Consider the following 144179-nt stretch of genomic DNA (forward strand, 5'->3'; position numbering starts at 1 on the left):
CTTTCCACTAACCAATACCATATCTAGGCTTTTGGCCTATATTTAAACTAGATATCTAGTACACTCTTCTTAATTAATTTCCATTCCATGAAAAAAATTAAAGATGAATTATTATATTTCATGTCTATTCTTTACATTAATTTTTTCTGATTGATCATTTTTACATGATAGAAATTTACCTTTTAATGTCATTTCAAAGATAGAAACAAAGACAGAACAATTAAATACAAAAACAAAAGCAAAACCTTTATTCTTTTGGCTTGATTGTAATGTGGTTTACCGTTCTTTATGGTAATAGCATTTTCCTGCATGCATTTCACCAACACACTACAAGTCAATAGCTTTAGTATAAAGAATCTACTTTTAATGTTGCTTGTGAAAGAAACACAAAATGTTTTGCTATAACTGGTAATATAATTTCACTATCTGATTCTGTGGGGGGAAAAAGCTTGGATCTCATACCATACCCGATACAGTTATAACGCCATGTGGGTTAATGAGAATAAGATCTACCTGTATAAACAAACACTAGAAAAGACTGATGATTTACTCAATATAAAGACTATGTGGAAACATCTGCTCAAGCAATGCCAAGCATATCAGCTGATCTTTCCTTAAGCCTTTTGATGATAGGGCATTACTTTGAAAGCAAATAAGTGTTGGACTTAGTCTGATATTTTTCTCACATTGAATTGTGTGCAAAGTTTACAGTACTAATAAAAAAGCAGAAATCTACACTGCATTTTAGTCTTCGTTACTTATTTTGTGAAGTGCCTTAATTTAAAAGTGCTAGGAACAGAAACTAACAATAGTGACTGTGACATCAACCTGAAGATACTCTTAATTTCTCATTTTATGTACAAAAGGCTGAAAATAAAATAAAGTGAACTTTTTACAGTATTTATATTTTCTTAGAAAACTCTAACCATATATTTTCAACAGATTTAAGCGGCTTGCAACATGTTTGCACAGTTGGGCTTTTTAACCATAGAGTGTTCAATGGAGATTGGAAGAATAAAAAGCAAGAAGCTCTTCTTTGCTGCTGCCTATTGCTTCATGACATGAAGAATGAGGTCTTGGTAGAACAACTGGTTTCGCTTTACCACTGGCATATGGCTTCCCATATTAGACTTCTGAACAGTGGAAGGAGTAAGATACAGCAGCATAGGCAAGATAAACATGCAGCAGTGACAGCTTCAAACTATAATGGAACCAATTACATCATATTACCTGTTGAAAGCTGGCAAACTATACTTACTGTGGTACATATTTGATGCAAGAAATACTGTGCTTAAGTCATCATTTTTGTTTGCTCAAACATGCACCACTGGGTAAAATTACTATTTACAAAGCAGACTTTTATTTATTTTTTTAAATTGACATATACACTGTCAACCTTACCAAGAGCAGAAAATGGCTAAACAATACTGCAGGAAAAAGAAGAATCAACTTTATAAAGTGGTGGTGGGGATGCTTTTTGGTCAGTTCGGGTTCTTAGAAAGGACTTGATAGAATAGTTTTATTTTATGCCAAAGGGCACTTATCAAAAATGTTATAGTCATGCTGCCGGGATTCTGAATGACTATGTAATGGTGTGTGTATATACATCTACATGTATATACATGCACATATACATATATACATATATACATGTACATATAATGAATTATGTAAAAATAAAACAGTTCTTTAATGCTTGTGAATTCTATGGAACATTTACAGGCACATTAAAATTTTCCTGGATGAGACACCTTAAAAACATGATTAGCTATTTAAGCACCTCAAAAATCTAAAAACATCCTTAAACAAGAAGTAAACTCTTTCCTTTTGTGATGTGATTTTTTTTTCATGTGTGAATGAGAAGTGCAGCATGCCTTCATTTAAAATATATCATTATACAGTAGAGAAATGTAAAGATTCCCTACCTTTAATCCCTCGCCCCAAACATAAACCCATTTACAAAAATAGTCACATATAATAGTAAACAACCTGTGAATTAAAACAAAAGAAAAAAACAACAATAAATTCACAGCGTACATTTTGTAGAAATATGGCAGGTGCGGCAGTTAAACATAAACAGTGGTGACCATTATTGTTATCAAGTGTCACGTGTTGAATTTACATAAAAATTGAACCTCCCTCCCCCCTTTAAATTGGTGCCTATGGTCTGAGTAGCCATTACATCTCTGCTCTTCAGCAGTGTCAGCTGGTTGTGAAAACAGAAACCTCCTGTCAATGCTGATTTTCTGGTTTGCTGAGTCCCAGTTGGCTGACCAGAGATCCCTGTCTTGTTAGAGGCACTGACCTTAAGTATACATTTGTAAAAACAGTCAGTTTGGCATAGACCTCCTGTGGGAGTCTTGTTGACACTAATACATCACCATCACAGGCTGTAAACAATTGATCAGAAAAGAAATATTGTTTCTTTTTTACTTTTTACTTTCCCTGATATCTTTCCCTTTGTCTTCCTTTTCTGATTTGTCTTTTTCGAATTTTTCTTTTTCCGGTTTGGTCACACTATCATAGGAAGGTGGAGATGTGGTAGAAGGTGTCACATCGGTTTTCTCCGGAGTTGAATTCTCATTTAGTTTATCAATAAGGATATCTTCTTTGATATCTTCTTTGATAGGTGTTCCGTGACCTTCTTTGTCTTTCTTATATATAGCTGAAACCTTTTTAACTTTTTGCCTCAAGAGGTAGCATCTATAAGCCCTCTGGATAATGGTAGCAGACACCTCCTCTTGTTTGCGTTTCAAAGTGGTGGTGATGGGTTCATAGGAGACTTTGGATGGGTTCGATGCCATGAATCGCTCTTCCATCTGTACTCGAAGGGCATCCATCTCTCCACTCTCACCCAAAACACGCTTTGTAAAGGCAAATAAAATGTCGAGGCAGTGGATCCGGTCCCCACTGACCATGGGCAGGTCCATGGCAATGAGCTGAACTTTGTTTGGTTTTGCTACCAGAAGAGGAGGATCTAGGGCAGCTGCAAAATCTGAGAGCTTGGAGAACTCTATAAACTGGGTAGCATCGGGGTCAAACTTCTCCCAAACCTCGTAGAACATCTCAAAGTCATCCTCACTCAGGGGCTCTGCACTTTCTTCAGTAGCAACACTGAAGTTCTCCAGGATGACAGCGATGTACATGTTCACCACAACCAGAAAGGATATGATGATGTAACTGACGAAAAAGAAAATCCCCACCGATGGGTTCCCACAGTCTCCCTTAACTGAGCTTCCAGGGTGATCTTTTTCAGGGTCACAGTCTGGGGGTCCGCTATTAAGAATAGGTGCCAGCAACCCATCCCAGCCAGCAGAGGTGGTAATCTGGAACAGGCAGATCATACTGTTGCCAAAAGTTTCAAAGTTGAACATGTCATCAATTCCAACTTCCCTCTTGACATAGGCAAAGTTGGACATTCCAAAGATGGCGTAGATGAACATGACCAGGAAGAGCAGGAGGCCGATGTTAAACAACGCAGGGAGGGACATCATCAGAGCAAAGAGCAGCGTGCGGATCCCCTTTGCTCCTTTGATCAGACGTAGGATTCGGCCAATCCTGGCAAGACGGATCACTCGGAACAGGGTAGGGGACACAAAATATTTTTCTATCAGCTCAGCCAGAAACATACCTGTAGAAAACCAAGAGATAACAGCAAATATAGGGTTATATTTACCATCAGCAAATAAAAGTTTACATTGCTAAGATAAACGTTAACTAGCTTTATAAAATGTGAACGTGAGAATTAGGTATATATTAGTACAAACATTAACACACACATATATACACAATCTGCACTATTTGTTCAGCAAAATAAAACTGGTATGTTTGGTGTTACAACATGAACACCTTTCTACTAACTGAAGGTATTAATAGCCATTTTTCCTAGTTTAAGAAAACCATCTATCAAAAGAAATACCCAACCACTGAAGGTCTAAATATGCCACAAAGTGTAAGGCAGCCAAGCATAGAAATGGATTTATATTTCTAAAATACTAGTTCTAGTATTTGCATAAGAAATAATGGAAAAAGCATGTGATTTTGGATCAGGAATATGAGAGTCTTTACTCTTTTGAGATGGCTGTGATCCATTTTATTTGGAAGATGTAAAATGGTGTACAGGGGAGAATCCCAGCTTTGGAGACAGGAATGCTTGGGACTGAATCCTGGCCCTCAATTTTATGTATTACTAAATGGTTATAATCCCTCATGTTATTGTTTAGATGTTGTTGTTGTCGTTAAACTTAAAATTTACTGAATCTTCTCTTTGTGCTTGGCACAGTGCTAAGTGTATTCACTTATATACTCTCATTTAATCCTCACAACAACATTCACAGAAATATTTCTTAGAAAATGAGGGATTTGGGAGGTGAAGTAACCTGCCACTGGTCACAGAGCTGGTAAGTAGTAGAAACAGGGTGGCCCCAGGCCAGGTCTGAATGACCTTTGAGTCTTATCCTTTAATCATTATATTTCTACCACATAGCTCTTTTGTGAGGAGTAAATGAAATGGGACATTTTTTCAAAATTCTATTTTATCAGAGAAAGTGTATAAATAGTGCAATGCTATTTTTCTCTCTATGTGTATGTTCATATTCCTCCAATAGGCAGAATCTTGTCTTAAATCTTTTATTTTTACTTCTAACATCTCATTTAATGTCACATACATAAATAATTAATATGTATTGAAGATAATGAATCTGTTTTGAATTTTTGAACAAATGTCTACTTCTGAAGAATATTACAAACCACAGAAAACTATCTAAACTCAAAGATAAGAAGCTTATATGCATCTATCTATATATATAAACACATGTATATAAACACACATGTGTACTATACCAATTATCAAGGATATCTTATTTATGGACTACTTCCAGCGGTTTATATGTGTATGCATATATGAATTGTTTATTAAAAGTCATACTTGTCTATATAACAGCAGTATGACTATCTAAAATAAGACAAGATGATACATGAAAGCAGAAAAATAGAAATTCTGTTTTTACACATTATTTTTAAAAAATACATTTTATTGATTTTTTACAGAGAGGAAGGGAGAGGGATAGAAACTTAGAAACATCCATGAGAGAGAAACATCCATCAGCTGCCTCTTGCACACCCCCTACTGGGGATGTGCCCACAACCAAGGTACATGCCCTTGACCGGAATCGAACCTGGGACTCTTCAGTCCACAGGCCGACGCTCTAGCCACTGAGCCAAACTGGTCAGGGCTTTACACATTATTTTATATACAGTGTACACTTAGAGAAATCATAAGCTGTTATATTTTCATTTGAGATTTCTGTATGAATGAGAAAAATTCATAAAAAACACTTTCAAAGTTGTATTTTTATTAAATTTATTGAGGTGACATTGGTCAACGTGATCATATAGGTTTCAGGTATGGATTTCTCTGTTACAAGATCTGTATATTGCAATGTGCATCCACCCCTCAAAGTCAAATATTCTCCTGTCACCATATATTAGGATCCCTTTCTGCCCCCACCCCCCTTCCCTCTGGCAACCACCACACTGCTATTTGTGTTCATGAGTTTGTTTTATACCCCACATATGAGTGAAATCATATAATTCTTAGCTTTTTCTGATTGACTTATTTCACTTAGCATAATGTTCTCAAGGTCTATCCATGTTGTTGCAAATGGCAGTATTTCATCCTTTCTTATGGCTAAGTAGTATTCCACTGTGTATATGTTCCACATCTCCTTTATCTAGTCCTCTATTGCAGGATACTGGTTGTTTCCATGTCTTGGCCACTGTGAGTAATGCTGCAATGAACATAGGGGTGTATATATCTTTGTGAATACATGATTTTAAGTTTTTTTGGGTAATACCCAGGGGAGGGATTGCTGGGTCATATGGTAGCTCTATTCTTAATTTTTCGAGGAATACTCAGACTGCTTTCCATAGTGGTTGTACCAGCCTACATTCCCACCAGCAGTGAATGAGTTCCGAATGTTTTTTTCAGAACCTCTCCAACACTTGCTATTGCTTGTCTTATTGAGAATAGCCACTCTAACAGGTGTGAGGTAGTATCTCATTGTAGTTTTGATTTGCATCCCCCTGATTGCTAGTGAGGTTGAACATCTTTTCATATATCTATTGGCCGCGCATATGTCTTTTTGGGAGAAGTGTACTTTCAGGTCCGCTGCCCATATTTTGATTGGGTTGTTTGTTTAGTGTTGAGTTTTATGAATTCTTTATATATCTTGGAAATTAAACCTTTGTCGGAGCTACTATTTGCCAATATCATCTCCCATCTGGCTGGCTGCCTCTTTGTTGTTGTTTTTTTTGTCAGTTTTTTTTTTGCTATGAAGAAGCTTTTTATTTTGATATAGTTCCATTCACTTATTCTTGCCTTTACTTCCCTTATCTTTGGGGTCAAGTTCATAAAATGTTCTCTACGACCAATGTCCATAAGTTTGGTGCCTATATTTTCCTCTTATTGTATGTAACTTATTTTGGGGAGTCTTACATTTAGGTCTTTGATCCATTTTGCATTAATTTTTCTACATGGGGATAAATTGTAATCCAGTTTCATTCATTTGCATGTGGCTTTCCAGCGTTCCTACCATCATTTGTTGAAGAGACTATCTTCACTCCAGTGTGTTTCTGGCTCCTTCATTGAAAATTAACTGTCCATATACATGATTCTATAGCTTGGCTCTCTATTATGTTCCATTGATATGTGTGTCTGTTTTTCTGCCAACACCAGGCTGTTTTGATTATTGTAGCTCTGTAGTATAATGTAAAATCAAGTACATGATACTTCCAGCTTTGTTCTTTTTTCTCTGGATTGCTTTGGCTATTGAGGTTCTTTTGTGGTTCCATACAAATTTGATGATTTCTCTTATTTCTTTAAAAAATTACATTGGGATTTTGATGGGGATTGCATTAAATATGTATATTGCTTTTGGTAATATGGCAATTTTCACTATGTTGAGTCTTCCAATCCATGAACAAGGGATATTTTCCATTTGTGTCTTTTTCAATCTATTTAATAATACGTACTTTGTAATTTTCAGTATATAGGTCTTTCACATTCTTTTTAAGTTTATTCCTAGGTATTTTATTCTTTGGTTGCAATTGCAAAAGGAATTTCTTTTTTCATTTATTTTTCTGAACTTTTGTTAGTACACAGGAAGGCAATGGATTTTTGCACATTGATTTTGTATTCTGTAACTTGACTATATTTGTTCATTGTTTCTAACAGTTTATTTTTATAAATTTAATTGAAACCACACACAAACATTCCTAAGCCAGGACACATAGCTTAAATAAAGAGGAAACAGAGGAAAGAAGTATGAAATACCACCAAACGAAAACAACGGAAAGAAACATAAGGGAAAAGAAACAATGAAGACATAGAGCTACCAGAAAACAAAAGATAAATGACTATAGGAAATCCTCATACATCAATAATTACCCTTAATGTAAACGGTCTGAATTCACTAGTAAAGAGGCACAGAGTAGCAGAGTGGATAAAAACAAAAACAAAAACAACCCCAACCATATGCTGTCTACAAGGGACACATCTAAGCTGCAAAAACAAAGGTAGATTAAAAGTAAAAGGGTGGAAAATGATTCTTCAAGCAAACAGCATCCACAGAAAAGCAGGTATAACCATACTTATATCTGAAAAAATAGATTTAAAAGTAACAAAGATAACAAGAGACAAAGATATACATTTTATAAAGACAAAGGGGACACTACATCAAGAAAACCTAACACTTCTTAATATATATGCACCCAACCAGGGAGTACCGAAATATATAATGAAACTACTCAAAGAACTAAAGGGAGAAACAGATCAACACACAATCAGAGTTGGGGACCTTACTACTCCATTGACAGCTCTAGACAGATCAACCAAACAGAAAATCAATAAATATCAGAACATCAGATTATACATTCTTCAGTGCACATGGAACATTCTCAAGGATAGACCATATGTTGAGTCACAAAACTGGCATCAACAAATTAAAGAATATTGAAATTATACCAAGCATATTCTCACACCACAATGACTTGAAATTAGAAATCAACTGCAAAAAAGAAAGTAAAGAAGTCCACAAATGTGTGGAGATTAAAGAACATACTACTAAAAAAATGACTGGGTCCAAGAGGAAATAAAAGATGAGATGAAAAGATAGATAGAGATAAATGAGAATGACAATACAACATATCAAAATGTCTGGGATGCAGAGAAAGCAGTAATAAGAGGGAAGTTGATATCATTACAGGCCTATCTCAAGAAACAAGAGAAATCCCAAGTAAACAACTAACATCATATCTTGAAGAATTAGAAAAAAAACACACAAAAACAACCCAAAACCAGAAGAAAGGAAATAATAAAAATTAGAGCAGCATTGAATGAAATAGAGAACAAAAAGACTATATAAAAAATGAATAGTCCTATCTGGTTTGGCTCAGTGAATAGTGCATTGGCCTGTGGACTGAAGGGTCCCGGGTTCAATTCTGGTCAATGGCTTATACTTGGTGGTATGTGGGAGGCAACCAATTGATGTGTCTCTCTCACATTGGTGTTTCTGTCTCTTCCTCTCTCTTCCACTCTCTCTAAAAATCAATGGAAAAAATATACACTGGTGAGGATTTAAAAAAAATTAATAAAACAGAGCTGGCTCTTTAAAAAGATTAAGAAAATTGAGAAACCTCTGTCTAGACTCACTAAGGGAAAAAGGGAAAAGACCCATATAAACAAAATCAGAAATGAGAGAAGTCACCACAACATCACAGATATACAAAGAATCATACTAGAATATTTTGAAAGACTACATGCCACCAAAATCAATAATCTAGAAGAAATGGAGAAGTTACTAGAAATATGTAACTTTCCTAGAATAAATAATGAAGACTTGGAAAATTTAAATAGACTAATCAGCAATGAGGAAATTGAAACAACCATCAAAAACCTCCCAAATAATAAAAGTCCAGGATGAGATTGCTTCACCAGTGAATTCTATCAAAGGTTCAAAGAAGATTTAAAACCTATTCTTCTCAAACTCTTCCAAAAAATAGAAGAGGCAATACTTCCTAACATATTTTAGGAGGCCAATAAACCTTGATACCAAAATCTGGTAAAGATACCACAAAAAAAGAAAAATGCAGATCAATATCTCTGATGAAAACAGATGCAAAAATACTTTTAAAAAATTAGCAAATCAAATACTATAGTACATCAAAAAAATAATACATCACAATCAAGTGAGGTTCATTCTAGGGGCACAAGGAGGATGGTTCAACAGATGCAAATCAACCAATGTAATATACCACATTAACAACAACAACAACAAAGGATAGAAGTCATATGATCTTATCAATAGACACAGAAAAAGCATTTGGTAAGATATAACATCATTTATGATTAAAACACTCAATAAAATAGAAGAAGACAGAAAGTATCCCAACATAATAAAGGCCATATATGACAATCCTTCAGCTAATATCAAAGTTTTAGAACACACCTTTTCACTGTTAACTTTCTTGATTGAGTAAAAGTACCTCTTCTTACCTACAATGGATAGAATGACCACCACAAAATCGAAAATATTCCATCCAATGGTGAAATAGTAATAACGAAGAGAGATTAATTTCAGCACACATTCTCCAGTGAACAGGACAATAAACACCAGATTAATCCAGTACAGAATGTTTGTCATTTCTTGACTCTGGTCATCAGTTTCCACCATCATGGTGACCATGTTCAGGCAGATGAGGATCATGATGCTGATATCAAAGACTTGTTTGGTGACAAAATCAAAGACCATTCCTTGGAATTTGTTCTGGAACAAAGAATATGTAAAAGTTCATTTAGGAACTGGGGGGAAAATCAAGTTCAACTTATTTGATTTTAGCACAGCAATATGAAAATGCAGCTTTTTATAAAAACACACATGTTTGTTTTATATTAGGAATAATTTGATATGTAAGATGTTAAAATAAGAAAAACTGGGTGAAGATTTTATGAGGTAACTCTTCTGTAATAAAATTATCTTTAAAAATTATAGTTCACAATTCAGATATTCCACTTTTGCCCAATTTAGTTTGGGCCTTATTTCCAAGAACTTATGGGCCTTATGTCTTGTTTATGAAATTAGGGCCTCATCTTGTAAACCAATTCTGCAAATTGGACCATGTTTTGTTCTTTTTTGCCTGTATCTGATTTTTGTCTGTGTCAAGCACTCTAAGGCATTGGCCATGACAAAATTCTGCTAAGCTGTCTTCTACCTTCTCAAAGACTGGTGTTCTGCTACCTATACTAGTACACTTCATAGTTTCCCGGTTCGATACATTCACAGGTCTGGATTCTCTCTACTGGTGTTCTGACCTCACCATGTGGTTGTTACATTTTATTCTTTTCTCTGAATACATATCTGGCCTGCTGGATTGGACTTAATAAATGCATTGAATTCCCATTCTAAGGTCTTCCTTCTTCTTGGTTGCTGCAGTTGCCCTTCCCAGGTCTGGTTATGTTCCCTCTATTTCTACCTTTCTGATATTTCCTATCACTGTTCTGTCATATCATTTTATCTTGTTTATCTGTCTCCTCTATCTAAAACGGACGTCTCTGGTGAATTCTAACTCAGTTTTAAGTTTTAAGCACTCTGATCTCAGAAAACTTTGTGCTCACATTTGTCATAATATTGATGGCATTATATTGTCAATGATTTGCTCTTAGTTAACTTAAATTTTCTCTTCCACTTGTTTGGAGCCTCTGTCAGGACAGAACCATGTCATTTTTCTCTCAGATACAGCATCTGGAGTTGTAGTGGTTTCAGATGTGCTTAAAAGCAGAAACTTGGTCTTTATTTTCATATTATCATGATGAATAAAAAGCATCTTAGAGGCCCTGCCCATATAGTTTCCTAATGGGTCACCTCTATATAAAACTTCAATCCTTAGTCACTGATTGATGTCTCCAATTTAAATTCCAGGGTGTAGAATATGCTGGAGGAAGGTATACTAGTATAACCCTGGGGGCCTTGTTCACCAGAGATTTATGTTCTATCACTTCATTTTAGCCCTTGATAATGATAAAACATCCTTTGTTCCTCAGTTGCTCCCAGGATAGTTCTCACTTTCTCAGAAATTTCCCTGCTCTCTGCACTCCAGCCTCACTGGCCTTCCTACCTCAGGGCCTTCACATATGCATTCTCCTTTTCCTGGAGGACTTTTCTCTTTCCACTTTGCCTATTGATACCTTCTAATTTTTCTTCAATCCTCAGCTCATGCATCACTTCAGTGAAGCTTTCCCTAACTTTCCTATTAATGAGCTCCCTCCCCCTTATCAGCTCTCACAGCCAAGTGGTGTATGTATTCTTTCTTGGATATTTCTACTAGTGTGACTTTTTTATTACAACTTGCTGCACTAAATTGACTCTGTGTTGTTCAATACTAAATTTCAAATGCTAGCCGAAACTGGTTTGGCTCAGTGGATGGAGCGTCGGCCTGCGGACTGGAGGGTCCCAGGTTCGATTCCGGTCAGGGGCATGTACCTTGGTTGCGGGCACATCCCCAGTGGGGGATGTGCAGGAGGCAGCTGATCGATGTTTCTCTCTCATCGATGTTTCTGGCTCTCTATCTCTCTCCCTTCCTCTCTGTGGAAAATCAATAAAATATATTTAAAAAAAAAAAATAAATAAATTTCAAATGCTTGAGATAGCATATTCTTTTTTTATAAAATATTTTAACTTGATTTTTAGAGAGAGAGTAAGGAAGAGGGAAAGAGAGATAAACATTGATGTGAGAGACAAGCCCCTTACCAGGGGTTCAGCCACAACCTGGGCACGTGCCCTGACTGGAAATTGAACTGGCATCCATTCAGTGCACAGGACAATGCTCAACTAACTGAGCCACACCGGCCAGGGCACACAGTACAATCTTAAAGAATGACTGAAGAAGATGGATTATACTACATCATTTCCTAATTTGCCAAATTGTCACCAATAATATTATAGCTAAATGCCCTGATTTCTTCCCATGTATCCCTACACCTATCCATGTAAATCTATGTCATTTGATGTAATTAAACAGGCTCTCTTTTTTTTGAAATTTTCTCAATCATACCTTTCTCTACATACTGACTTACTAATCAATCTCTTCCTTCTTTGATTTACCTCTTCCTCTAATAGGGAAGTGCCCAAGGCTTCATGCTCAGCATTTTTCTTTTTTTTTTGTCTATTCTAATTATCTTTCAAAAATGAATCTATGCTTCAGAGCATAACTAAATTCTGTCTGGCAAGTCTAGAATCCTTACCTCAGTCTGACCTTCCATAGGAACTACATCTGTATTGCCAAATGCATTTATAATACATTTTCTTTCATTGGTTATTGGAGCCAATCATTTCATAAAACATCAACTGTTCTAAGTTTTTCATTGTCTACATATTTTCCTTCTTTTCCTAGACTTTATAGCTGCCTCAGCCCATTGAGTTTTCTTATTAGCTCATATATCTCTCATGTTTCAGTCCTATTTGGCATGACCCCATATTATGGACTCATCTGTTATTTTGTCCCTAACATCTTCTTAAACCAGTCTCTAAAATCTTCTTTTTTTTCACATTAGCATGCTGTTTGTTTTTTTTTAACTATATTGTATTTGTATTGCTTAATTAAGATAAATTTCTTCAGACTGATAATGGTTACCTTCATTCATTTAACCCAGAAAACACTGTATTTACTACCCACTAAATAAAATGTCACTATTATCAATGGAAATGTTTATTTTCATGGCTTGGACTATACATTTTCTCATACAGGCAATGTAGTCTGCTTTTCTTCCCATCCATTCAAACTGTATTATTTCTCAAAAACTAGGCTCACACTGTACATTCCTTATGTTTTATTCAATAACACTATTTTTTCTGATTTTTTGGCCAACTTACAAACTGAACACGGGCATAGCTAGTTTTATATTGTCATTAATTGATTCATAGAATATAGATTCCTGGAGAACACTGGATTGCCTTGCACTATGTACGCCTTGGGGGAGGAGTTCTGAAAAAATAAAGGAACTTTCCTGACAACAATTTCCAACAACAAACAGAACCAGCAGCAAATGGCAAATATATAATTGGAATAGCCACAACTGGTCATAAAAAGAATCATGTTATCTGATGTAGGGGCAAGATGCTAGGAGAAAATATGAAGTTAAAAAACAACCACACTGTTACTTGTTTCATTAATGATTTCATCCAGTCTACAGAGTTGGATAGAAAATGGGGCATATCTGAGATGTACCAATTATCCCAATCTGCTTCCACTACACACTGAGCATATACAATATTTCAATATGGATATATTTTCCTCTCTACATTATTAGAAGCTCCTCAATGATGTAACTGGCATTTTTATTTATATATATTTTACATGTCTGTATATAAAATATATTTATACATATTGCATATATAAAATCCATGCACTTAGGCTATTTGGTCTAGCTAGTCACATTGCTAAGGTAAAACGTTTTTTTGAAAATTAAAAAAATACCAGTATCTAACAATTTGAACTGTGAAAGTGAGAGATAACATAGCTTTTACTGATGATGAAAGTGTTATTCTTACAGCAGGTCGAGGTATGGGTTTTTGTGGTTTCTTTGAACCCAGTTTTTTCATTGCATTATAGTATTTCTTCTGTTCTTCTGTCATAAAAATGTCTTGACCTCCAAAGTAAAGAAATGAAAAAAAAACTTGTTTAAAATCATGTTCTTGGCTAGCTATATAATCCACCTTAGTAGCTGTGTGAAAATTGGCTCCACGTTCTATGTTAATGTTGCTCATTAATATCTCTATTTATAAAGATGCATATAGTCAATATATAAGTTATGCCATATTGGTCAGTCAGATTTCTATACTGGAAATACATGTGTTATAAGCCATCTTATAGTTAAATAAGTCTCTCAAAATAGTTTATGGATTTTACATTTTTTCTTTTTTGTGGCTGCATTTTGGAGCCAAAAAGAAACAATATGACACGTTCAGTTCACATTTAGAACAAAGATAAAGTTTTAGTATACTTATCTTCTTTTTCTGTTGGTTGAAGTTATCTATGATGACACCAATAAAAAGATTCAGAGTAAAGAATGAACCAAAAATAATAAAGATGACAAAATAAAGATACATGTACAGATTGTCTTCATACTTTGGTTGTAATTCTACCTACAAAATATAAAGAATGACCAGTATTAGACCTAATACTTGTTTCATAAAAAGAATATCATGTGAATTTTCAATTCTCAAAGCATGTCTCAATAACTGGGAATAAAATTAATTCCACCCAATAACTACTTAGATTATGAATGCATTTTATAAGCAAATACCCCAATAGGGCATGCAAAGTCAGGATTTCCTCCTCCAAAAGAAGAAATGTTATGCTAAAACCTTTAAAATATACTGACTCAGTTCCTCATCTGTAAAATGGAAATAATAAAGCCTAAACCTCATATGGTAGTTGGAAGGTTAAATATAGTAGTAATATATGAAGAGTACTTAAAACAGTGCTTGGTGAATCTATAATAATAAAAGGGTAATATGCTAATTAGACCAGATGTCTTCCGGATGTCATTCCAGATGTCCTTCCTGATAAAGCCGGGGCCAGAGGGAAGCCAGCCCAGGTCCTGGGTGCCAGAGGGAAGCCAGTGCAGGCAGTCGGGGGAAGGAAAGCCTACTCTTGCATAAATTTTCATGTATTGGGCCTCTAGTAGTAATATAATAGCTAAAAATAAAGGTTTTATTTCTATTACACATTTCTTATGTATGTGTGGATATAGGTATATCAGAAGGATCTTATTCTGAATATGAATCTATTGATTCATCTTATTAAGTAGGCCTTAGGCACAGATTCTACATGATGAATTCTCTTGTCCAGCACACTTTCGATCAAAAAAAGGTGTGATAGTTTGTGCTTTTGGTTGTAATCTATAGTTCAGGTCTCACAAAATATTGTTCTAAGTTAACCAGTCACAGGAGATAATGGATGCAGGTAATTGCCTAACGTGTCATAAAATCACTTTAGAGGGTAATAGCCAACATTATTTTTTTTTTCCCTAATGAAATAGAATAAAATAAGAAATATCACAAATATTATAAAAACACATATATTTTGATAATACTTTTATTTCATTTGTGTGAGTTAGTAGAAAGTAATATAAAATGGCATTTTAAAATGTTTTTCATCCTATATGATAAAAGGCTAATATGCAAATCAACCAAATGGCAGAATGACCAGTTGCTATGATGCCCACTGACCACCAGGGGGCAGACACTCAATGCAGGAGCTGCCCTCTGGTGGTCAGTGCACTCCCACAGGGGAAGCGCTGCTCAGTCAGAAGCTGGGCTCACAGCTGGGGAGGGCTCCCAGACTGGGAGAGGGTGCAGGCCAGGCTGAGGGATGCTCCCCCCCCAACCCCCCCCCCCCCCCCCCCCCCCCCGTACAGTACACAAATTTCATGCACTGGGCCTCTAGTTATATAATAAATACATAAGCGTACATAGCATATAAGTATAAGATGTAATAAATGGTTATAAAGCGAATTTCACAACTCAGAACATTGTCAGGACCTCAGAAACCCTTGGTTTATCCTTCCCAAACATAAATTCGACCATTTCTGCTAGAGGTAATCATTATCTTGACTTCTATGGTAATTATTTTCTTGCTTTTTCTTTAGAGTTAACACCTAAGAACCTATTCATAAACAATAAGATTAATTTTGTCTACATTTTGCATGGCAGACACATTTGTTATAGCTCTGTTATATTTTGAAGATTCATCCACATTGTTGTGCATATTATATTCATATATAATTTTTATCACCAAATAATATTCAATTATTTGTCCATTTCTACTACTTTGAGTTGTTTACAGTTTTTGGTAATGCAAAAAAGTTATGTTTATTCTTGTACACAGATCTCCAATGTATGTACACTAGTTTCTGTAGGATATAGCTAAAAATGGAATTTCAGGATTAAAGAATATCTTAACTTTATTGAATAATGTGATGATTCCTAAGGTTTTAAAGGAATATTTGTCCTCTTTTTCCCCCAATTAGCAAAGTGTAAGAGTTATTATTGCTGTTTAACCTTGGCAGCACTTAGTACTATCAAACTTTTTAATATGCCAATCAGGTAGGTGTGCAGGTGATATCTCATTTTGGATTAAATTTACATTTCTTTGTGGATTAATGAGAGTAAGAGCGAGCAACTTTTCATATTTTTAAGGGACAATTAGATTCCATCTTTCGTAAAGTGCTTGAATGTCAAGGAGTTATGTAGCAGACAATGTATGCTAAATGATTAAGATAGAAACTGAAAGTAAGTTGCATGTCACGTAGGTTATTGATAAAAAAGATAGAGAGAACTTTAAATGAAGTAATCAAATAAGTAGAAAACTACTGTAGAAAGCAGTTATAAGCCCATTGTGGTCAAAAGTTCAAAAATATGTTCTACCACTTAGTGTGTTAATCCTCTTTGATTCCATGATAAAATAGAGTTGGATGTCAAGCTACATAATAAGGTTATTATTTAGGATTAAATGATAAAATGTCAGAAAGTCCTTGGCATAGCACTTACAGAGGTACAATGCAGGGATCTTAGCTCTTGTGCTCTCTTTATTAGTAAGGTGGAATGAATGAATAAATAAATAAATAAATAAATAAATACACACCCAAAAAATAAACAAACAAAAAACCCCTCAGGAATTCTTTTGAGTTAAGCCTGGTGGCTGGTGCTAGGTAAATAACATTTTAAGCTTAATTATCATGTTCTGGTGATATACCAGAGATCAGTCTTTTTCATTTTAATGTGATTTCCTCCCTCGCTGTTTATGAAATCAACAAATGAATGAAATTAATGAAAATTGTACAAAAGATTTCAAAAGTGTTGAAGTGTATAAGGTGAACTGTGAATGCCCTGTTCTTCTACCACAAATATCTCACTTCCCAGGGAGGAGCACTATTAAGTTTTTTGTTTGTTTTGTAATGTTTGTTTTTTCCCACCATTAACCAGATCCCTGTATTACAAGAAAGATAAAGCTGAAGGAAACCTAGATAGATGAGGAAAGTGCCCACAAGGGCTCCTCATACACAAATGACCGTAACCATCAGAGCCAAAACTAAAATGTCTCATCTCCAACTCACTCAACAAATTTTTAAGTGCCAGGTGTCATGCTAGACACAAGAAAATACGTTAAAAGATTCACAGTGAGCCGAAACCGGTTTGGCTCAGTGGATAGAGCGTCGGCCTGCGGACTGAAGGGTCCCGGGTTCGATTCTGGTCAAGGGCATGTACCTGGGTTGTGGGCACATCCCCAGTGGGAGATGTGCAGGAGGCAGCTGATCGATGTTTCTCTCTCATCGATGTTTCTAACTCTCTATCTCTCTCCCTTCCTCTCTCTGTAAAAAATCAATAAAATATATTTTAAAAAAAAGATTCACAGTGAGAAAAAGATCAGGCGAATATTTTATCTTTGTAATATAGATGTGTTCTATAAAGTGATCCACGGTTTTATTTTATTGACAATATCACTAAAATACAACACTGTGAAAATACTCGCTGGATCAAATTAAGCAATTTTCCCTCTAAGAAGACTTACATTTCGTGAATCAACAGCTGCATACATGATATCCATCCATCCCTTAAATGTGGCCTGTAAAAAAATCACATCATTTAATTTTCCCCCCAAATTACAATTTTATAAAATAAATTAAATATCAGATTGATTGACCAAGATTAATTTAAACCAGGTATGTATAATAATTTGGAATTAATATCTAAACTCTTTGGGCATAGTTTTATAATATATGCTTTGGAAATACTTCTACTTTAATATTCTTCTATTATATCTATATCTATATTTATGTCTATATCTATCTATCTATATCTTTAATATCTTTAATTAAATTCTGATAGATAATAACAACATGCTATTATAAAAACAATTATTAACAACTTTTGTATCTGATGTGCCTAACATGAAATTTGATTAAATAATTTCATGTATGTAGTACTAGCATCAAACAAGTTGAAAAGGATGGTGCATTGTTTGATCTTAATGCTTTTTTCCCTATGTTTTCTGTTCTAAAAGGTATTATCAATAATATGAATCATGATGGTTTGTTCCTGAAAATTTCCTCCATATTATTGAATATACTATTTTGAGGCACTATTCTATAAGAAGGAGTTTCTTAATCTGAAACAAACATTATATTCAATTGCAATTTAGTCTTTTAAGTATTTGCTTTTTTGTGTGGACACAGTAATCCTGAAAACAAGTCTTGTACATTGTTTTCAGTTCCTTAGTGTCACAGGGTCTTCCCTCTACTGTTCATACAGTGTTGGGAATTGTGTGGGTGGGTCATCTCATGGAGTATGTGGGCATAACTTAGAGTGGTCATTTGAGAAGTTGCACTAATTGTTATGAATTGATATGAATTTTTGTGAATTGATAGTGACATAATAGACTTGATAGGAAGGTTTTCATTTGCAAGAGAGTAATTCTCCTCTCTGAAAGTGTTCAAGCATCAGGCAAGAACATGCGAATGAGGTAGCAGTCTGTATGAAGGATGTAAAGGTGGGGAGTTTTGGTTAGGGCGGGGTGAAGTGTGGGTGGGTGAGGACTTTTATCTATATTCTCAGGTTCCTGAGAAAGAGCACAGAAACCTACCACTCCAACCCCACCCTGGGGCCTGTGCCTCTACTTTCTCAGAGTAAGATGGGGAAAACAATAGGAACCCACAAAGAAATCTCAATAACAAAGAACTATTACTGGGGTCTAATGCATAGCCTGGGAGATGATAAACTTTGCAGAGCTGTCCACTTTCAACATAGTGAAGATAGATAGTTCAGTAATTTTCAGTATTTCTTCAGGTCTATACAGATGGACCTGGCGAAGTATGTATTTATGAATACAGAAAAAAAATTACATTCACTTCAATAATACATCACAGAGAGTAACAAAATGGTTACTTACGACTTGAAGCAGAGAAAGATATCCAAGTCCTACATTATCAAAGTTTACTTTCACATTTTTCCACCGAGCAGTTTGATTGCTCTCTATGAGGGCTTTACATTCGCTGTAGTTGTTGACCACACTTACATCAAAGATTTCTCCAGTGGTGTAGTTAATACAATGATAAAACTTGCCAGCAAAGAGATTCACTCCCATGATACTGAATATTAGCCAAAAGATCAGACAAACCAGAAGTACATTCATTATGGATGGAATGGCTCCTAAAAGAGCATTGACAACAACCTGACATGAGAAGAAAAAATAGGTGAAAAGTCAACAACAAATATTTACTTATGGTTAACTATTTTTAAATACTATAAAAAGAACAACAGTCAAATGAGAGAAAATATATATGTTCTTAAAGTTACAGATTAGGCAGAAACTAGTCTCTAGTGGCTCCAACTACAATGTTTAATTATACTTCAGAATAGTATAAAATATATTTTATGTTGTAGAATGTTTTGTCAAGTGGTAAGGCAATATTCATATCAAATTGTCACCAAAGGATGGGACTAATCACAAATGCAAAAAAAATAATTAAGAATACAAATAATAACATGACTACAGAAGTAATGTAATCATGTGAATGTCACAATTTTTGAAAATCATGACAACCATAGCATTTACTATCCAAAATCTGAAAGTAAAAGAGAACACTTGAGGGTCAGTTTCCAGGGTGAAAGAGAATACTAATGATAACTATTCTGAGAAAGCAAGTGTAAGGCGGGACTGTCCCAAGCAATGTACCAGTAGTACAGGGTCACTCTACATAGGAAAACTGGAGCAAAGAGAGCGAAGCATGGAGATTGAACATGTTAGGAGGAGAAAGAGTTTGGAAGTCAGGCTATCTGTATTCTACTTTGTGTCACACAATTAGCTATGCACCTTTGAACAAGTTATGTAACTTTTCTGGCCCTAGGGATCCTCCTTTGTGGAATCCCTTTCAAAAATAAATGAAAGCAAGTTTTAAAGACCTTATTAAAGTTTGAAGTTACTACCAGAATTTCAACTCTCATAATTCAGAGGTACTTTGTCTTGACACTTATTTATTTTTTTATTTCAGAGAGGGAGAGATAGAAACATCAATGATAGAGACTCATGGATCAGCTGCCTCCTGAAAGACCCCCCACTGGGGTTGGAGCCCACAACCTGGGCATGTGCCCTGACCAGGAATTGAATCGTGACCTCCTCGTTCATAGGTCAATGCTCAACCACTGAACCACGCCGGCTGGGCGACACTTAATTTTTAAGCTCACCATAGAAAATGCTCTACTATGCAAATGTGAGAAGATATTGTTTAATACAATTATATATTTTTTAAAAAGCTGGGTAGCAAAAAACAACACATGTGTTTTCCAATACATTTAAATCTATGGAAGTATTAAGGATTTAGGTGCAGACATACGCAAATTTGATTTAAAAAAATAGGAAAATTATTCTAGTACTGAACGTTTGATTGCATTTTTACAAGAAAAACCACTACTGTAAAAACAGCAATTTTGCCCAGCCAGTGTGGCTCAGTGGTTGAGCATTGACATATGAACCAGGAGGTTATGGCTTGATTCCCGGTCAGGGCACATGCCTGGATTGTGGGCTCGATCCCCAGTAGGGGACATGCAGGAGGCAGCCGATCAATGATTCACTCTCATCATTGATGTTTCTATCTCTCTCTCCCTCTCTTTCCCTCTCTGAAATCAATAAAAATATATTTTTAAAAACCCACAGCAATTTAAATTGGTAAAGTGAAAAGAACTTAGAGGCTAATAATTAGTTTCCATGCAACTGTATGTGCACAAACACACAGACACACATAGCTATTCTTACCATCCAAACAATGTTGTGTCTGAAATATTCATAGAAAGTCCCAATAATTTTCAAGTATCACAAAAAACATCATTTTTTGAAAGTTCCTTTTTAAATAACTAAATCCACTATGACACAGCATCATTTCCTCAGTGCTGACGGTGTGTGGTCTCAGGTTTCGTGCGGCAGGGTTGACAAGTGATAAGCACAAATTCCTTCCTGTTCTTTGTACCACCTTTCTAAATGACTGTTAGATTTCCACAGTTGACCTACTTTTCAGCCATCTCACCCTGTGTTTCAAATCTAAGAGGCCAGATCTGGACTTTGAAAGGCTCAAAACACATCAGTCACAGGGAGCAATGAAGAAATGATGGGAAATGATTTGTTTAAATTACAGTGAGTGGGATTTCCTGCACATTTATAAATGGAATAAACACCATTTATCTTGACTCACATCAGAAGCCTCCACAACATGATAGAGATTTCCCACAGAGTAAAAAATCTAGTAAGGAACAAGCACTTAGGCATGATATTCTGTGAGTGTCCCCAGCAGTGTCAAATATTATTGATTGACCGGTTATGTCAGTATGAATGTAGAAGACACAAATTTTCCATGGATGTGTCATTTCTAAGGTACAAAATGTCTGTCTGTTCTTGCTTATAATTTCAACAAATTCTAAGCATTTGGTCTTACCCTCATTCCTTCAAAGCGGGATAAGGCTCTCAATGGCCTCAGAGCTCTTAGTGTCCTGAGGGACTTGATGGCACCAAGCTCTGAGTACCCCAAGGCATTTGCAGTCAAGCTAACCAAGGAGACCTATACAGAAAAAGCAACACAATTTTCTTACTTACAGACAAAAATGCTTACACAGATCAACCATGCTCTATGCAGTAAACAAGTAGTTAGTTCTCAAACTTTACCAAGTATCAAAATCACCTGGAGGGCTTGTTGAAACAGAAAGATCCTGGCAGAGTCTGATTCAATAGGTTTGGGGTGGGGCCTGATAATTTGGGTTTCCTAACATTTCCAGGTGAATCTAATGATAGGAGTCGGTGACCCACACTTTTAGAACCACTATCATACACTTATGAAAAAGAAGAAACTATGCAGGTTCTCTTCCCAAGAATCTTGACACGAACATTTTTGTAAATTAAGTGTAAAGCAAGAAAAATAATGGCACAGATATGCAATCTCCATCTATGTAGCTATAAAACTTTATCATTTTTCATGCTATTTAGCAGACCTGAAAGGAAAATTAAAACTTGGTACAAGTACACAGGTAACTGCAAAACACTGGTGAATCTGAACATAAACACATCCAGAAAGATCTTGGCACCTACACAGTGGCTTTGTCTTTATGTAAATTTTAGTGTGAGGGTGTAAAGGCATTAATTAGCTCAAATTTATAATAATAAAACCATAATATGCTAATTAGACCAGACAGCTGAATGACCTTCCAGACGTCCTTCCGGACAACCTTCTGGAAGAAGCCTAGGCTGCAAAGGCTGAGGCAAGCCACCACAACTGCGAGGGCTGAGCCCCTTGCATGAATTTCGTGCATCGGGCCTCTAGTTAATTTATAAAAGCTGAGATTTTAGTATAAGTAATTAGAAATTGCCAAAACAATGTTTTCTTTAATCATGTGTACAAATGACTAATGTAGTTGGTATGACTAATGTAGTTTTAAAGTCTCAGCTGACAAAAAAGGAAAGGACTGTCACAGGTGACACAGAAATATCTGACTTCCTTTGAAAATACACAGGAAACTCATTGAACTTATGTAAGCTAAGAAAAAAATATGTTCTCCTAAAGTGCACCTGAATTTCAAAGCAAATAAATAAAAATAGATATATAGTATAGTTTTAAGACTATGGCATTAATAGATATTTGAAAAATATATTTTTTAAGAAAAATAAGTGAAACAAAACATTTTTATAGTAAAATGACATTCAAACTTATATGTGTTTTCCGATGGTCTTAGGTGGCCCCTATGAAAGGGTCATTCGACCCCCAAAGGGGTCGCGACCCACAGGTTGAGAACCGCTGTTCTAGTTGAATACCTATCTGTCCTCACAGGACAACTATCAGTTCCCATAGGCCCGGAAAAATGACATTCACATTAGTTTCTTCAATAACAAAATAGATGAGCAATATATATTGATATAAGGCAAAGTATTGTTTAGTTTAATATTCTCAAACTAGTTTTTGTTTTTTTTAATCCAAGAAGGTAAATATCAGGATATGTTAGGTAATATGAACACCAGCTACAGGACAACTAGATTTCTCTTACGGATTCCTTTATATTCAGGTAGTATTGCCTTAATGCCTTTATTATTAAACTAGAGGCCCAGGGGGCTGCTAACGCTAGCAATCCGGGACCTTTCAGGGGATGTCCGGCTACCAGTTTAGGTCCGATCTTGCAGGGATTCCTTCGGATCAGGCCTAAAATGGCAGTCGGACATCCTTCTTGCAATCTGGGACCGCTGGCTCCTAACAACTAGCCTGCCTGCCTGATCCCCCTAACTATTCTGCCTGCCTGCATGATTGCCCCTAACTGCTCCCCTGCCTGCCTGATCACCCCTAACCACTTCCATGCCTGCCTGCCTGATCACCCCTAACCACTTCCATGCCTGCCTGCCTGATCACCCCTAATCACTTGCCTGCCTGCCTGCCTAATATCCCCTAACTGCTCGCTGGGGGGCGGGGCCAGCCAGGGTGAGGGGGCCGTGGTCATTCTGGTCTCTAGTCATTCTGGTTGTTCCGCTGTTCCAGTCTCTGGGCTTTTATTATATAGGATAGTGTGTTAAATATAGGATGTTTTATTATACATTTATCAAGTATCTTAACCATTTATAGAAAATAAGGAGAAGAAAAAGTATCATCTATAAACTCATTATACAAATAAAAGAATGGTATAGTTTTGGTATGTTTTTTCATTTTTTATAATGTCTAAATATATGAATTTAAAATATTATTTATTGCCCTAACCAGTTTGGCTCAGTGGATAGAACGTCGGCCTGCGGACTCAACGGTCCCAGGTTCCATTCCAGTCAAGGGCATGTACCTTGGTTGAGGACACATACCCTGTGGGGAGTGTGCAGGAGGCAGCTGATCGATATTTCTCTCTCATCGATGTTTCTAACTCTCTATCCCTTTCCCTTCCTCTCTGTAAAAAATCAATAAAATATATTTTTAAAAAATTATTTATTGTCATTTTATTGCCAGAAAATTTTTGATGTGATTTTGTATGTAATTTTATATATTTAATAGTAGATTTGCTTCAGGCAGATTAGGAAAAAACTAAAATATACTTTTCTCTGCTAAATGCAAAGAACTCTCTTTGTCTCTTTCATAATTTTTTCTTGTGTTCAGTGATTAGAAAGGTCATAGTGGATTAAAAATTGATATTTTTTTTTTACCTGAAACTGTAAAAAATAATTTTCTTCAAGAAAGTGTCTATTTTTCTCTTTGCTAACATGATATTTAAATTTTATATATCAAAATATGTCTTTAATTGCCAAGAAATTATTAAAATCAACATAATATTATCTTTACAATGCACTATTAAACATATTGTGCTTTCCTGAAAATTCAGTTTTCTTCCTCTATGTTGATGGTGATCATCAATCTGTTCCCTTCTCCGAATCCTTACTCTCTGTGCTCACCAGCTCCCCTAGACTTTATTTTTACATTTTTTTTTTTATAATCCTTTATTGTTGAAAGTATTACACATATCCCCTTTCCTCCCCATTGATGCCCTCCAGCCCCCCACCCTCCACCCCAGGCCTTCAGCACCCTATTGTCTGTGTCCATGGGCCATGCATATATGTACACAAGGTCTTTGGTTGATTACCCTCCACCCATCCACCCTCCCCTGCCTTCCCTCTGAGATTCTGCACTCTGTTCCATGCTTCCATGTCTCTGGATCCACATCAGCTTATTTTGTTACTTAGATTCCACATATGAGTGCGATCACATGATACTTGTCTTTTTCTACTGACTTATTTCACTTAGCATGATACTCCCCAGGTCCCAACCACGAGGTCTCAAAGGGTAAGAGAAACTTCTTTTCTTACTGCTGCATAGTATTTCATGGCACAAATGTATCACAGCTTTTTTATCCACTCCTCTACTGATGGGCACTTGGGCTGTTTACAGATCTTAGCTATTGTAAATTGTGCTGCTATGAACATATCCCCTAGACTTGTCTAGACAAAAAGCCTTTAAATTATTTTCTCTCGATTCTGAATAAATTAATAATTTGAAAGGCATTTAAGAAGTAAATCTCCAAAATGAAATAAACATAATTTAAAACTTTTTTGTTCAGTATGATCTTATATTTGTGAATAAAAGATGAGATGTTCCTCAAACTTCTCACTCAGAAATCAGGAGTAACCTCATGTTCAATGTTTTAAAGCTTCTTATACTCTGGTTCTCCATCTTACTTTATTTTCAACACCAATGCAGTTTAATAAACCTTTAAATGATTAGTTCATAGCCAATCTGTTCCAACCATCATATGAATCAAGAAGTATCTCTTGCTATTTGGACTTTCACATTTCTTTGTAATTAGTAATCCATCTGTGGGCCAAGCACTTCTCAACAGTCTCTGTTGATAACAAAGATGCTAATGTCAAAGATGTGAATAATTTAAATACAGTTATTGTATTAAATGTGAGAGTGAAAAAAGCAAAATTACCTTAACATATTATTTGTATAGCTTGGAATGTTAAATATTAATTTGAAGCTAAATCAATAATGATAATAACATAGCATTTGCTGTTTCACCTATGAAAGTATATGTATTTAAATTGGCAAAAAAAAAAAAAGGTTTTGGGACTTTGTATCATTGGGAGAATAGAAATCACCATTTATATTTGCACCCATGCAGACAGTATTGATGGAGTGCCTACTATATATATGCTAAGCATCATTGTGAGGACTAATATGTATCACAAGCATGTCAAACTCGCAGCCCACGGGCCGCATGTGCAGCCCAGCCAATATAACGGTATGTAAGAAATGTTTTAATAAAAATTTCGTAACTTAATTTTTACAATATCCTGTTATACATAATTATTAATAATGAACTACAATGTTCGCTAGTGACTGACTACTATAATTGTGTTGCACTCATTTCCCTTACGCACCTTATGCGTAGGTGCACCATTTCTCCCCACTAATACTAGCAGCAAATATTTTAGCAGCCGATTACCGCATCATTAGTCTTGGACTGACTTGTTTGGTGTGCGCAACAGGAAATATTTCACTTTCGGAGAACAAGAAAAATAGGTTTAGTTGCTTTACGCCTATTAATTTGTGCAGTTATTTAGTGTCTGGTAAGTTAATGTTCAAGAAAAAATATTAATTTTTATTAAAATGTTCTATTATTTTATGTTAACTATTACTCATTTATTTCAGCCCTTTGTATTCAGCATGTCTCTATCAAAATAAACCTACGTTTCTATGAAATTTGAAGGTTGTTTTTTGCAGCCCACATAAACTTAAACCTTGTTTATCTGGCTCATGTTAGCCTTTGAGTTTGACATGCTTGATGGATCATCACATGCCAATGGAATGAAACAGTGAAGAATACTCACATCCACAATCAAAAAATCTAGCCAGCACCAGGCGTTGGTAAAATACATTTGAAAACCATATGCAACCCACTTGAGAAGCATTTCCAGGATGAATATGTAAGTGAAAACTTTGTCAGCATATTCTAATATGGTCTTAATTGTTTTTCGCTGCTCAATATATATATCTTCAAAGGCCTGTAAGGGAAAAAATGCAATTAAATTTCATTGTACTGTCGCTAATTAATAGCTTATTAGAAAATACATGCTCTTCTCAGGTGCCCGCACTGGAAGCCTTCCTGTTTTCATAGCTGCATTTTGCCTTATAGTTATCTATATGCAAATGACTGCTGCCTGGGCATTTCAGTCAACCAATAAATTCAAATAATTTTAAAGTTTTAGTATCAGTACCTCAAAACAACTTAACATTTTTACTGCCAGCTGCTTCTCTCTACAGCAGAAAGTCACTGCAAGTAGACCCACTTCCTTTAGTGCAGTCACTGGGCTGTAACCCCTCACTAATGCAAATGTAAAGCAATGAGCTCCATTAGCCAGGGGAAGGACACTGGACTATAATCTCTCTCTCTCTCCCTCTCTCTCTCTCTCTCTCTCTCTCTCTCACACACACACACACAAAATGTCTAGAAGCTCCCTAAGCCATCATTTTGCAGAATTCCTCAGAAAGGGTTGGGGACTCATTTACAGGAGTCCCTGGGACATCTGAATGAAAAAAGCAATTGTCTAACTCAATGCCCTTACATGCAGTGGTTCTCAAACTTCCTAATGCCTCAACCCTTTAATACAATTCCTCATGTTGTGGTGACCCCCAATTTCATTGTTACAAATTGAACATAATTAAAGCATAGTGATTAATCACAAAAACAATATGTAATTATATATGTGTTTTCTGATGGTCTTAGGCAACCCCTGTGAAAGGGTCGTTCGACCCCCAAAGGGGTCGCGACCCACAGGTTGAGAACCGCTGCCTTACAGGAAAGACTATGAGGGTAACCTGGTGGTCCGGGTGAATGATAAAGAAAAAATTTCTTTTTTGAAGAAAAAGGGAATCTGAGCTTGTGAGCTTAGCACCAGGGCCTAAAAGCTTTCAGCTCAATTTATAGCTGAGGGTGGAAGCTGCTTAGAAGCCAGCCTGTTGATGTACTTCCTTGAGCTTTGACTGGATGTACTTGAAACCAAGAGCTACTACAACAAGGACACTAGTCACTAATGAGATTCAGTATTGTCTTTCCACTTGGCATTAAAACACAGGGCTCACCCTCTTTGTTCTGAGTACATGGCAGGATGCAGGATTGCCAATTACATCAGAGGTGGGCTTAGAGGCCTCCAGATACAATGCCATATCCTTATATTGAAATCAATTCACCAAACACTACTACTAACTGAAAAAATAGTACAAATGCAACCATGTTTGTATCACCAAATAGGAAAACAGGTCACACTTTTTATTATGTTAATCAATATTCTGACCAAATTGATCATTCCATTGAGTGAAATCAGACATAAAATAAGTTCGTAATGCTTTCACTTTGCTACTAGTCAGTAATTATGTCAGTGTACTATTTACCATTCACTATGGTTGGCACTAGTGAATCAGCACGAACAAGGCAGGTGAGTTCCCTGTAGCAATGGAGTTATGTTACGTAGTTTGATATTTAGCGATAATCCCATATCATACCTGCATAGTCATTCTTAGTAAGAACAGTCTCTTTTGAGTGAAAGTAAAAAAGATCCTTTTTTAGATATTACAAAAACCATAGTGTTCTGAGTTTGATTCATCCTGAGGCCTACTTCAGAACAATAAATTTATTGAGCCTATTTATTGAGCCTCTCACAACTATGCTAAAAATATCACACAATGTCTCTCATCCTCACCAACAAGTTATTGTAAAAACATGAAATAGGAGGTGCATTGAAAGGAAAGGTAAAGGAGCAGATCCTATGTCACTTACCAGTGCCCCACTGCTGAGCAGAATCATGAAGACAATGAAGGTTTCGAACCAGTTATGCTCCACTATTTTATAGCAAGTTTTTCTCAAGTTCCACCAGAGTTTTCCTTTGCCTTCTTCTATGCTTATCTGGCAACACTTAAACTTCCGTACACAGTCTAAAATATGTCAAAGTAAAGGAAGAAAAAGAAAATACTCTTTGATTATGAACATTTGTGTTGGTGGACATTCATCTATATTATTATCTGACAACTGGTAAATGACTTCATTTTTTAAGATGGCTTCCACTTATAGAAATAGAAGTCATCTATAATGTTTTTCAATTACTCATTCCACACATTTTTTTATGTTTACGGGACTATTAAATTGGATTATATTGCATTAGAAATACATAGAAAAACAGAGAGAAAATTAAAATCACCAGAAGTTGATCATTTCATTCATATGTGGATATTTGTATATTTGAATTCTAATTATTTCACTTAATGGTATAATATAAACATTTCCTTTTAAAAATATATGTTTTTATTGCTTTTAGAGAGAGAGGAAGAGAGAAAGAGAGGAAGAGGGAGAGGGGGAGAGAGAGAGAGAGAGAGAGAGAGAGAGAGAGAGAGAGAGAGGAGATAAACATTGACTGAAAGAGAAACATTGATCAGTTGTCTCTTGCACATACCCCAACTGGAGATCGAACCTGCAATCTGGGCATGTGCCCTGATGGGGAATCAAACCAGCAACCCCCAGGTGCATGGGACCATGCCCAACTAACCGAGCCACACTGGCGAGGCCCAATATTTCCTTTTTAATTACAAGTAAATAGAATATGAAAGGTTTCATAATATCTCTAAATAAGATTACCAGACTTAACAAGAATTAATATAGTTATTCCACTATTATTGAATATTTATGTAGCTTTAATTCTGGCTATTATTAGCAACAATGTAATAAACATCTTTGTATAATGTGGGGACTACTAGATCAAAGGCTTGTCAACAAATATTTATTGAACATCTCTCGTATTCAAGGACTTGTATTGAACAAATTATAATACTAGAATGTTTAAGACATAGCCTTGCTCTAAAAAGAATGTGCATTTGAAACAGGAGAGATTCTATAATTACAAAAAGCAATAATTATCACAAAAAAACTAAGGTATTGTGAGAGTTTGTGGACAGAGATTAATTTCTGATATTGAGCTTTATGGAGGTAACGGATATGAGGTGAGATTTTAGAAGATGTGTAAGAACCAGTTCTAGTACCTGGAGCTGTGAGGAATGCAGAAACAATTATACAAATAGAACTTGGTGAGATAAATGCCTGGAAGTTGCATGACAGAGAGGATTAGGAATCAAGACTAGAAAAGACACCGAGAGCTAATCTGAAAAGAGGACCTGAATGAGAAAATGTAAATTTTATCTGCTATCTAATGGGGGAAACATTGAAGGGTTTTTTTTTGTAAGTTATGAAAATTTACCTGATAAGAACACTGATTTAGAATTATGTATGCCTATTTTGAAAATTGGATAGAAGAAAGAAGATGGGAAAGGAGTTCAGAGTCTATGAGACACAATCAACTGAATGTTAAGAAAAATGAAAGCAGGGGTAAAGGTGGTGACAGTGGTCAAGATACTGCTAAGTTGATAGGACCTGGCAGCACACAGAATATGGTGTCACTGGTGTGTGGGAGCCAGAAGAAGCCAGGAGATAGGGTGTTAACCATGATAGAGGACTCTTATCCAATGAATGGAAGAATGGTTACCTCATCTGCAAGGAGCATAGTATTTTATTGGGTAGATATTTATCAGATGCTACTTTATAATGTAAGCAGCCAGATCATATCCTTTGTTTCATGAAAATTTAATGAAGGGCTATTAAATGTTATTAGTTTCTCATTAAGAAATACAGGGCATATTTGTTGTTTTTTGAGGGCAACCTCCTTTTGATATTTCTGTTTCCCAAAGGACTAAGGAGAATTACATGCCCTAATATATTCATTGCAATTTATTAAATGAAACTGTAATTTCCCCCCTAATGAGGATATGAGATGAAAAGACACTGTTTAACCAAAAAGAAAGACCAGGTTAGTAGGAATAATAAATGACAAAATATTGAGACACTGGTTTACCTCTAAGATAGAAGAAAGGAAGGGGTACAAAGGGGCCTAATCTGTATCTGTTTTATTCTTAAATAAAAACTGAAGCAAATATAACAAAAATATTCTAATTGTCAAAGTTGGTCAGTATCTATGAATTAGTCATTATTGTCTATAATGCTATGCTGGTAATATTTCATTCTTAAAAGTTTTTTAACTTTATAAAAGACAATGTTGATAGCATCATATTTATTATTATGCATACTAGAGGCACAGTGCAGGAATTAGTGCATGGGTGGGGTCTGGCCGCCCCACCCCAATGGGGGACCATTGGGCTGAGCCAGTAGGGGGGAGGGGCCATGGCAGTTGGCTGGCCGGCCCCACCCCTGATCGGGATGTTGGGGGCAATGGGGGCTGGGCCAGCTGGAGGGGGGCCTGATCAGGGCCCAGATCAGGCTGGTTGGCTGCCGCAATGCACGTCATATCCACTGGTTGTTCCGATCATTCTGGTTGTTCCGCCGTTCTGGTTGCTGGGCTTTTATATATATAGATATCCTAAAGTAAGCTAGTTGTCTGGAAAAGAGTAATAACTTAATGCCACAAAAATAATTTTTGTGAGATACCACTTGAATGTTTTGTGAAGTCATAATTCTTTTTTTTGTTGTTGTTAATCTTCATCTGAGAATATTTTTTTCCATTGATTTTTAGAGAGAGTAGAAGGGAGAGAGGGGAGGAGGAAGAGAGAGAGACAGAGAGAGAAACATGGATGTATGAGAGGCACATTGATGGTTGCTTTCCTGCACATGTGCTGACCAGGCTGGGATCAAACCTGCAACCCATGTACATGCCCTGGACTGGGAATCAAACTCGAGACCCTTTGGTGCCTGGGTTGATGCTCTAACCACTGAGAACACTGGTCAAGGCTCATAAATATTTTTATAATCAAGTAATTATACTGAAATGTATGCAGATTTTTTGAAGGAAATAAGAAAAAAGTAGCATCCATCATAACTTATGCTGAACAAACAGCTTTTGCTCTAAAGTTATTTAAAACTTGAAATGAATATTTAAATATTTATTTTCACCAATGCATTTAAGTCCAAAATCAATAAGTATATGCAACATAATCTTCTATAAAAACCTAGAAAGAATCTGTTGACATCATTTGTGATTTCTAATATCTGTATATTTGCATTTTTTAAAAATATATTTCTTTATTGATTTCAGAGAGGAAGAGAGTAGAGAGAGATAGAAACATCAATGATGAGAGAGAATCACTGATTGGCTACCTCCTGCACACCCCCCACTGGGGAACGAGCCCGCAACCCAGGCATGTGCCCTTGGCCAGAATCGAACCTGGGACCCTTCAGTCCGCAGACTGACGCTCTATCCACTGAGCCAAACCTGCTAGGGCTATATTTGCATTTTTAAAAACAGCTTAAAGTTTAAATTAAAACAGTTTTAATGTCCTTAATATAAACATATATTGCCCAAATGAAGCTTTTTTAAGATTTAGTTGCAATAAACTAGCAATAATTTGAGGCAATCATTATTATTAAAAAAAAAACCTTTTTATTTCAGCAATTACTGTATGGTATTGGATTTGGGATTAAGACATAGTATGAATTATTAAATAGCTGTTAATTAAAAAGTGAGTGAAAATGAAGTGAGTCCCAGGGTTTTAGAGAAGCGTTTCTCTGTCTATAATAGTGGCTTACATGAGAAATGTAAAGAATTTTGTGTCCTGTGGTCTTGCACTAATTTTGTATACCTTTTGGCATCATTAGTAGTACATTCTCACACTGAATCTGGACTGGCCAGGACAGGAGCACACCTGACACAAGTGGAAGCTTGACCTTAGTACTCGGGCTTCCTCTCTCGCCCCTTTGCCTTCAGGATTAGAACAACCTCAGGCTAGGGTGTGGAGGATGAGATAGCCAAGTGGAGCTGAGTCACTTCAAGTGTCTCATCCAAGACCTCAGACTTGTGAGAAAGCCCAAGCAAGATCAGCAAAACTAGCTAGCCGGCAATGGAATTGTGGGCAAAAATATGCTTGTTGTTATATGCTAAGAAATTTTGGGTGGTTTGATACACAGTATTATTGTTCAAGAGATAATTCATCCATACCTCAAATAACCTACTTTTAGCTTTCTACAGAAAATCCTCTTCAGATTACTACAATGGCATGGTGCTCCATATAATATAATATATATTAACTCATAGTTTATTTTAGGATTTAATTATCTCTTATAATCCAGAGCTCATAAAAATGTTTAACCTTAGCAGACACAGGTAACCCTTTAGGCACTATTTAAAATGTACTCTCATTGCCGAAACCGGTTTGGCTCAGTGGATAGAGCGTCGGCCTGCGGACTGAAAGGTCCCAGGTTTGATTCCGGTCAAGGGCATGTACCTGGGTTGCGGGCACATCCCCAGTAGGAGATGTGCAGGAGGCAGCTGGTCGATGTTTCTCTCTCATCGATGTTTCTAACTCTCTATCTCTCTCCCTTCCTCTCTGTAAAAAATCAATAAAATATATTAAAAAAAAAAAAAATAAAAAAAAAATAAAATGTACTCTCATCAGTTAGTACCCATTATGATCAGATAAAATAGTAAACCATAAACTAGTTCTTTGAGTTTCAATTTTTTTTTTCTCTTATTTTCTAAAGCTAAAGAGAGATAGGCGTGATTTGGCTTTCTCTTCTATTCGATAGTCTAGAAGGTCACCAAAAAAACCCAGATAGTTAGAAGCATTTCCAAGAGTTGAATAGGATCCACAAAAACAAGAATATCTGATCACATAAATTAAATCTTACCTCTTTAAAAATCATCTTTGTTTTGATATAGAAAAAGTAAAGCAAACAAATAACGGTTGTTAGATAGATGTAGATGATTTTAAAAGCGGGAGGGGAATAGATGGGTGGCTAAGAGAAGTCTACTGAACATACATGCATTGTTTCTCTTACCTTCTGTGAAACAGGCTTCAGGTTCCAGAGATTCTTCAGGTTCCACTTCCGGTTGTTCTCCCTCAGCGGGAGCTCCTATGTCAACTGTGCTGCCTTCTGATGAACTAGTAGCATTTAACTTCTGAAAATCAATTCCACAGAAAAGTTTTTAAATGTTTTCTTTACTCTATAATATAAAAATTCAAAAGGTGTGCCCTCAAGTCTTCAGGACGCATCCCCTTGATCTGTAATTTAAGAGTATCTTAAACATAATGCCAATCTGCTTTAGTAGAGGTGGGGGTCACAAGATTAGATACAGCAATAAAGGATATTTTTTCTTTAAAAATATGCTACTAACAACTTATACAATTTTTAATTAAGCCCATCATAAAGATTCTGAAATAAAATCCTGCAGAGAGCTCATGGAAGCTGCCAGAGGTGTATGGTCATCCATGATCTTGCTTTTGTAAATTAGTTTGCGAATAGTATAGTGTGTTTTATTCTAAAATTGTGACCCAACCAACGAAAGCTGTATAAGTGTATTTTCATGTCAAATGCAGAAAAGATTTGATCAAATGCACATAAACAGCAACAATCTAAATTTATCCACTTTTCATTGACATGAAAACATATACCATCAGTTGTTATTAAATATATTCTATAGTTTTCTAATTCCCAAAAGAGCAGCACATTGTTAGCTTTGTAGCAAGAGCTGATATTTCGCATTCTCTTTGGCCAATGCACGCCCGTGTTTCATTGTGCATTTGGAAACTACTTGTTACTCTGGCACTCTTACCTGTTTTGTTAATACAAGCAGAAATACATCTTTGGTTGCTGTTGTTGTTTTTTTCCTTTAGGTTAAATCAAATACCACCAAAAGTATATATATGTACTAGAAAGAAATTGTTTTAAACCTTAAAATGCAATAAACTTTATGTAGGTCAGGTCCTTCATGGATCAGCATCAATGAAGAGACCCCAGCCTTGAACCTGATCTTAAGATACTGCAGTCATGACACAGGGCCAGGTATGAGTGCCACATGGAATCAAAGTAGTTTGGGCCAGGGCATTCTCCAACCTGTTACAATGTTATTACCATTAATGCATAACATTAGGAAACGGCTGAGCTGGTAAGAGCTACATTATAAAGGGGATGAGGTAAGCACATGATAAAATGCAGGTTAAAATATGTTGAACTATTATAAAATGGATGTAGTCAGTACTAGAAACAATCTATGCACATTTGGCCTAAGGATTCTATGAATTACCCTGGGAAAATGGTTACTTTATTGTATGAAAATAATTTTCTTTATATAAAATATTTACTTGACAAGTGGTGCTCATGAAGTAAAATATTTATAGATAATATATGAGATCAAATGCTTTGGTCCTGACCAGAGAGCTCAGTTGGTTAGAGTGTCAGCCAGATATGCCAAGGTTGCAGGTTTGATCCCCCGTGGGGGCACATAGGAGAAACAACCAATGAATATATAAATAAGTGGAACAACAAATCGATGTTGCTCTCTCTCTCTCATTTTCTCAAAATCAATCAATCGATATTTTTAAAAACAGAAAATGTATCTTATGTAATTTAACAATACCAATGATAGACATGTAAATATCATATATGTCTGCCTTGGAACTAGCTTGGGCAATGCTTTTTAATTTGACAAAATTAATGAAATCAAGAATTATATATTGTAAGGTGTTTCTAGGTTGCTGATTCATTTTTCTACTTATCAACTATATCACAATACTAGACAGACACTCAATTATAATATTTTTGTCAACAAAATTTAAATATATTTTGTTTTAAGATGAAATGTCAAAGTTAAATTTATTACAAATATTCTAAGTTGTTGGACTATTTCTAACTTCTTGTCCTCTGTCTTAGATATGTGTAGCTTTTTTACATACATAATTGATTAAGAAATGACTTAATTACCCTCTCTTTCCAACCCATCCGATTCACATGAAGTTGTTACCTACCAGGGATCTGAAAATACTCATCATTTGCAGGATGTTGAAATATGATATAAGTAATCAGAAAAATTAAAGCACAATCATATCTGATCTAACTACAGACAGCCCACAATTAGAATTGGATAACATCCCTCTTAGGAACAAGCATCACACTGCAAATACAGATTAGGGGAAGGCCTGGGAGTGGGTCCCAGTAAAAAATGAGGATCCATATTCAGGGTGCTCCACACTCTCAAGCTGGCATTGGTCAATTACTGCATCAGAGCCTACATCAGGGCTGGGTATGTTGAAGGTTCTTAATAAATATTGTTTTAAAATGAATGAATGAGTGGACCTCACAACGTAATGATGGTTAGCCCTTGACAATGATTGGAAAAACTCACTAGACAAGATATTCCAGGAAAACTTTGTTCAAAATGTTCAAAAGTTTCCAGAGGATCCTGTAATATCAATTTATCAATCCTTTCATTTAGCCCAGTGATTTAGTATTGACATAAAATTAATAGATGCTTCTAAAATATTGACTTCAGATAGAGAGGAAGTGAAAGGGAGAGAAAGATCTATGTGATAGAGAAATATTGATCAGCCTCCTGCCTGCTCTCTACTAGGGATTGAGACCACAACCCAGGCATGTGCCCTGACCAGGAATCCAACCAGGCAACCTTCAGGTTCATGGGACAATTCTCAACCAACTAAGCCACACAGGCCAGGGGTAGATGCTTTTTAAAAAAAAAATAATTTTTTTTTTATTGATTTCAGAGAGGAAGGGAGAGGGAGAGAGAGATAGAAACATCAATGATGAGAGAGAATCCTTGATTGGCCGCCTCCTGCACGCCCCACACTGGGGATCAAACCCGCAACCCAGACATGTGCCCTGACTGGGAATCAAACTGTGTCCTCCTGTTCATAGGTCGATGCTCAACAACTGAGCCACGCCAGCCGGGCTAGATGCTTTTTTATCGAAGCCAAATATGTATGTACTTAAAGGCCGTGTTATTACTTTTATAAAAGTGCACATAAAATATGTTGTATTTCTAGAAGACATATCTCACCAGACTTAATTTTTTGAGACAAATATCATGCTTTTGCCATCTCTGTATCTCTAGTACTTATCATCAATGTTGTGTTTAATAAATGTTTGTTGAGTAAATGAATGACTGTTACATGGGATCTTATTCCACCACGATTTCTAAAACCTCCTATCTAATACTTACTTTCACATCCAAGTGCATACAAATAATATTCTGACTGAAAGTTCAGAGTAACACAAATCCTGCAAGATTCTAAACTGTGTAATGACCAACAACTCTTAGAATTAGGAGTGCTGTCTCAACACCCGGCTCCCAATTATTCATTCCTGAGATGAGTCCACAAAGCAAACTGTAGTTTAACTCTGGAGTCAGGAAAACTAACACTGACAATGTTTTCTCTCTTTTCACTCTATAAAGAAGGATCTACAGTCCCAGCAAGTGAATGGAACCTCTTGAAGGAGAGGAACTCTCATCCTTCTTCATCTTCTCTCTGATGTGGAACAATACAGGACCTACCTCTCTCATGAATTACTTGAATAGCTTTACTTGGTTTACAAATGAAGAATCTGGGCTGCACATTCATCCTCAACATCAACCATGCCAGTGTCTATTTAGAGAAGGAAATGGGGCTTTAAATGACCTTCTCAAAAGTCATAATGAGTCAGTAGTTGGACTCTAGAGCTTCTGTGCCCCTTTTTTCCTTAAATAATTTCTTTGAAGATTCAGAGGTAAACCCAATGTTTATCTATTTAAAACATTTAGTAGACTTAACATGTAATCAAACATTGTAGGTTTAAAATAGTTCTCATGATATTGTCATTTACCATCTCTCATGATCATGAACGTAGTATTAGTTCAGGTTATATTTATATTTTGAAATTCTGACTTATAAAATCTTTCTAGATAACCTCAATGTAATGACTTTCTTAAATCACCTGAGATAAATATCATAATTATACAAAATATGTTGACTAAAAGTTAAAATCTGTAAGGTACCTATGAAAACCAAATGAATCTAAGACTATAAAAATCTTCAGCTCCAGAAAAGGTCATAATTACAATCAATCCTCACTACAGTGCAACTTCACACACATCATTATATGGAACTATTAGTCCCCATACACCTAAAAAAGAATTGTCAAATAAAGGCTGCTTGTCATACTTCAGTCTAGGCATAGTTCACTACAAAATGCTATATGAGTAAGAGACCAAAATATTAACTGTCTAGAAATAAAACCAGTTCTATAGTTTCAAGTTCTGTACCTGACATGTTCTACTTCTCCTTGCTAAATTTAGATGGGTAGGTTATCTTTTTATTGTCTGAGCTTATTTATTGGGAAACAATAGACTGACTGATATTGTTAGCATAGCCCTTACCTCATTAAACTTTAACAAAATACAAATCCAATGTCAGGATAGTTAAGATATCAAACAGGAATAGCAAATTTTTATTTGCTATGAATAAAAGCACTGGCAATCATTTACTTTTAAATGTAAATATTAAACATTTTTAAAGTGCAAACTTCATTATACGGCTCATATTATTTAAAACCTGGATTCTTCTAAGAGCTGGGTAATTCCAATTTTAGGAGTTAAGCAGAGCAAAACCATATTTTGCTTAGTGATCTAATAAATAAATGTCAAGACACAAATATTCAGTTTGTATTTTTAAACATATAATTCTTTTGCTTTCTACATCATTGATAAATTATTATTAAACATCAATGTGCCAAAATAATTGTCCTTCTTTCAGAAAGTATAAGTATTTATAAAAATAATTAATCAAATAGAAAAAGGGAGAGAAAACTTTACTTCCTATTAAGATTTTCATAAGCACACGTGTTTCTTGTTATGCAGTTATTTTTTAAAAATTCAATTAGTAAACATTGTATATAATTTAGAAAAAAAGACTAGTATATTCTAATCTCTGTCAATAAAATAATATTTTTTAAAAATAAAAGGATCATTCAAGTATAGATTAAATCAAGTATTCCATATCTAACTAACATTTTGGTCCTTAAGAATGGCAATCCTTTGTCCCACGTGGATCCTAGTACTAACCTGTACTTAAAGACAGCTCTGGGTCATTTTACATGAGAAATCTTAACACTGGAACAACGAAAGTGTTGGTCTTGCTTGCTTTGGGATAGGCTCAAGGCCAAAGTTACACTTTAGTACTACACTTTAGTCCTTGTTACCTTCTTAATAAAGGAGATGGAAAAAATCAAAAGTATCATTACTAATGTACTGCATTCTCCAGAAAATACTTTATTCTTTATAATGAATATATTACAAAATTTTCTGACCTATGACTCTCAGGATCTTAAATCTCTTTCTTGGGATGGCAAAAGGAAACTTTATGGCCTATCCTTCAGCAGAGAACTAGTGGCCCCAAAACACACATATTTACTCATTTTGTTCTTACGGGTTGTTTAGAGCTTTCTTTCTCCCTTCCTCACTATCCCACTGGAAAACTTTCCTTTGAGAACTACACATTCTCCAGGATAAAATCATAGATGTATTGAACTCATCCCACCATTGCTTACCCAAACCTTCCATATACATTCCCCACCCCACCCCCCCCCCCCCCGCCACCCCCCGCCCACACACACACACACACACACCTCTTAAGTATTAGAATTCAGTATGTTAGACATGAGCGGCTGCGGTGAGGCCTGCCCTAGGATCGGACCAACATTGCCTTCAGACTGTCACTGGCAAATGGGAGCCAGCTGCTTCTTGGCACAAGCTCAGAGGAAAAGGACATGACCTCAGTGACAACGTGACCTTACTAAGGCCTGGACTAATTATAATAAAAACTTGCATTTTGGTTTTCACCCCTCACCTGTATGGGTTTTTCTGTATGCATTATGGGTAAGGGCATGCCCAGAAGAAAGATAGTTTCTGGCAATCATCCCTGAATACAAATGAAAGGCTCCACCCAGAAAACCTCCACTTTAAACCCAGAAATTCAAGGCCAATCTCTCTCTCTCTCTCTCTCTCTCTCTCTCTCTCTCTCTCCTGGCATGTGCCTCCTTTGTAATGCATCTTCAATAAACCCCATTTTGCTTTACTTTCATTTTCGTTGACCTTAAAATCTTTTCTGTGTGGATGAAAAGAACCGAGGTCCCAGCAGGTAGCCCTAATCGGTAACAAGTATGCATATATACTCTTTTAGAAAACTGACAGTGTTTCCTAAAGGAGGATCAGAGACCTATTAAAAAAGTTGGAAACTATAATGTGAGAGTTGAGAATAAATGAAGTCAATTTAAATCAGTTCCCATTTGGTTTGTATTCTATACTTACTGCAGCCAAATCTGCTTTTCCCCATCTACCTCTCAACAAAGGCACACCACAGATGGGATACTCAGAGAATAAGGAAACTGAGAAAAACAAGCCATTATCCTAAAGAGTCATGCTTTTTCTGAAGAATTATTATAAATAGGAAAAAGTATTTCTAGTCCCTGTGTATATGTGTTAAATCATGAGCAATGATACTTCTAAGGTCTCATTTTATATATCATCCCTCCAATATATGAGGCATTACCTTTTATGGAATCTAGAGTGCCAGTGACTGAATATTTTATTCTAAAGGATAAGAGAATGCTACAAGAATGGCACAATCATTTCTCCTCCCAAATAAGCAGATATGCTTATGGTAAGGTTGTTTCATAGTTTTGATGACAGAAGGAGAGGAAACCGCATCTAAGTGACAAACTAATAATCTTAAAAAAATCATTAGGTCGAGTAATTTGGTTAGCATATTTTAGCACATATTGATTTGTGCTAAAATGTTTGATTTCAACATCAGGAAATGAAAAATCCACCAAATGGATCTCACAGAATGGGATAACGCTCATTTCTGTAGTCACATGACAAGGGAGGTCCCTCATTTTCAAAAACACCAAAGAAACAAGAGCTCACAATGATTTTTTCCCCTGTATAAGAGTCTGCGTGGCATATTTAAATAATATTTTTCAGGAGAAAATTTCCCAGCAGGTCTGGATACAATAGAGGAGAGACAAAAACACAAAGGACTGAAGAAGAATAGGATAAAGAAAGTGGATTTCAGATCTATTTTCTTTCTGAAAATACCACCTTTAAGACTGTCTTTTTTTTGTATAAAAAAACATATTTCTTTTTTTTTTTCAGTTTTAGGAGTTTTTAGGGGTAAACAACAGAATCTCCAAGGGGGTCATATTCTAAATGCAAAATACTTTTGGTCAATTGCTAGATAAAGCAATGCTATTTTCTCTAAAATTAAGCAGATAAAAATTATACCCATGCTGATAGCAGCCAAAACATAAACATTCCCATTCATTTACATTATTATAACATAAAGGCATCCTTCAGGAAGTTTGCACATGTATAAAGGATTGCTTTAATTTGCAGACTACCCTTCAGAAAAACTTAATATGATACTGAACAAAAATAATTACCAACAAAGCGCACTCGTTGAGGCTATATTAAAAAAAAGGGTAATTGAAAAATAAATTTAACAGAGGGGGGGATGGCAACAGAAAGCTTTTCTGTGAGAGTCTTTCAAAGAGCACCTACATTTCTCCTTTAGGCCCTCAGCATGTTAAAAACTCTGTAACGTTAAATGGAAATTAAATAATCCATAAAGGCATGCACTTCTACTTTACACTGAGCATAATTTCCATTAAAAATCTAGTAAGGAAACTAGCAGCTAAATCATTTTTTAAAAGTTGGGTTGCCAGACTTGCCTGACCAGCATAAGAGCAAGCTGTGCATGTTTTATTTTACTGCCAATGGATGGGCAAGGAATGTAGCTGAGTAACATGCAGGCCAGTCAAAATTCATTTAGAAACTGATTCTATTTATATATGTACAACTTGCTTGGGTAACCTGGGTAAAAGTGGTGGCACGAGCCTCTGGCTGGTTAAAAAACACCAGCGTTGCGTTCTTGATGGCTCCAGCTTGATTTTACTCCTGTGAGAGGTAAGAATGGTAAGCAGTGAAGGTCACCAGATTGCACTAGTAAATTTCACTTTGAAAAATCAAGCATGCTTTCAACATTATTAAAACTCTCGAGAAAAATCAATCATTCAAAAATCACAAAGTGTAAAAGGAATCACATTAAATATAGTAAAAACAACATAGGAGTTAAAACATGCATGATCATGATGAATTTAAAATGATATGCTCTAGAAAATCTACGGAACTATCAAAGAATCACGCAAATTTGGCAAAGACAAAATAGAAGAGTATTTAGTTCAAGCACCTAAACAACCTCTGGCCCACTTGGGTAATCTGCCCTATAAAAAGGAAATCACTTAGGCATTCCAAAAATTAAAAAGTGCTCTATTTTTCCCTTTAATATTTTTAACCACTTAGAAAAGAATATCAATAAGCCTCATACCATTTCTTACAACTCTACATGCAATATTGAACAGCATAATCCCATCCCACCAGCTAAGAAAAGGACAAGATAAAAATAACTTGAGGACAGAACACTAAATCAGACATCTCAGGTGGGAATATTTGGATTGTTTCAATTCTCTTTTGTCTTCTAGTGTTAGACCTACCACATTAAATACCAAAAGATTAAAGCCTGCACATATTCCCTACCTAAACCATTACATAATCTTTTATTCATTTATGAGTTTATATTTAGGAAGTTTGAGATGAATCCATAATTGAAAAGTTCTCCAAATAATATATTTTAACACCCAGGTAACAATCTCTACGGTGGGAAGGTATTGAGAGGACTCCATAGCTGAAGCAATAAAATAAGTTTATTTACAATGGGGAGATCAGTTGTCTGCCTCCAATTCCAAAGTACTGAGGTCACATATATTATTTTGGAGTACTTAACTCATACAGAAAACAAATGACAAATTTAATGATAACAGGAAAAAATTGGGAAGACAGTTTGGATTTTCCTGCTATAATCCCCAGTTTATTGGATGCTCTTCTAATGTCAAACCTAATTCTTTGAGGTGAGGCATAATACATGTTCTTTTGGAGAAGCTTGAGACTTTAAAATTTCTGAATAAAGAAGACTGGATGACAAGTTATCTACACTTCAAAAAATACTCAAACTTAGCCAAAAGCTTAATCTGACCGAGGGCTGAAACGTTTGATTATTTATAATTCATTCTTAGTTTATATAAGACTCTAAGCATACATACAAATAAAAATTGACTTCCCTTTCTATAAGGGAAATATTAACTGTTAAGAATAATGTCAAAACAATAAGAGGGGAATAGATATTAAAATGTAATGACCCAATTTTATTTTCCAACCTCTGACTTCAGCTTCTAGTGATATAAAATACCAGAAATTAGGCCCTACCATTTCAGCATAGACCAACCAACTATGCATATCCAAAATTTTATTAACCATATCTTAAGATATTTAATCTTAAAATAATGGTCTTACTAGTAAACATTTCACTTCAACTAACTACAGTGATTCTTTGCCCTGGGCTATAAGGTTTTAAAATATTTCCCTTGAATTTCATCACTATTCTGTGAAACTAGTCGCTATAACTTTGTTACTTACATATAATTTTAGTACCTATATTTAAAATTCCCTTGAATTAAGCTAACATCTACTTCTACCTAATTATTGCATTAGCAATACTATTTAACTTATAAACAAGAAAGAATAGAAAATGGCATATTCTTTAGTAATTTTATGGAATACATATAGGAATACTGACTGAAATATCTAAAGTTCCCTTCTTAGAAATACATTTTTGTTAATAATTTTTGTTAACTGATTCCTAATTATACTTTGTTCCACTACTTAAATTTTATACTTTAATGCTTCAAATTCCCCCAAATCATCTATCTTTTTTAGAATAAGAACAGTAAAAGGGGTCTTTATTTTCCCTGCCAATCAATTCCAGTGACAAATAAAGATAAATCTTTGGTGATGGTTGGTATTTTTATTTATTTATGCAAGCTTTTGTTACTGGGAAAGCCACCCATATTTTTGTATAGGTAAACAATTAAATACTGAGGATTTCAATTCCTTTTCTCTTTACCCCAACTCTGCACATATTAACCTATAAACAAACAAAAACATACTCTGATACTCATAATTGTGGTAAATCAAAAAATACTTTAAACTACCAAGACTCTTATTGTAGTTATTAAATGCACAATTTTACATTCTATAAAATATTATGCAGGCACTGGGCTCAATAGAGTTACCAATATTTTTCAGTGTGATTCCTCATCAATATCTTCACTTCCTTAAAAAATTATTTACTTCACAAAATATGAAAGTATATATTAATATCAAGCCAAGATTCCAATCAGATTTTCCATGAATAAATATGCTTGTGCAAACTAAATAAAATCACATTTTATGAAGTATTTCCTAAGAGCCAAGAATATAGCAAAGTCAGAATTGGAACTTACCTTCTCGACAAGTATTTTTGATACATATAAAAAAAATCATTTGGGAGAATTATAAAGAAGAAAGTGGATAATCTGAGGCATTTTTACAAATCTATATTTATATTTCAATACTTAGAAAAATTCATATTAATCTGATTTTTAATATTGTCAATAATTCAAAATAGTAAATACTTGAAAATTAGCAGATTACTTGTCTAGCTATGTTTTAACATATCACTGATTTATCACCAATTTGCCATAGAAAATGTATCAATTGATATTTCCAATTTTCTTACTGAAAGAAAAAATAATTTTAAATAGTTTGATATTTTAAAGCTTAATACCAAAATATCTTCTTATTTAAAATCTCCTACCTCTTTGCTTTCCTCCATATCGGACTCGCTGCTGAATTCTTCAGTATTTAAATTTTCAAAGTCAGATTCTCCAACAGCAATTGGTACAGTCACAGTGAGGCTGGGGTTGTTTATGAATGACATGTAATCACTTTCATCCACGACATATTTTTCTACACTGCTGCCTATGCCACTGGTAGTTCCATTCCCATCTTTGAGATAATTGAGATCTTTGCCTATTTCTACGGTAGTATGGTTGGAAATACAGCTGTCTTTTTTGTTATTCAGATCTTCAAGAGGTTTAATCTCATCTAAAGCTTTCTGCTTCCTAACAATGGCTTTCTGAATAAATTCATGTACTTTTCTTTTAACATAATCAATTCCTCTCTGCATCCTTCCCACAGCAATCTGGAGATTGTTCATTTCATTATCATCATCAGTGGCAGCAAGGTTGTCAGAACTGAATGAACTCAAAAGCAAGGCCAGGAAGAGGTTCAGAACCTAAAATACAATAGGAAATTAGGTGATCAAAACATTCTGTCATTTCAATGGTTCTTGACTTTAAGTTTTCCAAAATTATTCTTAAACTTGATTTTTTTTCATAAACTTAATTTTTTTTCTAGCTCATAATCAACTATCTTAAGGGAAAAAAAGTGAATGAAATAAATACCTGGCTAATATAAAATGATGCTATTAACATCATTTCCTTTTTAGTCATTACAAAATTACTGAAACCATTGTTGCATCTACACTAATAAAAGAGAAACATGGTAATTGGCGTACGACCGCTACCCTTTTCATTGGCTAATCAGTGAGTATATGCAAATTAACTGTCAGCCAAGATGGCGGCCGGCAGCCAGGCACTGAAGCAAACATGAGGCTTGCTTGCTGCGGATTCCAACGTTCCCCGCCTCACTTTCCGGCCTCTCAGTTGCAACTCTAAGAAACTATTACTATGTTGCAAATAACAAGCTAAACAAAAGCCCAGAAACCGGCTTTCAGTCAGCCGGGCTTTAGCAACATTGTATCCATGTTTTCAGCTGCGAGGCCTCAGAGCTAAAGCTGGCCCAGAATAAAAAAAAAAAAAAAAGAAAACAAGGAGCAGTTGGAAGCTTCAGTCACTCGCTTCTGGAAAACAGCCCTCAGCCCCTCACCCAGACTGGCCAGGCACCCCAGTGGGGACCCCCACCCTGATCCAGGACACCCTTCAGGGCAAACCAGCCAGCCCCCACCCGTGAACCAGGCCTCTATCCTATATAGTAAAAGGGTAATATGCCTCCCGGCACCGGGATCAGCGGAGCAGTGAGGCTCCCGGCACGGGGATCAGCATGACAGGGGGCAGCGCCCAAACCACCTGATCGCCCTGCGGCTCTGTGTGTGACAGGGGGCGGGGCCACAACCTCCCTATCCACCCTGCTCTGTTTGTGACAGGGGAAGGCACCCCAACCCCTTGATCCGCCCTGTTCTGTGTGTAACAAGGTAGAGCCATAACCTCCCCATTGGCCCTGCCCTGAGTGTGACAGGGTGCAGCGCCCCAACCCCCTGATCCGCCCTGCTCTGTGTGTGACAGGGAGCCGTGCCCCAACTCCCCTATCGGCCCTACTCTGTGAGTGACAGCGGGGAGCTCCTCAATCCCCTGACGGGCCCTGCTCTGTGCGTGACAGAGTACGGAGCCCCAACCCCCCTGATGGGCCCTGCTCTGTGCGTGACAGAGTACGGAGCCCCAACCCCCCTGATGGGCCCTGCTCTGTGCATGACAGGGGGCAGCACCCCAACCCCCTGATTGGCCCTGCTCTGTGCGTGACAGGGGGTGGCGCCACAACCTCCCCATCGACCCTGCCTTGAGTGTGACAGGGGGTGGTGCCCCAGCCCCCCAATTGGCCCTACCCTGAGCGTGACTGAGGGTGGCATCGCAACCTCCTGATCTGCCCTGCTCTGTGCATGATGGGGCGGCGCCCCAACTCCCCAATCGGCCCTGCTCTGAGCCTGACCAGGGGCTGCACCTAGGGATTGGGCCTGCCCTCTGCCACCCGGAAGCAGGCCTAAGCCAGCAGGTCATTATCTCCCGAGGGGTCCCAGACTGCGAGAGGGCACAGGCTGGGCTGGGGGCCCCCCCCCCCCCGCCCCGAGTGCACAAATTTTTGTGCACCGGGCCTCTAGTAATATATATATATCTATATATATATATACACACATATATATATTAAGTTTCATTCAAAAAGAGAATGAAACTTAATTATTACTTAATTATCTACTTACATATCTACTTAGTTATGTAGATAATAGTACAGTGAAAAAGAAAAAAAAAGTTTTAATTGGGATGCAATTTTGCTCATGTAACCTGAATTTTCTAGGACAATAATAGTTTATTATAATTTTATTTTTAAAACCAAAAGTAATTCTAATATATTTAAATATGCTTTGATTTTTATGTAATTATACAAATTTTTCTGCCTAGATAACTTGCCAAATTAGAAAAAAAAATATACCTTTTACTAGATAAAAAAACAGATTATTTATTTTTTGACTCAGAAAATCATGACCACTATATTTATACAATGGTTGAAAATATTACAAATGAATGTTTACTATAAAATAATGATGATGCTAACATTGAGTTTAAGATTGTGGAATAAAGGTATTTTCATGAATAAAACCAGTAATTAGTCTGTAAGTCTCATTTCCAACAATAGGCCTCATTGGTATGAGTGTGGGAAAAGAATATTAACATATCTTGATTCATGTAAAATTTTGGGGAACTATTATGTCTGGACAACTCAAAATAGATATGTCAACCTTTCTTCCTACCAAGTTAAAACTTACACCTCAATTAAAGATATTTCAAGTCCAAATTCCTTGACAAAACCTTTCCTTGTCATTTTGAGAACTTGACATATGGCAGTTTGTTTTTATATCTTTGACATGTATTAGAGACTTCCTATTTTTACTTCTGTTCGAGTAAATGTATTATCACTGTGCCATATTTATTTTCCTATCATCTTTCCCATGCCTCCAGGACTCAGTACAGAGGTGCTGGGCATGGTTCATTTTACAGAGACATGATAGTAAGTGATTGTTGAGTCAATGTTACTTGCTCATACTCTAGTTTTAGGCACCCAAAACTTCATGTACTCTTAATGGGCTGAGAGGATCACTAATTTTTTTTAACTCCAATTTGTGGAAAACTCAAATTTGAAACACTTCAAGTAATACCGTTGTTAGTACTTATAAATGAAACGAGTGGCTGTTCTAAGTAACCCTTCCATGCTTTAGCATAAGAACTGAAAAATAAAAACCAGAAATGGCCTTCTCCACGACCAGGAACCAGGAGGTTTTGTGATGAAGAACAACTTTGGCTCAAAACGTATCTTAAGAGTTAGTTATAGATCCTTTTGTAGGTCATAAGCGTGATGATTGGGTGTTCATGCTCTCGTGTGAGATATGCCTCTCTGAAACCTTGTTACATCAGCACATTACCCATATGATGTGAAAAAAATTATGTTACATATGTCAATTATATCTCAATAAGAAAAACTAATTAAAACACTTCTGAAAATACTTATGTGTGATCCCACTCCTAGGAATATATCCTAAGAAACTAGAAACACCAATCAGAAAGGATATATGCACCCAGATGTTCATAGAAGCACAATTTGCAATAGCTAAGATTTGGAAACAGCCTAAGTGCCCATCAGCAGATGAGTGGATTAAAAAACTGTGATACATCTACATAATGGAATACTACACTGCTGTAAAAAGGAATTTCTACCATCTGCAACAGCATGAATAGACCTGGAGAGCATTATGCCAAGCTAAATAAGTCAGTTGGAGAAAGATAAATATCACATGATCTCACTCATTTGTGTAATATAATAAACAACATAAACTGATGAACAAAAACAGATCCAGAGACAGAGAAGCATTGATCAGACTATTAAACCTCAGAGGGAAGGTAGGGGAGGGAGAGATCAACCCAAGGACCTGTATGCATGCATATAAGCCTAACCAATGGACACAGACACCAGGGAGGAGTGCATGAGTGGGGAGAGTGGGGGGTAATGGGGGGATAAGGACACATATGTAATACCTTAATCAATAAAGAAAAAATAAAAATAAAAATACATGAATTTCAATAGTATAAACTCTACCTAGCTCCTGAAATAATGAATAATTGAGAATTGGAACTGGCCTTGATACAAAAAACAACATATAAAACATTCCTCAGTTGAACATAGTTTTATATATGGTTACATTATATTTTACTGAAAATGAGAAAACTGTTTTTACATACCACTAGGTTTCCAATGACCATGACCATCATGAAGACAGTAAGGCACATGGTTTGACCAGCGACCTCCATGCAGTCCCACATGGTCTCTATCCACTCTCCACATAGCACGCGGAACACAATCAGGAAGGAGTGGAAGAAGTCATGCATGTGCCAGCGTGGAAGTTCACAGTCATTGGAGATCTTGCAGACACATTCTTTGTAGCTCTTACCAAAGAGCTGCATGCCGACTACGGCAAAAATGAAGACGATGATGGCCAACACCAAGGTGAGGTTACCCAGAGCCCCCACTGAATTGCCGATGATCTTAATGAGCATGTTCAGGGTGGGCCAGGATTTTGCCAACTTGAAAACTCGGAGCTGGAAACAAAATCAAGAAAGCTGTTACTGTCCTGTCTTCTAAAGAATCTATAAATCTATTTATGTGGAAAATCTCCAATGTCTCAATTATAGGGTGATGAATTATTTGTGTGTCAAACTATTATCTAGAAAATGTTATCAGCTTATTTTTCTATCATGGGGCACTATTCATGTGGAAATAGATACACCAAATTCCCCAGAATCTTACATAAGCACATGTAAATACTTCTTTTTTTTTTTTTTTTTGTAAGGAACTGAGGTATTTCAGATTTAATGGTAATTAACTAAGACTGTTTCAGAGAAGTAGAGGCTCTCAATATTTAAAAATGGGCACTTAGTGGATATATTTTTTCAGTGTACTTAAAATATCATGTTAAAATGCAAAGATGCAGACAAAATTAAAACAAATTACATAATGTACAAGAGAAAAAAACTAATTAAAAAAATAGATTGCTGTATCTTTAGCTTACTGTAATATTAAGCTATATTTTAAAGATTTATTATATTCAAAGAAGAAATACTTTGACTTAAGTAAAAGCTGCATTTTGTCAACCTTTATGTCTTCAGTGATTTAATTAATCAACAACTCATTAGAGTGTGTAAATGTCTCTCCACCCCTGTGCCTGACTCATTGGTTGTTTTAGCTCATAGAAGCCTCTAAAATACCATTTATGGTTAAACAGCAGCAACATTTTATTTCTGATGCTTCAACAAATGTCAGGCCAGTGATAGTACATTATTTAATGGCATCTAAGTGACTCAAAGAATCAAATATAAGTACCATAATGTTTAAATTATTCCCAGAGGGTAATTAATGCAAAAATGCCTGACATTCTAAGCAAGATGCTAATGATATTTTGCTTCCCATTTCCTTAAACTGCATCACATTATCACAACGATTTGCTAAACAGTTTTTAAAAGAGTTGCCCATATTTACTTTTATGTAATAATTTCTAACGTTTATTCTATTTTTTGCATTCTTCTGACTTCAAATTAGATCCACAGCTCTCTGTGAAGGCTGGGGGAAAAGACCACAGCTCTAAAGATCTCAACTCAAATATGAAATTTGAAAGTGGTAAGGGGAATTCTAAACAGACTTCAGAACACTGTCTTGAGACTAATCGTGGCTCAGTTGATTGGAGCAATCTGGTTTGTTTTTAAAATGTACTCAAATAATATTGTGACTATGTAAAATACCATAATGGTTACTAGAAAGGGTGAAAATAAATTAAATTAATTAGAATAATATTATGGATACCCCCAATTAATTTACCAGCCGAAATGATCGAAGAACTGACAATCCTTCCACATTTGCCAAACCAAGTTCCATTAAACTAAGGCTCACGATGAAACCATCAAAAATATTCCAGCCTTCCTGAAAGTAATAATAGGGATCCATGGCAATGATCTTGAGAAACATTTCTGCGGTGAAGATCCCAGTGAAGACCTAAATGAGAAATGTTTATTACATGGGTGAATAATCTTAAAAACATAAATAATTATTGAGTCATTTACCGCTAAGAAATCATAATTCTGTATTTTAAAAATCGGTTTAAGTCCAGCAAACTATTCCCTCAAATGGTTTGTATTCAAATCAATATTTGTTTACTATATTTAAGGTTTATCAAGTGATGAAGAGCACATAAGTTAAGATAATAAAGTTAACATTCTTATTTTTACATTCTTATATGAAAGGCTCAGCTCACTCATTGTGGTCAACTGCCTGAATCTGCCTTTGATCTCTCTAACCTTCCAAAAACTCACCAAATGATTGCCTAGTAGTTGGTTTTCTCCCATGGCCCCACAGGGTTGTTAAGTGCTAAGAATGCACTTAACATCCCTATGTAATAAACATGGTCACCACTCACCCTTCAGATGGTAAAAATGCTAAAAAAAAAATTTTAAATAAAAATTAATAATGCCCAGCCACTAGAAGCAATATTTCCCATTCTCCATTTTTTTTCTGTACAACTGTATCAATTGATATTTTGTTTCTTAGTTTTAAAAGATCCATATACATATAAAATATAAAGATCAAATGAAACGCCCTTTCTTTAAAATTAACGTTTTATCTTTTTTCTTTCTTTCATCAGGCTGCTTTCTTAGGGCCTTAATTGTTTCCAGTGAGATGTTAGTCCCTTTTGTATTACAGTCATGTGCTGCTTGGGGACAAGCATGCATTCTGAGAAATGTGTCCTAAGGCAATTTTGTTGTTGTGTGAACTTCAAAGAATGCACTTACACAAACCTAGTGATACAGCCTACTACATACACATCCAGGCTGTATATTATAGCCTATTGCTCTGTAGGGGAGAAAAAAATTTTCCTCTACCCTCTAGGTTCTTGGCTCAGACATTCCTGTAATAAAAGAAATTAACAGGAGAAAAAAAATACACAAATGTTTAATAGCACGTATACATAGGACATCCAGGGAAACCAAAATGGCCGAAGCCACCACCGTAAATACCATCTGCAGCTAGAGACAAAAGAAGATGTTGGGGGTCAGGGGAGTCAGTTATGAAGGGTTACCAGGAAAAGCACAGTAAACAGGGATAAGGTTGTTATGCAAGTTTAAGTCCTGCATCTGCATTGATAAGAATTTCTAGAGATAAGGTCATCCCCTCTTCCTGGTATAGCAGGGAGGCACCCTTACAAATGGAAATTTCTTTTAAAAATGTAATTGTCTTTTGCAAAGGGTTCTATTTCATCTATAGAGCTCCCTTTGTCTACTGCTTCTTAAAATTAACCAGTTTAAAATAAAATCATCCTTATGCAAGAGAGACATATTTCTGTGTAACAAATTCAGTTTCCCTACAGCTCTTAGGCTACAAACCTACTCAGCATATCATTATATTGAATACTGTTGGCAATAGCAACAGAGAGGTATTTGTGTAATGTAATGTGCTATGACAATACTATAACTATGACATCATCAGATGATAGGAATAGTTCAGTTCCATTATAATCTTACTAGAGGCCCAGTGCACAAAAATTTGTGCACTCGGAGGGTCCCTCAGCCCGGCCTATGCCCTCTTGCAGTGTGGGACCTCTCGGAGGATGTCCACCCCAGTGGGGACACTCACCCCACGGAGGTTTGGCCAGCCTGGGTGAGGGGCTGATGGCTGTTTCCAGGCTGGTCACACCCCCTTTAGGGTGGGGGTCCCCACTGGAGTGCCTGGCCAGTCTGGGTGAGGGACTGAGGGCCATTTTCAGGCTGGCCAAGCCCCCTGGCGACGTAAGCTCCCAGCCTCTCCTTTTTTTCTTTTTTTTTTTATTCTGGGATTTATTTACCTTCTGTAATTGAAACTTTGTTGCTTTCAGTGGAGCTCAGAGCTGGCTTCGGCAGGCAGGGAAGCTTGGCTTCCTCCATCACTGGAGCAAGCAAGCCTCCTGCTCGCTCCAGCTCCGTGGCTGCCGGCCGCCAACTTGATTGGGTTAATTTGCATATAGTTGCTCTGATTGGCTGGTGGGCGTGGCTTAAGGGGTAGCGAAGGTACAGTCAATTACATGTTTGTCTTTTATTAGTGTAGATGGGACTTCCATTGTGGACTGTCTATGGCAGAAATGTGGTGCATAACTGTTTAAAATATTTGTCTTCTGGCTGTTTGAAAGTTTCTTTTCAGCAGCTTGACTGAGCTGTGCTCAATGTATTTTGCTTTATATTTATTCTTGTTGATGTTCACTGAAATTTTATAATTTGTTATTAAGATGTCTAAGTTAATATTTTTTCAATGGAAAAAAATTTGTCCATTATTTCTTCAAATATTTGTTTTCTTCCATACTCTCTCTCTTTTCTCCTTCTGGATCTCCCTTATACAAATGCTAGTGGCCAGGTGCATGAATTTGTGCACATTGAAAGGGAATTAATTAGAAGAAATATTTTAATATAGCCATTCGCCCTTTCTCTATAATGGAAGTGTCAATCACACATGTGCGATTGGCGCCAGTGAGAGCTTCATATGTATCATGCATGTGTGAGTCAACTTAGCCTTTTATATATGTAGAATCAGCTTGCTTAATTATACCTGCTTTCTGATTTAGCTGATTTTTTTTCCAGTCCAGTGAAGCATCCCAACTTTTCTCTTTCAGGTAATTGTCAGCAACACAAACAGTGGTAAATATCAACATGAAGCAGATTATTATTGTAGATCACACAGGGAGAACAAAGGGTAAAATATTTAACTGTATTTTAAGTGTTTGACTATATTCTGCACAGTGAGAAAACCTGAAGTCATTTTCAAGGTCCACCATTTATTAGTTCTTTTCAGTTGGGTCAAGTTTCTAAGCTTTCTAAGTCTCCATTTTCCAGCTAATGAAAAGAAAATAGGATTCCACTGACTCTCCTATCTACCTACTCCAGGACTTTTGTGAGGATCAAATGAGATGAGGCATGGGAAAATGTTTCACAGACATTTGGTTAAAGTGTAAAGCATTTGCACCTGGCTATAAAGCAAGTCATGTTCCTGGGCTGGAGAAACTGCAAGGAGGCTAGTCCCTAGGGAGAAGAAGCCAGGTGTTGCTAAATGATGTCATTACCCAGCACCCACAGCCACCGTTTCTGGGCGGGGCTGGGCTGTGGGTGCATTTTAAACCATAGGGTCTTGGCAACATCAGCTGTGATTTGGTGGGTTGTTGCTTCAGGGTAATGGTGGAGCCTGTGTCCCACTTGTGAGAAGCTGAGTGTTGCTTTGTGGGTGCCAGGTCCGCAGTGCCATTTCTCTGTAAATGGCCAATGTGCGTCACGGCAGCTCCTGCATTGAGCATCTGTCCCCTGGTGGTTAGTGTGCATCATAGCGACAGGTCAGATGGTCTGACACTTAGCATATTAGCCTTTTATATATATAGATTAGGCCACTCAATAGTATTCTACAGATTAGTGAGACTCAAATTCATTTTTTCTTTCATTTTTTTCTGCTGTTCAAATTAGATAATTTCTATTGATTTGCTTTAAGTTTAATAACCCTTTCTTCTGACAAACTGTGCCTCTCCTAGAAAAGTTGTAATTTCTGTCAGTTGCCCCTCAAACCCTGTACTTAATTAGCACCAGACAAAGCTGCACCAAATACCACTTTATCAGGCAAAGGGAATTTCTCAACCTTAGTGCAGACACAGTTAAGCCCCAGAATGACTGCTTGGTGACCTTACCCTCTTTACAACAGTAAAACACACACCTGAGTGGAGATTTAACATGCTAATGAGACAGTCCATGTAGGAAGAAGTATGTAGTTCCACTGCACAGGTGCCAAAGAGTCCCCGCCTCTAAATATTAGACTTCAGGCTTCTGCCTTTTAAAACTGTTCCCAGCTTTTGTTCTGGAAGCAGCAGCCATTTATTTCCCCATTGGACACTGTTTCCCTTGTGAGCACAATCTATTTAATAAACCTTTGCCTGAGTCCTGATCCTGTGGTTACACTCTTGATTTCTATCGTGTAAGTTCCCAGGAACCCAGGGCACTAGTTAAACATCCAGTGAGTTTTTCATTTCAGAATTTGTACTTTTCAGTTCTAAAATGATTGCTTTTTATAGTTTTCATTTTTATATTTATACTAATAAAAGAGTAATATACTAATTAGACTGGAGACCTTCCAGACATCCTTCTGAACAAAGCTGGGGGCTTGGCCGGCCTGCAAACCGCCCCCAAACGGCCCTTGCCCAAGCCAGTACGCCCCCCACACGGACCTTCACCCCAATGGGGGCATGGCCAGCCTGCAAACAGCCCTCAGCCCCTTTCCCAGGCCCACCCAGCCCCCAGCAGGGACCCTCACCCCAATGGGGGTGTGGCCAGCCTGCAAACTGCCCTCAGCCCCTCGCCCAGGCCGGCCACACCTCCCAGCAGGGACCCCCACCCCAAAGAGTGTGTGGCCAGCCTAAAAACGGCCCTCAGCCCCTTCCCCAGGCAGGCATGACCCCCAGTGGGGACCCCTACCCCAATAGGGGCATAGCCAGCCTGCAAACCACCCCAGGCCCCTTGCCCAGGCTGGCCCTGCCTCCCAAGGGAACCCCTACCCTGATCTGGGACCCCCTTTAGGGCAGACCAGCCGGCTCCCACCCATGAACCAGGTCTCTATCTATACTTATAAAAGGGTAATATGCTAATTAGACTAGGAGACCTTCTAGGAGACCTTCCATATGTCCTTCCAGACAAAGCCATGGTGGCGGAGCTGAGGCAGAGGTGGTTAGGGGCGATCAGGCCAGGAGATGAGGGGAGTTGGGTGTGATAAGGTCGGTGGAGGGGGAAGTTGGAGGTGAGCAGGCTGGCAGGGGTGGCCAGTTGGGGGCGAGCAGTCCAGCAGTGGGAGGCAGTTGGGAGCGATCAGTCTGGTAAGAGGGGCCAGTTGGGGGTGAGCAGGCCAGCAGGCAGAGTGGTTACGGGCAATCAGGCAGGCAGGCAGATGAGCAGTTAGGAGCCAGCAGTCCTGGATTTTGAGAGGGATGTCCGACTGCTGGTTTAGGCCTAGGGGCAGTCAGACATCCCCCAAGGGATCCCAGATGGGAGAGGGTGCAGGCCGGACTGAGGGACAACCCCCCTGTACAAATTTTGTGCACCGGGCCACTAGTGTTTATATAAACACTAGAGGCCCGGTGCACAAAAATTTGTGCACTCGGGGGAGAGGGGGGTCCCCCAGCCCGGCCTGTGCCCTCTCTCAGTCTGGGACCCCTCGGGAGATAACGACCTGCTGGTTTAGGCCTGCTCCCGGGTGGCAGAGGGCACGCCCAATCCCTAGGTTCAGCCCCTGGTCAGGCTCAGAGCAGGGCCGATTGGGGAGTTAGGGCACCTCCCCCTGTCATGCACAGAGCAGGGTGGATCGGGAGGTTGCGATGCCACCCTCAGTCACGCTCAGAGTAGGCCGATTGGGGGGTGGGGACACCGCCCCCTGTCACACTCAAGGCAGGGTCGATGGGGAGGTTGCAGCACCACCCCCTGTCACGCACAGAGCAGGGCGGATCAGGGGGTTGGGGCACTGCCCCCTGTCACTCACAGAGCAGGGCCCATCAGGGGGGTTGGGGCTCCATACCCTGTCACACACAGAGCAGGGTCGATCAGGGGGTTGGGGAGCTCCCCCCTGTCACACACAGAGCAGGGCCCATCAGGGGGTTGAGGAGCTCCCCCCTGTCATGCACAGAGCAGGGCCGAAAGGGGAGTTGAGGAGATCCCCCCTGTCACTCACATAGTAGGGCTGATAAAGCAGTTGGGGCACCACCCCCTGTCACACACAGAGCAGGGTGGATCAGGGGGTTGGGGCGCTGCACCCTGTCACACTCAGGGCAGGGCCAATAAGGAGGTTATGGCTCTACCCCGTTATACACAGAGCAAGGCCCGTGGAGGGGGGTTGGGGCGTCGCCCTCTATCACCCATAGAGCAGGGCCGATCAGGGGTTTGGGGCGCCGCCACTGTCACACTCAGGGCAGGTCCGATGAGAGGTTATGGCTCTACCCCGTCACACACAGAGCAGGGCCAGTTGGGGGGGGGGGGGGGGTTGGGGCACCGCACCCTGTCACACACAGAGCAGGACCGATCAGGGGGTTGGGAAGCTCCCCCCTATCAGGCACAGAGCAGGGCTGATCAGGGGGTTGGGGCGCCTTCCCCTGTCATGAACAGAGCAGGGCAGATAGGGAGGTTGTGGCCCCACCTCCTGTCACACACAGAGCCGCAGGGCGATCAGGGGGTTTGGGTGCTGCCCCCTGTCACACTGATCCCAGTGCCGGGAGCCTCGCTGCTCCGCTGATCCCGGTGCCAGGAGGCATATTACCCTTTGGGGGCTGGCTGGTTTGCCCTGAAGGGCATCCTGGATCAGGGTGGGGGTCCCCACTGGGGTGCCTGGCCAGTCTGGCTGAGGGGCTGAGGGCCGTTTTCAGGCTGGCGGGTGACTGAAGCTCCCAACCGCTCCTTTTTTCTTTTTTTTTATTTTATTCTGGGCCAGCTTTAGCTCTGAGGCCTGGCTGCTGAAAACATTGATACAATGTTGCAGTATGGCTGGCTGAAGCCTGGCTGACTGAAAGCCGGTTTCTGGGGTTTTGTTTAGCTTCTATATTTGCAAGATAGTTGCTTAGAGTTGCCGCTGAGAGGCCGGCAAGTCAGGCGGGGAACGTTGGAGTTCGCCATCACTGGAGCAAGCAAGCCTCCCTGTTCGCTTCATTGCATGGCTGCTGGCCGCCATCTTGGCTGACAGTTAATTTCCATAAGGATATGCTGATTAGCCAATGGGAAGGGTAGCGGTCGTACGCTAATTACCATGTTTCTCTTTTATTAGTGTAGATATATCTTTATATATGTTTATATTCTCCATCTGTTTATTATTTGTGATTATTTTTTTCCTTTCAAATGTTTATACATATATAGCTCCTTTAAAACCTCCTTTTAATAATAGTTCCACTAAAATTCTCTTTTGTTAAGTCTATCAATTCTGTCATTTCTGGTTCTATTTCTATTGAGTGTTTTTTTTCTCACAATTGTGAGTCATATTTACCTATTTCTTCACATAATACATAATCTTATATGTGCTATGGATGATGTGTTGTAGCGATTTTTGATTCAATTATTTTCCATTAAAGAGTATTGATATTTTTCTAGCAGGCAGTTAAATTATAGGTTGGCCACCTGAAACTTACAGTACCTTGGTTTTATATTTAATTAGGGTAGGGTTGCTTTGGTTTACTCTTTGTTCTAGTTAATACTTCTGGTTCTCGGACATAATTTTTACTCCTAAAGTGTAGCCATCTGGGGTTTCAAAGTATTTGTCCAATTTCTTTTCTTGGTTTGCTTCAAATTCCCAACTTTGTTGGCAAGTATTCCCTTCTAATTTTTTATTTTTTATTTTTTTGGAACAGTTTGTGAAGAACTGGCATCAATTTTTTTTTTAATTTAGATTTTAGAGAGAGAAAGAGAAACATTGATTGGCTGCCTTCTGTACACACCCTGATTGGGATGGAACCCACAATCTGGGTATGTGCCCTGAATGGGAATCAAACCCAAGACCCTTCAGTGTATAAGACAACATTCCAACCAACTGAGCCACACTAGCCAGGGCTTGGTGCTAATTCTTAAAACGTTCGGTAGAATTAACCAGTAAAACTATTTTGGCCTAGGCTTGCCTTTGTGGGAATATTATTTTTAAATTACTAATTCAATTTGTACTTGTTATAGGCTTTTGCAGATTTTCTGTTTCTTCTTGGGTCAGTTTCAGTAGTTTGTTACTTTCTAGGGATTTTTCCATTTTATCAAGATTATCTAATTTGTTGGCATACAATTGTTTGTATTATTCTTTATACTCCTTTTTATTTCTATAAGGTTTATAGTGAGATTCTCTCTTCCTTCTTCATTCCCACTTTTATTGATTTTAGTCTTTTATTTTTGTACTAGAGGCCCAGTGCATGAAATTCATGCATGGGGGTGTCCCTCAGCCCAGCCTTCACCCTCTCCAATCCAGGACCCCTCAGGGGATGTCCACAAGGATCGGGCCTAAACTAGCAGTCAGACATGCCTCTAGCAATCTGGGACTGCTGGCTCCTAACCACTTGCCTGCTTGTCTTCCTGATTGCCCCTAACTACCTCTGCCTCAGCCCTGCACCCAGGACCCAGGCTTCCCTCCCTCTGGCCAGCCACAGGCACCCAACACCCGGCCGGCTTCACCTGGGCAGGCTGTAGCCACAAGGGACCATAGGCAGGCGGCTTCACCCAGGCCAACTGCAGGCACCTAGGACCAAGGGACAGGCAGCTTTTCTCCATCTCCTGGGCTGCAAGCGTTGGTGCCTGGGACCACGGGGCACGCGGCTTTTCTCCGTCTCCCAGGCTACAGGCGCTGGCACCTGGGACCACGGGCGGCGGCTTTGCCTGGGCCCAGCTTTGTCAGGAAGGACATATGGAAGGTCGTCTGAAAGATGTCTGGTCTAATAAGCATACTACCCTTTTATTAGTATAGACTAGAGGCCCGGTGCACAAAAATCTGTACTCTCGGGGGGGGGGGGGGGGGGGGTCCTTCAGCCCAGCCTGTGCCCTCTTGCAGTCTGGGACCCCTTGAGGGATGACCACCTGCTGGCTTAGGCCTGCTCCTCAGGGGATTTGGCCTAAGATGGCAATCAGACATCCCTCTGGCAGCCTGGCAGCCCTCGAGGGATGTCCACTTGCCAGCAGGGAGCAGACCTAAGCTGCAGTCAGACATCCTTAGTGCTGCTGAGGAGGCAGGAGAGGCTCCTGCCACCACTGCTGTACTGGCAGCCATCAGCCTGGCTTGTGGCTGAGCAGAGCTCCCCCTGTGGGAGCGCCCTGACCACCAGAGGGCAGCTCCTGCATTGAACGTCTGCCCCCTGGTGGTCAGCCTGTGTCATAGTGACCAGTCATTCCCAGTCATTCTGCTGTTAGGGTCAGTTTGCATATTACCCTTTTACTATATAGGTCAGAGGCCTGGTGCAGGGGTGGGGGCCGGCTGGTTTTCCCTGAAGGGTGTCCCGGATCAGGGTGGGGGTCCCGCTTGGGTGACTGGCCAGCCTGGATGAGGGGATGATGGCTGTTTTCAGGCTGCCTGCACCCCCTTCAGGGTGGGGGTCCCCACTGGGGTGCCTGGCCAGTCTGGGTGAGGGGCTGAGGGCCGTTTTCAGGCTGGGAGGCGACTGAAGTTCCCAACCTCTCTTTTTTTTCTTTTTTTTTTAATTCTGAGATTTATTTACCTTCTATAGCTGTCACTGGAGCTGAGAGCTTGCTTTAGCTCTGAGGCCTGGCTCCAGCTCTGAGACCTCAGCTGCTGAAAGCTGGTATCTGGGGTTTCTTTAGCTTTTATAATTGAAACACTATTGCTTAGAGTGCAACTCAGAGCCCAGCTGCGGCAAGCGGGGAACCTTGGCTTCCTCCATCACTGGAGCAAGCAAGCCTCATGTTCGCTTCAGCTGTGTGGCTGCCCGCCGCCATCTTGGTTGGCAGTTAATTTGCATATCCTGCTGATTAGCCAATGGGAAGCATATTGGAGGTACGGTTAATTACCCTATTTGTCTTTTATTAGATAGGATGTCTAGCTAAAGACTTGTCATTTTTGTCAATCTTTTCAAAGAATCAACTTTTGAGTTTCTTGATTTTTTTCTAGTTTTCCTATTCTCTATTTCATTCATTTTCACTCTTTATTATTTCTTTTCTTCTGCTAGCATAGGGTTTAGTTTCTGCTTCCTTTTTTAGTTTCTTAAAGGGTAAGGATAGATTATGGATTGTTTCTGAATATCCACCACCACAATCCATAATCTATTCTTATCACCAACATACACAACCTTTTTTTCTTCTTTAAACCACTGGTTACTTAGGAGTATGTTTTTCAATTTCCACATATTTGTAAATTTTCCAAATTTATTTCTGTTACTGATTTCATTCTGTTTTTGTCAGAAAATGTACTTTATATGATTTCTATCTTTTTTAAGTTCAAAGAGGCTTGTCTTATGACCTAAAATATAGCTTACCCTGGGTAATATTCCATATGATCTTGAGACGAATGTGTATCTTGTCTCTCTATATTTCATTACTCTATGATTCACCTCAAATACAAATTTACCTTCTTTAACACATAAGACTAGTCCCACCTATGAATTGTCCATTTGTTACTATGTCTTTCTAGCAACTACTTTCTCTTCTTCTGGTAATAACAGACCTACTTTTTTTCTTCATAATTGATTTTATTTACTCTGTCTTCAGTGATAAGACAGGGTTGTTGTTTTACCAAATAGGCATGCTAACCCTAGAATCAGAGTCACCACTGGCTTAGAAATGGTCATGTAACTCCAACCCAGCCAATGATAACCAACTCTTAGGCTTCTGTTAAAACTATTAGTTAGGAAGTACTAATAGGACCTATGTTGGTAACATAAAGGTTGTGTAGAACATTGTCATCAATAGAATACCCAGTCATAGATGAACAAAACATACTGGGAAGAATTAGGGCAGGAAGCTGACTCCCAATAACATTGACTGAGAACTTGAATCTAGCCAGGTTAAAATATGGAGCTATGCCCAAATTGACTTTATTTACTTGAGTTAATGGATTCTCTTTTTTTTTTTGCTTAAGCCCACTTGAGTTGTTTCTAAATACCCACCTCCACAAAGCTTTCTTTCATCTCTTTCTCATAGTTTAGAGATAATGTTGAAGAGATTCCTATGTAGATGACAATTTGCAAGAGGTAATGCTATTGTCCTTCCCTCCTCTAAAGGTCTGTGATTGTTGGCGATAGCTAACAATATTCTCTGAAATAGCTTTCACAGTCTGTGATACAGTGTTCACACCTTCCACCACTATGTCAGTTTCTCATGGGTACAGTTTCCCAAGTGGTAAAATGCAGACAATCACAGTATCTACCTTAGGACTAAATTTGTGGGAACCTAGAGAGAGGAGTTTTATGTAAACCATTTAGCATAGTGCCTAATAATACAAGTGATCAGCATATATTAACTTTATCATTAGATCAGTGAAGACCAGTCTGTACTATAATAGAAAACAAAGTGGTTACTTCAGATCCTAAAAACATTGTACACTGTACTTTAGAATATATTATTTAATATCTATATACAACCTGCTAATATGTTCATATATCAAGTTGGAAAATGCACGAGAACTTAATAAGCCTCTTATATTTTTTGTATAAATTTATTCCTTTTGTTTGTCTGTAAAGACCACTTTACTTTCATTTCTATCACTGTCATATAGCCAGAGTAAAAATATATGCAAAAATCATCATTTATAAATTCCTAATTTTATAGAAGAAATTTAAACAGAAATAATAACCACTATATGGTGTTTCCTACCACAAGAATCCACCTTAATCCTATATAATAAAAGCCTAATATGCAAATCAATGGAAGGCCAGAATGACAGGTGACTATGACACACACTGACTACCAGGGGGCAGACGCTCAATGCAAAAGCTGCCCCCTGGTGGTCAGTGCACTCCCACAGGGGAAGTGCTGCTCAGCCAGAAGCCAGGCTCATGGCAGCACTAAGAAGCAGGGCTAAGGAGCAACGAGCAGGTGGGTGGTAAGGAGCGAGGTCCCATACTGCGAGAGGGTGCAGGCCAGGCTGAGGGACCCTGCCCCCGCCCCCAGTGCATGAATTTCATGCACTGGGCCTCTAGTGTATTTATAAGTGATAAAATTATCTGACTTGGCATATTTTATAATTTGTTTGGCAAAAGTATATATGTTCTAAAAATCTATTCTAAATACTTGAAAAATACATCAGGATTTTAAAAAAAATCATAGATCAATGTCCTCCATAATTCATAATCATCTTTCTAATGAATGGACAACTTAAATTTAATTCTAAATCAAATTGTACATAAAATCTTTGAATTTTTTGCACTCCTTCATTTGGTGATATATTTTTGTTATTTAAAAAGGGAAGCTAAACTTTTTCTGACGAGGTATACTCAGCCAATAAATTCGTATTTAATTTGAGAGTTGATATTCATCAAGTGTGAGAGTAAAATTCATTATGACAATCATTCAATCCATTGAAAGAGGGACCCTCAGTGAGCCTTACCAGGTTTCCGACTGACAGCACACTGCTGAACTGCTCCGTCATGGGATAGTGCTCCATGGCCATGAAGAGTGTATTTAAGACAATGCAGATGGTGATGGCCAGGTCAACAAATGGGTCCATCACGACCAGGTTGACGAGATGTTTCACTTTTAACCAGGGTTTACAGCAGTCCCAAATCAAACACAGGTTAGCAAATTTATACCAGCAGGGTGGGCATTTCTGCCTGGATTCTTCAAGTTCTGGAAGAAAAAAGTTAGACTAATGAAAACTGCTTACTTTCTATTAAGCAGCCTTTGGTTTAAATTGAAAGTGATATTGAAAAAAAAATCTAAAGTTATTAAATGTGTTAATCTGATGATGGGGCAAGAAAACACTTATAATGGATTAGTTGTCATAGAAGGCATGGGCACAGAAAAGCTATTAAACTTTCCAAATTCTTCTTGGCTAAGCAGAGTTTCCACGATTCTATCTGTAATATTAAACTGTCTGATAATTATCTTCAAAGCTATGAGAAATTAATAGGTGGGACTTGTATTAAGGATACTGAAAACTCATCCATGTTCCAGATAGAGCAAGATACACATATATTATCAAAGAATTACTCTCAAGAGATGTCCGTAAAACCTTTATCAGTCATGTGGAATCTCAGTTTCTTGGATTACATATGTTTTGCGGGTCTTTCAATGAAATAGTTTTGTCAGTATCACCAGTCATAGTAAAAAAGTTTCTAATTAAGCTTATTAGATACAGGCTATATATTAAGCTCTACAAGATTTGTTTTCTTAATTTAATTAGAGAGTATGAAAGAAGAGGAAATATCAACTCTAAGAAACTGGATCTTCACTATATAATAAATCGATGTTTCACAAAGTGGAAAAATGTAGAATTCATAAATTGTATGATATAGTTTTTATGTTAAAATGTATAACTATTATACAAACCTATGATATAAAATTTCATGTTAAAATATGTTTATTTTTTATTTTTTTAAAAATATATTTTATTGATTTTTCACAGAGAGGAAGGGAGAGAGACAGAGAGTTAGAAACATCGATGAGAGAGAAACAACTACCAGCTGCCTCCTGCACATCTCCTACTGGGGATGTGCCCGCAACCCAGGTACATGCCCTTGACCGGAATCGAAGCCGGGACCCTTCAGTCCGCAAGCCGACGCTCTATCCACTGAGCCAAACCGGTTTCGGCAAAATATGTTTATTTTTAAGTACTTTCTTTTCAAAAAGGACTTTAACTAAATAATGGGAAAAAGAGTTCAGAAATGCACAGGTCTTTAAGATGATACAATACTGAAACTTGGTAAATATTGGAAAATAATTTTAGAAAATTAGAAGTGGGAAATGATCTATTCTCTTCCTTTAGTAGGATGATCTCTTAATCAACTCTTCAGTGGAAACAGCATGCAGAACTTGTTTTCTGACAAAATCATTGTCGCATACCCTACTACCTGCTCTATTAAATGAGACCATCACTTCTTAGTAGAGAGAAAGATTCTTTTTTCATTTGCGGCATCATTGATTCTGGTAAGACACTTCGGTATTACTACTGTGCCAACTGGAATATCCCTCTAAACTTGGTATAGTTTATTAGGAACTAAACTTTGTAAGGGAAGAAACAGCATATGAAATAAACAATCACAACCACAGGTAATGATTTTTGTCCTGCTGATAAACATTCACTACTAACCAATGCTATAAAGCTTACCACTTCCCTAAAATAAATTAACTTCCTGGTGTGTTTTTTTTTTTTTTTTTAACAGAATTCCATTAGCAGTGGATTCTCCAACTGTCTTTGTAGGTATTGAAATTCTTCCAGTGCACAGTTTGTTTATATTTCTTTTAACATGCAATTTTGTAAGCAATAAAGAGTAGCTGAGTTTTAAATCAGAGGAAAAATATAAATATAATTATTATACACTATTTTGTAGTTATTTTTAAGATTAAAATATATTATCATTTACAGTAAATCACAAAAGAGAAACAAAGAAATCTCTTTGTGTACAGTCAGAGCAAGTCAGAGCAAGTCAGAGCAAATTTTTTTAAATGCTACCTGTCATTTATTAGATAAACAGAACCAAACAGTAATTGTGCAGAAAAAAGAGAAATAAATCAGAGACAAGTTCAAAAGTGGAAATTCAGCCGGTATTATTCATCTCGACTCCAGGAAAAGTGTAGCAAAGCTGTTAAGTTCTAAAGTAAAATTGTTCAATTATTCATGCCAAAAGAGGGAGAGTTTTCTATTTTGAAACAACAAAGCATTCAGGAGAGAACTACAGCCATCTCTTCATTATTCCTGTGTGAGTTATCCACACTGAGAATCAACAGCCTGGTTGAGACTTCTGCTCAATTCCTCAGGTGCTCCTAACTCACCCTCCCACTATCCTTCCCAAGGCTGTGACCAGGAGACATTTCTATATGGCTTAGGATTTTGAAAAAGTGGAAAGGCAATTCATTTTTGCTCATCTCCTATAGTTTCATGAACTAAGTAGCTATTAATTACCCTGGACAATGGAGACTTGGCTGTAATTCAAAAGAAGGAAAACAAAAGTTGCCAGCCCAATCAACAAGCTGCTTCATAAAAAGGGAAAGCAAACTAAATCATAATTAGACTTAGAAGTAAAGAACACGAAATAAACAGATTATGTCCACCTAAGAAACCTTTCCTCCATTATTAGGAGCAAAAACAAAAAAGGCTATATAGAAAAGACAGCTCTGGTATACATATGCATGCTAAGGATTGCTAACAACAAGCTTGGATTAATGCCACATTCAAGGTGTTTAGAAATCATTGAATAAAATGTAAGCTTTTTATTCTATACAGCCAATGAAAAACGAATAAAACTTAGACATTGTCTTTCACATGAAAACACCATAAAGTCAAAAGCTCTGCCGATATTAAAACCAAACACTCAGTGTCCTGCTTCCTCAGTTACACTTATTTCCAGGACATCCTTTCCCCCTAAGTGACCCCATGAGACACATTCCCATGGAGGGTGATCTGGGTGCACTCATTTTGAACCCTGTATCTGAATTAGTGGACAAGTTCGATCTTGTGGTGGGTTGATGTTTTCTAAGTAATTTCTTACGTTAGCTCAAACTTAATGCTATCAGAAGTGCAAAGTAGGACTGTTGGTTTAGACTTACCCTGTCTCCTTCTCTGCTTCTTGCGTTAGGGAGCAGACATGCTGCTGACATCGGTAGCAGAACCACTGGCAGCTTCCTCTCAGTGGTTTTGCTATGGCAAGGAGCAGAAGACCAGAGAATCTTCAAAAGATTTACCTGGAGGGACAGGGAGGAGCAAGCTACTGGCAGCTGGGGGAGAAGAGGGAGTGCAAGCTAACGCAGGTGAGGTTGGGGGAGAATGGACTGAGTTTAATATTCCATAGAAATCAGTGAAAAGATTTCTGATACTGCATTAGGACATTACGAAAAATTGGTGTTGTAATGCTGACATGTCTGTGATCTAAATTGCCATCTGCACTCTGAGTTTCTTCTGGCTGTTACTTTTAGGTTTTTGGTACTGCTGTTAGTATCATGGGGTTTTTCCATTCAGACTGAAAAGTACTTATTCCAAGAGCCTATTGAATAATAAGTGAAACTATAACTAAAGATAAAGTCATGTGCACAACGTGTGCTCTCCCCCCTCCCTCTCATTCTTCTCTCATTCTTTATCCGTTTTTTCCTTTGACACATCTACACACACACACACACACACACACACACACACACACACACACATCTGGGGAGGGTGGAAAGGGCTGGATTATAAAAGAGAAAAGGAGAAAAGGGGAAAGGGGGATAAGGGAAGAGGATAGAATATATTTTATATGAAAGTATTTTCCAAATACTTGAAGTAGATATTCCAGTTCACTTACAGTATAGAAAGGCACAAACTTGTAAATGAACAAAAACAACAAAAACAAAACAATGAATAATAATAATATTTATTGACTGACTTCTACATGCCAGGTACAATAGGTGCTTCACATATGATGCCCCATTTAATCCTTATAACAACCTTATGCCTAAACATCATTATCCACATTTTATTGATGAAGAAACTAAAGTTTAGAGTCATAAACTAACACACTTAATACATGGCAGAACCGAGAACTGGTCACAGATCAAGTTGTCCCCAAAATCTTTACTTTGGCTTCATCAGAACCAGATTTCTAAACAATGTTAACTACTCAGACATAATCTGCAAAGAAGGCTAATATAGTACTCTGGTCAGAGAGAGGCAAAAGTAGATTTATAAAAATTTGAAAACTTTGCTTCAAAGTGATTTATATCAAACCCTGATTTACAGTTTTCATTTACATTTCTGGTTAAATCAGAGGATTTTATAACCTGTTTCTCAAGCAGTTAATGCATTTGAAATGGGTTAGCATCATTCTAAAAATAAGCATTTATCATTACACTCCTTTCAGTGTCATGCGCACAACACATTTCAATGATTCAGTATTTATTCTATGAAAGTAATATTCCAAGTATACCTTTGAGTTTGCAGTAGCTTCCTGGAGGCTAAATATAAAAATCTATAATAGATGGAGGAATATATGTATAGCAAAAGACATAATGATGATGTGGTATTAAGTCAGAAAGAATTTTCTTGGAATTTATGGACTTATTTTTTTTTTAATCATTAACAAAGCACCACCAAGTAGCTATGCTGTAAGACCTTTGACATACCTTCCATGGTGTTGGTCAAAATACTTGCTAAACTCATTGCTCTTTGCCTTGCTGTAGGATCTTCCAAAAAATCCATGGAAACGTGATAAGAACTGGACCGTCTCTTCCTTATTTCTGTTTCAGTAGTCGTCCCCTAAAAATAAAATTTTAGATGAAATTATTATTCTTAAGGGCAGCAAAATTAAAAGCATTCCCATCACTTTTGCTACCTAACTAACTATTCACCATGCTTTCTCAGATGTGAACAGCTCATTAAGACATTGCTGAATCACCATTCTTGGGAAGTGTTTGAAAGCCCATCAGAGTCTCAGTTTTAAGGAATGCCTGGGTTTGTTATCAAAATGGACAATTCTAATTCCCCCATTTTGGAGCTTTGGGCTGGAAGAACCATGCATACAATTGGATAGATACCTTTTTCGTACTTAATTCCATCTAGAACTTCAGACTGAAACATATGGTTTCTTGAATTACTCTCAGATTGAGTTATTAGATCTTTATAGACATATATTCATGTGATTTAATGTAAAAAAAGAATTTTTAAGTTTCCCTAATATGTATCAATAACAGTTTCCTTAAAATGTGAATTCCACTGTAAAATGCTTATCCTATATAATAAAAGGCTAATATGCAAATCGACCCAACGGTGAAACAACCGGTCACTATGATGCACACTGACCACCAGGGGACAGATGCTCAATGCAGGAGCTGTCCCCTGGTGGTCATTGCGCTCCCACAAGGGGAATGCCGCTCAGCCACAAGCCAGGCTCATGGCTGGTGAGTGCAGCGGCAGTGGCAGGAGCCTCTTCCGCCTCCGCAGCGGCTCTAAAGATGTCCGACAGTGGGCCTAAGCCATCAGTCGGACGTCCCCTGAGGGATCCCAGACTGCAAGAGGTCACAGGCTGGGTTGAGCGACCCCCCAAGTGCACAAATTTTGCGCAGTGGGCTTCTAGTGTTAATTATAAACAGCCTAGAGGCCTGATGCATGAAATTCATGCAAGAGTAGGCCTTCCTTCCCCCTGGCTCCCGGCACCAGCTTTCCCTGGCACCCAGGACCAGGGCTTCCCCCACAGCCCCGGCTTCATCCAGAAGGTCATCCAGAAGGATGTCCAGTCTAATTAGCATGTCACACTTTTATTATTATATATAATATTTTCCAACATCCTTAATAATAAAGCTATTAGAACTAATCAATAACATTTTTTACATTTACAAAAAAGACTCCATCCACAAAACACCACATCCTTGGCATTGAAACTGTAGATTAAGGCAGTAACACCAATTGGGGAGGGGAATGTCTTTGATTTCTAACAATGGTATGATAATTTGGTACTTTTCTATTACAAAATAAGCTCACCAAAATTTCAACATGGGCAGAAATTTATTACTACTTTAGAAGACCAAAAAATGAAGTTAAGTATCACAGAAAAAAGGCTAAAACAAGCATTTCAAATGCAGGTCTGAATGCCAATAATAAATAAGAAATCACTTTTAGTTCTCTAAAAATTTCCCTTATTTCTAAAATAACAATGTAAGTCATATTCATCTACTTTGACCTTATTGGGATATGAGTAACATTATTTTTTATCAACATACACATGTCTAATACATATATATTCAAAAACAAAGTTTCTACTCAATTGATACGGTTGACATGATGGTGATAAATATCCATGCAGGTCACCATACAATTAATTTTACAGCCAAAGGGGAGAAAAATGAATGAGAAAATAAATAACCCCTCTCTGAAACTAAAGTTCTTTAAATCAAAATGTTTGCCACTCAAAATTTAACATATTTTGCCTGGTCAGAGAAAGGCAAAATTTTTAAAGAAAAATAGTGTTGCATAAAGGTCATATAGTTCATTCTACTCTATACAGAACTATATTGTGCAATAATCCTAGATTTGTCTAACTTTTAACGATGGATTCCAACACTTCTAATGATGTTACTGAGGGAATTCTTTAAGTTAAATTGTTTATGTTGAAGTTATGTGTGAAGTTCAAGATATTGTGTGCTCTGGAAGGGGTCATTTGCCTGCAGCTGTTTATGTTCTATCCTCATTTCCTCTCTGCAGCCTCTCAAAGCCAAGTTCTTCTCTCTGCACCTTCAGCTCAGGCTGCACCACAGTGCCTTGCCTCTCAGACGCTGACTGGCTGTGGGATTGAAGAATGGACATGAGGGAACTGGAAAAAAGGGGATCACACTAAGCTTTGTTTCAAACTGGCTGCAATTTGCCTTCAGAGATTTAGTCCATCCTTTCTGACAGGACAGGAGTTTTGTGGTACATTGCTGATAAATGCTACGTTCTGACAGACTGACACTTTCTGTGCATGTATGCAGTAAAGCTGTGCACTTGTTTTTGTTGCCTCAATGAACAAGATCAGTGATACTCATACTTTATTATGTGTAAGAACCATGTGGGATGCTTTTTCAAGGGAGAAGATTCCCTGACCTTGTTCTCCTCAGTGTTTTGGTCTGAATAAGTCTGGATTAACTCAGGAATCTCCATTTTTTTTTTTCTTTAAACCACTTTATTGAAGACCAATTGAAATGTAAAAAGCTGTATATATTGAATGTATACAACTTGATGAGTTTAGGGATAGTATACAACCTGAACTATCACCACCATCAAGGCCATGATCATTTCCATCACTTTCCAAAGTTTCCTCCCACTGTCTTTATTGTTGTTGTTTTTGTTTGTTTGTGGTAAAAACACACACACACCATTAGATCATACTTTTAGCAAAATTTCAGTGTATAATATACTATTGTTAATTCTAGGCACCATGCTATATACTAGATGTCCAGAACTTATTTATCTTACAAAACTGAATTTCTGTACCCTTTGACCATCAGACTCATAGAAGCAGAGAGGAGAATGGTGGTTGCCAGGTGTGGGGGGAGCGGAAATGAGAAATCTCCATTTTTAAGAAGCATCTCAGGAATTCTGATATAAGTAGTCTGAGGGTGAAGTATATTTTGAGAGATACTGGGTTAAAATGAAACTGTTTCCTTCTCCACCTCTTCTTTTCCATTTAAGAAAGTTAAAAGTATTCAATGGGAGGCAATATTTCAATATGGATACAAAGTCCTTTCAGTAGCCAGCATACCTGGGGTCAAATCTTAGCTCCACTGTACATAGGCCTCAATTTCATCCTCTGTAAAATGGGGATCATATTAGTACCTCTATAAAGGATTTTTGTGAGGATTAAAGGAATTAGCACATGTGAAGTGTTCTGGACAGTGTCTGGTATATAGTTAGCCATGATTATTTTTAAAGGGAAGTTTGAATTCTTCCTGGTTCCTTCAGTACAAAGTTCTACTTTTTCATGATTTGACTTGACGCCAGAATACTTGGACATTTCTCACTGAGAAAGTGGTGGAAAGCGGCCATGAGGAAAAAAGTGAAGAAGATCAATGGCTATTTCTATAATGCAAGGTAAGAAGCTCCTCTCTTAGTGACTGAAAGCTCACTCCATATGATCTCAAGCCTAAAGAGCTTGTCTAACTATAATAAATGGAATTGTGTAAAAATTAATAATGCAAAGATTTTAATATAATTCAGCAAACTATAAAATACAATCAAATGACATTGCTAGAATATTTTATATTGGCAAATGAAATCTTATTTAATAACAAAGTTATGTCTTACAAAGGAAATGTCAATAACATATCCCTATCAATGTCTGGTATTTAACTGAAACTCTTTTCCCCTAGGCCTTTGAAATACAGACTCAGGCCTGGCTAGCGTAGCTCAGTGGTTGAGCATCAACCTATGAATCAGGAAGTCACAGTTTGATTCCTGGTCAGGGCTCAGTCCCCAGTGTGGGGCATGAAGGAGGCAGCCGATCAATGATTCTCTCTCATCATTGATGTTTCTATCGCTCTCTCCCTCTCCTTTCCTCTCTGAAATCAAATATCTATACCTATATCTATCTATCTATCTATCTATCTATCTATCATCTATCTATCTATCTATCTATCTATCTATCTATCTATTCATCTATCTATCTATCATCTATCTATCTATCGAAATACTCCAGCCTACTCCCTTCCCAACAGATGCTGTTTTCATGGGCCTCACCTCTGGCAGGAGTTGTCCAGCCGGAGAGGTGAGAGCTGAAGGGCCCCCGACTAGGGAGACCACTCCGTTGCAATCAACTGCGCTGTGCATCTTCCCATTCATGGGCAGAATGGGGAGCACCCTGGAGGCACGGCTGGCCTGGCTGACGTTGCTATGGCGCCGCTCCCCATGTCTGTGTGGTACAAACAGAGAGTCTCTTCTGCTGTCGTTGTCTTCAAACGTGCTGTGCTCGTCATCAGCAAAGTCATTCTCAGAGCCAATATCCTTTGCTCGGCCTCTGAAGCTGAAAAGGCTTGCTCTACTGTTGCGTCTTGGAGAGAAAAGGGAGCCACGGATGCTCAGTAAAGACTATGGGCAACAAGAGGGGAAACAGAAAACAGATGAACAGAAGTAAAAGCTGGCATCCTGAGCAATATGAGACTGGGTTCCTTGTTTCAGAATTGTTGACCTACGTACAGATAAGTCCTTAGACGGGGGGAACCAAAGGCTCCTGCCGTAATTGCTGGGGATCTGGAACTCTCTATTAGGTTCACCTCTTTCATTTTTCTTTCCCTTTTCTCCCTTCCTTCCTTTTTCATTTTCTGTCTTTTTTTTTTTTACTTTATCCATGCCTTAAGATAGTCACAAGTACCCACTCAGCATTGTTTAGTCCCAAAATTGGCACCCAAAAGTGAAAATTTTGCTAGACTTCTCTCTAGAACAGCGGTTCTCAACCTGTGGGTCGAGACCCCTTTGGCGGTCGAACGACCCTTTCACAGGGGTCGCCTAAGACCATCCTGCATATCAGATATTTACATTACGATTCATAACAGTAGCAACATTACAGTTATGAAGTAGCAACAAAAATAATTTTATGGTTGGGTCACAACATGAGGAACTGTATTTAAAGGGCCAGAAGGTTGAGAACCACTGCTCTAGAAGCTCATCTGATTTAATAATCCAATGAAAAGCAACTAAATACACACCTACTTTTAGACCCTTCAAAGCCAAAAATAAGGGCTCACTAGTGACCACACCCTGATGCAGCTCTTACCACAGAGGAAAATAAAATTCATGCTAGTAGGTCTGTTTAATTATAGCACAAGGAGATGCTTCTTCCCTGCTCTTTGCATATTTTATAATGTCTTCATGAATAAGACTAAACAAATCAAGCTGAAAGAACTGTCTGACTCATTCCCTGATTTTCACTCTTCTTAAGCAAGCTGAAGAGCACCATATTTACAAAAACCTGGTTTTCACTAGGTATCTGGTCACAGTCATTTAACAATTGTCTAAGTGCCTACATTGTCTCTGCCATTGTGCAGTTTACCTTGATTCTTTAGCTCAGCAGCATTGAGTGCAATGAACCACTTCCTGTTTATTTCTAGTGTACTTTTATAATTTTCTTGTAGTGAATATTTATTTTTGCTTGTCCAATATCTATTTCTTCTTCTTCTGTTGTCAGTGTCCTGATTATCCTTAAAAATAAGCCTCAGGAAAAACTGTAACCCAGGCATAGCCAATGGGTATATTCTGTACCCCTGGATGTAGAGAATGGATTAAAGATGGTCCATTGACAGCCACCTCTTTCTGTTATAATTGTTGGACAAGAGGTGCATTTTAAATTAGGGTTGGTAAAAATCTATAATAATAAAAGCATAATATGCTAATTAGACCAGACAGCCAAATGACCTTCCAGATGTCCTTCTGGACAAAGCCGGGGCTGCGAGGGCCACGCCCCTTGCACGAATTTTGTGCATCAGGCCTCTGGTATTAATTATATGTGTAGAGCTGCAGGAGGCATCTTGCCACTATATTGGAAGAACCTGGACTGAGATCTGGAGAAGACAGTACTGAAAAATGTTATATCTGTGAGCAAAATTTGCAGAAAGGAGGAAGACAAATGCCAGGTTATTTCACTGACATGTGGAATCTAAAAAACAAAATACATGAAAAAGCAGAACAAAAAAAGACTAATAGGCATAGAGAACATTTTGACGGTTGCCAGAAAGGATGGGGATTGAGAGGATGGGTGGAAAAGGGCCAGGGATTAAGAGGTACAGATTGGTAATTACAGAATAGTTACGGGAATGTAAAGTTCAGAATAAAGAATATAGTCAATAATTTTACAATAAATATATATGGTGTCAGATGGGTACTAGATTTTTTATCAGGTGATTGGTTTCTAAGTTATATAAATGTCTAATCACAGGGTTGTGTACCTGAAATTAATATAATATTGTATGTGAACTGTAACTGGAAAAAAATCTACTCTTCAAATGAAGTTTGCACAGATGGTCTGAGAGAGTCCCCAATTCACCACTGGGAACCTTCCACTCAGAAAACCCACGATTCATTGAGCTCAGGCCTAGTAGCTAAGAAGAGATGGAAAACATCTGCTGATAATTCCTCATGTGGAAAGTTGCCACAAGATGTTTGAGTCTTTAATGAAACCTCAAAACTATAAGCCTTCTCATGCCCAGTGGAATCTATGCTCTAAAAATGCTTTTCTGGGATCCAAAATTTGTGTGGAAGAAAAAGGGACTCTATGGAAAGGAACCTCACAGGATGATCTGGTCATAAATTCCTAACAGGGCAGGTCATGGTGCGTAGTCACACCCCATGCATGTAACTGCTTTGATAAAAGGTCTTTGCCTTAAGCAAGCCCCGTGCATTGTTTCTGTGCATTTAGGTTAACACACTTTTGAAATGGCTCCCTTCGGCCCCCTCTTCCCAATACCGGATCATCCTTTCAGATCCCTCCTTCTAAATCGTGATAGCACAGAGCATAAACTTAATTAGTTTATAATCTGATCCCCCCACCTTGCTTTCTCCCACCTTCATGTGATCTTCCTTATGTTCCCTCCTTAACTCAAATGCATAAGAGAAATTGCAAAACTGTTATTCTCGGGAGCATGTGAGATCTTGCTTCCCCCCATGTGCCCTAGTTTGGCTCAAACAAACTCTTACAAAATAATTCTCTGCTGGTTTGAACGTTTCTTACATCAACGGTTGTAAAATTCACAAATTCTCTGAGGTCATAATCACAACACTTGAGGATCATGACCATTCTGAAAGCATTGTGCCATCCAAGGGCGGGGGGAGGCAGTTTCATCTCTGCCGAACCCTGGCATATCTTTACAAGATTGTTTGTAATGAAAATGCACTTTATGTCATCTCATATTTTTACCTGGTGTGGAGAAGAAAACCTCTTTTCATATGTCAGCCTGCTTCCTTCTAAGGAAAAACGGAACCCTTTTCTTCTAATGCTGTCTTCAGATTCAGACTTGCAGACTCTGTCTTCCTTCTCTTCTTCTCCAGATTGTTCTTTCTGTTTCTTTTTCTTCCTTCTGTTTTTCAGCTCTTTTTCACTCTTGGAGCTCAACTTGGATGCTACTGAAGAACTCTCTGAGAAAACTCCTAACCCGCCTGCTCCACTGAAGTCTCTGGATTCAGCAGATGTTGCTGCAGCTGCTGCCTAGAAGGGCACAGAGTACATGTTAGTTGCATACAAACTTTGGGGAAAATCTCTCCATGTTACTGTTTCACTTACCTTTAGTATCATTCTGGTACATATTTTGGAAAATAATATATTGCCATCAAACCAATTAAAGAATTAAAATGAACAGACCCGTGGAAGATGAAACATGTGACTGATGAAAACCTCATACTATACTTTCTGATTCTCTAATAATATGAACAAGACACGTGAATGCCATGACAATATTTTTCTCTGATTTAAATAGTATCTTAAGAAGCAATGATTTTAAGAATTAAAGTTTCCTGTTTTAACCTGATCCATCACACTTTCGTTTGACAACGATTTTTAATGCCAGTCTAAATCACTGAATTTAATTCAGTCAAGTATTGTATTGTTTTATTTTAATGAACTCCTCCCCTCTTTGACTTAAATTAAGTATTGCACTAAGAAATGCACAATAAAAACATATTACAGATTATATACAAGGAAATCCCAGATCATGTCATCTGAATGAATTTATAAATTACAATAGCACAGTGTCTGGAAAGATACAATGTTCATTGTTGTTGCTGCTACCCCAGTATGTTTTTATTTATCTCACCTTTATTCTGTAATCAGTGTTAAAAGAGAACTATACTCAAGATCCAAGAAAAGCCAAAAATAGGCAATTAAATTAGTTAATGTCATTAAGCTAAGCAAATATAATTAGGGAAATTCTTGCCTTGTTTGGAAGTTTCATCAAGTACAAATTAAAGGATTTACAAGGAGAAGGCAGAGGATGTAGCGATTTACTATGTTCAAACAGCAGTGTTTCCCTTATGCAGTCCACAAACTTGCATTTAAATACTCTTCAAATGGAAAATAAATATTAAATAGGTATCTGTCTTTCCAGACTCTAGAAAATAATCTTCCCAGTTTGACTCCGGTTTCCTGACCTTTCCCATGTTTAGTGACACTAATGAAGAAGTAGCTATAACTGAATTCCTCTTCAGAAGTTTAAGGAAAGACTTTGATTGAAGGCATGTTAGTCTAATTACTTAGTGAGTTTGAACAAATGAGGGGTCACAAGGGAGAGAAAAATGTCAATAAGGCAACTATAAATCTCCACATTTTGATGTCATTAGTATTGACAGTAATTTTCAAAATAAAATAATAATCTCCTAATAACCAAACAGGCTTCTAGCATTTATCAAGCACACATGACATGTTTCAAATATCAATGTAACCACTGCTGATTTTGTTTCTCTTCAGTTCATGCCACTTGACTTCACTGGTTGGGATAGAGAATTGAGATTAACAAACACAAAAGAGCTCAACGTTTGCTAACTATACCTGAGCTTCTTCTTGTTGTTTTCTTAGCTGTTCAAGCATCTGCTGAAATTCAGCCTCTTTCTGCTCTGCCTCTTCCATGGTGGCCTGATTCTGTTCCTCATAGGCCATGGCCACCACAGCCAGGATCAAATTTATCAGGTAGAAGGAGCCCAAGAAAATGACCAGCACAAAAAAGATCATGTATGTTTTCCCAGCAGCACGCAGTGTCTACAAAATGGAAGAGATATTTTATTAAAAATGATATGGGATGTTACGAGCTCACACTCTACTTAATAAAGTATTCTACAGCAGTTCTGATCTCAGTATTTCATGCTTCTCAGAAGAGTCGTTTTTTTCTGTTCTCACCAGCTGATAAAGGTTTTCCCAGAAGTCTTGTGTCATAAGACGAAATAAGGACAGGAAGGCCCAGCTAAAGGTGTCAAAGCTCGTGTAGCCATAGTTGGGGTTGCGACCAGCCTTCACACAGATGTATCCTTCCGGGCACTGGCTGAAATTAGGTTCAAGCGAAGAGAGGAAGTCAGTAGCTGCAAGTCTGCTGGCTGTCTTTCTGGATTGACAGATGCCAATGCCTATTTTATACAACACTAAGGGAAGCAGATTTCTCTCACTTTACCCAGCACTTAACTCAGCACCCTTGGACTGATTTACATAATAACAGAATCTGCTAAGTTTATTTGTGAATTCCTATGTGATTCACCATTGCCATTGTTATATTTATCACATCTCCATTTATAAAAGCAGTCATGTTATGATTAATATCTCTGGGGACTTGTGGACATAAAGAGAAAAATAAGTCTACAGAGAAAAAATAAACACTCACTGAAAATATCCAGAGGCAGAAATGTGTGTGTGAGAAAAGGGGTGAGGAAAAGGTTGGTGGGGAGAGGTTGAGAGGAGGAAATGGCTCTGCATAGTGAAGATGTCATATGACTCATATGACCTTGATGATCAAGCTGACCTGGGTTCTTCATTGTGCCTGATGTTTCTGGGCTGCATGATCGGGGGCAGGTCTCCTAACCTGGCTCAGCTTTGGGCACTTCATATGTAAGAAGGGCCTAATGACAGAACCTGCCTTACAAATGGACAGGCATTGAATAGGATATTGTATGTATAGCATTCAGTACAGTACAGACAAGGAATTCAAGGCAGTCTGTTTTACTGATCCCTGGGATCTGAAAGTAAAGGCAGTGCAATCTTTATCATATGAGTCAAACGCAAAGCCTGCAACCATTGAGAATTTTGCTACAGGTATCAGTTACTAATGTCCACAATATCATGTTCCATAGAAAGAACAATGAAAAGTTCTTATTAAGTGCGATAGTAGCTGTACATTCACTAACCCATTTAATTCTTTACAGTCACCCTCCTATTATACCCCTTTATTACCTAAGGAAACTATAAGGCAAGGAGAAGTGCCTTTATATGTTAGAGTCAGGGTTTGAATACATGCAAACTTGCCAGTCTATGCTCTTTACCACTTTGCTAAAATAATCTGGGACATACACTCACCATGCCTCAGGTAATGACTTTATCTTCAGATATTGCACTCTTTAAGTCATGGAGACCATATTAGCATAGTAGATAAAATATCACACTTTTATAAAAGTACATACTTTTAAATTCTATTAACTTAAGCTTCTATTAACTGCTTTTCTATTTTTCATGGAACTAATTTGGAAGGTCACCTGCTATCTAGTATGGAAAAGTAATTGCTTCATATGAGTGTGTGAAAGAAGTGAGAATCTACACTTATCCCAGCTATTTTGAGAGTCAGCGTGAAGTTGAATTTATGGAGAGTTTTGAATGAGGAGAGAACAGGGGCAAGGTGGGTGGGAGGTGGCAGATTATTGAGGTGGATAGAGCAGGTGGACTGAAACTCAATTTGAAATATCACTTACCCTGCATCTGAGCTGTTGCCACAAAGCAGAGCATCATTTTGCCCTTCCAAGAAATAAAAGTGACCTATTTAAAGAGTGAGGAATAGAAAGAATCATTAAAAAGCCCTCAAAGTATTTCTGTCATTCTGCCTACATAATAAAGCTTACAATGTTTCAACTATAACAAAATAAATAAAATAATAAATATGTATATGACAATGAAAATATTTTAATAATAATTGAATACTAAAATATATCAAAATATAACATTGTAAATTAAACAAATGTTTAAAAAAATCTGTTTTAAAAAAAATTTGCAGGGAATAATTATGCTAACATTCTCATATCAGAATTTACTCTAAATATAAACCCAAATTATTTGAGGTACTTCAAAAAGGGCTGCCAAATTAAGGCTGTGTTCTTGACAAAAAAGAGAGAGAGAGAGAGAGAGAGAGAGAGAGAGAGAGAGATGGGGGAGGGAGAGAGAGGTAAGCTTTGTTGCTTCTAAATGTTTTCATGCAAATAAAATTTTACTTTACAAATACGTTTTGCCTGGACTCCAAAAGATACAGATATTTTTCTCCCACCCATTTTAAGTTAATTTCCTTTGAAAAGTGGACTTAGAAATTTGCTCTTTCTATGATACTGTAAATAAGTGTTTTACTTTGTATTTTGGCTTGATTACTATCTTTCAAATGACCAAAATAAACTTCTTTCTCTGGAGATATACATTTTCTAAATATATCTAGCTCTTATTCTTATGGAATACCTTACATATAACTTCAATAAATTGCAAAGATGATCTCAAAAAACATACACATACATAAACAGAAGTATGTATATACTTACATATAAACACACACATGCACCCATTAAAACACACACACATACACAAATACCGAACAAAAACTTATTATGATTGTTTTTAGGAATACTTAGTCCGTATTCAAGAAATATCCTAATATATTATGCAGGAAAATATGAGTCACTGTTTTGCAAACAAAACAAAAAAAAGTCTTAATCCTTACCTCACAACATATATTAAAAACTAATTCTAGATTTTTAAAGATTTATAAAAAAAAGTCCATTAATCTGATATAAAGGACATATGGGGTTTTTAATGTAGAATATGGAGGTGGCTGCTTTACATGTAGACTACCTAAGTGAATTTTTATTATCTCTAAATCAAAATTTTTTTCTAAACTAAAATATAGAAAAGGATTTAAAAATTTAATGGTACCATTGCCAAAAATATCATAATCCCTTGGGCATCAAAAACAAGTAATAAGATGAAAAAGAAGCAGGATAATATATTTGCCAAAAATGTTAATATTCTTGCCGAAACCGGTTTGGCTCAGTGGATAGAGCGTCGGCTTGCAGACTGAAGGGTCCCAGGTTCCATTCCGGTCAAGGGCATGTACCTGGGTTGCGGGCACATCCCTAGTGGGAGATGTGCAGGAGGCAGCTGATCAATGTTTCTCTCTCATCGATGTTTCTAACTCTCTAGCTCTCTCCCTTCCGCTCTGTAAAAAATCAATAAAATATATTTAAAAAAATGTTAATATTCTTGATAAAATAAGAGTTCATATGAATTTTGTAAATATACTATCACCTGATGGAATAATGGGTAAAAATATCAAAAGATAATTCACATTATATAAAATATGTGTAACTTACTAATGATACTAATAAACGTATCTTTTAAATTCTACTGCATAAATAGTTAGGAACAAGAGGATACACTTATCCTTCTATCAAAAGATTTTAAATATGGTAATAACAATATTAGTGAGTGGTCTGATCTCTCTGAAGAGCAATTTGACAATGTCTCCATAACCTTAATCTGGTCGTATTCTTGAACCAAAAATATTCCATTAATGAAAATCCACCTGAAGGAAACAATTAGAGATAGAGGAAATATTTATGTGCAAAGATTATCATTGTGCTATTATTATATCAATAAATGGAAAACCTCACAAATAATAAAATAATTTGTTTTATTTATTCAGTTATCCAAATAATCTTAATCTCCCCATTATAATCTTCATAAGAACATTAAAATATTATTAATACATTATTAATGTTAAAATATTAATATAGTGTGAGAAAGGATAACATTTCATATGGTTCTAAAAGCCATAAAGGTTTTAGAATTAGTGTGCCAGTGGAGTTTTGATAATCAAGGGATCAATGGAAATTGTTTAGCTAATTGTACATGGAGCAGATGAGACTTTAAAACCAAATGATGGAGGGGATGGCTTCAATGGTAAGAAATTATATTTCAGCATTAATTCAAACTACTAATTTGTTTAAGATGATTAAAAACCTCTGATCTGCGCCTACCAAATAAACAAAGCTTAATGTGGTATTGCTTTCAACACTGATTTAGGAAAAGATAACACACATTCAAATAATAACTTTTACCATGTTGATTGACAGATAAGAAAAAAGATATCTAATTTCTGCCTCACATGTACCGATCTATCTTAAATTGATCTGGTCATTTGGTTCACATAAAAATTGAGGCAATTTCCACTATGTGTATTTTTGAATAATTAAATGACTAAACAACTTCATGGATAAAAGAGTATAGCTTACTTTCATCCTCAATATAGTCATCCCAGTTAAAGGTGCTCACTGTCCTATTGAAAGTGGTACCATTCCCATCCAATGAATAATTAAAGAAAGAAGTGATGTTTATTTCAAAGGAGGAATTATCTGGGGGCCATTGCAAACATTTATTCCGCAGGTTGCCCATAAACAGCTGTAGTCCTATTAATGCAAACACGCTCAGACAGAACACAGTCAGGATCATGACGTCAGAGAGCTTCTTCACTGACTGGATCAGGGCCCCCACGATGGTCTTCAGGCCTGAAAATAAAATCGGAGAGGGAAATTTAAATGTACTATTTAACGGCTACTCGACTGACAAAAACATCATGAGCTTGTCCTGGAAAATAAAGATGTCATGCAGAATGCCAAGAATATTACTTTAATGTTTGTGATTGAATAACATTTTCATGAAAAGCCTGCTAGCTGGTGAAAATGAATGGAAGCAGAACTTGTATGTTCATTAGAAAACTGAATGGAAATGAACCAAAGTGTATTTCCAAACACTCCTTAGAGCAGAAAAATGATTTTGCTATTCATGCTTAAACATTAACCTTGTGTAAATAGTTTGCTTTTATTTGCAGATGTCTTACTCCCTTACCTCTTAGCGATTTTTGAAAAAAAAAATCTATATGAATAGAGTAGTAATAAACCTTTAAATGACTAAATTATGAGGTTATATTTTTGCGAATTCTATAAGCTTGAGTATGGGTTAAAAAAGGAAGACATCTGAAAACTGAGCCTCATGCAACACTCATGCTATCCCTTGCTCTTTCATTTGTCTGCAGGTAAGAAAATTACCAGTTTTTGACCTAAGTGGTTCAATTTGCATCAGTTCGAATTTCTCATAGTTTAGCTTCTATGCGGAAAGCTTGATGTTATAGGATGCAGACCATGTAGCCTGTTACTGCAAATGCCTCATGCAAAAACTTGTTAAACTCAAAGGCTGATTTAGAACAGTTTTAAAGAAAGCAACTAGTAAAAGCAAAGAATCAAGTCCATCCAAAATATGATGTGTGATTCTTGCTTTATTACAGATTTACCAGTATTTACAATAGGTGACAAGCAATAAGGCTTATGCACAAATGCAGCTAAACTCAGCCAATGCACCAATGCAGCTAAACTCAGCCTCGGTGTTTAACCCAGCTCTCACCTGGAATGACTGAAATTGTTTTCAATGCTCGGAGAACTCTGAATGTTCTCAACGCTGAGACATTACCCAGGTCCACAAACTCTGTCACATATCTGCAGTAGGGAGTTCACACACAAACACAATGACAAAACACAAGAAACAGTTGGAGATATAAGGGGCCTACCACCTTATACCAGTTTCTTCTTACCTGGGATTACAGAAATAGTTTTCAAAGCTCTCAAGACTCTGAAAGTTCGAAGAGCTGAAACATTGCCTAGGTTTACAAATTCTGTTATATACCTGTAGAATTAAATCAGAGTTATTCAGAATTTAGGGAAATCTAAGTCTATGTTGGTCTTACATCAAGACCTTTTCAACTTCAATGAGTGTTGCCATTAGATTTCCCAATTAAGAGAAAAATGGCATTGTCATCAATCATCTCTGTTACTTGGGAAACTACTATTTTACAGTGTTAATTGAAACCAAAACCATATAATTCAATATGATAGTCCTTAATTTCTCCAAAGTACATAATTTAATTGGAAGAAAAATATTCTGAATTCGCATGATAACTATGAAAAATGTTTGATCTGACAAGGGAAGCCGCCAAGGACAAATACAGTGTAGGCTTCCATCAATGATTTATTCTTCCAGCTTGGAAAATGTATTAAAATACTTACGCAAAAGTAATGACTGTGAAATCCAACCAATTCCATGGGTCCCGTAGAAAAGTGAAATCTTCTAAACAAAAGCCCCTTGCAAGTATTTTTACAAGTGATTCAAAAGTATAAATTCCTGTAAAGGTGTACCTGAGAAAAAATAGCCAAGCCCACATTAAAGATATAGTAGGTGATTTACATGTACATATCTCAAAAGGGACTTACACAACACAAGTTAGAGGCTTCTATATGGGTCTATGTCTGTCTCCCAAAAATGTAGAGTGTAGGTAAGATTTAAGGCAGGAAAAAATATTACATTTTGAAAGACATTCTCTTTGATTATAACTAAATGAACACTGTACTTGCTACATCAATTTGAAGGCCAAATAATAAGATTCTGTATGAAGATATTATTTAATACACTGGCATTTGGTCTGATTGAAGCAATTAGGTAATAGTCCAAGAAATGAATGAAGCAATGGTGTTCAATAAAATATGCAGTATTAAGATACATGAAATATATACTAATAAAACATAGAAAGGTAATAGCCATGAGAAAATGAATATACAAACTAGGTATAATTATATAGGTATAAAATTTATTATTGAATATTAGTAATCACTGATCTTCAAAAGTGTGAGACTCACAAGGAAGATAAAGGGCTACAAATATTGGCTGTCAGACTAGTTCAATAATTTGAGCTAATGAGTGAACCACCACTGCAACCTTGGTCCTAGAGGAAGTTATTGCTTGAAATGAACTTGAGTCATTGTCACTAACATAATTGGAGGAGCCAGTATGATTTGTTAAGGAAGCTGAAGTCTCAAGCTGTTCAATGCACAGTTTGAAATACAAAGGGATGAGAATATTGAGAGAGAGATTTAATTTTCTACTTACTCCACATTCTTTGTCCAGTCTGGAGGATTACTCATTGTCATAAATACACAGTTGGTAAGAATGGTGCACATAATGAGCACATTGAATAAAGTAGAATATCGTCAAGGAAGACAAAGTTCAATGGAAAATCTCACTTTCATGCATTACCATGTCTTTCACTACCATGAAGATTAGAACTTTTAAGACCTTATACTTTTATTATTGAAGTTTGTTCTTTCTATTTCTGTCATTCAACAACCCCATAGCTAGGCCATGCCGCGTCAAGTCATTAACTATTTTGAGGCTACTGTGGTGCTTTTTAGTAATTAAAAAGATTGAATGCAAAGCAATGGGTTCATTAGCAAATAATTCAACAACTTAACTTTTTTCAATGACAGACTCGACTCACTCAACCACTGCTGCATGATCAGCATGTATGTAAATCATGACCAAAAAATTCAGAATCCAAGTAATTAATTAAATGCATTGTATCTCCATTCTAAGGGTCACTCTAGTGGAATGTCTTTAATAAGATCATTTCTAAGTGGAGTATATAATATACTGTAATTGGTTATAATATTCTGAACAGTAAGAGAAAATGGATGATATTAGTTTTGGCATTTCTTGGATTTGTAACTGTGGCCAAATTACTTGTTAATTTTTCTGAGCCTTGGTTCACTTCACCATAAAAGTAAGAAAAAATAACTATTTTATAGGATTTCTGTGAGGGTCTAATTATTTAAAATATGTTAAAGCTATTACACTTAATGTGTTTGATATATAGTAAATGCTCAATAAATTGCTTTTCTAACTTCCTGAATTGCAAATAACATTACTCATAAAAAATGTCTAGTTTGCTTCACTCTACCCTTACTTTGCTTTTGTAGAAAGAGACAATGCTCTTCAGTTTCCTGAAAAATAACAAAACTCTTTAAGAAAATATTTGGTAATCAGATAATGAAATTACTTTCTTTTATATTTAATAAAAAGCATGAGGATTCAGTTGCAATTATGAAAACAACAACCTTTACCAATGTAAATTTAGACACAATTATAAATATGCCAGAGAACACATCGATGCTATTCATAACCCTTCTCCCTCTTTATTTTAATTACAAATTTTCACATTATGTACTTGAACAAAATATCAACATGATTTTAATTGTGGTAAAATAGAACAGTGAGTAGCCAATGTTTCACTAACTTATAAAGGAAGTTTCTTTGCATCTACAACTGGTTTTAGTCAAAGCAATGATTGATTTCTTGTTTTTATTAGTAGCAATATATTATTGCACATGTTTAATTCTCAGCTTGTCCAAAGGCACCCACATGGAAACAACCATAAGTGAATGATGTGGATCCGCCACGTGAGGGCACTACAAACCAGGAAACACACACAAACACCATTTCAAAGAAGACACATAGCTTTCCTTTATTGCTGAAAACAAACAAAAAATAAGGTAAAATTGAAGATGATTTGCTGTTAGTGTTTAAAACCCTCCTTGGCAGATTAGCACCATTCTGAATGCTTGGTTCCCAACCTCAAGGGCCCTCAATATAGTCTTGAATTTCTCCACTTAGCTCCATTTCTTACTCTCTGCAAAGAAAATTTCAAATATTCTCTACTCTACTCTGATTTCCAACCTTCTTCTTTTTTCCCTCCCACCTGAAGCTGATAACCTTATTTCCTACTTCACTGAGAGAAGAGATAATATCAGTCTGCCATATCTCTACTCCTCACCCCCAAATGGACAAACCTTCTGTAGTGGGACCTATCATTTCTCCTTCCTGTTTCAATGGGGGAAGTTTTCAATTCCTCCATCCCTACTCTGGACACCTTCTACTTTTCCAGAATACTTCATAAATCTCTTTCTTCTCTTATATTACTATCTTCCACTCTACTGGACTCTTTCTATCAACATAAACTTGCTTATGACTCTCCTGTCTTGAGGAAAAAGAAGTGAGGATCCTTTTCTATAACCCACAATTCTCTTTAACTACTTTTAGCCCTAACTCTTTTCTCCATTCATAGCCAAACTCCTCAAAAGAGCTGTTTATCTTTTCCTCAGTCTACTAGCTTTTCTTTCTGAAGACAACACACTCTTCATGTTTTGTCACTAAGAATAAAAGGATAATTTTGAATTATTTGACTTGCTCACTCAGCAGTATTTGATAAGGATGATTCTTTCCCCTTTCATTATGCTCTTTTCCCTTTGCTTCATGAGGTCCCAATCCCCTGTGCCTCATGAGCAACGATTTCCTTGTATCTTTTTAAATGTTGTAATTCCTTTTTGAAAAGAAGGACACCTATAAGGCCCAGCTTTGTGGCTCTGTGGTTGAGCATCAACTTATGAACCAGGGGGTCACGATTCAATTCCCAGTCAGGGCACATGCCCAGGTTGCAGGCTCAGTCCTCAGTAGGGGATGCACAGGAGGCAGCCAATCAATGATTCTCACTCGTCATTGATGTTTCTCTCTCTCTCTCTCTCTTTCTCTCTCTCTCTCTCTCTCTCCTCCTTTCCTCTCTGAAATCAATAAAAATAGTTTTAAAAAAGAAAAGAAGGACATAGGATATCTCAGCCATTTCTTCCTCTCCTGCTATATTCATCCTAATAGAGTTCATCAACAAACATAGCTTCAAGTACCATTTATGTACCCACTGATCTTAAATATTTCTCTCCAGGTTAGAGCTCTCTTCTGAACTCCACATACCCGATTGTCCATATGGTATATGTACTTATGTATCTCATTGATACTTCAAAAACATTTAAAAGATGGCCAAGAGACATATGAAAAAATGCTCAAAGTTACTAATCATCTGAGAGATGTAAATCAAAACGACAATAAAGTACCATCTCACACCTGTCAGAATGGCTATCACCAACAAATCAACAAACAACAAGTGCTGGCAAGGACGTGGAGAAAAAGTAACCCTCATGCACTGCTGGTGTGAATGCAAACCGGTGCAGCCACTGTGGAAAACAGTATGGAGTTTCCTCAAAAAATTAACCCAGTAATCCCACTTCTAGGAATATATCCCAAGAATTCAGAAACACTAATCAGAAAGAATATATGCACTCCTATGTTCATAGCAGCACAATTTACCACAGCTAAGATTTGGAAACAGCCTAAGTGCCCATCAGCAGATGAGTGGATTCAAAAACTGTGGTACATCTACACAATAGAATACTACACTGCTGTCAAAAAAGAAAGAACTCTTACCATTTGCAACAGCATGGATGGACCTGGAGAGCATTATGCCAATAAGCCAAGTGAAATAAGCCAGTCAGAAAAAGATAAGTATCACATGATCTCACTCACTTGTGGAATATAATGAACAATATAAACTGGTGAATAAAAATAGATACAGAGACATAAAAGCACTGAACAGACCATCAAACCTTAGAGGGAAGGCAGGGGAGGGTGGGAGGAGAGGTAAGAGATCAACCAAAAGACTTATATGCATGTATAGAAGCATAATAGATGGACACAGACAATAGGGGGTGAGGGCCAGTGCAGGGAGGTGGGAGCAAGCTGGGAGAGGTCAATGGGGGAAGTAGGAGACATGCAATACTTTCATATATAAAAGAAATCTATTCTGCATACTGTGCCAAAATGACCTTTGCAAATGTAATTCAATATAATTTCAAGAGCTGTCCACCATTTTTAGGATCATGATCAAATGTCTTAAATCATCTAGATTTTAGAAGGTCTTAACTCCTGCTATTTCTCTAGTTTTGTATTATTTACTCCTCATTGCACTCTCCCTTGTCCCTTTGATTATAATTGTTGGAGATCATCTAATAAAATATGCTCTTTCTCAAATAAGCCTTTGCAAATGCCATCCCTTCCCCCCTTCTTCAGTACTTGCAAACGCTTTCTACTTGACTCTAGCTAACTCATACTTCTTCTTTAGTATTCAGATTAAAAGTTATTTCCAGTAGAAAGTTATTCACAATAGCACCTGACCTGTTTAGATATACCAGGAATCTATTCCAGTAGCATCTTATAGTACTCCTCCAATGACTAATTTTAAGGTTGATTATTTCTACTAGAATGCGTAATTAATGAGGGCAGGGACAAAGTCTATATGGATCACCATTATATCATTGCCATTTCACACAGTATCAGTTGACTATTAAATAAAATCAATTTTATAACTCATTTATGACTAAATAAATATTTTTCCTTTTTAATGATTTAGTTATCCATATGGGACAAAAGTACATATGAAATTTGTCTACACACATATTGAGCACACAAGTTTCTATACTTTTTTTGAAAGGGAGGACATAAAAACATAAGGTGGATATTAATAGCCTCATGAAATTTATGTCATAATGGTTATGACCCTTAAAAATATTGACTCTTTATAATGGTAGAATTACCTATATATAAAAGCCTAAGCGACCATTATGACTAGATGACCAGATGGCTGTCCTGTAGCTATGATGTGCACTGACCACCAGGGGGCAGACACTCAACAAAGAAGCTGCCCCTTGGTGGTCAGTACACTCCCTTGGCCAGCTAAGCTCCTGCGGCCGGCCAACCTCCCATGGTCCCTCCCCCTGGCCAGCTGGCCCCAATTGGCTTGATCGCAGGCCAGGCCGAGGGACCCCACCCATACATGAGTTCATGCGCCGTACATACATCTAGTATATAATGAAGTAATACATATACTTCACTATTAGTAAACAATAGAAAAAATGGTTATTGTCCAGTAAGTCACAATTAATAAAACATTATGCTCAAACACTTTTTTCCACATTGCATGACTATCATTTGAATAATAAAAAAGACACTTAAGTTAAAGATCCTGACATACATTTAACAAGGAAAGCAAATAAAACTAATTTGCTTTTAAAACAAATTAAGCAACAACTAGAGTCAAGTTTTTATGCTTTTGATTTAATACGTGTCTCTAAATAGAGAGCTTCAAATTCTGTTATCTTTGTCATGACTTTCAATACCATCCATATACTGATATCTCTCAAAGTTATGTCTCCAGCCCAATCCTTTCTGGAACTCTACACTATTCCAATGAACATCTAATAGGCATCTCAAAAAAAAAAAAACATAATGTTCAAATCAGAGCTCTGGATTTTACTCACGATTATTGATTCACTGGAAGTTATCCCAAGCTCAGTCAACAGGAACTACATTTTTCTTTCTTGACCAGACTAAACACTTGGACTCATCCTTAGCTCTACTCATTTCCTCATATTCTACATCCAATTGCTCAGCAAAACCTGTCAGCTTTTCTGAAAAATACTTCTAAATCTGATAACATTTTGCCATCCTCATTGTTTCTACCATAGTCCATGCCATGATCGTCCCTTTACTTCATAATGGCGGTAGGCCTCCAATCTATCTTTTTGCTTCTACACTTTCCCCCATGCATCATATACTCCGTGAAGCAGGCAGGGCAATCTTTGTAAAATGAGAGTCAGATCATGACATTCTTCTGTTGAAAACCCTTCAGTCATCTCTTCCTATATCTTAAAAGTAAACTGGTGTCCTCACCATGAGCTATAGCTTCAGCCCCTGATCTCCACTCTCACTGATCTATTTCCTTCTACTCCCTGCCTTTCTGACTTTTCTGCAGTCACACTGGGCTCCTTGCTGATTCTTGAACACCCCAGTTTCACCTTCACCTTCATAATTTGTCCTTGTATTTGCTATTCTCCTTACATTCACATTTCTCCTAAATCCCCACATCTCACTTCCTCACTTCCTTTGAATCTTTGTTGAAAAAGATTTGAAATGAGTTCTTCCCTGACCATATCATCTCGCCACTCTTCTTTTTATACTGCTTTATTTTTTAATAGCACATATCACTAGATGATATGATTTATTTTTATTACCTTTCTCCTCTCAAATACACACATAAACATCAATGTAACTACATGAGAGCTGGACATTATTTTGTTCAATGTTGCATCCCAATGCCTAGAAGAACATCTGTCACATAGTAGATACTCAATAATTATTGGCAAATCAACATTTAAATGAGTAATGAATATAAAATAAAAAGTGCATATTAAGTTAAAACTGACATGAAACACATTTAAAACTCTGGCAATTTAAGAAATATGCATTATTTTTGTTTACTATCTAAAATAATGTAACCATATTTTATTTAACTACTAAAGCAAGATACCAGGCACATCAAAAGCATTTTCAGTTTTCAAAATATACCCTGCCAAAAATGTAGTAAGTATAACTTATTCTGCCAAAATCAAGAAACAGAGCCAATTTGATATTCATCAGCTTCTAATGAAGATAACAGTTCTTTATGAAGCAAGCTGGAATTTTTATTGTTAGTAGAAGTATCAGTCTAGATTTAAAATACAAATTTCTTTATTTTGAATGGTCATTTTCTGGTTTATAAATTAATGATAATGAATACACAATAATCTCTGAACCCATTGTGACTATCCTTAAGCATTTTTAACTTACAGCAAAGGGCACTGAGCCTGAAGTCAGAAAACCAAGATTTGAGCCTAGGGTTTGCATTGTGAAACATAAAAGACAAAACTATTAGGAAACACTCTTGGAAACTGTACAGAATCGTATATACTAAAGTGTACCAGGATCTCTTATCAAGTGCACCATTATCAGCAAAAGGCTAAAGAATTTATCTGTCTTAGACTATTATCCAACTGCTTTTTCTTTTCTTATATCTCTATTCCAGCATGAGGTAATTTGAAATATAATATTTTAATATAGGCAATTAGAGATTTTTAAAAATCTACATTTTCTATATGGGAAGAAAACTGTGGCTATCAGCCAATTTTTAAGCTTCTAGGAGAGTCAGCCTTTTGGCAAATCTTAATAGATCTACCTGGTTGCTTTCACATTTCAACTTGCATGACTGCAGGCCATCTAACAACTTTGCCCCTTAGGGTTTTTTTTTTTTTTTTTTTTGGAAGCAAGTGCAAACCCTCAAATTCAAGTTGTACCTTGATTCCTAGAGAGCAACCACCATAAACTATGTCCTCAATGCCCTGATTCTCTGGTCAGAAGTTCTGAAACTGCCCTTGTCCTCTACCACTCGGAATTTCCCTTTCTGGAGGGTCAGAAATTAAAATTTATGGGTTCCCTAACCTTCTAGGATTTTTTTGAGTGGAAATTATTGCTTTCATGACATTCTCAAAAATCTCCATGCAAATTTTTAAAAAACAAAAAGCTGCCTTTTTCTTTAATATTGGGCTTTCTTAATTCCATCTCATCATTCAGATTCAGAACAAAATAGATTTTCCAAACCTATTTAAACCTTCCATTTTGTTACTTGTTTTGCATCTGATTCTCTAACCTGTAATTCATTGGCTACTTATTTATTCAACACATACTCTACAGTTTCTACTCTGAATAAAGCTCTAGCATAAATCTGTATTTTAACATAATTACATGTAGAGATAATGTTGATATCAAGGGTATACAATTATTTGTAAAACTAGAGGCCCAGTGCACAAACTTTGTGCACTCTGGGGTGGGGTGTTCCTCAGCCAGCCCTGCGCCCTCTAGCAGTCCAGTAGCCCTTGGGGGATCCTTAGTGCTGCCATGGAGGCAGGAGAGGCTCCTGTCCCTGCCGCTGTGCTCGCCAGCTGTGAGGCCGGCTTCTGGTGCACTGACCACCAGGGGGCAGCTCCTGCATTGAACGTCTGCCCCTTGGTGGTCAGTGGACGTCAAAGCGACCAGTCATTTTGCCGTTAGGTCAATTTGCATATTAGCCTTTTATTATATAGGATATAATAAATAATTTATAAAAAGTTGTATTCAGTGCACAGATTATAAATACTTGAAACATAATAATAGAGCATAATTTATAATTCAGGAGACCCAAATCTAAATCTAAACTTTATTACTCATTCCTAATGCTAAGTCAAAGACTTTTTTTTGCTTCTTGTACACCTGGGTTATCTTATTTGAAAAACAATAAGGAAACACACTGCTTTACATAATTCAGAAGAAATGATTAAATCTTAAAATATAAAAACATCAAATTAAAATATGCTGATGCCTATACAAAACTTTGAGGGAGAGAGAGGGGAATGAACTAGAGATTGAAGGAGACTGACTTCCAAAAGGCCATGCTTCTGAAGAAATCATTTATCCCAAGGCTGAGCAAATCTGGAGACATGATTGACAGCCTCTCCACCAAGCACTGAAACCGATTCCCTGGTACTAAGCCTATCCCATCTCCTGACTTCCGCACTTGATTTACTTCAAATATTATCTGGGCCTGCTAGGGGCAGTGAGCTTTTCTACTGCAAGCCTTACAGCCAGGTCCTGGGCTGGCCATGCCATGGAACCCCAGGCAAGGCTCTTCTAAAGAAGATGCAACATGAAACGTTGTCCTGGCTGAGGCTTTGCTTAAATTTCAGTTTCCCCTTCAGGAACCTTACCTCTGGCTCCTGATTCAAGTCAGTCCTCATCCCAATGCTTCCATGTTTTTTCTCTAACTGTCCCTGCCTGGCATTGCCCAGTCCTCCAAACCTTTGCTTCCAAGGCTGGCTGTCAGGCAGACCCCTAGCCCCTCCCTGGAATAAAGCCCATCATTCACAGCTACTCTATGTGACTTCCAGGAGTAAATCAAATGACCATTTCTCACCGAAGTGTCATCATCCCATTTCTAGGAAGTAGTAACTTCAATAAGGAGAATGAAGAATAAAATGAAATATAAATGGCAGACAGGCATTAATCCTTTGGAGAGAGACAGTGTCGCAGGATCTGTGACTTGAATAGAACATAAGAACAAGTGACCGAAAGAAAAGAAAGAAACAAAGGAAGAAAGGACAAAAGGAAAGGAAAATAGAAAATCACTGGGAATACTGTTGGGAATTGAATTTGAAGAAATATTTGAAAGGCTAATATGTATACAGTCACAATTTTAAACACTTACCAACCCAAAGCTTTCAAATGTTAAAATGAAAAACAGAAAATAGTAAAATTTAGACCAAAAAAAAAAGAAATAAAATTGTGTAACTAAGATTAGGTCTATATTTTCCAAAAGTAGAAGCAGTAAACAAAATTAGCTCATGAAGTTGACCCATTACATAACATTGTAAAATTTGAAGAGGAAGACATGTAATAGGAGAACTTGGAAATATGGTCAAAATTCATAAAGAATTGTTTAATGCAGCAAGCAGTTCAGCGGGGAGCAGAGGAGGAAAGAAGGAAGTAGTGAGTCAGGAAGAGGAGAGACACTTAGAAGATAAGAAAAACTGTTTCACTTACCTATGATCCTATTTTGTAATATGCTAACTGTTAAGTAAGAGGAAAGAAAATGCATATAACATTGCCAACCAACCACATAAATTTTTAAAAAAATAACAACCCAGCTCAATAATTCTGTCAAAAAGCAAAGTCACATCAAGTGACTATTTGAAAAAAGGATATGAATGTACCAAAATCTTAATAGCTAGTTTTCTAATGGGATTGAAGGGAGTTAAAATGTACAGGGCAGAGGTGGCACTGAACCGAGAGATCGCTTTCCCTTTATTCAATACTATGAATGTCTGAAAAAGAAAAAGCACAACAACACAGAGTAGGATTTAGAATACGCATCCAGGACATTTGAAGAGAAAGGGGAGACCATTCTTTAGAAACATAGCCTTATAACATAATGTAGCAACATACTAATTACCAACATATGACATCACGATAGATGCTTTTTTCTTTCTGAGTGCTGTAAATCCTCATACATCAGTATGTGACATGAGGATTTAAAGAAAACAAAACAAAAAAAAATGTAGTCAATGCCATAGGAAATCTTAGCATCTTTACCAAGTTTTGATACCAGTATTTTTAAACTGTAATTATAATTCAGGAAACACATGAAAGGAAGCTGTGATTACTTCTTCATTTAAAAAAAACAAATTCACAAGAACTTCAGGGTTTTCCAAGTGTATTTTTGGATAAAATTCTTTTTGGGGCACTTGGAAAGGGCAAAGTCTATGGCATGAAGGTGTAAGCCTGCTGAAAAGCCAAGTACCTTATACAGAGCTTAATATCATAAAGAGGCATTTAGATACTACTCCTGGAAATGCAGGGTGAGGCAAAAGCAGGTTTACAGCTGTGAGTACACCAAACACAAAGTTTATTCTTGTATTATCATTTATTAATTACTAGTGGCCCGGTGTACAAAATTTGTGCATGGGGGGGGGCGGTGCTCCTCAGCCTGGCTTGCACCCTCTCCAATCTGGGACCCCTCGAAGGATGTCCTACTGCCGGTTTACAGGGATCAGGCTTAAACCGGCAGTCGGACATCCCTCTCGAAATCCGGGACTGCTGGCTCCTAACCGCTCACCTGCCTGCCTGCCTGCCTGTCTGCCTGCCTGATTGTCCCTAACCACTCTGCCTGCTGGCCTGCTCACTCCCAATTTCCCCCCACCACTGGCCTGCTTGCCCCCAAATGCCCCCCTTGCCAGCCTGATCACCCCCAACTGCCTGCCCTGCTGGCCTGCTCACCCCCACCTTCCCTCCCCACTAGCCTGCTCGCCCCCAACTGCCCCCCTGCTGGCCTTCTCACTCCAAACTGCCCCCCCCCCCCCCGCTGTCCTGATCACCTCCAACTGACCCCCACTGATGGCCTGCTTGCCCCCTACTGGCCCCCCTGCTGGTCTGCTTACCCCCAAAAGCTCCGCCCCCCACCAGCCTGATCACCCACAACTTCCCTCCCCTCTTGGCCTCTAACCACCTCTACCTCTGCCCGCCACCATGGCTTTGTCCAGAAGAACGTCCAGAAGGTCTCCTGGAAGGTCTCCCAGTCTAATTAGCATATTACCCTTTTATTAACATAGATTGTATTTTTTTTCTATATGAGCAACCATAAACCCACTTTTGCCCCACCTGTATAAAACATGCATATGAAACAATGACTCCTTTTCACTTTCTGCTTCACCACACTGTAGGGTGACAGCCTTTGCCCTTCCTCAGTTCCCACTCTGCAGAATGCCTCTTTAGTTCTCTGCCTGCTCTGAGAATGTAGGTTCCGATGAGTGCTTCCAAAACACTTCTAGGATAATAAGGTCATTCCATGGTCAGGCCCACCCAGCATCCTACTGCTACCTGACCCAGAGAGGAAGAGGCCCAGTGCTCTTTACCAGACATCCCTGGGGAGAGCCCAGAACCAATTAGGAAGTAGGGGAAGTCAAGGGAACTTGATCAAGAACTCACTTTCTTATTGATGTAGTACGGGTCCAGGTCCTCCAGGGGCTCTGACACCATCTCAGGAGGGATGTCCCCATAAATAAACGGAAGGGATTTTCCTGCTTCCAAGTCACTATTTGGCTTTGGGCCATTTTCATCATCCTCATCCTTGCGCTCTTGCTTGGGTCTCTTAGCTTTCTCTTCTGCGATGCGTTGTTCAATAGCAGCAAGGGATTCCCTGGTAAAGAAGCGGAAGCTGTCAGGTCCTGGTGGTACCAGCACTGACTGTGCCATCTTTTCATCCTGCTTTAGTCACTGTTTAGCTCCTTGCATAAGAAAGTGCTATGGAAACAAGAGACAGACACACACAGAGAGAGAAAGCAATGGCCATTAGGGAAAAAGGTGACTGGCACGAAATATATAAACCAAGCTAGATGTAACAATATTTTACTAAGGCAGCTGTATTTGGCACCCAGGGAATTCTCTGCATGTATTCACTTGCTTGCCTGGAGATCTATCTTACATATTCAGTAGATTTCTATGAGGTAATCTTCTCTCCCTCTTCCAAAATGTTTTAAGTGGAAATATTCAATTCAGAACTCAGAAATGGAGGATACTGGTTTGTGCTTGCTATTTCACTTGTGTGAATAATTTGGCAGCCATCTTTTTTAAAAAAAATCATTTCTGAAAAAATATCAGAGATCCAAAACAAGAGATGAATCATCACCCAAAACTGTAGAACCTGGGCTGCTCCGGGGATCTTGCACGTATCTCTTTATTTTTTTTTTCTATGCTCCTTTTGGCCTACTTTTCCACCCCTAAGAGCTTATTCAAAATCCACGCACCTGGTAAAAAGCTCTGGGGATCCCGAAATGCCAGGCTGTGGGAACATAGGTGGATGCTGCTTGAAAGCAAGGGAGCAGGAAGGAGCAGGGGATGCCCGTTTGAATTTGGAACTGCTCAGAAGCTGCACAGGAAGGGATCCAGCTCCTGCCAAACTGGGCAGGAAGTCACCCACGTCAGAGGTCTGGAGCTAGGACCCCAGCTAGGACCCCCGGCTTAGCAACCTGCTGTTAGCTGGTGTCATTGCTTCTTAAGTGAACAAATTTGCAGTGCCTTAGAAAACACTCTGGAGAAAGCCCATTTTCTCAAATAGTGCCCATTTCATAAAAGGTACAGAGCAGCTTTGGACTTGAAAAAAACACAATAAGTTGAAGATAGTTTATCCTTTAAGCAAACGCCTATTTGGCTGGTCTTTGCAATACCATAAATAAAGTTTTACTGTATTCTAATCACATTTGACTGGATTAACATATATAACCCAACAGAGCACACCAATCACGCCGAATGTGATCTCTCCATCAGTGGCAGGAGTGTCTATGCTTTTTAAAATAATACAACCAAAATCTTGACACCAGAATGTTCATCTGTATTCAATCATTTATCTATTTTCCCTTCTTTTAAAAAATGTCAATCCATTTTAACCCCACTCTACAGGAATGAGAATTGCCATTTATTATGAAGTGCATTTTCTAAGAGTACAATTCCTTAATATCTGGGTAATTTCTGTAGCATGCGCCAGATAAAACAGGGACATTAAAAATAACATAAGCTACAGTACCGTCTCCACATTTGTTTTCGAAGTAGACTAGGTAGGACCTTTCAGCCCCCAGCCAGCAGACTGCCTTCAGTATCTCGGTGCCTCCAAACAGCCCTCATCTTCCTCACCCAGCCCCAGAGACCCTTTTGCCCGGAGACAGGCATGGCAGCCCCTCCCCGGAGTGTGCAAGCAGAGAACTGCCATGCCTGGATGTTCTAATAAAAGAGACAGGCTAACACATGCAGTCAGCAGGTTCAAAATGAAAGTGGTCCTCTGCTGATTCCCCCAAGGATTCTACTGTAAAGGTACAGAAGCATCACAGAGAACAAGCATAATAAGAATATTAAAACATTACCCCTGCAGAATCTTTTATACTCAGATTTTGGGATTGATAAACTGGCATCAAGAAGACTGCAGATAAAATTCCATCATGCTTTTTTTCATTTTTTTTTTTTTTAATTCTCCTTCAAAGACCACACCTAACTTCCTGTAAAAGGATTGTGGTAACTGAAGTAAGAACAGGCATTTCCTGTGCATGGGGACTACAAAATGGCATTCTTGTAACTACCACTAGAGGGCGGGGCAACTGTGGAGAGAAACTCCTCAGGGTGTACACACAGACATATGTTTGAAGCAGCTCAAAGCTTTCAGTAATGGAAGTCTGATCTTCAATTATTAATTTTGTTAACTAATAATGCTTCTGTTTGTGCTTTTATTTGCCAAGCCAGAAATCATTTAATCAATACAAATAATTCAAATTAAAAGTAAAATGGAAGTAAATAAACTTAGGGATAAAAATAAAAACTCATAAAACAGCAATTATATTAATGAAGGTCTGATATACAGTGCAATTTAACATTAGGCTCAGCCCCAGAGTATCTGAAATCCAATAAAATGCTTTGCTAATTCAACAAAGAGGTTGCCTTTGTGTTATACGAGTTAGCTTTCTCTAGAAATAAAATCAACCTGATGAGACACCCATTTTATTTTATCTCTGATTTAAATGACTGAAACACAACGAGAAGAAAACTGAACAGCCAGTGGGACCCTAAATGCCAGTCTTTCAACTAATAACAGAGCTAAGATTTGAAGGCTTACTATGTGCCCATCACTGACTGGGCTAAGACATCTGCATGTGCTATTTCATTTCATGCTCCCCACAACCCTGACAGATAAACACTTTCGTGGCCTTTATTTAAAAACTGAAGAAAACAAGCACACTGAGGTTAGGAAAAAGTCACCTAAGATCACACAGGCAGAATTCAAACTCAAAATCTGACACCAAAAATCTGTGAACTTAATTCAGTCTTTTCTTTTTTTTTTTTTTTAAATATATTTTATTGATTTTTTACAGAGAGGAAGGGAGAGAGATAGAGAGTTAGAAACATCGATGAGAGAGAAACATCGATCAGCTGCCTCCTGCACATCTCCTACTGGGGATGTGCCCGCAACCCAAGTACATGCCCTTGACCGGAATCGAACCTGGGACCTTTCAGTCCGCAGGCCGACACTCTACCCACTGAGCCAAACCGGTTTCGGCGTTAATTCAGTCTTAAAAACAAACACCTACACATGCAAAAAAACCTAAAATACAATAAGAATAAAAGTGACACCAATTATTATAATCAGAAAAAGTTATAATTATTAAATTGGTATATTTTGCCTATTTTCTAGCTTAACCATTTTCATTTAAAAATACATTTATCAGAAATAAGCAAAGAGAAGATATAGCCCTAAAGAATTTTTAGTCTCTGTACCAAGTCTGTTTTGGTTATAAGAGACAAAAGAATTACTCAAATTGGCTTAAGAGAAAGGGAACATGGAATAAAGGAGGAAGGAAGGAAGGAAGGAAGGAAGGAAGGAAGGAAGGAAGGAAGGAAGGAAGGAAGGAAGGGAGGGTGAGGGAGGAAGAGAGTTCATTGGTTCAAGTTTTATTGTCTACAACTAGCTTTAGGCTTGGGATGATTTGGGAGCTCAACTAATGTTACTTGCACCTAGTCATGCTGTATCCTTTAGCTCTGGCTTCTATGGTGATAGCTTTTCCAGAGATTTGTTCCTTATTGTAGTAAGATGCTATAGCAGCTCCAGCCTCCCAACTTCCCAGACTTAAATCCAAGAGGAACAAAGACCCAGAAAAACTCATGTTTTATCTCACTGACTCCAGTTGGGTCACGTGCCCATCCCCGCAGTCATCATTCCATCCAGGGCAAAGCCAGGCTTTGTGCTTTGGTGGCTTTCCCTAAGCCAAATGCCCCGCCCTTGGAAACAGGAGGAAACCTCACTTGAAACCTATGAACAGTCAGGTGATGGTGGTATAGAAACATTTGTCAAAAGCAGAGTTGGAGTACTATAACTAGAATAAGGGGGCATTGCTGCTGATTAACAAAAACAAATGAGTGAACTCCAGTCACATATCTGTCATATTTCTAGTGCTCCAATACTTAGAGAGTAACATTATAACATCAGTATGTGTATATATATATTCAAGTGAAATACAACATGAGTTTTTCTGGGTCCTTGTTCCTCTTGGATTTAAGTCTGGGAAGTTGGGAGGCTGGAGCTGCTCCAGTATCTTACTACAATAAGGAACAAATCTCTCTCTCTATATATATATTCAGTATATACTTTCTTTCTAGTTCTACTACTTTCATTGATATTCCATGTTTAGGACTTAGACACCAGGCAAGATATTTAAGAAAATTTAAAATATTTTTATTGATTTCAGCAGGAGGAAGGGAGAGGGAACAAGAGATAGAAACATCCATAAGAGGGAGACATTGATCAGCTGTCTTCTGCATGCCCCCTCCTGAGGAATCAAGCCTGAAACCCAGGCATGTGCCCTGACTGGGAATTAATCTGGCAGCCTCCTGTGCATGGGACGACGCTCCACCAAATGAGCCACACTGGCCAGGCCCGGTGTGGCAAGATATTTAGAAGATTCCTCCCCCAAAGGAAGCTGTCTTACTATAATCAAATATTTCACAAATCTCAATGGTGAGCATTAGCTTCATTTATCATATAAATATGTGAATATTCCGGTGTCTCTTTTCAGATATGCTCAAAAATAAGCTAACTTATACAAAATATTCTATTTCAAAAAATAAATGAAGGAGTTCAAAATTTATAGTGATTTGTCAGACATATTTTTGGGGAGGCGATTAGCCATAATAATAACGCATAGTGCTAACTTTTTTGTCTGGCACTATTTTGAGAACTATAAAATGATTTCTTTTAACAACTTGATGAATTAGATACTGTGGTCATCTCCATTTGAAACATGAGAAAACCAAGGCACCAAAAAGGTAAATAATTTACAATAAGCATAAGGTCACAGCTGGAAGTAGTAGAGTCAGAATTAAAACCCAGGCTCTTTGGCTATAGAATCCATGTTCCTAACCACTACACAGTGCTTCTCAAGCTTTTTTCCAAGTCATCCACTTTCAGAAACACACTAAGAGAATATATTTGTTGTAGGATTATCTCTTTCTCTCCCATTGATCCTAGCCAGTTAATGTGCCTTAGGATATTTAAAAGGGTGAACTTGTTATCAAAATACACAAGACCTAAGATGAGCAACACCATCTCAAAAAGACTTTGATGAAATATAGATTTGAAATAAGAATCATAGTCTCTTGTTTCTGATTTCCCAGGATACAGTTTTCAGAAGTCACGCACGTTCGTTTTTTCTTTCATTCGGTCTGACCCTGGTAACACCATGATGACATTTTATTATGAGAATGCTAAGTGACACATTCCTATGGTTTTTAAACTTCATTCAGTTATACTACTTTTCAAATAGAAGATTTTGTAATACAACTTTTAAGGCCAGATACTATAATTGGAAAACCCATTAATAATGGAAACACAAACAATATTATTTTAAGTAGCCAGAAAGGAAAACATATTAAGAATTAGATTACTAAATTCTGCTGACATTTCTGTTTCCCTTTCCATGCCTTCTTTCTTTTAGTTTTCTCACTTATAAAAGAGGAAAAATAATTTTCTAACTTAAAATATAAAAGAAAAAATAAGTTATGTTAATACATATAATGACATCTACAAAAAGAGTAGTTAAATTATACAAAAAATAAGGCAATACAAAACAAAGATATGTAGTAATAAATAGTATACAATTCTTTCAACGAAGATCCACATTTACAATAATAAGTACTCTAAAATTAAATTCATACTAAGAAAATTATTGGTTCATTAAATCTCACAGATAAGGAAGTAGTTGTAGTCTTATTCTATAATTAGTGACTGTGGATAAGTGTTCAAAAAACTTACAGGCTTTTGTTCCTGAGTTAGGAAAGCCGAGAAATACTAAGGAATGTCTTTTTCTGAAATTGATATTTTAATCCTATTTTATAATTGTAATGTTTAATTCTCTTCAGTACCTTAAGGAAATGCCGAAAATAAAAGCTAAGCAAAGATTTGCTAAATGTTAGCAGCAGGTTTATTTTCTGGGTTTTCTAGTTTCCTTAATCCATAGATTCGAGTCTATTTTCTCATGAACTTTCTGATTTCCACTTATTTTGTTTTTCTTTTTATATCCTTCACTCTTAAACTTTGATCCACTAGCTCATTTCTGTAACTAACAGTTTCCATAAGAGGAAAAAAGTTCTGAACAACCAGACTTGGATGTTTTTCCATTCTAGATTAGGAACAGCGCAAAATAGAAGAAAAAAAAAAGACATAGGCTCACTATGTGCTATTTAGATAAACTGTCATTTCTCTTTAAGTGTTAGCTATAGTTACAATTTAAAACCCTTACTTTAAGTATTTTACATTCATATAATATTTGTTGAGCAATATTCTTCATACAAGTATAGGTGTTTCTTTAAATAATTATGTTTTAAACACATTTTGTTTTTCTTTAATAGAAATGCACACCAATGTTATCATGCTAACCCCTGAAAAATTATTCAATGTACTGATAATCACTTTACAATCAACTTTCCTAGGAAAAAAATTACATGTAATGAAATAGACCTATACCTTTATAAAGCATTTTTATTTTATTGCAGGTAAACTAGCAACATGTTTCTACATCCTTCCTTAAACTTCAGATGCATTAAATGCATGTCAGTAGACATCCATGAGCTACTTCAACCCTCCCGAAACCACTAATCAGCTGGAAGGCTTCCTTTAATCTGATTACTTATTAGTTTGTTTTTGATGCCTCTATTATACTAGAATCCCAGAATTCCACTTCTGCATCTTAACAGTCCAGTAAGAAAGATTTTTTAAGGTGTGATTATCCCCAAGAGGAGGAGACATTCCCATTTGTTCCAAATGCCTAGATATTTCCAGCTGCTTTCTTCATTCCTCTCTTTCATTAGGACTTCTATCTACAACTTTCCCCCGTGGCCCTCACCCTCGTCTATAGGAGTTTGTTTGTTGCCATTAAACTCCTCAGTGGGGTAGCAGATCTGCATGTCTGGGAATCTTCCTCAGGAGAAAACCAGCAGAGTCGAGAGCAGAAGGGCTTTGGAATGAAAAACAATGCTCAAAAAATAGCAACATCCCAAAGTGCCCTGGGTACAAACCTGGGTACAAAATATGTGTGTGTGTGTGTGTGTGTGTGTGTGTGTGTGTGTGTGTCTGAGAGAGAGAGAGAGAGAGAGAGAGAGAGAGAGAGAGAACTAGAGATGAGAGAATGAAAACATGAGAAACCACAAATTTGTTTCTTCATGTCATGTTAACATGGCCTAAATTCTGTCACTCTACTAGGTTCTTGATATTAGTTATCTCATTTAATTCTTGTAATATGTTGTGGAGGAAGTTGTGTTTTCACTTTTCTAATAGCACTTTTCTATGTGCTATTTCCTGGTTTAATCATGACCACACAGAGCCAGCATTTAAACTCACATGTAGCTGATTCCAAATTCTAAATACACTTGATTGTACCATTTTTCCTTGGAGGTGAGAAATGTGCCATTGATACAGAAGTTGAAAAGAGTAATGTGAAATACGTCTGATTTTTTAAGTAACTGGATCTCTAGCTATACCTAAGATATTTATAGAATACCATGGGTTTACTGCTGGTCACCTATTAAGAATAACTTAAGTTTCTACTTATACTCTTGCTATTGTGGGGTTAGCTTACTTCTGCTAGAATCAGTCTTCAACTCTCTTCGCCTCAGTTTTGTCATCACTAGAAATGTAGGCTCATTTTGAGTTTTATGAAATACATTTATAAGAAAAAGGTAAGCACAAAAATTAAGACATAGTAATTGTTTAATGAATATTGGTTACTTTTCATTTTTTAGAGATATCTTAGTGTAGTTTGTCATTTCTAACTTGTATTATTTACACAAAACCTATTTCCCCTATCATCTCATCTTGTTCATCTTTCTTTATGGCTTCCACAATATCCAGTATCTGTGGTAGTTTTAGATAATGCTTTCTTTTGGGGTTGTCACTTTCTTTTAGGGAGCTAATTTAAAGATTTTTTTTTCGTTGTTGTTTGTTTTGTTTTGAGAGAGAAACATCAATCAGCTCTGCCTCCTCCTGCACATACCAACCTGGGACTGAACCCACAACCTATAGGTACGTGCCCTGACTGGACTCAAACCCACCACCTTTCCATGTATGGGACGACACTCCAACCCACTTAGCCACACCAGCTAGGGGGCAGTTTTTTTTGTTGTTGTTTTTTTTAACCAAGGAGTGTTGACATTCAGTTTCTAGCTACATGTGATTTATGCAAACATAATTCATCTTGAGGGGCTTTTATTGACTATTATTTGGTAGACACTATGCTTCTGAAGAAAAAGCCTCCAACTTTGGAACCAGATGAAACTAGTTTGCATCCTGACCCTGCTAATTTCTAGCTGTACTTCTCTGGGCAAAGGACTTGGATTATAGTAAGGATTAAAGAAGATAAATAAAATACCCAGGACACATGGCAAATGCTACTTACCTATGCCCTTCAACTCTTCAGCATTGTACTAAGCAAAATGAATAAGACCAAATGTAAAGCCAGAAGTCTGATCTTTCAAAATTTGCAATGCAATTTATCATTTAACCAAACAAATTTCAAGTGCTAAGCAATCGCCAGCATTTTTCAGATGCTTAGAATACAGTAACTAAGCAAACAGACAAAAGTCGGCAAAACTCTGCCCTCGTGAAGCTTATATTCTGTGTCCTAGTGATACAGCCTCCATCCAAGTAAATTAAATATAGAATACAGCAGGTGGTGCTGCTATAGAAAAGGATAATGCTGGAAAACAAGGAAAAATATCAGGGGAGGAGGTTGGGGAGAACGGCGTGTTGTAAATTTATAAAGGGTGCTTAGGGAAAGGCTCGTTGAGGAAGTGGCGTGTAAGCAAAAGCCCTCGAAGGACCCACGGGAAGCCAGCCAAGTCATGAGCCTTCCTGGATGGTGGAGTTCCAGGCAGAGCAAATGCATGAAAACAGTCACAGAAAGGTACCCACATTTGGAAAGGTCTATAGAAAGGTGAATAACATTGACAGAATGAAAATGACCACACAAGGCAATCACATCAACAGGAAGCAGAGAGAGCAGGCCACAGGCACAGTGAGTACCACAGCAGATGCTGCTGTCCTCAGTTAGGCCCGCCATCTGGTTTCCCAGCAGTTTCTCCGGTGATACCTGTAACATAAATGCCAAGCTCGGAGCCCAAGCCAGACCTGAGAAGCAACAATCGGACCAGAAATAAAGGAAAGCTCACTGCCCCTCGGTGTCCTGCGCCTGCGCTCAGAAGGGGTGTGTAGCAAGCAGACTAGCAGGCCTGGATGCTCAGGAAAGTCTCAGCCTGGATGGCTTCCTGCAGGCGGACCCAGAACAGTCTCACAGAAATGGTGAGCTCAGCAGCCAGGTTAGCAGCTAGCAGCAGCTCTGCAGCAGAGAAGCAGACAAAGCAAAATGTTGCCTATCTAAATGCCTACAAATGTTTGTTGAAATTTTAAAAGACTAAAAAAGGGATATTTTTCTTGTCCCAGGATGCAGTCATAAAAAGACACAATAGCACCAATTATGAAACAGATATTTCTACAAAACTTTTTGTTTGTTTTCATCTGTAAAAAAAAAAAAGTGTTGGTTTTCAAGTATGAAAAATGCACTTGCCTATGTAGCATGTTGGCAGCTATTCTCACTAGCACATTTCCTTATTTTTAACCACTCCTCACATATTTTGGAGAGACTAGATTAGCCACTCTTGTTCCTCAGTTCCCCTAATCTCTTCCCCCTTCGGCTTTTCCTTTCTTTGTCTTTTTCTTCTTCACCTGCTCCTCTTCTTCCTCCTTTTCCTCTTCCTCCTCCTTGTCCTCCTCCTTCTTTTCCCCTCTCTCTTTAGGATAAAGATAATTCCTATCCTGGTCAAATCTTAAGTTTGCTGTTGGGATAAACTCATATTATTGGAAGTAAAATATTTTTGGAACTACAATACATTGTAGGCAAATTTATTTTATTTATTTTCTTAATATTATTAAAATATCAATTTTACCTGCAGAAATGAATGGAAAGAGGGGATTTCAAATGAAAAAAAAATGATGTCTATTCTGAAGTTTCCCTATATAACTCAATGTTTGTGAATTATAAAAGTATGGCTAGAACTTTTAAGATGGTTAAATTTTGAACAGCTCTCTATCATGTACATAAATGCAAAGCCCTCATATGTCAAATCCTGTGATTTTCACCCTACCATATCGTTGCACCAATTTCATATGAAAACTAAAACAGGAAAAGAGCTGGTTTGAGAAAGGAGAAAGGCAAAAGGCTCAGAAAAACATACTCCCTTCCCCCCAGTGAACTGATCATGTGCTTCTACATATTCATTTCCAGGCTCATATTCGTGAATGACATTTCCCATTTATTTTTCTCAGTCCCAAACAAACAAAATATATTGAATCATTAAAAGCAAGGACTGATCTATAAAACAGTTTCGTCACTTGGAAATTATCAAAGGGAAAGATATGACTCACACAGCTTTTTAAAAGTTCAAATCATGATTACAAATTGCAAACAATTTTTTGGGGGGAGTTGAGAGAGAGAGAGAGAGAGAAGAGAAGAGAGAGATTGTTTTGAGTTTTATTAAAAAATATATTCTTCCAGCCCTGACCGGTTTGGCTCAGTGGATAGAGAGTTGGCCTGCGGATGCAAGGGTCCCAGGTTCGATTCTGGTCAAGGGCATGTACCTTGGTTGCGGGCATATCCCCAGGAGGGGGTGTTCAGGAGGCAGCTGATTAATGTTTCTCTCTCATCAATATTTTTAACTCTCTATCCCTCTCCTTTCCTCTCTGTAAAAAACCAATAAAATATATTAAAAATATATATTCTTCCAAATAAAATAATTTATAAATTGGAAGATATGAATTAGATTTAGAATTAACCCTCTACTTTTCTTTATGGCACTGAGCAAAATTTTCCCTTATATTGGCACAACAACCAATGCTAATTAAAATAATAGGTTTCGTGTTTGGAAGAGGGGGCCTCCCAAGAGATCATTTACACAGACTATTTCTATTTCTTAATAATTGAACTAAAATCAGAGACAGATGCCTTTGTCCAGGTCTCAGAACAGAGGTTTCAGAATTTGTCCTTGGTTATCTATTCCATTCTTTAATCACCATCTCACTTATTCTTTAGTTATAACCTCTATCAGTATTAAGAGTATCCAGACTATTTCTGCTAGTGCTTCATTGGGTGGAATAGGAAGCATCATATACACTCCTGGGGTTTATTATGGGGAAATTGTTAAAGCAGTTATCATTCTGTTTATTGCCATTGAAAGGATGTTTACTTATTGGTTCAACCAAGATCCATGATTTACTATTGTAGGAGAATAAAAACATTGGCTGATGGTGGGCATGATCCCTATAATTCTCAGCCTTCAGTCTGCTCTTCTGCCTATCTACTTCTTCAGCTCTTCTAAAAAGTATAAAATATTAATTTGATTAAGTAGTTCCTGAGACAATACAATGGTTAAAAGGCATGAACACACCGATTGTTTTAACATGTTGTATTCTAATTGTCATTCCTCATAGAACACTTTTAAATATTCCTTATGACTTCTTCTTTGATCCATGGATCAATAATTTAGAAATATGTTGCTTAATTCCCAATCCCCAAATGGGCTTTTGCTAGATAGCTTATTGTTATTGGTTTCTGATTTCATTCCACTGTAGTCTAATACTATAAAATGAATTGAGACTTATTTATGGCCTAGCAGATAGTCTTTGGTAAATGTTCCATGTGCACTTAAAAAGAACATATAATCTGCAGTTGGTTATAATATTCTATAAATATTGATCAGGTCCTCATGTTAGATCATTGATAACATTATTCAATTTATCTATATCCTTACTAATTTTTTTCTACTTGTTCCATTGTCTATTGAGAGAAAATTGTTAAAATCTCTAACAATAATTGTGCATTTGTCTATTTTTCACTTTAGTCCTGTCAATTTTTTCTTCTCTTTTGGAATTCAATGATCTTACCATACAAATTTAAGATTGTTATGTCTTGTTACAAATTGGCTCTTTTACCGCATGAAATGATTGTTGTTGTTTTTTAAAATCTGTATTAGTATTCCTTGTCTTGAAGTGTACTTTATTCACTATCAATATAACCCTACTAGTTTTCTTACAGTGTATACGCTATATCTTTTGCTATTCTTTTACTTTCAATCTGTCTGTATTATTATACTTAAAATGTGTCTCTGGAAAAAAGTGCATCATTGGAGCTTGTTTTTTATCCAGTTGGTAACAAATGCAAAAATAATAAAAATATAAACCTACAAAAATACCTATGCATGAACACTTGGAGTGCGGGTGAATTTCCCGCCAAAATATAAGATGGCTCTGTCTTTTGGTTTTGTTCCATCCACCAAAAGGGTGGATTACAAACAAATATTTGGTAATACGCAGTTACAATCGGCCCGAGTTTACACGTTTCCCGCACTCCACCGCAAATCTATATGAACCGAGTTAAAGACGGCTCCCGCGGAGTACGCGCAATTCACGCGAGCCGACTTAACTCGTTTCCCGCACTCCAAGTGTGAATATTCATAGCAGCTTATCTATACACTAGAGGCCTGGTGCACAGATTCATGCACCAGTGGGGTCCCTTGGTCTGGCCTGCACCCTCTTGCAATCCAGGATAGCTGGTTTTGTCTCGATCCGCACATGCCCAATCCAGACTGGAGGGAGCCCTATCCTGCATGTTGAGTGTCTGTCCCCTGGTGCTCAGTGCCCATCATAGCGACTGGTCGACCAGTCGTTTGGTTGTTCAGTCACTTAGGCTTGCACTGACCATCAGGGAGCAAACACTCAACGCAAGAGCTGCCCCCTGGTGGTCAGTGCACTCCCACAATGGGAGCACCATTCAGCTGACTGACCCATCCCCATGGCCCACCAGCCTGGCAGCAGCCACTCACTCCCTCAGCAGTCTTGCAGGTCCAATCTCTGGAGAATGGTCCAGGCACTGACAGACCAGAGCCACCGGCACAATCCCGACAGCACCACCTGCCTCCTAGAAGTCAGCTTCTGGCACTGCAGTCACTTTCCCTCCTTAGATGCTCTGCAAGGAAGAAATTATATAAAAGGGGCTGCTGCCGGAAGCCGGTCCATCCTTACTGCTTGACACAGTCATTGCAGGGAAGAAACATCTGCACAGCATATGTTTCAAGGGACCTGGCGTATATGGCATACTGTTCTTAATATGTTTGCACCCCTTCTTAGTGCTATGTGTTTTAACCAAGGTCACCTCTCCGAGAAAGATTGTTTCCCCAGGTGGGGATTTTTCCCTGGAGTTAGGGATTAACAGGACTAAGGAAAGGAATAAATCAGTAAAACCCCTTAACTAAGTGCCAGGCGGGTAGTTAATCACTTTAACTACAAACAATCACACTTAAGCTACATAATCTTTACTTAGGATAATCTCCTTCAGTTACTTCCTTGTAGCTTAACAGAACAATAGAGTAGTGACCTTGGAATGGAGATAAAAAATGCCCTAACCTTTGGAATAGAATGGATAGGATTAAAATTAACTGGTACAAATACAGATGTAATAGGAGAATAAGAACAGAACCTGGCTGGAGAAACTGGCTGGAGAACCTGGATTACCTGGCTAGGCTGCTGATCAACTGAACGCTGTCTCCTTGTCATTTCTTCTTCGCCAACTCCTTCCACACCTTTGGGAACCCCTGGACCTGCTGGGGTTGGACCCCAACAACTGGCGCCGGTGGCGGAAGAGATTGTGCTCCCTGGCCTCCGGCTTGCCTTCTGCCAGGAGTTCTCGAAGCCCTCTACTCAGAGTCTGCTCTGGACCACTCGACCACCCGACCATCCGGAGCCCATTTGTTGGCCTCCTCGTCGCCCTCGGGTCACCAGGCTGGGGCATATTGGGGTGGCCCCCTCTCCCGACGGTGTTCCATGGAGTAGGGTCCCAGATTGTTGTCCTGAAGAGCGAGCGAGCTTGGCCCCCTCCCCCCCTTGTTCCTCCCTCCTTCAGCCTCAACATGGCTAACAACAGCCCAGCGCTGACCGGCAACTCGCAGCCGCAGCACCAGGCGGCCGTGGCCGAGACCCAGCAGCAACAGCAGCCGTGTGGCGGCAGCGCCACCAAGCCGGCGGTGTCGGGCAAGCAGGGCAACGTGCTGCCGCTGTGGGGCAACGAGAAGTCGATGAACCTCAACCCCATGATCTTAACCAACATCCTGTCGTCACCTTACTTCAAAGGGCAGCTCTACGAGCTCAAGACCTACCACGAGGTGGTGGACGAGATCTACTTCAAGGTCACACATGTTGAGCCATGGGAGAAAGGAAGCAGGAAGACAGCGGGCCAAACAGGAATGTGGGGAGGGGTTTGAGGTGTTGGAATAGGAGGAATTGTTTCTACAGCTTTTTGCTTGTTATACAAATTGTTTACTCTGAAGTTAACCCGCAAGCAAGTGATGGGTCTCATAACCCACACAGACTCTCCATATATTAGAGCCCTCGGATTTATGTACATAAGGTACATACAGCCCCCTACAGATCTATGGGATTGGTTTGAGTCCTTCCTTGATGACGAAGAGGACCTAGATATGAAGGCTGGAGGAGGCTGTGTAATGACCATTGGAGAAATGCTGTGGTCTTTTCTCACAAAACTGGAGTGGTTTTCTACCTTGTTTCCAAGAATTCCAGTTCCAGTTCAGAAGAATATTGAACAACAGATTAAAACCCGGCCTAGGAAAATCAAGAAAGATGGGAAGGAGGGTACTGAGGAAATAGACAGACATGTTGAATGCAGGCGTTCAAGGTCTCCAAGGAGATCACTAAGCCCACGGAGGTCCTCAAGAAGATCAAGAAGTCGAAGCCATCATCGGGAGGGCCATGGGTGTTCTAGTTTTGATCGAGAATTAGAAAGAGAGAAAGAATGCCAGCGTCTAGAGCGTGAGGCCAAAGAAAGAGAGAAAGAAAAGCGAAGATCCCGGAGTATTGATCAGGGCTTAGATCGCAGGCATAGCAGGAGTAGGAAAAGGCATAGAAGTCGGAGTCGGAGTTGTGATAGGAAAGGAGACAGAAGGGACAGGGATCGGGAAAGAGAAAAAGAAAATGAGAGGGGTAGAAGGCGCGATCGTGACTATGACAAGGAAAGAGGTAATGACCAAGAAAAGGAGCGCGAGCGATCAAGAGCACGGTCCAAGGAGCGGAGAAGTAGGGGCAAGGTGGAAGAAAAAAAACATAAAGAAGACAAAGATGATAGGCGGCACAGGGATGACAAAAAAGATTCCAAAAAAGAGAAAAAACACAGTAGAAGCAGAAGCAGAGAAAGGAAGCATAGAAGTAGGAGTAGAAGTAGGAATGCAGGGAAACGGAGTAGAAGCAAGAGCAAGGAGAAATCCAGTAAGCACAAGAGCAAAAGCAAGGAGAAGTCAAATAAACGAAGTCAGAGTGGCAGTCAAGGAAGAACTGACGGTGCTGAAAAAAGAAAACGGGAATGGAGCCCCAGCAAAGATAAATCTAGAAAGCGTAGCGGCAGCAAAGAACATGCCCACAAACGGGATCACAGTGATAGCAAGGACCAGTCTGACAAACACAATTAGCGAAGGAGCCAAAGCGCAGAACCAGAGAGCCAAGAAAAACCACACAAAAACAAAGACGAGACTCATTTATGCTTTTGAACAATTGCAACAGGTTCCCTTTAACTTGTACACTGACTCAATATATAGTTAAATTATTTCCTCATATTGCGATCGCCTCTCTCCCACAAGGAAGAACAGCCATTTTTTCTTTGTTAACTCAGCTACAAACTTACATTCATAAACGAGAAAAGGCTTTCTATATTGGACATATAAGAGCTCATTCCTGCCTACCAGGACCCTTAAGCTAAGGAAATTATCAGGCGGATTTACTAACTCACCCAGTAGTTTGTACAGCTCTAGAAGAAGCCCAGCGGTCTCATGCCATTCATCAAAATGCTTTTGCTTTCTGTCTATATTATCGCATATCTAGAGAAGCTGCTCAAAGTATTGTACGTGACTGCGGCCATTGTCCTACTCATTTTCCTAGCCCTGCTACTGGAGTTAATCCAAGAGGACTTAGACCCTGTGACTTATGGCAGATGGATATTACTCATGTCCCATCTTTTGGCAAACTTTGCTATGTGCATGTTTGTATTGATACCTTTTCTCATGTTATCCTTGCTTCTGCACATACAGGAGAAGCCTTTAGAGATGTAAGTCAACATTTATTCCAATGTTTTTCCTACCTAGGAATACCAAGGGCACTTAAAACAGACAATGGGCCTGCCTGTACCTCTAGAGCTTTTAAAAACTTATGCTCTACATTCGGCATCACACATACTACAGGAATACCCTACAATCCTCAAGGCCAAGCAATAGTAGAAAGGGCTCACCAAACTTTAAAAACACAAATTAAAAATTTACAAGAAAATGAGTTTAAATATTCCTCTCCTCATCATGTTCTACAACATGCTCTATTTGTAATTAATATACTAAATGTAGATTCTGAGGGAAATTCCCCAATGTACAGACATTGGAAACCTGATCTAACTAAACCTAAAGCCCTCGTCAAATGGAGAGACTTACTTACAGGATCCTGGAAGGGACCTGATGTACTTTTAACCTGGGGGAGAGGATATGCTTGTATATTTCCACAGGACGCAGACTCACCTGTGTGGATTCCAGATCGTCTAGTCCAACCTTATATCACACCGCCGTCCGTCTCCGCCTCCTCCTCCTCCTCCCCAGTATCATCCATATCAGCCGACCCAGAGGGCACAGCTGACTCCTCCCCGGACACCCACCGAGACCACCATCAAGCACGGCCCTGATGGATCCATGATCCTGCCCTTCAATGCGCTGATGCTTCGGGAAGCCCGTCACCAATGATGCCACCTGCTAGTCATATCAACAAGGACAACCAAACCACTGACTTGAAGAGAACTGAAATCCCTTGACTGAAGAGGCCAGCAACCTTCTACAGGAACAAGGCTCCATGTGCACTCCATCCACTATGTTTATAGCTATGCTCGCTATCATTGCTTGTCAGTCTTCTTCTGAGTCTTAACACAATCTGAGAGGTGGCCCCTGATTTACAGGCGCTATCCTTTAAAAAATAAAAAAAGGGGGAAGCCCGAACCAGTTTGGCTCAGTGGATAGAGCGTCGGCCTGCGGACTCAAGGTTCCCAGGTTCGATTCCGGTCAAGGGCATGTACTTTGGTTGCTGGCATATCCCCAGTAAGGGGAGTGGAGTAACAGCAGAAGAGAACAGGCCAACACAAGACAACTAACAATGCAGTGTATAATTTGTGATAACATGACAAGCTTGAATAAATTTCTAAAAAGTTTTCAAATGTTTTTATATACATTATTTTACCTAAGGAGGCAGATCAGGGAGGTTTGAATAACTTAATCTTATAGATGAAGAAACTAAGTTTTTAGCCAGCCTATGTCAAGTGTCAACAGCAAATAAACAATAGATGGAGGACTGCAACTTATGCATTTTGATCCCCCCAGGTCTCCCAAAAGGATTTATTCTATATGCCCTGCTATTCATAAAAGCTTAAAGACATTGAGGGCTGAAGTGAAGAACAAAGGATTCTTGGATGAGGTGGAACTCACACTGGGCTTTAAAGGTTTGGCTGAAAGGGAAGGACATTCCACTTGGAGGGGAAATCATGAGCAAAGGCCCAGCCCCAAGCATGTCTGGCTGTGACCTACAAGAGAAAACCAGGTAGGTTGGGACAAGAGCAAATGAAAAGACCAGTTGGACTGGAGGGAAGGTTTTGGGATAGATCAAGTTGCAGATCTAATCAGAGAAGGATGATAGAAGCCAGATGGAGAAGGTGTCAAATTTGATGCCAAAGGTCAGTGACTACTTACTGAAGCCTTTAAGAAAAAAAAGTGAAATATCAAAAAGAAAAGTGTATATTACAAAATATCTCAAATGTTATGGAACATTAATATGGAAATACTAATACATATATAAGACTATAATTTTAGTACAGTAGTGAAAATGGATAAGCAACAAGTGGCTTAATAGATTAAGTGCACAAATGTTGTTTAAGAAATTCACTGTTGGGGGGAAGGATAAAGAACTAAAGCACACATTTTTCAATATAAGAAAGGGCCACTTTGCTGGTTGTTTATATAAGACAAAAGATATCTACACTAATAAAAGAGAAACATGGTAATTGGCGTACGACTGCTACCCTACCCATTGGCTAATCAGCGTATCCTTATGCAAATTAACTGTCAGCCAAGATGGCGGCCGGCAGCCATGCACTGCAGCGAACAGGGAGGCTTGCTTGCTCCAGTGACTGTGGACTCCAACATTCCCCGCCTGACTTGCTGGCCTCTCAGCTGCAACTCTAAGCAACTATGTTGCAAATATAGAAGCTAAACAAAACCCCAGAAACCGGCTTTCAGTCAGCCAGGCTTCAGCCAGCCAGACCGCAACATTGTATCAAATAAAGAAGGTAAAGGCCAGAAACCTGCTTTCAGCAGTGAGGCCTCAGAGCTAAAGCGGGCCCAGAATAAAAAAAAAAAAGAAAGAAAAAAAGGAGCAGTTGGGAGCTTCAGTCACCTGCCAGCCTGAAAACGGCCCTCAGCCCCTCAGCCAGACTGGCCAGGCATCCCAGTGGGGACCCCCACCCTGATCCAGGACACCCTTCAGGGCAAACCAGCCAGCCCCCACCCATGCACCAGGCCTCTATTCTATATAGTAAAAGGGTAATATGCCTTCTGGCACCGGAATCAGCTGATCAGCATGACAGGGGGCAGCGCCCAAACCCCCTGATTGCCCTGTGGCTCTGTGTGTGACGGGGGGGGGGGGGGGAAGGGGGGGGCGCACAACCTCCCTATCTGCCCTGCTCTGTTCCTGACAGGGGGAAGGTGCCCCAACCCCCTGATCACCCCGGCTCTGTGCCTGATAGGGGGGAGCTCCCCAACCCCCTGATCACCCTGCCGCTCTGTGTGTGACAGGGTGCGGTGCCCCAACTCCCCCCATGCCCCAAGGGCCCTGTCCTGTGTGTGACGGGGTAGAGCCATAACCTCCCCATTGGCCCTGCCCTGAGTGTGACAGGGTGCAGCGCCCCAACCCCCTGATCCGCCCTGCTCTGTGTGTGACAGGGGGTGGTGCCCCAACTGCTTTATCAGCCCTACTCTGTGAGTGACAGGGGGGATCTCCTCAACCCCCTGATTGGCCCTGCTCTGTGCATGACAGGGGGGAGCTCCCCAACCCCCTGATGGGCCCTGCTCTGTGTGTGACAGGGTACGGAGCCCCAACCTCCCTGATGGGCCCTGCTCTGTGAGTGACAGGGGGCAGCACCCCAACCCCCTGATCGGCCCTGCTCTGTGCGTGACAGGGGGTGGCGCAGCAACCTCCCCATCAACCCTGCCTTGAGTGTGACAGGGGGTGGTGCCCCAACCCCCCAATCGGCCCTACCCTGAGCGTGACTGAGGGTGGCATCGCAACCTCCTGATCCGCCCTACGCTGTGCATGACAGGGGGCGGCGCCCCAACTCCCCAATTGACCCTGCTCTGAGCCTGACCAGGGGCTGCACCTAGGGATTGGGCATGCCCTTTGCCACTCGGGAGCAGGCCTAAGCCAGCAGGTCGTTATCTCCCGAGGGGTCCCAGACTGCGAGAGGGCAGAGGCCGGGCTGGGGGACCCCCCTCCCCCCGCTCAAGTGCACAAATTTTTGTGCACCGGCCCTCTAGTCCTATGTAATAAAAGAGAAACATGGTAATTAGCCGTACGGTGGCTACCCTTCCCATTGGCTAATCAGGGAGATATGCAAATTAACTGCCAGCCAAGATGGCGACCGGCTGCCAGGCAGCTTAAAGCTAACAAGAGGCTTGCTTGCTTCAGTGACAGAGGACTCCAATGTTCCCCGCCTGCGCTGCCAGCCTCTGAGCTTGCAGTTTGAAACATTGTAACAAATATAGAAGCTAAACAAAATCCCAGAAACCTGTTTTCAGTCAGCCGGGATCTCAGAGCTGGAGTCGCAACAAAGTTTCAAATACAGAAGGTAAACAAAGGCCAGAAACCTGCTTTCAGCAGCCGAGCCTCAGAGAGAAAGCCAGCTCTCAGCTCCAGTGACAGCCATAGTAGGTAAATAAATGCCAGAATAAAAAAAAAAGAAAAAAAGGAGTGGTTTGGAGCTTCAGTCGCCCGCCAGACTGAAAACAGCCCTCAGCCCCTCACCCAGACTGGCCAGGCACCTCAGTGGGGACCCCCACCCTGAAGCAACAAGATGGCAGCTAATTTGCATACTGAAGGCAGGTGGCAGCAGGCAAGGCTGTCTGTGGTCTGGGACCCGGATCTGTGACCCTGCCAGACAGGGGGCAGTGCTTGAGGCTGTTCATAGTCCCGGGACCAGGATCCGTGTCCTGGTGGGCAGGGGGGCAGCACAGGAGGCTGTCTGCAGTCCGGGACCCGAATCTGTGACCCTGCCGGGTGGGGGTCAGTGCTTGAGGCTGTCCTTGGGACCAAGACACGGATCTTTGACCCTGCCAAGGGTGGGGGCAGCGCTTGAGGCTGTGCAAGGTCCCGGGACTCGGATCTGTGACCCTTCACGGCGGGGAGGCAGCCATCAGCACACAGGAGTGATTGCGCAAGATCCGCCTCCTGGCCCAGAAGGTGCAGGATCTCAGGGGCAGCCATCGTGGCGAGCCAGACTGACGTCCTCCTGGCCGCACCACGGGGGTTTGCGGATCAGCAAAGCCAGAGGCCTCGGGTGTGCACATCCCCCCTGGTGTGAGAACATCCCCCAGCACAGTCACCCTCCCAAGCCTGCAACATTTGCAAACCAAGGCGTGCACAAGTTCCCCCCCGCCTCTCCACTGTACTTCCATCAACCCGGCATGCCTAACACCCCCCACAGGATGTGCACACATCCCCTCTGATGCACTCACGTCCTTTGGAGAGTGTCTGGGTGTTCTGGGTGCTGAGAGTGGGCGCCTGTGAGATGACAGTGAGAGGGCGGAGTGGTGATGCCCTGTTCCCATGGAGGCCAGTGCAGCTATGAGATCACCTCTGGGGAGTTAATGCAGGTGCTGAGGCAGGAGCAGGTGCAGACAGACACACCTGGTGGGCACAGGCGGCCCTCTCTGAGGTGCCTTCGGTCAGCGTTCAAGATCAAGAACCCAGAGGCGGAGAGGAATTCCATCCTCTCAGTGAAACAGTGGGATAGTCGGGGCGACTGTAGAGGAGGAATGTGCATTTTGGGTGCCAGCACCCATGAGTGAAGGCTGCCCTGCCTGAGCCTTGCTTGCTTGGGGCTTAGCACACTCCTGCCAGGCAGCGGGTGACAGGACGTGCTTTTCTGAATTAATGAGAGAAAACATTGATTCTCCTGCTGCCCATGAAGGTGGAAAGTGAAGTGGGGAGACATGTGGGGAGTGAGCGAGGTTCCCTGTCTGGGGGTTCCAAATCTGCTGTTGGTTTCTTTCACCACTGACTAGAGATATACAGGGTGTCCCCCCAAAATGTATACACACTTTGAATACCTACTAATTCCAATGGTTTTAAGCATAAGAAAGGAACAACAATGGAGCTGTTATCTGTTAAAAGTGTGGGGACAAACAGGTAGTTGGACATTCCCTGAGGGGTCTCAGATTGGAGAGGGTGAAGACCAGACTGAGGGGCCCCTTCTCCCCCCCCCGCCACCCCAGTGCACAAATTTTGTGCACCGGGCTACTAGTTTTAATAATGAAAATACAGAAATTATGGAAACTTGATTTTGATAAACATCAAATTTAGGTAATAAATTTAGTTAATAATTCTTATATATTTAGGACCTCTCACTGTTAAATTAGCATTTTCCCCTCACTTGAATAAAAGAAAATATTATGTCCTCATCTGAGGTCAATTTTAGCTTAAAATTAGGAAAAAAATTCTCTCTGAATGCTCCAGATACTCCAGAAATGTAACACAATAGAACATCATAATAACCAACTTTTTAAAAATTAGTCAAGAAAAGCTACTATTTGTTGAAAGTTTACTAAGGGCAAGGACTGTTCTAAATGTTTTACATATCCACAGTATTATTTAATTTAATCTTCACAATAACCTGTGATGTAGGAACAATTATTAACCCTATTTTACAAAAGGAGGCCCAAGTGGTTTATTTCTTGCCCAAGAACAGATTAGTAAGTAGAAAAGTCGGAATTTGGACTGGGGCAACCTGATGGGTGAGTCCAAGTTCTTCACCACCATGTTGCATGTTGACTAAAATTATCTATGTAAACGGTACAATGTCAGTCACGGTCTATTTCCTGTCACTGTGCTAAAGTTTCAAGATTTTATTTTAGGGCTACTGTTACCTGGACAGCCTATGACCACTGCCACCTCCTAGGTGTTATATTGAGCCGAACCTCATGCTCAAGTGTAAAGTCCATGGGGTGGAGTTATCTTATGTGCAATTAAATCTGGATTTTATGTAAGGACACGGGAAATCATTGAGGAATATTATTCTGAAGAGCAACACAATCGGGTTTACTTCTTAGATATCACTCTGATGATAGTACGGAAGAGGTCTAGAGTGTGAATACCTTCGGGGCAGGAGATAAGATTAACGGCTAGGCTACTGGTATTGTAAAAGCCCAAACAAGAGACTATGAATGTCGAAATGAGGCAGAGCAATGGGATGGGAAAGGGATGATTTGAGTATTTCTGAGGTTGCTTCAATGACATTTAAGGTTTGCCTGCACAGTGGTGAAGAAGGAGCTGCAGAAACTTAAGATGACTCCAACATTTTTGTCGGGAAGGGGAGGGGGGGGGGTCACTTGATGCACAGAAAGCAGACACTCTCTCTGCTTTCCCAGCCCTCACTAATCTTCATCTTCTTTAAAGTACAATTTCCTGTGAAAACGCCCCAAATATATGAAGGAAAACAGGACAAAAGTTGTGTTGAAAAGTTATTCTGCCCTGAGATACGGGAGCAAGAGGAAGATTAAAACAAAGGATACTAGTGAGGAATCTTTTGCAGGAGGAAACTCAAGTCAGTTGGAAGTGAAACTGCAGCGGGGAGGAGGGGGCCATGATGAAGAATGAATAGCTCTGATTATTTCATTAAAAAATTTTGAGTGAGTGGGTCAACGTGTAGGTTAGAGTTAAGGGTACTGGCAGATGCTGGATGCTGAACAGACCTATAGTTCCTTTTAAGTCACATTTTGACAGGCATCTCCACATAACACACCCATGTCCACAGATCAGACCAAAGAGCCTTCCGATGCCAAATAGAAGCCACATGTGGTTTTGAAATGCAGAAACCAAACTGAAACGTGTGGTTTTCCTCTGGACAGGATGCAAAGGTGATTTCTTTTCCTGGGTTCTTGTCCAGGTGGATTTGAAGAAGGAAGCCACGGACGAAAGGTGGTAGATGGAAATTTATGGGAAAACAAGCACAGACTCCCATGTAGAGAGGGGGTCTCAAGGGTGTAAGCCCCTTTTTCCTAAGGTTTAGAAAGGCTGCAGTTCTTTGTCTTTTGACATTCCCTTCTTATTGGTCACTACAGCAGCTTCAAAGCTCAAACCCCACGTGCGCCCCCACCCCCCGCCCCTTTGTCTCCCTCTTCTGTGGCAGAATTCTCTATCCCCTGTGAAAATCTGTTTTCCTCTTTCTCCCTTTTGTTTCTCTACTCCCTGTGGCTTTCCCCTTCTTCTGAGAACGGGTACCTTCCTCTCCCCTTATCCAGTGGCATCTCTTTCCTCTCTCTGTGAATGTGTGCCTTTTGGTAGCTCCCATCCCTCAACTTTGCAGTCCTCTCCCTATGGGCCCTCTTTATTTTTAAAACTTCCTAAACCTGCCTATTTTACCCCTAAAATATCCTTTCAGTTTTAATAATTTTAAATGATTCACCGTCTGTTCTGTTACTATAGTACTATATGAAATATTCCATTACTGCAGATATTTTGACGTCAACTTTAATGCGCTCTCTTTTTTGATTAAAGAAGGCTTCCCCTGGGTTTCTGCATAATATTAAAGCTGATCTTTGTTACCCTCTTCTAGCTCTGAGATGCTTGGGTGTTAATTGAATTAGATTTGGGGGATCTTTATAAGATTCAAACTTACACTTAATGGTTTTTAGACATTAACAAAACTGATTCTTTAAAAGAAATCCAGTTCTCCTAATTCTGCCATGCACATTGCTACCTTATAAACAGCACTTTTGTACCTATGGTAATGAAGTCAGCAGATAGAAAACAAGTTATTCCTCCACCCTTCTAAAATTTGAAAACATGCTAATAAGGGACTGAAACTATTACTTCGAATAGGATCCCCAAAGCCACCTAGTTTTTGCCATGTCTGGAGTGATAACTTTGTGTTTAATTTCAAAAGAATTATCAGGCTCTACAATATAGGGATGGTAGATTCATTTTACCGTTATGCTTAGGAAAAGGATAGTAAAGTGTGCATAACATTCTATTTCACATATAATCTTGTGTGGTAAAGGCATTAGAGTTACTTTTGATGTATATATAAGAACTCAAAGTATTTACGATTTAAATCCTATTATAAATGCTGACAAATTTAAGAGCCCATGTGTTACAAAACCTTCTGTCACCTGAATTAATAAACCTAAAATATTAACATGGGTTTTAACAACCACCTCCTAGCATTCAAACTGTACTTTAAATACATTGATTGCAGTAAGTAAGTGTTTCATTTTAATTTGAGCAAGTTTGGTTTACTCTTCATTCATGGGATTTTGTTCTTCCACAGTAATAATTAATACATAAAATTTGAAAAAAACTGAGTAAAACTTGAATGGCCAATCAACATAGCCTTTGATAATCGTGTTAACAATAGGTAAATATTTCCACAGTTTATTGACTGTTACGAACTTGTTTCTATAACAAGAAGTACAATAATCTTTCTAGAAAGGGTTTTGATTAGATTCACTGGAGACATTTTTTTTAATAATAACCAGTTTAAAAAAAATAGAGGCCATTCCATCTGAGAGATAACCAAAGCACTGAAAAGCCGTTTTCATTGTACAGATTATGCAATACCCAGAGAAACAGTAAACAATTACTATTTTTTACAAACCAACACTTTAGAATGATTGAAAGATCATCCCTTTTCTATTTTTCAAACAATTAAAACACATTCAATATCATTACACAGTGATGCAGAGTGACTGAAATGATGGGCTGCTCAGGCAAGGTCTGAGAGGAAGTGGTAGAACTACAGCAATCTTCTCTGTTAGAGATAATTTTCTGCAAAAAGTTCCAGGTGGAGCCTTCTCTGAATCACTCTCACTTTACCCACTGAGAAGGCTAAAAGGCAAATTCCAATGTATCCCTGATGTTTGGGGGGCTGGGGGGGGGGGGGGAGCTAGCAATCTGAATCTGTGCCAGTGACCTAATGTACATTCTTGATAACCTATAATTAAGTCACTGCCCCTTTCTCCCCTATCTGGTCTTGCAAGACCTGTTACCTAAATGCTCACATTTTACAGAGGCCATAAACCATGAACAATACACAACCCCAGGAGGGGATTATCAGTGCTGGCACCAGGCCAGGCCCTTAGATATGGCCTCAAGGCCCCCATGCAAAGCCCATGAAAGGTCCAGAAGCCCCATCCATATTTGAGAGACAAAGAAACCAAAGGGGATAAAAGAAGAGCTTCCACCATGTTGGTTTGCTCAGACTTTGGAGGCAACTCCTCTGAGACCACTGGCATAATAAAGCTGTGTAACTCCATTTCTCTAAGCATTGCTTGGGTTTCTTCAGTCTTCTACAACACCACCACTAAGATAGTTAGCCTATTTTATTTTCACAAATAATACAAAATTAATAACACAGAGAAAGTTGACAATGCAAACCAAAGGTTAGACCATTGGTATCTATAAGCACACTGATATCTATCTAGTGTCTAACTGTTCTATTTTACTAACAATTCAGAACTGGAGTTTTGAGCAATCTTTTGTCTTTTAAATGAAGCAATAACCTCATCCTTTCTTGTTGATCTACTCTACAGTTTTTAAACATGGGTAGCATCAACAACGATGGTATTAATGTGCACTAGAAGAAACATCGAGCTAAGACTTTAGAGATAATCTTGCCCATTTCTTTCATGTTAATGGCAATAAAATAAAAGCTTATGGAATTTAAGAGTTCAGGTAGTTATTGTCAGATCTGGGACCAGAGCTCTGATTTTCTGGCTTATTTTCACTGGTAATAATTTTTTATTTATAAAGGATAGAACAAGCTATGAGATTTTTAAAGGGAACAAAAAGTATTTGAACTGAAAGATAAAAATGAGAATTGTTTTTTATTAAGTAAATAAAAACACATATTTATTAGCATCACCAAATACTTCTATTATATCTCTTTCTTTTATTCATGAATAAACTTAGGATTTGAAGGCATTTACTTTGGGGTAAAATAGTCCTTTGATCACAGACATTATATCCCTCTCCTAATTCACCCTCTCATGTCCCTGATGCAAGTGAAAATAACATTTATACTCTTAAATGAGTTGAGAAGGGAAAACGCATATCATTGCTGGAAACTAGGAAGAAAAAACTGCAATGCCATAAGTGTCTTTTTTTAGATATAGTCCAGCAGGAGCAGATTAAAGAAAAGTCAAATTTTGCAGAATTGCAGGCTCAAGGATGATCATTATAGTTCAGAAATAAATGCAAGATGTGCCCATCAAACATCATAATCTCAATGGGACACTGTGGCAAGGGCTGGAGGAAGAATATGTTTGGTAGCAGTAGTAGGACACTGAAGATTTCACCAATATTTCTGAGATGTTCACCAGATGGCAAAATCTGTGCCCAGCTTACAGCAGGTGCAGATGGCCATGCCAGACAAAGAATAGGAATACTGCTCCCCACGAAGGCAACTGAATTCAGGAAATAATTCCTCACTTCCTAGGATTCAGTCCTGGCTGCCGAACCTACATAGTCCCTGCCTTGATTAGCTTTTATTTTCTGTAGGCCACTGGATCCTGAACTTCAAAATTACTGAAACCATTGTTGCATAATATATCTATATTAAGTTTCATCCCAAAAGAGAAATCTTAGCCCTAGCCAGTTTGACTCAATGGCTAGAGCGTTAGCCTGTAGACCAAAGAGTCCCAGGTTCGATTCAGGTCAAGGGCATGTACTGTGGTTGCTGGCTCCTCCCTGGCCCAGGCCATGTAGGAGGCATGTAGGAGGCAACCAATTGATGGTGTCTCTCTCATATCAATGTTTCTCTCTGTCTTTCCCTCTCTCTTCTGCTCTCTTTAAAAATCAATAGAAAAATATCCTCGGGTGAGGAATAATAATAATGATAATAGAATAAATGTTCTCTGTAATGAGAAATAAAAGGAAACTCCTTACATGATAAAATCTGTCCCAAATTAAATTTACATCAGTATAGTTATATCACTATAAATACTGATATAAATATAGTTTAGTGATGAAATGTTATAAATGTTTATATCAAAAGTTAGGAAAAAGATAGAAATTTTTACTATTGATTTTTTCCAGAAAAATCTGCCAATGTAACTAGGAGAAAATATTGATTAGAAGTAAGTAGAGGAAACATTGATTAAAGGTAAGTATTGTAAAGAGTATATATGTTTACCATAATTATTCACAAATTATATACCTAGAAAAGCTAAAAGAATCAACTAAAAAGGGTAACATTAATAGATTATATCGGTAGTATAGCTATATCTATACATTTCATTGTATGAGATCATTCATCTAGAAAGTTAAATACTTCCAAACGTGTATACTTTGCAATTATGCAGCAATGTGAGCATATAGGCTAGAGGACTGCAACCCTGTTGTAAAAGGGCCATTTAATAAGTGTTTTCAGCTTTGTGAGCCATATGGCCTTCGTTGCAACTAAGCAACTCTGTTGTAATAGCATGAAAATAGCTATAAACAGCACATGAAGAAATGGGCATGGATATTCCAATAAAACTTTACTTAATCGACACCAAACTTCAATTTTCATGTAATTTTTATGTCATGAACTATTCTTTATTTTCCAACTATTTTAAACAAAAGAGTTGATAGAAGGCCATAGTTTGCTAACCCTTGATATAAGCTACAAGTGGTCTGTCAATAATGTCATCACAAATCAATTGGCTAGGTATTATGCAAATCAAAGTGGCACTCTCAAAGCCCATGTCATATCATGAAGAATTTCATGAACTTCATGGAAGAAAGATTTTTTTACTACCAGGTATTTAAATGAGAAGAAAATTTTGAATATGAAGATTAGAAAAGACACAGAGAAGACACAGGGGTCCCACTAAGAAGGAATATAGACAAAACCAACTTACATATTCTTAGAAATAGGGTGACCATATATCACAGTTTGTCAGGCACAGTCCTGTTTCACTCCTGTTGTCTACAGAAATTATTAACAAACTACACTGTGGTTTAGAATAGATCATACACTTTATAGTCACTCTGTCTACAACTAGGTTTCCCAGTCTTCTGAGGCCAGAAAATAGGCAGTATACGTCTGAACACTTCTCTGGCACATCCTAACTGCCTGACAATTTCTGGACCGTGACAGTGGCTCAATCCAGGGGACACAGAAAAGGAAGAAAACATCCTAGCTGGTAATGCTGGGTTGATAAAGATACTACAATTGGTCCCTGACTGGCTTGCTTCATGCCTTGGATATTTCACTTTTTACATCAATCATCTCATCATAATCTTATCATAAATTTATCATGATATTCAAACCAATCAATGATCTTTCATATGAGCCTCATCAAGATCTTGATGTTCCATTGTCATCTTCTCATACATATCACTCACACAAGATGTAGCAAGGCATAATTGCATATTTATTTATTAATGCCATGAAGACATGCTCATGCTGAAAGTGTATTAAAATCCCAATGATCCTAGATACTTATACAAGACTTAATCATTGTTAAGTACAACAATGATTCAAACAATTAAAAGCTCTTTTTGAGGGTGATTGCTTCCTAAGATCATTTTATTCCAGTACAAAATTAATTTTTGGCAAGTAGAAACAAAAAGTTAATTAAAATAATAATTTTCTTGCACTCAAAAATATTTTAACACATTGTGACAAAATATACTTAAATAGTCATGATTCTTAAACCATTTCTTCAAATAACAAAAGGCCTTTGTTAGTAGACTTTTTATTATTATTATTAATTCAGTTAGTAATTATATTTTCTTCCAAATGAAAATCTTGTGGCTAAAGGACAAATGGAGGCTGACATACATTTAAATAATTAAAAATTATGAACCAAGCTAACGAACTCTGAAATAATGTATGATCGACCTTCTTACTTTGACAAATTAATTTTATAAAACCCTGGAAGGCCATGTTTACATTTAGGCTTCTCGAACTAGTTGAATTCTGCACTGGAATGCGGGTGAGCTGGGAGAGCCAGCTCAGGGACCCTTACCCCTAGCTGTTGGCCTGCCCCCTTCTCTTCCAGCCTGGCTCCACTTCTCACTGTGAGGTTGTTTTGTTTTTTTGGTTTTTGCACACACATTTGATACCTCAGCCCCTGTATCCAAGATCCACTCATGCAGTTCCTTTGGCAATGTGCAAATAGAAAAAATAATGTTTAATGGAATATTATCAGGAAAAATTTGCAAAGTCCACCTTCACCTCTGCTTCCACCCACCTCTGATTTCTCTAAGCCCAAATGCAGTAAGGGGGAGATGACACTAATGTGTAAATATTGCAGGGAGATAAACTAGTAGCTTTTGCTTTTGAGTTTTAATATACTTTCATTTCATGTTCCTAATGCAGGCCATCTTTTCCTACATAGAAATAATATGTCAATAAGCATCAGTATTTTACCAATGATAATCATCATCATTATCAAAAAATATATATAATTATAATGTACCTTAAAATCAATATGACACAAAATTACAATTTTGAAGATAAAGATCTTATTTGCTTTCATAGGCAGTGTAACTCTACTTTTATGAATCCTAAAGCAAGATCTTCCACCAAAATAAGCAAACCACTTTTTCTCAAAAATCTTACCATTACTATGTTTAAACAAAATATAGATCATATTAAATTTGAATTCTAAAGATAATAGACATGTGAAGTAGCTGTTGGAAAAATCCAAACCACAGTATTTAAAAATTTAACATGTTTATTAAAATCTCTTAATTTTTTTCCTAATTGGGTTCCCTTTGAAATAAACTTGTTTGTAACTCTCATCAATATTTAAAGCACCCTGAATAATCTGCATTAATAAGTTATAGAGCAAAAAAGTGTAAATCAGGTAAAGAAGTGGGATTTTTTTCCCATCTACTGACAACATCTGAAAGTGGTCTGGAATTGATGTTAAAAGTATTTGTGCCCTGTTGATTGGAGCATCATCTCATACATCAAAAGGTGACAGGTTTGATTCCCAGTCAAGGCACATACCCATGCCGTGGGTTTGATCTTTGTAACGTCAATTTTTCTTTCTCTTTCCTCCTTCCTTCTCTAAAAATTCAATAATAAAAAATAGTATTTGTGACCTTTGTTAGCAAAATTTTCAATAGGAATTTTAGAAGTCCTTAATGTATACCTGTAGCATGTTTACTTAGAGTAGAAATCTGAAATATATTATTCTGAGGCCTGCATTGTGTTTTCTATGAGCTATTATCTCTTATATAAAAGGCCCATGGCTGTCATGCCATAACGCCGTCATGACCAAATGAGCAGTGGCTCTCACAGCAGACTGGGTGGGGCGCGAGCTCCTAGCAGGGAGAGCTACAAGCAGTGGAGGGCATGGTGCAAGCTACAAGCAGCGATGGGCGGGGCGCCTAGCTGAGGCAAGCAGAAGCAAGCTACTCGTGCATGATTTCGTGCAAGCTGGGCCTCTAGTAAAATTATAAAATAAATATTTTTAAAAAATATATTTTATTGATTTTTTACAGAGAGGAAGGGAGAAGGATAGAGAGTTAGAAACATCGATGAGAGAGAAACATCGATCAGCTGCCTCTAGCACACTCCCTGCTGGGGATGTGCCTGCAACCAAGGTACATGCCTTTGACCGGAATTGAACCTGGGACCCTTGAGTCCACAGGCTGACACACTATCCACTGGGCCAAACCGGTTAGGGCTAAAATAAATATTTTTTAAAGAGAATCAACAACAAAACCAAACATAGAGTTTAATCCCTTTGAAAGTGCTCTGAGCTGAGAAGTGGTGAGCCTGGTTTGTGGCATGGTGATCAGGCGCCTCAAAACCTCTAGTACCAACCTCTAGTGTAGTTGTGACAGCACAATAGCTGTCAATGGGACTAAACTTGAGTTACTGTTTCTGTTTCAGATCATCAGCTACCCCATCAGCCTTCAAAGTAGCCACACTGATGGTCCAGAAAGGATGGAGACAAATAAACACCAAGTTCTGAAATGGATAAGGGTTCTACAGCTGGCAACCATGGCCCAAATTTCCTAATCACAACAGAATGAAAATAAACACAAATAAAATCTATGGCTGGGAACTGAAGCTAGATCATCTCATTTAAGGCTTAGCAGGTGAGTGAGACAGTTATGAGGACATCTAGAGAGGAGGGAAGAAGAGGACACTGACGTCTGCCTTTATAATGTTGCCCCCCGTCAGCCCTGAGGTGAGGAAAGGGGTGTATCTGTATCTTTATCTGTATCTGCACTGCCACCTAAATGCTTACTTCTGCCCTTCTCTCCTTAAACTGTCAGGCTCACCACACAGCTCAACAGAATCAGGTATAGAGACAAGGAAGTGATATTTCTACTCAACCAATCCTGACCGGAACTGAGTCCATTTGAACTGAGAAAGCAATTACTTCACAGGCGTCCCTGTGAAGAATGGGATTCTTCATCACACCTGTGCCTTCTTCAAGGCCTCATATTGCCATTACATGGCATGTGAGTGCAAGGGAACGCTTAGACATTGGCTCTCGGAAATGTGCAAGAGGATTCTGGCACCATTAAAGAAGTGAGAACTTCTGATAGGAAGCTGCATAAAGGAGTTTAGGGAAGGAAGTGTGTGACTAAATGGACTTTCTTCTCTCTTTACCCAAATCCTTGTCAAAGTACTAATGAAACTGAGGGAGGAAAAGGCCAGAGTTTGAATAATTGATGCAGATGCTGGCAAACTAGACCTTAATAATCAAAGTAGATACCCATACTAGGTATGTATTGGTCCGATCCTATGCAAACTTAAAAGAGAAGCTACTTTTTAAACAGGTCATTCTGGATAAAAAATGGATAACTAAAGTATGTACAATAAGCATAATGTGAAACAGTATTGTTAGTTTCAACATCAAGGATTAATATGGCAAAAGTGTGCTCTGCTGAAAAGTGTGTTTTTTATTTATTCCAGAAAGTCCATATTTCACAAATACCCTTTTCTGGGGATATATATATATATAATATTTATCTTATAGACAAAGATTTAATTTCCAAGAACAGGGCACCTTACAGCAGCTTATTTTATATCAGCTCTTACTTCTTCATATCTCAAAGTAAAAGCATTCTTGAACCTTATCTCTCTTATCTCCTATTGGATTGCAATTTATTTTTTCTCTTTGTTTTACAAATGTTTCTTTTCTGACTTAATAACCTTACTCTATAAAGGGTCTGAGGTTTCTCTAATCCTACCTAAAATCAAATTTTCCTCAACAGTACGTTGCTCCTCAATTAAAAAAAAAAGTTATCTCTTTTCTTTCACTGGCAAAAGTCTTAAAATCTAAAATTACTCTTCATTTTTCTCATTTCTTATTTAATCCTCAGTCTGAGCCCCTGTCTCTACAAATCTACTAAACCTCTTAAAATTCATCCATGACATAGTAATAATAATAATAATAATAATAATAATGAAGTTCATGAGCTCCTCCCCTATTCTCTTACTAATCAACCACTTTATGGGTTTGCTACTGTTTCAGAGCCCTATTTTGGTATAAACTCACCTGCTTTGCCTCCTATGACATTGTTATTCCTACAAAGTCTTCCATTACTTTTACACAGTTAGCTTCACTCCACTTTTATTCCCCAAATATGCTCATGAATGTGTGACCTAATTATTGCCATAGCTTCATGCACATCATATATTTAGCTTTATCTTCTAATCTAAAATCTGGACATAAAATTTTCACCTTATAGAACATCTCTATGTGAGAGTATGTGTTAGTATGTCAAAGTCATAATATCAAAAGTCAAATCCATTATCCTTACTTTCACTGTCCCCAAAAACAAAACAAAACAAAACAAAAAACCTACTATCTTCAGGCTTCTATCAGATTGGATATTTAACATATTCTATAATTTCTCCATGTAATGTCCTATAGTTTCTTATTTTCTTGTATTTGCTTGTTTTACCTTGGTGCCTGAAATAAGCAACTTAAAAAAAAGTTATCTCTTTTCTTTCACTGGCAAAAGTCTTAAAACCTAAAATTACTTTTCATTTTTCTCTTTTCTTATTTAATCCTCAGTCTGAACCCCTGTTTCTATTTTTATTTGTTTATACTCAACTCACTCTCAAAGATCTAATTTAACTGTCATATCCTCTTAAAATTATTTTCTCTGGGCTCTGAGCTCCTCATGCACAGAAATGGTGAATGTTGGCTTACTCTGACTCTCAGGCATAACACAGTGCCTGGTACAAGACCCGTATTCACATACCTGCCCCATTACTTTCTCATCTTCATTTTTATATTTATAATATTTCAAACTACAGTACTATCTGTACATGCACATTTCCATGTCAAACTCCATGAGGTAAAATACATGCCTCTGTTTATGCCTTAGTCTCTACAGTGGACACTTCTTGGTAGGTGTGTGGTACCCCATATATATTGTATGTGGGAGTGCCACATTTGGATTTATTTTCTTTCTCAAAATGTTAAAGAAGTAGCCTAGGCCCAGTAAGTGAAAAAAAAAAAACCATATGGAAGGACAGGGCACAAGATGATGTTCTTGTAAGGGTAGATAGACTAATGAACATGCACGCTTTGTTCTATTAGGTAGGAGGAATAGAGTCATGAGTTAACAAGTGGCCATGCATGTCATTCATGGGCATAGAGTAGACTAGTATACCTCATCAAATGAGGAGAGGAGAATGCTAAGAAACAGAGAGTCTCCATAACATTGTTTTTGTTTTTTTGGATGCTTTGTCAGAGGCCTGAGAAAATTGAACACTACATAAAATATGTATTGAGTAGCATGTGCACTGAAACTCTACTTCATATAATTTACCCAAACACACACACACACACACACACACACACACACACACACACAGAGTCTATTTCATACACCTGCTATATGCCCCTTGGATTCACACCAGAGGTAAATGGAGTTACTGCTATGAAAGACACTGAAAACTGCCAACCAGTGTTCTAGTCTTGCCTCTGATTCTAATTTAATGTGTGGCTCTAGGAAATTAACTTAACCTCACAGCCACACTTGTTATTCTTTAAATGATGACATAGATAAATGCTAGAGATCTGAGATTCTAAACATTCCCATGCATATAGAAACATGTGGGACTTAAATCTCTCTATAGATCCCACATGTCAAAAGAATGGATTTCTTTTTTCTTGGTGGTTCAAACCATTCTATAAAATCATTCCCCATAGCTTTCACAACCTCTGACACAGCAGAGTTACCTCTTTATAGGAAAATGCTGAGTGAGATAGAAACATCCTGATGCACCCCCACCACCTGCCACTTCCTATACCACCCCCCCGCCACACACACATGCACACACACATCTCTTTCTAAGGAGGAGAGAATGAGGATTTTAAAAACAATTTTACAAAATATTTTACAATTTCATTTAAAACTGATCTAAATGGCAATTGCGACTTTTAAATGCAGGATTTCTTTATTGATTTCTTCCTATTAATTTGATAGCAATAAAAAGAGGATTTAGGGGAAGGCATGAGGAAGAAGCAGAAAAAAGCAGGGCTGTTGCATGCAATTTCTAGCTCCTGAGTCATTCCACTCTTTAGCACAGCTAAAGTCACATGATCAAAAATAATTTAAAATGTGAACACCTTATACAATATCGACTATTTTTAATGGCCACAGTTCTATCCTCACAAAGCCAAGAAGATCAGAGGAATATCCATTTCTCAGTAATTAATTTGTTTTCAGTCTACTCCTCACATCCATACCGGAGGGAGAGGGAAGGTCTGTATTATCATTCCAAGTCTATTAAACACATTACATAAATCTTCCATTGATGTGGAAGAAAGACTTACATATTTTTTCTAAAAAGGAAAATAACAAACAAAAGCAAATAAGCCATAGCATCATTACCGGCAGGAAATGTGCAGAAGGCCTTTAGGCTCAGGATGTTGGCATGCCTCTGAGGCTGCTATCAGAAGGCTCCGCTCCGGGCTTCAGCAAAGCCACTGCCATGTTAATCTGCTTCATTACATCTCTACAATTTGCTCACCGAATTAAGGAGCAGTATTTCCCTATTTCAAAGTGAAGGAAGGAGGCAGACCCATCCATCCTTCACTTTGAAAGCTCTACCTTCAAAAGGCACACAACGTAGGGCACAGATGGACACTAAAGGCCAGAAAACCGAAGGATCATTAAAATACAGCATGCTAGGGTTGGAGTTCATTTCAGTGTAGGAGGATTTAAAAACCCAGCACAGCTAGAATTAGAGCTTTTAAATCCTTTAGATCTGAATCTAAGTTTACAAAGCACACATCTTGCTTTCAATCTTTTCATTAACATAGATAAAAATTCTTTGATAGGTCAAAGATAGAATCATGTTGGCTTACCTGAAATAAAGGTAATTGTAAATCATAGCACAGAATCCATATGTGTGTTAAAGAGTCTCCAATGCAGTTCTTCAGAATTTCGACTAAAGCAGAAAGCAAAATCTTATATGTGTTCCATCTTCACTAAAAAATAAAAAACAAGAAAGGATGACCTCAGCATCCTCTCTGCTTCTGCCTTAGCGTTCCGTTCTGACACTCACTCGATGGTATCCACTGTCTGTTAGAAAGCAGCATGCTAAATTGAAATGAATAAATATATAAATAAATATAAGGCAGCGTCTTACATGACAGCGCCATCTCCTGGCCAAAAGTGGAACCATATTCAAGATCCTTTGGCAATGGCACATCTAGCAGGTTTGATTAAGTGGTGTATAGCTCACAATTCCACTGTATTTGAAATAAACTACCTTAAAATTAATTGTAAATTAAACATTTAAGAAGCATTAGAGTATGAATTTTTAAAATATGTAATCCTACTTTTAGGATTTTTGGGGTTTTTTATTTAGTTAAATTTATTTACCTTATATTTAAATGGAAGCTTTTCATACATCATTAAAAACTTCATGCTTCAAATTTAGTCCTGGCTGGTGTGACTCAGTTGGTTGAGCATCGTCTCACCTGGTCATACAGGAGGCAACCCATCAAAATTTCTCTCTCACATTGATGTTTCTCTCTCTCCCTTCCTTTCTCTCTAAAATCAATTACAACAAGCTTTAAAAAAATAGCTTCATTCTTACCTTAAGACTTATTTAATTTTCTTTACAACCTGAATAAGTAACATGTAACTACTATAAAGTAATTCTGTATGTCAAATTGGTCTTTACTGGGTACCTCTTTGAGGAGAAGTTGTATAAGTTCTTGTTTCTAGAGAAATTCTGAATTATGCTGTTATTATTTTTATTTGGGGAGATGTTGAAGGGTTAAAGTCAATACAGGACAATGAAATTACTAAAAAAAATAATAGAAAATCTTTAATCAGTCCCAGCTTTTAATGACTTCAAAGCATACAGATATCAAATTACACCCTTTGTGAACTTTGATAATTATTGTATTCTATAGCAGGTAGTTATACCCTACTGGGGGAATTAGAGAAAACTTAAGTTATAATGAGAATGCATTTGGTAAATAACACCAGTTAACTGAGAATATATACTATGTACTCAATAATATATTTTTAAATTACTTTTTTATAGTAAATTGTGAAGCCCTGGTTCATTTTAATTTTTGAAATAAAAAGATAGAGTCTTTCACTTTTTTTACAATACCGTTTAAATTTGGGGACAGGTATGTAACCTAAAATTCTCCCGAGTATTTTGATATTCCAAAGCGTTTCATTAGCTGCTACTGCAGTAACGCTGTAACTCTGTCCGTGGTTCTGAAAACCAACTCCAGCACTCAAAGATTCTAAGTCTTAAACTGGTCTGAAATGTTGTCTTGTAATTTTGATATAAATCCCATTTTTAAAAGTTTTATATCATCCAGAATAAGTGATAGTACCTAAGATACAAAAATCTAGGTACTATTTAGGCAATATTTTTCCCACAGAATATATAGTATACATGTTGATCAGAAGCCACAATGCTGATGAATCTATTTAGTAAAAATATGATTATCAGTCACACTTTCTTTGGATTTTTATAGAGAATTTAAATTTATCCTTTCTAAGGTATATTGTTCCAGCATTAGTGCTCTCATTGAATAGATGAGGATACCTAAGCCCACTCTTCAGTAACCATTGCAGAGTTCATTCAGAACAAACTTGGTTCTCTAAATTTTACCTTACTCCTATTTTTACAATACCATTGAGATACATTTGTATAGTTTTTAAAATACATTATTAACATTGCACAAGTAAATATAGTGACTTAGCAGATCAAACAAGTATTTCATCTCCTAACTTTTCTGCAAAAACATAAGATCCTGATATAAACTCTCAGAACACATAAATTATGATAACTTTTCTCACATTTTACAGCAAAGCATTCTTAATGGCCAAGAAGATTGAAAACAGCAAATCAGAGCCTGAGATGCCAAAACATGAAATATCACTGAAGCCTTACTTAATCAATAAAATAATGAAAGTTGTATAATAATTTATGTGATATTTAAATACTTTCTTGTAATATTATTTTTCCTATTATTTTGAGAGTAAAATTTACCCTTTAGGAAGATGTGTCTAATTTATCTTGGGAATTTATGTATCTTCAAGCATGCCACCACATGCTCCTATGAACACAATAAGCCTCTTTGAAGACCGTGAGATTATGTGATATAAAATCAATTCACCTCAGCAAATAGGTAATTACCTAAAATGTTTAATATATTCATTTCTAGCATATAACTTCAATTTTGACTAATCATAAAACAAAAAGTTCAATGTTAATAAGTGGTGCATTTTAAATAGTTATAAAATATATTTGAATTTGAATTTTTAATATGTTCTTATCAAATTTACTGTGGTTTAATTATAAACATTGTCACAATCTTTTTCTCCTCCCTATATTCATGTATTTTGCACTGTGACCGAGGGGATGTTGAAGGGTTAAAGTCAATACAGGACAATGATGGAATACAGGACAATTAAGAGATGGAAGCTATTTTTTTTTTTTATCTTTAATCTGGGCTGACCTCATGACTTACTGATAGAATTTAGTAGAAGTGATATTATTCCAGTTTTAACTCTAGGACTCAACATTTCTTAATGCTTCTGCTTTCACTCTGGAAACCCTTTCTGATCACCAAATGAGAAAAGTGAATTCAAAATAAAATTTTAAAGTGGTGGAGCCTGAAAGATGCTAATAGCTTTGAGGATGGAGTAGTAAGCGAAAGATGAGGTCTGGAGAAGTCTGAGTGTCTCCAGGTTCACCTTACAGTGAGGAATAAGGACTCTAGTTTCTAGAGATAAGAGGTGGCACTGCACATTTTTTCCCTTGACCCATGCTCATCACAATCTACGAGTTACTCAGGATTTGATGGAACACTTAGAAATGAAATGCCACAGAATTAACAACTTTGACATCTGGGCACCAAATAGTGTTCCTCCAGCATCCAACATCATTGGATGAGGCATATAAACACGGTGAAGAGCCAGCTTGTTCTCCTCTTGGACGTGGTTGTGGTGGGCATTTCCTTGTTCTAAAAATCAACTGGAAATAGAGTTCTCTGGGTGGACAAACATTGTTTTAGTCATGTAGCCAGTCACTGAGATGCTAAAGTAGAGAGGAGGTTGAAATCAGAGTAATCATTTAAATGTGTTTTTTGGAGAAATGACACATCACCACCAGAATGATATTATCGGAGATAAATAACATAAGGTCAGTGGTGGGGGAAGTGATATACAAGGCCCAGGAACAGGTGAGGTTCTGAACAGCTGTTCATGTGTAATGTCAAAACTGTTCCTGTGATCAGCTAGGGGCACTTAGTGACTCAAGCTGAGCTCAAGAAGATGATCCCAAAGGAAAGTGCTCTGGTTTCAATGGAGATTTCATTGGTTAGTTGATCTTACTATTTCAGCTGGACCAGTTACCTGGAAAAACTTAAATGAGATAGAGATTTTTTTTCATGGGGGTGTAAATATCTGCCTGGCACACATTATACTTCTAAACCAGCTTTCAGGGCATAAGCCAACAAGATCTTTGAGTGAGGAAGGCTTCCGTTCTAATAACAGATTATATGAAATTCATTGCTTTCTTGACATTAGTAATTGTAACAAAGAGTGGAGAAACCAGCAGTCACCCATCATTGGTAACTAGAAAACCTTAGAAATGACAAAATATATTGATCGAACCAGCATCTCCCAAAGTTAGCCTTGCATATCTGCTTGATATACACAAGAGGATCCCACTGTATTGACAGGGTGGCTTGAAATTCCCATTTTGATCTTTACTGTTTCACCAGTAGAAGGCCTAGAAGAAAATGTCTGCATATTTGGAGATATTTAACCCATTTTCTTCCTGGATTAAAGAGAGAATAAGGTCTAAGTAAAGAGAAAAAGTTTCCATATGTGTTTATGGAACAAGAAGGGTCAAAATTGTCATATAGAGCACAGAAAACCATTTTTATTACAGAAAATGAATTCACATTTATCATCAACAGAGTGAATAGATGAGGGTAGTGAGCCAGAAATAAAAGATATGAATGTTGAGATACAAACTGAACCCATAGATGAGGAAGCTAAAGCTGTCAAAGGGCATAAAATACTCAGCAGTGATTTTTTATGTTGCTCAGAATTGGTAGGCAGAGTTGTTAGCTCAAATACCATCTCAGTGGACCAAAAAGAGGAACAAACATTTGCATATGAGAGAGCTGAATGATGATATGTAGAGTTTGAACAATTATGAAGATAGGTGGTATGATTCAGTGTAAATATTAATGGTGCAGAGGCACTTTCAATAGTTTTACAAGTAGCTGAGGTGAAGAGGAAGGTCTCAAATATCTAAGTTCCACCTGCATGTACCATAATGCTTCCGCTCAATATAAGAGAGAACTGAAAGATAGCCATGTGACTGTGGAAAACCCTTTGAGTTTCACCATAGTATGTACACCTGTCAAAAGTGCTGTCAAATGGATTTTTGGACCGAGGATTTTTGTACTGATATAGAAATATCTGACTCCTATGATGCACTTGGGTTCTTAAAGAACAAGATGCAGGGCAAATATCTACATACTCTCTTGTTTTATAAATCTGGAAGCTGATTTAAACTTCAGATTGATACCTCAGAAAAGGTAGATGACTTAACAAATATATTACTTCGAGAGAGAGAACTAGAAATCCTACCACCTTGTCCTCTAACCAATTTTCTTTCTACTACACTAAACAGGCTCTGACAATGGAAAGGAGGTACAACTCCTCACGGGGATTATAGTGAAAGTAGCCTCATTGCTTTGTCCTGCTCTCTGTGAAGCATTCCGTGTATTTTCAAAAGACAGTGCAACAGGAAGAGTTGAATTAAGAAAGTCAGTCTCTGACATTTTTTCAAACTCCAGGGTAGTAGAGACCATTATCTGTATTCACCAAACCATTTCATTTTCTTTAACATACAACCAAGCCACTATTGTCAGAGTCTTTGCAGTTGATAGGACTATGTGACTTCTAACCAAAACAATGTAAGCAAAACTGATGGCCCTTTAATCTTCTCACGTGACCCTTGATGCTCCCCTTTATTCCTTCTATCCTGACCAGGTCCAGAGGACCAAGTAGAACATGATGAAGAACCAGATGGTATCTGAGTCATCAATTAGAGAAGTTCCAACTAGGAGGTAGAGAATGGTGAGGAAAATCATGGAGCAAGACATGCCTCAAAGAACCAAGAAACCATAATTCAAGAATCCTTTGGTGGGTCCAGTGCTGCCTAAAAGTGCATTTTCTAGAAGTTTCATTTTTCAACATGTTAGTAGATTTTTCACAAAAAGAAAAAAAGGTTCTTTCGGTGGTCAAAAATAGTTGAAAGAATGTTGAGTACAATAAAGCATAAACTGCAATATAACAAAGTTATACTCTTGCTCAAACAGGACAGAAAAAATTTCTCTCTCATAAAAGTCTGAAGTAGGAAGGCAGAGCATTGTCCTCATCTTTATATTTGAAGTTGGCTGAGAGGAAGTGGAGAACATGCAATTTTTGTTTAAGCAAATAGTGTAGAAGTTGTACATATATCTTCTATTATAATCCATTGGTGAGGACTCAATTGCATTGCTATGCCTGATTTCAAGGGAAGATGTTGGATAGCCATAATCCAGGTTAAACTCTTTTACTATGGAAAAGGGTGAGAACACATTTGAGGGGACACTAGCAGTCTATTACATTGGATTAAAACAATAAAAAAATATATTTTTTACTCAAGGCTTTCTCAAGATATTTAAAGCACTAATGTGTATTATGATTCTGTAGCAGGGAGCTTTTTAGAAGAAGCATTTGCCATAAATATGGGTCTCTAGAAACTTTTTTTTCATTGGAATATCTTCAGGGCTAGTGTTCCATAGAACATACTGTCAGAAACATTAGACTCTTGAGCTTCTCTAGTTATAAAGCCTGGGATTCATCTACCACACTTGCCCTTGAAATCATGAAAGGATCTCTACCCCCCAGCCTCACTTCTAAAGTTCTACCGGAATAAACAAATAATATGCAACCTAACATAACAGTTTCTATCCATAGATTCCCAAACAGAAACAACACAAATCAAAATAACTCCAGAGGACTTTTCTCACTGCTTCCAAATCTGTGTATGTGTTTGGGAATAAGTATGAAAGGCTTTCTTCAATAGAATTCTTGAAGGAGAAAAATGCTTTTTGATCCACACATTAAAATGTTACCCACAGACCACAGTCAGTATGTTTAACAATTGTTAGTTAGAAATCATCCAGCCTTATAAGTTTAGAACAGAGTACCAGCACAGAAGGCTTAAAATATAAGAGTGGGAGTGCTGCTGCCGGGACAGATTTAATGGCAGTTGTGGTTACAGCAGCAAAGCTCGGGTTTTCTGCCACGTGCCAACCATTCCAACCTCTCTCCCGGTTCTCCATCCAGTGAGAGCTCTGACTGCTCTTTGCCTTCTCCTTCTACGATCATGTCTGTCTGATGAGACAAAGTGTTTTCATTGTAAAGAGCATGCTGTTTTTTTAAATAATGATAAGGGGCTAACAGTTGCAAATGATTACTTTTTAATATAATTTAAACTGTATCTGAGATTATTCCTACAGTAGTGTGAATTCTACTCCCTTTCATTCAGATAGGCTTTGTTAAGGGCAGAGAAGATTTATAGTTAGCAAGTTAATAATAATATTTCACCTTGGGTAGAGCCAGGGAATTGGATCTCCAGTGTAAACAGCATATATTTTGAAGCAGAGAAAGATTTAATGCCTATGTTCCATCATGCGCAATTGTGCATTCTGAATAATTTTCCACTTAGCTCAAACTATCATAGCTGGGGAAAGCATTCAATGGCTCACTGCTGCCCAGAGATGAAGTCCTACCACTTTAGGATGGCAAGCAAGAGCCTTTGTGCCGTGATTTCTGGTGACCTTACCTTTGCAGGTTTACCTGCACCCTCTTTCCACCATGTACCATATTAGCTTCTATCTTATTGGGTATTGCCAGTCACAATATGCATGTTCATGCCTCTGTTCCCTTCTTCACATTGTTATCTTCACTGAGAAGCTTCTTTCTTTTCCATCACCATCTGATAATTTACCAGTCTTTCAAATCCCAGGACCTGTGAGGACTGTGAGAACTATTCAAAGCAGATTCATCAATGCCTTCTCTCTTTTCTTCTCTTCTCTCTTCTCTTCTCTCTTAACTATCCAACAGTATTATAGTTACTTCTACCACCCCAATTCACAAGGTTGTTATAAGGATCAATGAAATAGAAAAAAAATGCTTGTGAAGTTATTTCTGAAACAATAAGCTGTTACAACATTATTTTAAAGTTATCAGTAGGCAGTGCTTGATAGCAATCCCAAGAGAACCTTTGATCTTCTTTGTCTTCCTCCCTCGGCATTGATGTAAGATGCTGTCACATTGCGATACCACATTTATTTAATTTTGTCATTGTGGTCCACCCTTCTTTTAGTCTGTCCCTGGGGATACAAAGAGCAGGCTTCTAATCAGAAGAGCACCAGCTGGAATGAAATTGACAGTGTGGGGGCTGAGCAAAGTGTTATTAACACTGTGGGCAGGAGCAAAGGATCAGAGAAACGCTTTCTTCCTAGAAATAGCTCTTGGGCTCTCCTTCACCTTGTTTGCACCTCAAGTGTTAGTCATGTGTACTTAAGAGGATAGGACACAATGTTTCAAACCTGTCCTGTCTCTTTAAGTGAAGGCAATTCCAAATGTCTGAGAATATCCAGACCATTGTGGAAATCCTGTGCTAGGTGCGAGGGACACACAGATGAGCAAGGCAAAAATCTCTGCTTCGAGTAGTTCAGTTTCTAATAGATGAGAAGGAAAACGAAACCAAGATATGCATGAGTGGGATACATATCATAATACAGGCAAGTATAGCAGATGTCAGAGCTCTACTTCCAAGGTTGGAAGCAAGGAGATCCAGAGAGGTTTCTTAGGTAAAACAACAGAAGTATACACACCAGTATAATTATACAACTTCCTACCACAAACCTACGTAAGTCCTCATTTAATGTTGTCCGTAGGTTCTTGGAAACTGCAACTTTAAGTGAAACAATGTATAATGGAACCAATTTTACCTTTTACCATTGGATAATTGATATACACAAGAGTTAAATTCCTACAGCATATTTCTGGTCACAAAGATAGCATGAAATTTCTAAATAAAGACCCCAGCCCAGCAGCATGGCTCAGTGGTTGAGCATCAACCCATGATCCAGTAGGTCACGGTTTGATGGTTTGATTCCTGGTCAAGGGCACACGCCCAGGTTGCGGGCTCAATCCCCAGTGTGGGACGTGCAGGAGGCAGCCAATCAATGATTCTCTCTCATCATTGATGTTTCTATCTCTCTCTCCCTTCCTCTCTCAAATCCATAAAAATATTTTAAAGACTCCAAATACTTCTAATATTAAACATTGAAATAAATGTAAGCTATACAAACATTTAAGAAAGATTAATAAAAACAAGTAAGAGAATTCTTTCCCAACTCTCTTATTCCAGTTTGGAGTTGAGAGTAGCTGGAGCCCATACCAATAGCTAAGGATGTAAGGTGGGAACTCACCCTGAACAGTATACCTTTCCATCACAAGGTACATTCACACCTCCACTCACTCAGGCAATGTAGACATGGCAGTTAACCTCATATGCACATCACTGGGATGTGGGAGGAAACTGGAGGACCCAGCAGACAGGGGAGAATGTGTAAACACTACACAGTGGCCCTGGCTGGTAATCAACTTTTCTTTTTTCTCATCAACATTATAAGGAAATGACATTGAATGAAATTATGTTATTTGAGGACCTGCTGTTTTTGCCCTGCCCTTCAGAGCATGTGTTTTATGAATTTATCATGTGACCAAATATCTTCTAAATTTGGGAAAATGTTATCACCTACATTTTTAATTACCAGTTAAAGCTTCACCTCCCCGTCTGTGTCGCACCCAGTCTAAATTTTAAATAAACTTAATGTTTATTTAAACATAACGTGATGTTCTATTTAAACTACTACTATGTATATTAATTTTCTTATCAAGATTTTTTTTGCAAATATTTTCAATTTTATGTCATTCAATGTCATAATCAACTATTTTTAAGTTAAATTGCATTTAAAAAATGTGTTTTTATTGATTTCAGAGAGAGGAGGGGAGAGGGAGAGAGAGATGAAAGCATCAATGATGAAAGAGAATAATCTATGAGCCCCCTCCTGCATGCCACCTACTGGGATCAAGCCTACAATGTGGGCATGTGCTCTGACGGGAATCGAATCATGACCCTCTGGTTCCTGGGTTGATGCTCAACCATTGAGACACACCGGCCAAGCGTTAAATTGCATTTTAAGTTGATTTCAGTTCATTTCCTATACCCTATTACCTCAGCTCTACATTTATGAGACTATTAACACTTTCTGGTCTTTTGGACAAATTGGAGACCCATTTATGAAAATAGAGGATCACTTAAGTCTCACTAATATATTCAAAAAGTTGTTCCATACAGACATTGAAAGGTCAAATCCAAAACTAAGCCAGCATCAGATCTTGAGCAAAAGGCTATTACATGAGCAATTTTGGCTAAATTATTAAGTTTTCTATATAATTTAAGGAATCCTGAAGCATCAATTTTTAGAACTGATTCAATAAAAACAATTTTTCCACAACAAAATCCCACAGTAAATGAAGCAGAAAGAAAATTGGAAATAAAACTGGTGCTTAGACAAATTTTTAGAGGAAAGTTGATCAGATAAAACCCAAGTGGAAACTAAACCCCAAGAAAAGTCCTCAAGAAATGTATGAGTCTCATATTGTAATTTCCATTTGGGTAGTTGTCTTGTGGGCATTCATATGAGCTTGTCTACTGACAAATTTCATGATTAATTTCATGATTAAAACCTGCTTTAGTTAGAGCCTGGACACCAGTGAAACAACCAGAAGGTCTTCTCTGGCTATGCATTAGCCCAACTTAAACTAGTAGAAAACATGAGAGAAAAGGCACTGCTTTTAACCAAGAAAGTAATGAGGCTGAAAGCAGGACGAGAGGCTACAATCACAGTGTATCTCCTAGGGCGAAGAGCTAATTTAATGCTGCTCTCTCACAACACAAGAGAAAATAGTTTTCATTCATGCTTTAATTAATCAGATTAATGTAAGCACTAGCTGGATGGAATAAATGTTTCACTTTTCCATTCTTGTGTGTTATGATTTGCTTATTGGTATCTCAGCTCCATTTCAGATAGCTTAGAGGAATAATTTTGCTTAGTCAAGCATGCCAACAGAGCTGGTTCCGACAAGAACTCTGTGCAATGCAGAGTATGGCTCAAAGGAATCTGCAGAGAAAATTCCATTTCTATGAAGTCAGGCAAGAACATTTGTCCCAAAGAGATGAATCAAAAAGCAATCTTTCATAAGATAAAGACTAAATGTTTTAAGAGACTATTTTCTTATGTAATGTTATTGTTTATGGAAGAACACCTCCACCATCTCTCTTTCATCTTTTTATCTTATCTCCTCCATCCTACTCCTAGGGACTGGCTCGAGGGCCACCTCTTTCTTAACTTGTCCTGAATACCCTTGCCCACATTGCTTTTTTTCTCTAAACAATGCATGTTTTGGCATTGATTCTGATAATAATACAATCAGTAGATGGCAAATATTTTTATGCGTGCCTGAGCTAGAAAAGAATGTGGGCTTTGGTGCAAGACAATCCTTTAGTGAAATCTTGGTTTAAACATTTATTTAGCCTTTCTAGTATCATTTGACACTTCTGTGATACTCATCTGTAACTATCTTGTAAGGTTGTGAGCATTTAGTTAAAAGAAAACAAAAACAAAAAAACAAAACAGAACAAAAACCTAAAACAATTTCCGTTAAAAAAAAAAGTCTAATACAGAGTAGACATTCCATAAATGATATGGTAGCAATACAAATAATATAATAGCTTATAAAGAAGGTTTATTCATATTAATTGTATTTTTATCTAGAGAAAGAAATACATTTTTAGTATAATTGGGATACAAACTCTATTCATTCCTATGACTATTTTCAAACAAGCCCTTCTGATATATTGACAAATTAATTTACTTGTCTTTTATTTAAAAGACTATTTAATTCTTGAACCCAAACACAAAATACAGGAAAACCAAAGTTTGCCATACCCTTACTCATCTTTGCTTCATACTATTTCATTTTCATGTCCCAGTCTCCCTCCTTTCATAGGATCATGTTCCTCATTTCAGGTACTCAGTATTCTCCTCTTCATTTACTTGCTTCCTAAAAACAAATAAAAAAAGTGGTTTCTAGCCCAGCCAGTGTGGCTCAGTAATTGAGCATTGACCTATGAACCAGGTGGTCATGGTTTGATTTCTGGTCAGGGCACATGCCTGGGTTGTGGGCTTGATCCCCAGTGAGGGTTGTGCAGGAGACAGCCAATTATTCTCTCTCATCATTGATGTTTCTATCTCTCCCTCTCCCTTCTTCTCTGAAATCATTTTAAAAATATATATTTTTTAAAAAGTGGTTTCTAAGAATTCAGTCATATAGTTTGTGAAGATCTAAAGGATTTTTCTTCTGATTATTTCCCATTTTAATGTTTAGATCTTTATGGAATAAAGTCTGTTTCATAACTAAGATATTTAGACACCACACAATTATATGGATGGTATATGGATGAGATGACACCCACACATACAAATATATATATATGTATATATATATATATTCCTTAATCCTAATGAGAACCAATAAGGTTCTAAGGCAAAAGCAACAGAATGAAAAAAAGAATAGATAAGAGAGAAATTAAAATTTTATAATGTACAATATTTAAAAAGAAGTTAAGACAAGTGTGTCAAGAAAATTCATTGGTCTCTTCAACAAAGGGCATTGAGTCTATTGGATATGCACATACGAAAGGATGAAGTTGAACCCTGTTCTTAGAACATATAGAAAAATTAAGTCAAAATGGATAATAAACTTAAGTTTAAAACTAAATAAAACTCTTAGCGATATTGTATGAAGTAAGGGGTCCTCTTCCCCACTGGGGGTGGACTTCTTGTGATATCTCAAGGGAAAAAAAATTTCTGAGACTTGCATGGGAGATTGAGTGGGTTTTATTTGCATGGAATTAAATCCCTGTGTTTCTAAAGTCACATTGCCCTTAGTCCAGCCATAAAAGAAGTGTAGCTGGGGTTCCAGTAAAACCAGATGAAAAGACAGTATCCAGAGTTTCTTTCCATGTTCCAGTTGAGTTCAGTTCAGATTCGGGCTAAATACAGTCCATTAATCCATTGTGTGTGGGGGTCTGCATGGCCATTGGCCACACAGTAACCAAGCATAAGCCATGAGCCAAGCCTGCTAAAAGGAACCAAGAGAGTGAACTTCTTTGTTCAAGGGGTTATATATCACAAATTTCAGCACATTTGCAGTCACCATGACAATTCTGGCCAATCACCTCTGTTCTTGGATGTGACTGACAGAAAGCACATTCCTTAGTCATCCCAACTTTACTGGGCATGCATCTATCTTCCCTTTGTTGGACGCAGGGGTGTGTAAAGTTGTAGCTTCCTGCTGAAGCTGTCTAAATGACATGCATATAACATCTGGCCTTCCCTTTGCTCCTTTCCTGTTATTAATAACTAGAGGCTCAGTGCACAAAAATTTGTGCACTTGGGGGGGGTCCCTCAGCCCGGCCTGTGCCCTCTCGCAGTCTGGGACCACTCAGGATATGACCACCTGCTGGCTTAGGCCTGCTCCCTGGGAGTCAGCTGGCAGTCAGACATCCCTCTGGCAGCCTGGGAGCCCTCGGGGGATGTCCACTTGCCAGCGGGGAGTAGGCTTAAGCTTCAGTCATCATCCTTAGCGCTGCTGAGGAGGCGGAAGAGGCTCCCACCACCACCGCTGTACTGGCAGCTGGCAGCCTGGCTTGTGGCTGAGCAGAGCTCCCCCTGTGGGAGCACACTGATCACCAGGAGGCAGGTCCCTGCATTGATCATCTGCCCCCTGGTGGTCAGTGTATGTCACAGCGACCAGTCATTCCTAGTCATTCTGCTGTTAGGGTCAATTTGCATATTACCCTTTTATTATATAGGAGTGCCTGGTCAGCCTGGGTGAGGGGCTGATGGCTGTTTGCAGGCTGGCCACAGCCCCTTCAGGGTGGGTGGGTTCTGCTGGGGTGCCTGGCCAGTCTGGATGAATGGCTGATGGCAGTTTGCAGGCTGGCCAAGCCCCCCAGTGGGGACCTTCACCCCATGAGGGTGTGGCCAGCCTGGGTGAGTGGCTGATGGCTGTTTGAAGGCTAGCCACAGACCCTTCAGGGTGGGGATCCACGCTGAGGTGCCTGGCCAGCCTGGGTGAGGGGCTGATGGCTGTTTGCAGGCTGGCCACAGCCCCTTCAGGGTGGGGGGTCCTGCTGGGGTGCCTGGCCAGTCTGGGTGAGGGGCTGAGGGCCATTTTCAGGCTGGCTAAGCCCCCAGCACGGACCCTCACCCATGAGGGTGTGGCCACCCTGGGTGAGGGGCTGATGGCTGTTTGCAGGCTGGCCACAACCCCCAGGCACCCAAGCTCCCAGTAGAGGCTGGCTGGAAGCAGGTATCTGGGATTTATTTGTCTTCTATAATTGAAACTTTGTTGCCATGAGCAGAGGTCTCAGCCGGCTCAGGGCTGGTGGGAAGCTTGGCTTCCTCCATCACCTGGGCAACCAAGCCTCCGGTTTGCTCCAGCTTGCTCCAGCTCCGTGGCTGCCGGCTGCCATCTTGGTTGGGTTAATTTGCATATAGTCACTCTGATTGGCTGGTGGGCATGGCAAAGGTATGGCCAATTAGCATCTTGGTCTTTTTTTAGTGTAGACTAGCTAATTACAATGGTATCATTAGAAGAGAACATAGAAATAACTTTAAAAAATGTTTGTTGATGTATAGTTGATATACAATAATATATTAGTTTACCGTGTACAACACAGTGACTCAACATTTATATAACTTATGACATGATCACCTCAGTAAATCTAGTAGCCATCTGTTACCATACAAAGTTATTACAATATTA

The 144179-nt window shown here is 38.3% G+C and overlaps 1 protein-coding gene, 1 non-coding gene and 1 pseudogene across 3 annotated transcripts; 2 read left to right on the forward strand and 1 right to left on the reverse strand.

Moving 5' to 3' along the window:
• Positions 1-225: 225 nt before the first annotated feature.
• SCN2A (sodium voltage-gated channel alpha subunit 2) lies at positions 226-96345 on the reverse strand. Of its 2 annotated transcripts, none has more exons than XM_070422838.1 (27): positions 96166-96345; positions 94238-94552; positions 92459-92577; positions 83078-83167; positions 82201-82329; positions 81542-81633; positions 80377-80649; positions 77800-77863; positions 76247-76388; positions 75902-76108; positions 74279-74566; positions 71110-71457; positions 67026-67158; positions 62320-62558; positions 50086-50259; positions 48456-48812; positions 44186-44665; positions 33447-33567; positions 28395-28549; positions 26449-26622; positions 21542-21664; positions 19006-19287; positions 17629-17682; positions 14061-14198; positions 13605-13709; positions 9554-9824; positions 226-3631 (listed from the first exon to the last, which is right to left on the reverse strand). In XM_070422838.1, the coding sequence occupies exons 2-27, from the start codon at positions 94502-94504 to the stop codon at positions 2430-2432; spliced, it is 6027 nt and encodes a 2008-aa protein (XP_070278939.1). In that variant the 5' UTR covers positions 94505-94552; positions 96166-96345; the 3' UTR covers positions 226-2429. The 2 variants fall into 2 exon arrangements, with proteins under 2 accessions (XP_070278939.1, XP_070278940.1); XM_070422839.1 differs by lacking the exon at positions 81542-81633 and adding an exon at positions 81729-81820.
• Positions 47551-47651, forward strand: LOC139015915 (small nucleolar RNA U13). The gene has a single exon (XR_011472563.1). It is a non-coding gene; the product is annotated as a small nucleolar RNA U13 (small nucleolar RNA).
• An 11950-nt stretch (positions 96346-108295) lies between the features above and the next one.
• On the forward strand, positions 108296-109864 carry LOC139015661 (pre-mRNA-splicing factor 38B pseudogene; annotated as a pseudogene).
• Positions 109865-144179: the final 34315 nt, after the last annotated feature.

This window comes from Myotis yumanensis, unplaced genomic scaffold (genome assembly GCF_028538775.1).
Source record: "Myotis yumanensis isolate MYYU_CA2020_CCGP unplaced genomic scaffold, mMyoYum1.0.hap1 SCAF_8, whole genome shotgun sequence".
Lineage (NCBI taxonomy): Eukaryota > Metazoa > Chordata > Mammalia > Chiroptera > Vespertilionidae > Myotis > Myotis yumanensis.

Bases quoted from the DNA above. Each gene is read 5' to 3' on its own strand.
- SCN2A (XM_070422838.1), bottom strand. From the start codon at position 94,504: ATGGCACAGTCAGTGCTGGTACCACCAGGACCTGACAGCTTCCGCTTC. The intron at 80,650-81,541 runs GTGAGAGCTGGG...TTTTATTTTCAG, and splicing joins AACAATTTCAGTCATTCCAG to GCCTGAAGACCATCGTGGGG. The intron at 17,683-19,005 runs GTAAGTAACCAT...ATTTTTTTACAG, and splicing joins ATCTTTCTCTGCTTCAAGTC to GCCACATTTAAGGGATGGAT.